Source organism: Diadema setosum, chromosome 5 (assembly GCF_964275005.1).
Source record: "Diadema setosum chromosome 5, eeDiaSeto1, whole genome shotgun sequence".
Taxonomy (NCBI): Eukaryota; Metazoa; Echinodermata; class Echinoidea; order Diadematoida; family Diadematidae; genus Diadema; species Diadema setosum.
The window spans coordinates 798,620-940,323 of record NC_092689.1 but is presented as its reverse complement, the minus strand read 5'-3'; the positions used below and the strand labels follow the sequence as shown (position 1 = coordinate 940,323).

Here is a 141,704-nt window from a genome sequence, read left to right as displayed (position 1 = left end):
GGGAATAAGCAGTTATCTGAGGAAATTCTTGCAGTCTCCGTGGTACTCTTGAACACCTCGATGGTGATGGTCTGTGGTTGCTGTGCTCCTGTTATTTCTAGTACGATACCTAGTGCTAGTTTCTTGTGTGATTACTACCATCTTTAAAAACTAGTAAGATCATTGTTATCATTGTAATCATGTCGTCACCTCCACTAAGAGGCAAAACACGCTGTCCCTCGGATAGACATAGAATGGAGATCCCAAGTGTGAGTTAGTCACGCCGCACGCAAGTAAACAAGTAAAAGGTTCCACTTCATTCATTCATCACAAAGAGCAGATCAGCATATCCCTCCCCCCCCCCACCAACAAAAAGAGGAAGTATTAAAGAGAGAAAGAGAGAGAGAGAGAGAAGGAATATATAGAAAAGAATAAAAAAGTCTCGATACATGATAGGGACAAACTTTCAATAACTATAGGTCACTAACAGAACACTATCGTCTGTTCTGACAGCCGATTACAATCATTTCACTCGTTATTTCAGCAGAAGCCAAAGCAGAAGTTGACTAAATTTTGCTAATACATTTTCAGTGGACGAGAAAGTATATGCAACTATTCGCTGCCATTACAAGCCACACCGATTGTCTATTTTCTTTTCCTGTGCCAAGTATCCTGCTATTGGATCAACTAGTACCTGTACATGAGGTCCCTGCTCCGAGGGGCGCTTGCTATTGACCCCCTATATAGTTCTCTCGGCTGGTCTTTCACAGAATACTACAACGGTGATTTGTTCTACTTTCCAGATGCTTTTTAGTCATTAAACTACCCTGTGATCCGATTCCCATAGACATTGCCAGATCGTTTCGATGACCTACCCCCTCCACTCATTAGACATAAAAAAAAAAAAACGGGCAAAGACATTGAACGCAATGTGATAGGAAAATGTTGTTTGTGAATGCTCTGCCTCTGCAATACCATTGCCCAGTAAATTACGCAAATCACTTTAACTGTGTTTTAGATTAATATGCCTGTATGTGATGATCTTGAAAAAAAAAATAAAATAGAGAATCTTGATCGACCGATACGTTACGACTGAAGTTTTGCACGTTGAAGAGAGTTTTTCGACACCGAGATAACCATCGTATAAGCAGCGTCTTCTTGTTGCTCGAATGAAATATCGCACTAAACAAACACAGAAACAAACAATCAAAAACAAAAACAAAAAAATAAAACACACAAACAAATAAACAAACAATCGAAAACAATAACACTAAAAGTATGATGCCATCCATTTGATGTTTATGAATTTATCTTATGCCAGAGGCTGTGGGATAACACTATGTATCCATTTGGGATTCTGAGATGTGAGATATGAAGTCTTTTTATGAGCTTTCACATGATCGTTGTTAATCGAAATAAAATCACTTTAACCTCACCTGCGAGGGGCACCTTTAAGCCTTAAAGTGAATAGACCATAATGAACCTTGGGGGTATCAAGACCATCGCTTCATAAAGACATTGACATATGAGTTATGTTGGAAACGAAAAGGTTAATGCAATATGCGTTGTCATCGCATCATAGGGTACGCCCATCTCCTTGTCAAGACACAAACTATGGACTATGGGAGGTTTTAGATTTACATTTACAAATAATTGTGTCGCTGTCATCATCTCTGCTTGTCCCCTCTTCCTGTTGTTTCTCTTACTTCTTCTACTTCGTCTTCAAATTCTTCTTCTTACCCTCTTCTTTTCTTTTTGTCGATGAGTTCATGGTACTAATAACGAGAGGTTGATCAAAACTCTATAATAGAGCAGTAAACATAATATAGGTCATTTCATGTTCTGCTGTCTGTTCAAGGCAGTCAATGTCTCATGTTACCTTTGTGCCATCGTCTAGGCGCGAAAAAGAAGAACCCAAGAAAATATAATGACCAGGATGTCAGCCTCACTGGGCTTCAAAACACATCAATAAATTATCCTCGGAGATTTATTCAAACGCATACTCGTGGGGTGTACGGCATTTGAAGTGATCCGAAGTCTGCAATGGAATACATGTACAAGCCTCTTTGACCCGTCATTTGTAAATTTGTGTCGACATGACGTAAAGTAAGAACATGAGCAAATGATGTATACTGGTGCAATCAACACAGACAATCTAAACTTAAAGTGCTACCACAAATCAGAGAATTTGCAGCAGATGAAGACAAGGACCCGCCTTTAGACCTACGGAGATGGCAAGTATAGATCATCCCACATATCTATAGATGCTATAAATCGGATTGGTAAACTCTCAAATGCTGGAAGCTCTGAGTACTGTGGTTGATGGTTTATGGCTTGAAATAATGGGTCCTGCTGCGTATACCTTGTCAGAATAATGAAAAAAAAACTTCCTTTTCTACCCCAGCTACCACTTTCACAGGGCACGCAATAGTAGGACAGGTTAAGGTTTATCGGTTTATTACCTAACTACGTGATAGAATTAGACATTTGTAAATAAAGGCGAATGCAATCAGCGAGACAGAACGACTCATCTTTATCCACACTCAATCATGTACAAATCTTTGTAGTCAATCCCTCAAGATCTCGTAAAATGTGGGACGAGTCGTTCGTCGCATCAAAGATCCCAACAACCACACAAACTAAAGTACGAACTCATACCTATTGACTTTGAAAAGCAGCATCTTGTCGGTAAAGGCACAATGGATGGAGGAATATATATGATATGCCCTAAAGAATATGTAAAAAACAGTAAACGTCCATCAAATTCTCAATTGTACTTCCTTGTCTAGTCAAGATGAAAAACGTTAGACTGACAGTGAAAGCGTAAGTTTGGATGAGTTTTAAGGACTCTTACTTTGAGCTTTGGGAATTACATTTGATTCCGAGTCGAGTTATAAGAAGTCATTACTCATCGCGAGTTAGGTTCACGTGGAATCCAGCGAGGCCGACAAGGGGGTAACATTGCCAAGGAGCAACGCCTTTGAGAAAAGAGCTTAACGAAGTTTACTGCATAATGTATTAAAAGAATTAGGAATTCATCACCCCCTCCCCCGAAAAAAAGAAAGGAGTGATTGGTATCAGATCTATGAACCTGTATTATGTGAATCATATCCTGCTGTTTTATTTTATCAATTAAAGGATTACATCTTCGTACGAAAATTAAGCTTTTTCCTTGGTGGTCATAAATAAGAGACTCAGAAATCATCGATTCTACAGCTTACAATTAACTAAGTTTGGTGTTCAACAGGATAGTCCTTTAGGCCCTTCACTATTTATCATTATCAAAATATCAAGAATCTAAAGCACATTTTTTGTTGTCCTTCAGGGAAAATTAAGACGTAGTGAAATTTTGTGTATAGAACGAATGGAAAGCCACTCAACATTCTATACCTCACACAGAGCTGACAATTTGTCTTGCTCTCTTAACTTTCACAGTTCACATCTTTTTGTGTGTGTCTGACTTTCCCCCAAATTTTACTGATCTAGTTCTCTGTTTTTGTTCTGTTTTCATTCAAAGCAACTCAATATCAAGACAGAATTTCTCTTTAAAGATAAAAGATCTCCACTGTTTGGGACAATATTTGCATTATCATAATAACAATGCACACCGCGCAATTTGCATATATACTATACTCCCCTGAACCAGTCTGCTCATAAATTATCCTATACCAGACGGTCTAATGAGAATTATTTTACCCCTTCTGAGAACACCATTAGCTCGAATAATTCTCGTGCATCAGCAACTGATCAGTGCCAGATTTTGGAACTCCCCTGATGGTGACATCAAATATGTTCGAGCATTGAACGCCTCCAAAAATAGACACAAATTTTTCCTCCTAAATTTTTACCTCGTTCCCGTGTCAAATTAGTGACGTCACTCAACACTCCCCATACCATCGCCGCCATGAATTCGGGACTATGATATGGGTGTATGTCTACGAAGTGTTTACGATCATGAGGAATTATATACATTGAGATTACACTGATATTACACTTTTTCACCATAAAAACTATAGAACGATACATAACTCTATAGCACACATGTTCAATATTGCGATCACCATGCAGTCTTCTTCTAAGGATCCACATTCTATGATTCTATTATCATCCTTCGTAAGCAATTTATACATATCAAGATATTAAAATGAATCATCCCATACTAGCCGTATTTTCATTCTGTCCTTTTAAAACCTATTTCTCAGTTCGTGGTTCCAAACTTCATGTGACGATCATTTTATGCGAAGGACCTACAATTTACAAACATCTTGTTCCAGTGGACCGCACACGTTCCTTTGATAGTAAAAGATTAGAAAAAAAAAACTGAATGAAATTTGATCTGTAATTCCTTACATTACGTTGACCATGAAATTATGTTACTTTGTTGTCTTCTCAACTGACATGTTGAAAAAAAGAAAGAAGAAAAGACAATTACAAGAACCCATAAGACATTCACTGACAAGCTTGTCTCAATAGCAATGATCTTAACTGAAGAGAACTAACACTCCAATGATTTAAAGTCCAACTACCCTCCTCTCTTCACCCATTCCGATTTAGCAAACAACCAAGATAGATGAGATGTTATAAACTTCTTCTTCCGATGACTGCAATTTATCTTTTCCTTCAAAAACAAGCTCTTGAAAGTCAAAGTGAGGAAGGAAACATGATAATTTGTAGGCGAAACAACTAAAGTTTATTTATTGATTCAACTAAGAGGTACAGAAGGCATATGATGGCATATGACAAGGCATGGACTTAATATCCCTTTCGGTAATTTACCACTTTGTGGTTGGTGCTGGTTCCAGTTGACAACAATCAGTCCCAAGTTTTGTTTTGTTTTGTTTTTTTCGGGGTGGGCAGATTCCATCTCCAGATTTTCCGTAATCAATCTCAAAGATATAGCGACGTTCTCATAGTAACTCTTGGCTTATACAATGGAAGTTCATGTATCAGACAATTCGTTACACTAAATGTCATCCTTGGACTGTATGACTAATGGTCAAAGTGTATTCCACGGGCACAGTTCGGTCGGAATTTAGAGGATTTTAGAAATTGCTTCGTGCTCTCGCCACAACTGACCTTTTCTGGCAGTATGCAAATTTGTATTTCGAGTTCGAGCTCACCGATAGCGGGCCCCAGTGCACACACGCATTTTAATGCTACCGCTAACCATAGCTAATGGAATAAAAGGGCATTTTCGTGGACCTACGCTTTGATTGTAATTGATCGCAGGGACGATAAACTGAGTTATCATGGATGGGTAAAAGACCCAACATCGAGGCATATTTGGGTGCACTCTTCATCAGAGAGAAAAGGGGATAGAGGTGGGCGGGGGGGGGGGGGGGCTTAGATGTGGAAAGGACATCAGAGGGGAAAAGAAAAAATATAGGGCGAAATGGCGGAGCGCGTTTAAATCGTAGTTTCAGCTCTCAAATTGCTTTAAAACAGCGCGTGCTTAACCCTTAGGGAAGTGCCTAAAAGTTTGCCTAGTGATTGTTTTGAGCGCTTACGACATATTTGACTCGTATAACAATCGACTGACTAAAAATACTTGAATATGTCTCACAAACGTTACCCTAGAACCATGAATTACTGCTGTAAACTCTATCTCCTCCCTGAGTTCTCATTTCGATCGCGGGGTGGTGTCATCTAAGGCAGATCAAAAAGGCGTTTACTACTTGTGACATGTGCTTAGAACACCATACTCATCAAAGATGTTATTCGTGGGGAACGTCAATAACGCAGAGAAAAAAACGAATAAAAAAAAAGTACATGGCAGAACCAAACAAAAAGAGGTAGATCAATAGTGACGTCATAACAAACATCATATTTGTGTGTGTGTGTGTGTGTGTGTGTGTGAGCCAAAATATTTGTCGTGTTTTTGGTTGTTTCTTATTTTGATCTGTTCGTTCTACATAGTCGAATTCCATCATAGTCACAACATCTCCGCGCGCTTCCTGAGTGCTACTTCATCCTCCTGATCAGATTTATACCACTGCATCAATACGAGCCTCCCCGCCTCCACTTATAGCACTGCGCCGTGCAATATGTAGATATCATGCAGTAGTTTTTTCCCCCGTCATCGTCCGTCGGAAGAGATATATTTTTGTGTCTTTTGGTTCTCGGGGGGGGGGGGGGCGGGAGAAGGGATTTGCGATTTGGGATGGGACGAAGAGAGCATTGCCGTTTATTCCACGAGCCGAGAGGAAATAGGGGCGTAGCGACGCCGTCGAGTTTTTCGACGTCTTTCCTGTCATTGCCATTATTCCGTACATCAATGACATTTTACTGAAACATGTCTTTTTGGAGCATCAGCATCAGCTCCAATCTCCAAATACCACAGCCGACATTTTCCGCCTGTACGACCTGATAAATGCCCGCAGTAAATGAATCTACTTTTACTTTCACTTTTACGTGACCTTTTACCTTTGTGAAAAAAAAAGAAGAGAAGAGATAGAGAGAGAGAGAAAGAAAGAATTAAAAGAAAAGAACTGTGTGACTGGATACAATAAAATGTGTGATTTTGTATACATTAAAACTATACATTAGTGTTATCAAAATTTCAATTAACATCAGACAAATCTGAACTTGGACCTGAAAAAAAAATCGACGTTCTCGGAATAGTTTGGGGTTAGTTCTGAATGATATCGACTACAAATTCCGCAGGATCATCAAACTTAAAATAAATCACGTTCAGTCGCTGAGGGGAGTTTCCAAAATATGCCACAGAATTGCCCCGGGTTCATTACAAACTGTGCCAAATAAACCTTTGCTTCACTAAAAGTTCTTTAGCCAGGATTCCTTTGATATTCCGCAGCGCTCTGACTGATTGTAAATTTTATCGTCACCACTTTTCCCGTCAATCTAACTCGGTTGATTTTATCGGCACTGACACCCATGTTTACACCAAGGGGGTAATTAAAGAAATGAGATTCGTAATTTGTTGATATAAAGTCGACACACATCCGTCCATAATTAGTGCCAGGTACATAATTTAGACGAGGACTATGAAAATATACTTGCACTGAACGTCGGAGACTGTTTAAAGCTTCGGGTTGTAATCATGATATTCCGTAGCCTGCCTTGTGTATACCACAGGGAATGCTTGTGAGGTGCTTCGGCAGGTGAAAGAGGGTGAAATACGTTATGCGCTTTACCTGATGTCAAGAACTGTGTCATGACAATCTGCTCTTGAAGTAATATATCGGCCTGTTTGTGTGCCGCAGCATCTTCATTATCGTAACTCTTAGATCATCGTTTACACATGCGTAACGACATGGCGGTTGGACTTTTAAGAGTGTCCCATCCATCTTCAACCGCGAACACTCTTAACTTCCCGAGCCAGGAGTAAAAGGAGACAGCACCAATACATTTCCTAGTGTTCGAGTAGGCTTGAGTACGCTTGGGGCTCCGCCTGTTCGAACTGTTGTGAATGCTCGCCTGCTTAACTTGGTGTATGTGTGCTTTCCTCACTTTGGTCAGCTAAAAACAAAACACAACAAAAACAACCCAACCTTGCTATCTCCGTTTGCTATTTGTTTTGTTTTTCGCAGCTTTATAGCCTTTCTCTTGTGAGATCACGGATCATACACTGCCTTTTCTCTGCGTGAGTGAATCGCGAGTAAGATTGATTACGTGATAACCGAGAAGATGTTTGTCGATATGAATAGTCAAAGCTCATCCTACGCCTATTACAGTTCTATCCGCGAGGAACAAGACCTCGCTTCGTTAGACCGCAGCCTTGCCACCAGATGAAGATGGTTATCATCATTTGTAATACCTCCATCTGGTGACGTATAGTTACAACGTGCGTGGGGGGGTTCCAACCGCCAACCAAGCTCATACATACGTCAAGACCCGAAGGGTGCATTTATTCATTGACCCACACAATGAGGCACAGTGAGAGACCTTCAGCGCGCGCGCACACACACACACACACACACACACACACACACACACACACTCACACACACACACACACATACAATTACAAATCTACATCTATACACACAAACCAACTTCTCAACAAAGGAAACATGATTGCTCCTCTTTATTTCTACCTCATTTCAGAAGGTCCGCAGGTAAGAAAGTTAAAGGACAAGTTCACCTTCATAGACATGTGGGTTGAGTGAATGCAGCAATATTAGTAGAACACATCGGTGAAAGTTTGAGGAAAATCGGACAATCCGTTCAAAAGTTATGAATTTTTGAAGTTTCTGCTCACTCAAGGCTGGATGAGAAGACTACTATAGCTTGTAATGTCACATGTGTACAACGATATAAAGAAAGAATAAAGAAAATTCAACATATTTTCACTTTTCTCGCATAATAAAAGAACACTTGACTTCTCTCTTTCAGAAGGCAGGGGGAATAATATTACCCTTAACATATGTCAGTAACAAGTCGAAGAAATGTGCACTTTATTCAAAAAGTGGAATTTTGTGAAATTCTCTTTTTATTTTCTTTATATCGTTGTACACACATTACATCATACACTGTAGTAGTCTTCTCATCCAGCAGTGACTGCGCTTATACTTTAAAAAATCATAACTTTTGAATGGATTGTCCTATTTTCCCCAAACTTTCACTGATGTGTTCTTCTAATATTGTTGCATTCACTCAATCCACATGTATGTGAAGGTGGACTTGTCCTTTAAACAAGCATGTGGACATATTATACACCAAGGTGATTACTATCAGAATAGAACACACAAACAGAAGGGTGAAAGGGGTGTCTATGTACACCAGTGATGAAAGCAATAAGCGATGTTTACATTCACAATATCAGCATAGATTTGGGAAATGATTTGGTTTGACATTTTATCAACAATGAATTAATTTCGAAATAGATTTGGATTGCTATCTCTGAATGTTTAAGTCGATGTTCTTCTCCGCTATGTTACGAAGCTGTGATCCGTTGATATGGTCAAGTGGGAATGGGATGTTTTTTTCACTCCTAGCGGTGTGAAGTCCTTTCCTACACCTTGGTGAAATCCATCAGTGTTATGGAGAGGAGGAGGCTAAGGCTATGACGTCAGGGTTACAGACACCCACGTGACCACTAGATGGGTGTTCTCTAAACTATACCTTCTATTATTGTTCCTCCTTCAGCACTGCCGACCCAAACCGTGTCGTTATACCACAATACTAGTATGGGCATACAATGTCACTAATGCAGCACTAGACTTTTAATAAGAGGGAATAAGAGCCCACTATATAATGTTGTTTGATGTAACTCCTTTTGTGTCGTTTTTGTTGGCTTTTATAATTTTCGCATTTTGATTATAATGTACAAATTCAAAATATGATTATTGTCGTTTTGATGGAAATTATCTGATCAATAAAGTTTCAAAAGAAAAAAAAAGGGATTAAGAAGACAAAAGTAGATTTCATCCCAGGTTATGTAAGTACAACTGTACCAGGGAAAGGAGCATTAAAACACAAGCAAATCAATGGGTGCGACAAAGCAATCGACAAAAAACAACTCAGCACCTTGTGACGATACATCGTCATTCATTCTGTCATGTACACGTGTGTTGTGTATGTGCACCTGAGTTCGGTTGGAAAAGTGCTCTGGCATAATTGGTATCTGGATGGATCCGAGCTTTTAAACAATTTTATAACAAGCAGAAATGTGCATCGTTTAATCACTCCCTCCTGTCTTCAGCTTTCTTATTACTATTTTCTATTTCTATTTTCTTCTGTTATGAGATATTTCAAACTGTGACTACTGTTACATGCATTGTTTACTACAATATGTCAATTTTGTATAGTTCATGTTGTAATGTATGTTTAGTCAACTATTATCATGATTAATAAAAGTTTGCGTACTTTGCACTCGTTAAATGTGATGAAACAGATATCATCTATGTTTTTACATGATGATGAATTATAGTGCGTCTTGACATTTTTGCCCATGATAAAGATATCCTCCATCAAAGACATTTTTTCACTTCATTTCATTTAGTTTCATTTTCAACAAAGTGTAGAGAACGTAGCATGACGAAAGAAAAAAAATATATATATTTTACATACATACATATCAACACAATAGATTGAGGAAGAAACACATGCTATTTACTGCATAATGTTGAAAATGTTGAAAACGAAGGGGAAGCTAAAAAGCAGAGCTTGTGATATGCATACACCTTAAGACCATTGTTGATAAAGTACAAAAAATGTAGCCATTACAAATGTAACAAATAAAATTTGAAACCTTTGTAAGTAAAATAAGTATACCCCGAAACAGTAAATAAGTAACAGAAGTAAGTAAACAATTAATAGTTAATAATTAATTGTGGATTTCGTCGGACCTTTTTCAAAATCTTTCTTTCTTCAAATCCTAGACTTGACAATACAAAATTTGCAAAAGACAAGGACAGTTTGAAATGAACTCAAGATTATGTCTGCTTACTTTCTGAGGCAACTAATATTTGATGACTTGTTATGATGAATCTGCACAGTAATAATCACAATAAATAATGGCAGGATGTCAGAGAAGTCGATAATATCAAAAATTGTCAGCAAAGTTCCTCCTCCGTATCCCAAATGACTAGAAATTTACGAAATAATGTGAGTATAGTTTCTTTGATAAACCGTTGACGGACACAAGGTTCAACAATCAAACGTGTGACGGCTGATATTTAATGACATGCTTTATCACACGATGGTGTGATGACAGCTACAACCGACAAAACAAACATCTGTAATGAAAATAATGACTGCCCTTTAAACGTAAAGAGACAAGCAGACGTCATACGAGTATTGTGTGTGTGTCTTTGTTGTGTGTCTTTGATCGTATGCCTGCTTCATAGCTCATTCGTTTGCTTTAGAGGGAAGATTTTTTTTTTCATCGAAGGTACACCGGAATAATAATCATTTCTTTTGTAACATACATCCCTGTCAACAGCAGAAAGAAAATCTCGGATGAGAAAACGCCGTATAATCCCCTGGGTCCTTTTGCAAAATACTTGCAGTGAGGGATAAAATGAAATAATGCATTGTAATCCAAAGCGTTCATAAGCCTAAAACAGAGATCAGATATAATATCCTTCAAAAAGTCCTGTCAAATTCCCACTTTATTTTCTATAGCTCCGGATTTTAGATGAGATGGACGCGAGGAGGAAGAGGTATTAACATTTTCTAGCATTTCTCTGAATTGATTTTTGACGAAGTGTTTGCATGGTTTACCAAAGGTGAGAATTGTTGGTGAGAATTTCGGGCTAAAAAGAACAAGTACTCTTCGATATTACTGATTACTGCTGTTTTTGTTGTTGTCTCTTTTTTGTTATTCGTAGTGGAGGCTCACTGTAAACACATTATTGCCTATTTTCACTCTTGACTTACGATGACGTCATATACCATGTATAGGTATGAGGAAAGTGGCATGAAACACGAATGCAGAGCTGTATTAACGCTAGTTAAAATGATAAAGAATATTTATTTATTTATTTCATTTATTTCAATATTCTTTTAGCAGGGTAGCCCTTTCAGTTGGTTAACCGTTCTACCAAGGGAATCTGCTCACATTATGTACAGATAAAAATGGAATGAACATTAAAACAAAGTACAAACAATAAAATAGCCTACAACCACAAATACTCCAAAACAAAAATACAAACAAACTCAAACATATACAGCTTGGTAGGGCAATCCGGAAAGCATTGCCACTTCACCTACCCCCCTTGTTATCATTCAATACCTTCAGACTTCGGACTTCAATATCAGTCCTTCATACAAAAAGAACAAAATAATACATTCATATATGGACTTCATGATATATAACACAAAACAACACAAACAAACAAATCAGTTGATATTGATACATTTTCCATACCTCTAGGCATGCCTTCATAACCTATCAATCATGCTGAGTACCCTGCATAATTTTTCAAAAACAAACAATGACTGTTCATTGAATAAAAAGACATTTCTAGCTGCTGGAAAAAAAAAATTACTACTTAACACTCAACTCCAACCACTCATATTTTTATTACAATTATCATGTCTTTTCTTTGTTTTGTTACGTTGACTCTTTTTACTACTACCGTGCACTGCCATTTTATTGCTTCGATTCCGGTTTATTTGTTGTTGTTGTTTTTTCTGCAGCATCTTCTTCTTTCACTTTCTCTCCCCCTCTCTCTTACTCTCCCTCTCTCTCGCTCTCTCTGTCTTTGCGTGTGTGTGTGTGTGTGTGTGTGTATGTGTGTGTGTGTGTGTGTGTGTGTGTGCTTCCTCAGCTGTTGCCAGTGGTGATTGCTACAGCATTTGATGTCATTTCATTTTAATCATTTTTAATTTCTAATCAAAGATCCAACAACCATGAACACAACATGATTATAAAATACCAACTACTTCAAATGTACACAATGGATTGTAATTGGATTATCATATCCCCGTAGTGATGAACCAAGTCATGTGGAATCAATTATTATTGTATATGTAAATCAAACAATGGGTGAATAGGTAGGGGTTGGACATTCATACTCAAACACTTCCACTACTTCTGCAGCTGCTGTATAGAATGGGATTTTATTATAACTATCACCACTTGTGTACAGCCAATGAGGTACTAGGCTAGAACCTCATTGGTTCAGCAGAACTACACTGATTAATGCAGGCTGGTTTTAGCTGAAGATTTAGTTGATGACTACATCAAATGTTTAGAGATGTTTGAAATAATTCATTATAGAGTCCCTGCAGTAAGGTTGTACGTACATCGAGTACCCAGACGATAGACACACTGTGCAATACACACAGACAAACACAAATGCCCCCACACATAACCATTACTTACACAAACACACAGCTTCCTCACCACATTCGGAAATTAAACTACATGTACATGTTAAAATACTTTTGTCATTACAGAACCACACCTATTGCTGTACATACCAGTCCACAGGGGTAGCAGGTGATCTTACGGAACGAAGTGACATCGTGTCGGCAGCCACACTTACCGGCAGTTATGATATCGACTCGTAGATTGTATTTACATCAAGCTACCAACAAAACATGGTCTGATCGAAAAAAAAAAAATCTTCGTCATATGGGCCTACATGTACTATGAAGGCAGTGGAGCGAGATGATGAATATGACACGGTTGTCGCCCACAGTCTGTGAAGTGAAAAGTAATGGAACCTAAATGACCATCATACATACACATCTTCATAAGATCGTTCATCGTATCTTCGCAAATGGGCGTTCATCCTTTTCATGTCAAATCTTGCATCTGTTTGTCACCACGATGAAAAATTAAGAACCCAACAAACCCACACATAATGGGAAGGAAGGAGGGGGAGGGAGAGAGGAGGAGAGGGGGAGAGAGAGGAGGAGAGGGAGAGAGAGAGGAGGAGAGGGGGAGAGAGAGGAGGAGAGGGGGAGAGAGGAGGAGAGAGAGAGAGAGGAGGAGAGGGAGAGAGAGGAGGAGAGGGAGAGAGGGAGAAAGGAAGGAGGGAGGGATGGAGAGAGGATCACATGCTGAAAAGAACTCAGTGTCTCACAATGTGAAACACAGTGTGAACACATTGTGAACACAGTGTGAAATCTCTTCACACTGTAATGTGAACGCATTGCGAATCATAAATTCACATTGTGATTCATCAGTTCGCAGTGTGAATCTATTCACAGTGTGAAACAAGACATTACTATGTCAACTCTCTGTGGAAAACCACACCACAGTGTGAAATCATCTTCACACTGTTAAATTTGAGCGTTTTCACAGTCATAGTCGACTATGTGAACACATTGTGGAGACACTGTGAGACACTGTGTTCTTTCGGGGGAGGGAGAAGGAGGGAGGGGGGGGGGAAAGTGACTTTCATTTTCGAGATACATGATAATAGCAAAACATTACTTCTTAATTTCTTACTTCATCTCTCAGATCATGCAGATAGCAAGTAAAATCCTTTTCATATTTTTACGGCTATGATTTCACATTTTTCATGCTACCTGGTACGTGCTTTGTAGAAAGTGATTGATAAATAAGTGGTGACTCCTCACTTGAGCTTGAATTTTATGCTATACTGAATTTTGAGTGCTATACACAATCTCCGGGAATAAACGAGAAAGACTGCACCTTGCATTTACCCCTCCCCCATTAATTTCTCATTGATTCCTGATTCTCATGCACACACACCTCAACAACAAACACTTCCCATCTAAACCTGGTCTCCATCAAATCATTCTCCCTGAAAATGAACAGAGACAAACTAACATCACGTACTGCTCCGTAAATTGTCTGGTGTAATACGAAGTTAAGATGCTCAACCCAGCATGTGGGCGTGCACAAAATAAAGTCAACATAGCAATGATAGAGAGGAGTGGTATAGAGATAATTTTGCAGTGCTGAAATACAATCTACAGTCATTTAATTGAACATGACGTCACTACATTAGACATAATTTGGACCTTTGTTGATAAAAACACTTACTTTGCTAGTTCATTAGTAACGACTTGTCTTTCAGTCTTTATAACCATGGATAACTGATATTCCATTGGACAGACAATGTTGTCTTAAAAAATGCAACCCAATAAAGGGCTCATTTACACAAAATTAGATAATCGTTGACTAGCAGAATGAGTAATTTTTAACTAATGTTCTCTCAAAAATCAAACTTGACTCGCTCGTTTCCTTGATTCAGTTTGGCGGCCACATGCATCGCATTGAACAAATTCTCCACTACGATTACGTCACCACTGACATGTCATTACTCACGTGTCTGCTCTGAATGCTAATTGGTGTATCATTAGGGCCTAGGTCAGTCATGGCGTCATAGAATACATTATCATCTCAGAAGTTCTAGACAAGAATATGAGAAATACACGTAGTGCTCACCTTTATATGGAAGACTTACTTCATCAAGTTGTGCTATTAGCATAGGAAGAAGTGCCGTAAATCACCCCACCCCCCCCCAAAAAAAAAAAAATGAAACAAGAAAGAAACACAATTTCTTTGAATTGCAATCTTAAACGAACACAATAATACGCAGACAACACGAAATCACACAAACGCACACAAACATACAGTTGGTGTTATCACATTCATAATAACGTTTGAGTAACATGCCATGTTTTTCACCTAACTTAGACTAAACATCAAACGTGGGCACACCTGGCAGATAAGGAGAGCTGGAAGTAAAAACCGAAAGTAGAAAAAAAATCTCTTCTCTCTCATCCTGTGCTACCGGAAGGAGCAATCTTGCGCCACGTTTGATACTCAACAGCCTTGAAGATTGCATAAAGCAAGTCAGTTTGCCGCTCCTCCACCTCCTTTCTCAATACGCACACACATTCTGCACGACACCGCCCCGCAGGCAATGCCGGTCGAAGAGAGCCGTTGAAAGTTCACCGATTGATCACTGATCGACGGAAGTAGTACATGATCATATTATTCACCCTAATGTCATGTTAACTAGATGGAAAAACCAGTCAGCACAGGCCTTGGTTGATGGAATCTCTCTCCTGGTATAAGAGTGGAATAAATGTTATCTAATCTGTAGTCAATGAAATTATAGTAAAGGTTCGGCGAAAATTTAGGAGAGATGATATCACGGACGTTATAATCATTTGAATGTCAGGAGGTCAACAACCAGTGTGGGACTGCTGAATGCTGACCGGAAAATGAAAAGATGGCGTATTTGTCACATAATCGCGAAGGCGGATTTTATGTGTATTGTACTGTAGTTATATCTTTAGTCAACACTTTCTATACTTGCATTTCGCTGTGATACACACAGCACTGTCTGCTCTTCTACAGCCGAGATAGAAGTCATTAGCTTAGCTTCTTAAATATTTTTTAAAAATCATGTTCTGGTAGTTTTGGTCATTGAAATGAGAGAATAAAATAATACAGGGCTTGGTATTCTGGTCATACAAGCTATTGGAGTTCACAGTTAATCTGGACATACAGATAAAGGGTATTTGCATATCGTCTCTTGAAATTGATTTGTAACTGATTTGTTTGAAGAAAAAACGGATAGGTCTTCAGGAAAGCTATGTTGTAATATATTCATGTATTAACTAGGTGCATATAGGATTAACACACAAGTGAATGTATATTTTTTCAACCAAATTAACAAAAGACATTTATGCAGCACTTACATACAAATTACCACTTCCCCTGCATGGCTGCTTTCAACTGCACTTCTAGATTAAAGATAAATTCATGTTTTTCGAAATTATACGGTTCTGAGGTAATTACAGACTATTGCTAACTGTGAAGGGGCTTATTCTGGTGAGGATCACAACTGTCTTGAACAAAACGTTTGATTGCTATGCTTCTAAATGATATTTTTGATATATCATAATGACTCCCTGGTGGGGAGTTCTCTTTTAACACAGACACACATTACCACTAACACTTCCGCTTCCTTTCAATCACAACTCATCACTCAAGTATACATATAGGCAAATATCCTGGCAAGATTCGAAGGTACTGGCACCGGTCTGTGGAAATATCAGCTCAAACCATGACATGGACATGAACTATATTATTTCCCTTTACCCTCACTCATGCTGATTGAAGTGATTTCCTTTTTTCTTTTTTTTTTTCGAGACTATTTTTTTTTATTATTATACGTTGTCATTTAAGTATGGGAGAACTTCCAGTACAGTTTCGCTGCCGTTTGATTATGTTTGACTCCTTCAAAACAGTAAATTTCTTAAAGACGTGATCATCTTATCCGTAGAATTCCGATGCAAGCATTTTACATTACCATTAATCATTCACAGGAAAATACTGTCCATACGCTCTTATATCATCCACGTAAAAGTGACAGAGGAAAAACTGTCCGCAGACGCAATGCCTATAGTTATTGGTCTGCTTGACCTGGTCTTGAGTGGAAGCAGAGTTGATAAACACATCGTAAGCCTTTTCCTCGAAAAAGGACAGAGAATAAACACACAGACAGCACACACACATACACATACCCTTGTTATTTTGCAGAACCTTGAATGACATCGCAAATTACAGAAATATAACCATATATCTATACTCCATCTTAATAAGTACATGAAAGCAAAAGACAAGTTAGATGGTGATGTGTGAGCTTTCCTTCATAATATCTTCCTCTATACTCTGAGACTCTAAATCTGAATAAACGGAGTAAGGCAGTAAAAAGCAAGGAAGAGACATGTGTGCACACATCAGCCACAGACTTCTGCGACAGCTGACGAACCTATAGTTACTTCAGCTGATTGAACTAAAACGTGACGAGAAGAGACAATGTTAGATTCCGTTGCCCAACCAGTATGACAAAATATGGCACGGACAAACTCAGTGACATTGCTTTCAATGCAACGCAGAATGGCTGTGATGACTACATATAGATACCTAAAACGACTGGAAAAACAACTGCATACGTTGCATAGATATTCTAAGCCCCATACAATATCAGAGTCTATTTCTACTATAATGGTGAGCGTCTAAGATTGATGGCAAAGATAGAGCCTCAAACAGGGCGGGCTCATGTTTTGAATGAATGAATGACAGCAGGCGACAAGTGCTGAGACCAAAGGAATCTCCCGCAAGCCCAACAGGGAACGGAAATGAGACCCGACGAGACCCAACTCATCGATGAAAGAAGTACAGAATAATAAAGGGTAGATGGATGAAAAAATAAACAGATTTATATATTATACAGGTATATTGTAGAGGGATAGATATCTTTAAAAAAAAACTATATATTCATATATTTGTGTTTTTGCGGAATCATGATAATGATATACATAATAATGATGGAAGTGCGGCGTGACGAGACGCGAATCAATAACGCGCAACAGCTGGGAAAAACTTCCCTTGACTTGCCAGGTAATAAATGAGAATAATGACTCTAAATGGCAAGAAGCCGACAGTATTCAGAAGCATATACCGTCACAAATTGAGCAATGTCAGCCTATAAGTTTGCGGATTGTTAACTCGCACACGACCGCTACTAAAAAAAAAATTAAAAAAAAAACCGTTTAAAGGTAACCTTATACGTTGCGCTGATGGTGACGACACGATTAATCTAATGTAAAGAAGAAGAGATGAGTTTCATGAAATCAAGATTACACTTTTTTTTTTTCACTTCAAAAAGATGCGATGAAGGTTGAGCCACTGTGATATGCAGACATGCAAAATGATACTGCCCTAAACATGAACTTGTACTTCACGTATTTTCAACGTGTAATATCTCATGTGTGTAACAGATTGACTGATTTATTTTTAAAATTCGGTAGTTGCCGGGCATAATATTAAATAAAAATGAATGTACGACTGCGGCGAAAGTAGCAAATAACCAGGCAAGCAGACAAATCAGACAAAGAAAGTAGAAACAAAAACAAACGAACAGGTTGTAATAAAGCTAGAGCTGGTATGGAGGGTAAAAATCGAAATTAATCAAATTTCGCCCTCAACCTTGGCATTCTGTCCTTGACAATGCATAAGCGACCTGTGCTGTGGTGTGTCAGCGCAGTTTGAACGCGACTCCACCTGGGCCTGTTTTCCATCTTCTTTTTTTTACGCCAATTTCAAAAGAGAATGGTTCCAGAATTTCAGCTTGATTCTATCATTCTGCTGGACTTGTTCTTGTACATTCAAAAAATGTGCATTGTGAAGCTACTTCTTGGTAATTTAAGAGTAAATTTTATGCATTTTTAAAGAAATAAGAAGCTAAATCTCTGATGTAATAAAAAGAAATCATTAACGAGCAGTTTGGAGTTTAACGTGAGCGAAACCCCCCCCCCCCATAATGTTAAACCAAATAGTCGTAGAATACACGACGACGTAGTTATTTGTAACTTGCATCAATCCGTCTTAGGGAATTAAGTAAGTGTTCATAACACGTAAAAATGATTAGACACATTTTACAATCGCTCAAACACCTTATCACCACTTTGTCACACAATGGTCACCAGAGAAAACGAGCACACAAGAGTACATACAGTTTGACACACACACGCCAAATGGCACGGCTTTCAAATGATCCCTCTGAACTCGGCTGTAAGCCCAGATTTATGACGGCTGAATATGTGCAAATAGTAACGTCGGTGTAGCCATGTACTTGCAAACTCACGGGTTAATGCACTGTCGTACACGTCTTGCCTCGAATTATCCACCGGAAGTCTGGCTATCTTTGAACGATGTGCGTGACTTGGTATCAAATTCCCCCCGTTACAGTATCAAGGGCTCCTCATATGACAGTGACCAATAGCTATAAGGTGCAGTATCTAGACCTACGACGCATATATTATTTCAATGAAGAATTTTCATTTGTATGTGTGTGTGTGTGTGTGTGTGTGTGTGTGTGTGAGTGTGTCTACGTGTGTCATGAAAAATGTGTCAAGGTGTTTGTGTGTGTGTGTGTGTGTGTGTGTGTGTGTGTGTGTGTGTGTGTGTGTGTTTGTGATGGCGTGCAGACAAGAGTGTTTAGTGATTTAATTGTCACTGTAACTGTCCCATCCCCGTCCCTCTCATTTTCTGTCTGTCTGTCTGTCACAGGGCTCCCCCTCCCCATCCCTTTCCCTCTCTCTCTCTCCTTCCGTCCCCAGCCCATTTACCCTTACCCTTTTCCTATGCTGATTATTTTGCCTACTTTCTTGGGTCTCACGCCTATAATGTCAACCGCTTATCCCGACATGTTTGTACAGTTGTACCTGCTTTCTATCATACTTTAGAAAGCCTTCGAGATTTTGCTGGCTTGCGGTCCCTTCCTCAGCTGACAAGCGCACGATGTTTCATCATTTATGTATCTGAAACATGACCATAGGTCACGTGTATTCACCTGCTGAAAGGCAGCTATTTTCAGTTGCATACAGGCTTTTAGTTTAAAGCAAAACTAAGGCTCCTTGCGCTCTTATTGTGCACACATAGAAGATAATTCTCTTTGTCAAATATGCTGTCACAGAAATAATGATGATGATGATAATGGTAGTAATAATAATGGTAATAATAATAATAATAATAATAATGATAACAATAATGATAATAATAATAATAATAATAATAATACAATGATAACAATGACATCAACACGAGAGCGAACTATTGGGTTTATTTCCGAATTTAGGGCGTATTTTTTTTTTTTTTTTTTTGGGGGGGGGGGGTTGTGCCTTCACTCCTCACAGAATTTCATACAAGAGAGTAAGTTCGCACTTCATTAAAAGATCCCGCGGAATACATGCGTTGAAGATTAGATAACAGCTCAGGTAACCTCCTCACATCCCCTTAAAAAAAAAAAAAAAAAAAAAAAAAAAAACCTCAAAACATATTTGAAGGCAAACAATACCATTCATCGATCATCGTGAGACGAGTGACTTATCCTTCGAAAAATGCAGTATCTAAGGAGTTGGTCTCAAAAAATGAAACCAACTCGGACCCCACATAACATGTCTGTTTCCAGATATTATCAAGGCTTGTAATACAATACGCATGGATCTGTCACACTTTGAAGAGTTTACTCCCCCTGTTTCAAGTTAGCCGAGTTTGAATCCTGGACTCCCTTAGCAGCAATGCACCTCAAACCAAGTGTCAATCGTTTTAAGTAACCGTGATGGAAAATGAAATCTCAGATTTTGACAGATTAGAAACTGGACGGCCGAAATTTGAACTTTTCTGATGACCTTTCTGTAAAGGAATCTGTGTTCACAGGATGACGTCTTGATAATGAGACAAGGAGAGAGGGAGAAAGAGAGGGAGGGAAAGGGGAGAGATGAATGGAGTGAAAGGGGGTGGGGTGGGGTGGGGAGAAAAACACACACAAAACTGGCGTTTGCAATAGTTGCCTTGTCACACTTGCGGGGTGTAGACGAATTCGAGCCCGTCTTATGAGAGTAAGCTTGAAAATGTCAGAATCCACACACCTTGCACAGATCTCTAAATTGCGGAGAAAGAGGTATATCGGATGGTTTTTAAAGGGTAACTTCACTCCAGGATCGACTTGAATCAAATACAAAAGCGTAAAAATCAGACGAACAAGACTACAGCTTTCTATAAAGAAAACTAATGTAAAGCTTTAAAAGTCTATTGTCTAACTAGAATTGCATTAGGAATAGGCTCGTGTAGTTGGTAGGTAAAGAATAAACGTGTGAAACTTGCGAATCTACTGTAGTTGCTGATGATGTATTTTGTGCATAGCTGGTATACAGCTCTTTCAACAAGTCCGCAAAATTTAATTCTAGATAGATTTATGGGAGCGTCGATAAACATGATTTAGACATCCTAATTGCATTTTATTTTTTTCCTAGTTTGTTCGTTTCTGTTTCGTTGTTGTGCTTCCATTTTATTCTCCACAAGTGCCAGCATCATTATGAGTTAATATCTATGGCATGCGGAAAGGTGACATAGACAGAACCAAGAATGTGTGCAGAATTTCTCCAACCTAGCATGTCTTCAAAAGTAAAAGAATCAGGTTCGTTGGAAGTATCAGGTAACGAAATATGCAGTTGCATGGGTTGGGTGGTTTTCTTTAGAAGAATGCTATGATTCCACTTAATAACGACAATCTATGAATAACTTGACAGAAATAGCAGATTAAAAAAGACTATGACATCCGATACGTGGATGTAGATGTAAACTGATGAATACAATAGCATGAAGATACACCATGAAATAGATACAGATAGGGGCAAAGCGGAGGATAGACGTTGCGACCAAAGGAAACAAACAAAGAAAGCAATAATCGAATTCTCGTAAATCTGCGAAAGAAAGCTAGATCTTATTACGACCAAAATGAAATAGGAGGGGAACGCTGAGAAAGCCTGCGGGCAGAAACAACAAGTCAGCCCGCCAAACAAGTTATCACCTTTCCGATATGAAAATAAATGCACACTTTAGCGTCATCACCTGTACATGTTGGCAATCATAGCCCACCGTAACATCAAAAGTGTCAGATGTGTGCCAACAACCCGCAGCAGGCTTCTCAACGGGCAGGCTTCATTTCCGTCTCGAGCTTGCTGGCGGAGCCCAAACGACGCTGCGCTTCTTCCGTCCATTCAAACTTTTATTCGTTTGCAATGAAAGAGGGAGAGACGGGGGGGGGGGGGGGCAGAGAAGGAGAGAAAGAGAGAGATGGAATGAGGAAAGAGCTGGAGGGAAACATTATGCTTTCGAGGATAGAAACGACTGAATAGCTTGTTACACGCCCACAGTCGTTTGAAAATAATTGCAACCATTGAAATTCTAGGCACATGAAAGTGTGAAACCCCATTGACGCTTGAGACATCTTTAATGCTCCAAAGAAACTGAGAATACGTAGATGCAAGTGTGAGACGCGCAGAATGATCCGCACAACGAGCATGTTATTGATGAAGTTTTTTTTTTTTTTTTTTGGCTTCGGAATAAAAATGAGTTGCTCGGCTATCTTTGGGAGGAATAAATGGTTTTGCAAACAGCATCGTTTTGTAGAAAACCCTAGATAAAGTTCATCCGAATGAATATTATGAAAGCTTTGATACCAAGTTGTCATTGATGAAAGAGGGAAAAGTGGTCACACCTCTTGCGCGGTGTGGTAGCAGACTTGCCATCGGTAGACTGCATTCATCACTTTTACCTCTTTGCTTATGTCAAGTTTCTGACCATTATTTTTATTATTACGAAATCCTTGGTGCTCCATCAGTGATATTACTTCATACGTTTTGAGAAAATGACATGCAATAATTACGTATCTCTCAACTTAGTGTATAGCTGTTATTCATCATATCAACATAACGGACGCATGTACGAATCACATGCATATTGACAAAGGAGACCATCGTCGCTTTCAAATTTGGTTGCATTTGGGCATAAGGCAAACTTTCCGTGTGTACTCAAGTTCATCTCTTCATTTGACATTCTTGTTAATGATCGAATTTATCGTGTTTGCACACACTCATCGAAAAACACCAATGTGATTATTGCCAAGTGGTCACTGTAAGTAACTGGACTGACATTTTCACACCTCATAATGTTTTGTTTACTTGTCGTTGGCGTAATTAGCCAAAGCTCTTCTCTTTATGTGTGTTGGCAAAACCATGATGAATATTTCCGATGTGTTCGCTAATAATATTTGTTGTGTTGGAGAGCCGAGTTTCCTTTGCCCACTGCCCATCAGATAATTATCACCTGACACCAGGTGACAGTGGCTTACTGTGCCAATTAGCCAGGCCACTGACCCTGGGATGTCTTGGTCAGTTCGCTTGACCATAATTTATACGTTTCACTCGGTATCAAACCAAATACGATGTTTGTCCCCTTTAATTTCGTAGCAAGACTCTACACATAAAAACACACTCTCCTACAAAACTTGATAAAACATTTCGTGTTTGTTCGAGCCATTTATTCTAGTCAGTCTTGTTCTTCTCTTACCTTTTTTTAATCTTTTTTTAAGGTACTGAGTTTTGTGCACGTAACGTCCTCCTATATAGATGCGTGTTGAAAAATTCTGTCAAGTGATGTGGATTTCTCGTGTATGGCAACCAGGTGCACTGAGGGGATTTCCCATTATCTGTCTGCCCGCTTCTTAAATCCTTTATGCGATGACTCACCAATCTTGTGTTGATGAAAGAACGGCGCACGATGGCTTGATTTATTTCTTTTCATTAATCCTCACTTCATACATCTGAGATGCTAACCATTCACACTCTCTCTATGTTCACTTCGTCGAGCATGCGCGCTGTGAGACTGATGCGAAGGGGCGGTTATTACATGGTGATTGGGCGAGTCAGCATATCACGGTCAAGTACAAGTGTAGAGCGAAAGCAGCTCATGTTAAGAGGTACTCGTGTTGAAATTGGCTGTAACTGTCTGCTCGTTTGGATTAGATAGACGACGTTGAGTCCATACATACTCTCTATGTGAGTCTTTATTGGCATCCCCCCCCCCTTTCCTCGCGTCTCCACTGCCTTTGAAGCCATCATGTGCACTGCCTTGGGGATCCCACATCCGAAATGCACTGAAGGCTCAATGTAGAACGATGAAAAAGAAAATAGTGAGTCATGACAGATCTGTGTCGCACATGATTCAGAGTCGTATGTCGCATTTAAATGGAAATCTCAGGCTTTTGTTTTTACAAAGACATATTCAATGACTACAGATATGGCTCACCTACAGCCACTGATTGAAGGAAAATTATCAGTTCTGGGCCCTGTTTTATGCAGAGTTATAATCGATCATATAGTTGATTTATATCATAAGTCGTATGGCAGCCTGTGTGGTAAGGATATTTATACTCCATTATATCTTTTGATAAAACGGGGCCCTGACGTGGTGAAACTGGTCTGGTATCCCACTCTCCTTTTTCGGACATATGTATCCGTCTTTTACTACAAACCCTCTTTTTAAAAAACAAAGTGTCAGAATTCGATTCACAGGAGTTGCAATATATGTATGACTCGGTAAAAACGGTGCAAAAATACTCTTGATTTTCCTGGGTTACAGCTCGTTATTCCGAAGGTTCGTTATTCCGAAGGCTCTTTAGTCCGAAGATTCGTTGTTCCAAAGGTTCGTTATTACGAATTTCATTTTCGGATTAATGAATCTCCGGAATAACGAACATTCGGAATAACGCCACAAAATGTTCGGATTAACGAACCCTTTTTCATTTTCGGATTAACGAACCTCTAGGTATACGGAATTTGTGTGTTTCGGATTAACGAACCTTCGGAATAACGAACCTTCGGAATAGCGAACCTTCGAAATAACGAACAGCTCCCGTTTCCTGATGCTTTGTAAATACTAATGCACGGACGTTTCCACGTTTTGCACCAAATGTGTATGATACCATTGGTATGAGCTTCAAGTTTGATAAAATCGACGTCATCGAAAACGACATCTGCGGATGGGTTTTAGTAAAGAATTGGAAAGTTTGGTAGCTGTGGATTCATCCGTCTTTGTTCCCTATAACCTACAATAAAAGATTTAAAAAAAGCAAAATAAAACCATCCATTATATTCAATCACTACACCCGTTGGGACTATGAATTTGATTTCTGTGAATAGACCACTTAATCGCGACATCATAAAGACTAAAGTCGCCATTTGAATTAGCCATTTGAGACTGAAGAGGTCTCAATCGTACAGTGAAGCTGTCTTGATGGAAAGTGATTAGCATGACGGGCATGGTGGTAGAGTCGTGATCGTGTGTCAAGGCTCACAGCCCCATCCACGCCCAAACACTCTACATACATGATAACAAAGTGCAATCATGTCATCAGGAGTGCGCTAATTATACACGCTAATCGCAAGGGGGTGTTGCGGCAAATAATTTCCTTCCTCTAGTCCATGACTTGGCTTGTCTTAAGTCCTCCCAGGTCTCCGTCCCATCCAGTATCCCGAGTCCAAAAAGTCTTGGCAATGGCAATTAGGAATGTGAAACCCCCGTCATCCGCTCGCTTCGAGTCAGGGATGACTCAACACATACAGTTTGAATGATGGCAATAGAACGTGATCTCACGTCTAGGTGTTTGGGTGTGGATAGCATAGAGAAACCACTATCCGTCATGATTTTAAATTAGAAAACAAGCATCACCATTCCCGGGAAATTAACTTATCATAATTGTCCAAAGGAAGACAAAAAATATTGTGATAAATGTCGGCATCACTTGTCAAAAGAAAATCAGTCTGCTGGATCGGTTCCATTGAGCTAGTATTATTCAAAAATAGTTATGTCACTGTGTTTATGAGCGGAAAATATGAAAATGGTCATTAACGAGACAATAATCTCCTTGATGAATTATCGTCTGTCAAAGAGTGAATATTGGAACGACTTCTTAATATCAAATGATGGATTGGCTCTCTTCCATATCAGTCATGTATCCCCATAAAAGAAATGACAATTGTGATATGAATATTCTCTACAGAAGAATTAGACCACGTATAAAACAACAGAAACAAAAAAAAAATTAATGAGACATTTTATCTGGTAATTTGACTGTCGGAAATAATCACGGTAATTTGCATGTTGCTAGGTCACCTGACAAAGCGTGTTCCAGGCTTTTCAAAGACTTATCTTGAGCGTAATTATGATTTGTGACGTCCCTGGGATCAAATGACTACTTCGGTTAGGGTAAAACATTTTAAACTTTAAATTCTTCCAAATACATTCTTCATGACTTCTGTTTGACATGCATTCAGGATGGCGTGTTATAACACTTTCTGCAACACAAAGGAAGATGATCCCTCTATCAAAATCCAGGAATCATGCTCATGGACTATTTTCGTTCCCCTCCCCCACAATTAAACACTGGATGCGAAGTTATCATCAAGTCCAGTCACAAGGTCCTAGTGCGGCATAATGTTGTGTAATTTAAACTCGTTTATGCAGTTCCTATTTTACTGAATCTTTCGCAGATATGGTAAGGAGACCTACTTTAACGAGCTAAATATCATTTACAAAGAATTCAGTCCTTAATTCAGATAAATTCTGCTTTGATAATTTTTCAAACAACAATCATCCAGGTTTTTGAAAAAAAATGCTATTAGACAATATATTTTTATCATAGGGACTGTCATAAACTCCGGAGCACGTGCAAACCTAGTGTTTACGTAACATTAGCAATATCATTATTCTGTGTACTCAAACAAAGAGAAACTGGCCAGAATGCACATGATTTGCTCAGTATTTCACTAATAAATTATGTGTACTATTACAAGCCATTGTTAAACCAAAATATATATCTAAAAAGGGGAACACTGGAGGATACGTACATAATATGGAAAATAGACATGATTAAAAACTAAAGAACATGTTCCTCAGGTGCGATGACTTCTCGTTAGACTGACCTTTAATACTACGAATGAACCATTGCGTGTTTGATTTACATAAATAGATGCGAGATAGAGGTTGAACACTGAAACGAGTCGAGTGACAACCGCAATACACAGCAGCCATGCGAGGATTCTTCTCCTCGGAGGGTTTGGCAGGAATAGCGACTGAAATCACTTCTCAATGGGCGAAAATGTTCAACCACAACGAAAGGCTTGCTTTCTTTGGTTTCACACCTTTCTGGTGCCGAGGACAATGAACAGTGAATGGGTCTTCTCTCTAAGCATTTCGGTGGTTTGAGGCTGATACACCGAGTCGCGGATGACGGTTCGAGACAAAGGTGTTTATCGCAAGGATTTGGAACTTCATTCTGCGTCGCGCGACCATGACGACACAATGCCGTCACACCTACTTGCGACTTGGATAACAGAGTTTAGACACCCGACATAACAAAAGCACAACCCATAGTTCATCTCACACTATGCTGGCATCGCTCGAGAATTCGCAAACCGAGAGTGGAGTGGGAAACAAAATTCCACCAGGGCCTCAGGAATTGAATTCTGAAAATACTTGCTCTATATTTCGGCACCATATTTGACTTTCAAGTGTACTCCGCACATTGATGATCTCTGATCTCATTACATGAATATTAGTGAGGTGCCACTTGTCACGGAGGGGGGCGGGGGCGGAGGAAGCTTGCATGCATGTGAATTTCTGCCATAGAGTTAATCAGGGTACGTCGTTAACCCGCTAATTTTGCTGATACCGCTAGTGACAGTACGCGCTGAGTCAACGGTAATCCTTTAAACAAAGACATTCACAGAGCAATGGATTTAATGATGCCATGATGGGGTTAAACGAGGCCAGACAAAGATGGTCTACGGATTCGCATGATTGCTATATCACTAACACCTGACTCAAGAATTTTGGGGAACACATGGTGCAATGGCATGCAATAAGTGACTTTCTTACCTGACTTGCCTACCCCTCTTTGTCCTAGGATGGTAAAACGAATGTCACGCTGCATTTTAACTGGTGACTGTTTGTTCGAACCCGTCATGATGATACTTTTGTGTCTCCAAGGTCCTAAAAACTTGAATGAACGTGGCGGATGTCACTTCAACTTCTTTTTTCTCTTGATCGGGGTGAGGTTTTCAGGTGGATATGAAACAAAGCTTCCTGATTATTACTTGCTCCAATTTTCCGTGTCCAAGGAACAGAACAAAATGTACGTCTTTATTCCATACAAATGAGGGTATGAGCGCCGGATGAAAGGAAGATTTTATATCATACCATTTTCTATCTAAGGGAAATGAGAATGTACAGCGAGCACGAATTACCCCCTACAGATTACAACTTTAGAAGGATTTCTTTCTCCTACTGTTCCTCTCGTGTCGGGCACGTAGGAGAGTTCCACATCAAGAAGACTTCAATAACATCTCGGTGTTTGAGAGATAAAGCAAGTTGCTCCTCAGTGATGGAACAGTGAACAGATCCCTGGTCCCTGGAGATTGCTGCAAGCCTGACAGCTCTTTCCTCCCCGGGCAAACTCTTTCGTCTCTCAGCTCTCAATCGACAAATTCGAAGTGACACGAGTATTTCGCAGAGTATCCAATATCTCTTGCAATGTCACACGCCAAATAGGCACCCTACTTGCTGTTCCGAAATGTTTTGTGTCCGACAATGACATTGGCTGTTGAAAATGAAATTTTCAATAGAAGCTCAAGCTTGTTCCAATCTTGAATGGTGAATTAGGTCCCACGCTATTATAGTGTTTCCACCGGGATGTGTTTCAGAAGGATAAGTTTTGCAGGATGTACACTTCTTGAAATAAGAATTTTGGTGCATGAGTGTTTCAGGATGGGCCAACCACATCCACCTTCCTTACACTGTCATGAATGTTTCCTGCATGGTAGCTACAAACTGGAAATGACGAAATGAAACAATGGCGCTATACTGGCGGAAGTACTCCTAAACCTCCCCCCTCTAGGTGAAAGTCATTGAACACTAACCAGACACAGATGCACAACTAAGAAGAACTTTAGTGGTCGTAACGGTTGACAGGATGCCAGAAGAAGGACCTGCCTTGCTAAGCCGCCGTGCAAAAGTGATGTGAATGGACCGTAGTCAAAGGAATCTCGGGCAGCAACACACGCGATTGGACAAAGCGTTAGTCACTTTTTGATCAAGAGGTGGCGCTCTGATAAATTAATCCCAAAACATAGTTTATCTCCTCGGAGGTAACATCATGCGAGCACACGCAAAGACATTTAGTCTTCTCGTCGTCAAGGTGTCTATCTATTCGCATATCAATTCATCCTAAGTAGACTCATCATTGTGTATCCTCATTCACTCGTTCGAACATCCTTGTGATTTGATATAAAACAACCTTGTTCAAACCCTCCAGTGAGAAATCACTCCTTTTGGATATAGATTGTATTAATATCACTGATTGCCTTTTGTCAGGTATACAAAAGCTATAAAAAAGTCTCGTTACACTTTGTAACGTTTTCATTATTATTATTCGTCTTTTGTCATCCTTCACAAGTCGATTTACAGATATGTGAATCGATTTTAAGTCTCGTATTTTACCCCGAGGCCTCGATCCGTGTCAAGCTGCTGCTTATGATCGCGGTCTCCTGCTGTTCTGTTATTATAATAACCAAAAATGTTTAATTTTAAAAATCAATTTATTCAAATCCCCCTCTGTTATATTTTTTATCTGAAATTCGTTTATTGGAACGACATGATATACTCTGAATGAATAATCAATTATTATTTACATAATCTACAGCTGTTGATTCAACGAACATTTTTTTTTTTTGGTGAATGATATGCTACACGTCTTATACATCGAATACTGTCATGTTCATAGTGAGTGTGTATATATATATATATATATATATATATATATATATATATGTACTTTGAATTAACTTGTAAGACAGTATGCTTGCTTGTGTGACGTGTAATGTTAGTTTATAAATATGTGTATTCTTTTGTTATGTGTGATTTGGAAAAAGGCAGAAATAAAATAAAATCAATCAATCAATCAATCAATTTGTTGAAATGACATGCAATAGTAAATATAATATGTATTTGCTATTCAGATGCAGATGTAATCCTCTTCTAAAATATAAAATTTACGTCATCTCCCTGTTGATGATATCAAGTACTGACTGCCAACTCCTTGGGATTTCGCATTAGCAGAATCAAGTGGAGTCGGGGATTACGCACTGATTGATCAAGAGAGGGCGTTATCTGATCGGATATCTATCATCATTTTATTATACATGGTATGTATTACAGAATATGCGAGTAAATCCTTGAGAATAGTTTTCCAGTCGCTCTGTCAGGAAAAGGTTGTCATCTCGTCAAGCACCATTACGTATGTTTATTATGACGGCCCTTGCAACGTTGAACACGTCGTGAAAATTAAAATGCAATAATTTATTGTATCTTACCTCTAAAAGATTTATAGATTTTGTTTGAACGCTATTGTTGATCTTTCGTAGAAAATATAATGTAACCAAAATTGGTTTACTGTATTTTCGTTTCTACATTGTATACTTAAAAAAGAAAGTTGCAGAAATAAATTGAAATTGAAATTACATGTATACATACATACATATAGATAGACAGATAGATAGACAGATAGATAGATAGATAGATAGATAGAGGATAGATAGATGAATGGATTGGTAGATAGATAGATAGATAGATAGGTAGATAGATAGATAGATAGATAGATAGATAGATAGATAGATAGATAGATAGCTCTATGCGGCGTCTATACGAGAAACAATACTATGACATGGATACTTTGATCCGCGGCGCTTATGCCAAAGATCACAGCGTGATGCTGAGATCCCAGCAAGACTACACAGATTATTTAGCTACTGTACAAATTCACGCAATAAAAACATCATAAAAAATTTCGTGTTCCAAATACGGCCATTGCTGACACTGCCGAATTCGAAATTCTTACATGCAGTGAAATGCGTCGTAGAGGGCATTCCTGCATCGATCGCGCTGCAGTGTCACCCCTCTTGGCATTTCCTCTTTTGTGTAGTTAGCTACCTAGGGCAATGGCAAGTGATTTTGAGGGCATAATGATTGCATCGATATGCCATGTCTAAAAGACAACGGTGGATGGTGACAAGATAAGAGTTTATATGATGTACTCATGATCGTTCCGGTTACAGGTTCGTAATTTCGAAGGTTTATTAGTATACACACTTCTTTCTCATTTTCGGATTAACGAACCTTCGAAATAACGAACCTTATTCTATTCATTCATTCATTCATTTTTTTTTTTTTTGGATTAACTAACCCTCGGAATAAACCTTCGAATAACGCGACAAATGTTCGGATTAACGAACTCTATTTCATTTCTAGATTAATGAACATCTTGGTATAGAGAATTTGTGCGTTTCGTGATAATAGACCTTCGGAATAACGAACCTTATCTTATTTTCGGATTGACGAACCTTCGGAATAACGAACATCATCCATTATTCCAATAGAACCACCTTTTCAGTCCCTGTGTCATGAACTCGCTCTTACGAGTGGTAAAAGTAGTTTGCATTCATTTTAAACACAGATCCCTGTATGTTCATGAAGTGCCACAAAATGAAGATGATTTTAGACAAAGGGAGTCAACGCTGTTCAGAACATTTCAGTACACTTAAAGGGATCGTATAGTTTTGGTTGAGACCTAACTGCAGGATTCTAACTTTTTTTTCGTGAGATAATGAGAAACTTCTTATGAATTATGAAAGAACATGTAATTCCAAAGAGGGATTCAACTTTTATTTGACACTGATGGAAATTGGTTTTGGAAATGGCTGAGATATCTAAAACGGAGCAATGCTAATAAAAGATGAGGCCCACGTTTTATTGGGATTTTTCGTTTTGGATGTGTCAGCCATTCCAAAACAGCTTTTTCAGCTAATAAACTTTGAAATCCTCTTAGAATGGTATGTTCTGTATTATTTCATAAGTGTTTTCTCTCGCAATAAGTTATAAGCTCAACCCTCATCTCCACCAATAGTTTACCATCCCTTTAACGGTTAACCTGTCTTCGAACCAACTAGAAATTTGCTCAGCTGAGCAAATTTTAGCGTGCTGGACTGTTGACTTGGCACAAAGGTGCTACTACAAGGTATATGTATAGAGGATTGTGCAATGGAACCAACAAAAGTACTGGTGAAATGATTACTTCAGTTCATGAGAGTTTCTGCCATAATTGTTGCAGAATGTTAGTTTTGACGTTGAAAATGTAATAAAGTTAAATACATGTATTTACATGGGAAATATAAGTGTTTCACTTCTGATGAGCGACGTTTTAGTCATGCATCTCCTACCATACAGATATCATAGTCATCACTCTGTACATGTAGAAATCAGTGTACATACTGGCAATAAACAATGATCTATTTACGAAACATGATCGCGCCTAATCGAAATACATGTGGGTAATCATGATAATCGAAGGAAACTTGAAATAATATCCGAAGGAAGAAATTTCACTAGATCACCGCCAATCATCAAAACATTTGATCACTCGAACTGAAGCCAAGAAAGTCAAGATCGTGTAGAATTTAAGAGCATCATTATAGAAAAGACATTTTGACAAACATGCAAAATATCAGTCTGAGAGATTTGCTTATATTCTTTCGTGGTTTGAATGCTAAGTAAAGAATTTTTTTTTCCTGAAATAGCAATAAATACATTCATTTTATCTTGGAGAATGACTGCTTTCTTTTATATATATTTTTTTGCTGCACTTTAAATCAAAGCAACATTAAAAAACGAAACGAAAACTGTAACACTTCTTACAAAAACAAATAACCTATCAACAGTGTATACAAGCTGTCCACTTTCGATTTATGTGTCTGCAAGGACTAAAATGACATTCCCCTGACGAGCAGGCCAACTTCAAAAGGTCTACGATGATCTGAACAATCAAATAGAAGTCACTCAAAGTTCCAGTTCCACCTCCATGGTTCCAGCTTGCAATGCTAACGAGGTTAAACATGTCAAACAAAGTTCGATTCATGATCACTTGTATGTCACGTAAATCTAAAGACACCTTTTGTGTCTATTCAAAGAATTCAAGGTAAGTTTCAGTTTGCACAGTTCATACACCCGTTTGTACTTCGAGCCAAATTTTTACACAGTCTGCTCTGGGAAAGACTGAAATATATGTGCTACATGATAGCCCTTGTTTGCCAAACTTGACGGGGAACTCAGAATGGCTTATTGTGACTTAAATTGACAATTCACCCAATACTCAGTTAAAGCATTATTAGCGATATCACGGTCCAGTTCTCATAATGGAAACTCACCATTTTAGTATAATAGTGTTGAGTGCATTGAGATATTACTCGCTTCCATCGAGAAAGGAAAGAGAGGAAGGCTTAAACAGTGCACATGTAAAGCTCATACCCCTCGCTACTTGGCAGGTGGCGTAATTTTGAAAGAGCAGTACTTGCCAATAAAGGAAAGATAATAATTACCTATGTTAAACCAAGCTTAAGGCTTTTTTAGTGGGTCCCCCATCTCCATCCTTTAATGTATATATCACAAAAATGCCTTTTTTTCTGCAATCCCCTACAAAACTTTAATGTATCCTCTGTTTTCATTGATTACTTATGTTAATATTTCTTTACTTTCATGTACATTGTGCCTATATGATATGTTGAGATGGAAAAAAAAAATAAAATAAGCTCGAACTTGAACTTGTACCACGCACTTTGCTCATGAAAAGTAAAGATTGAGGTTCTTTATCTGCAGCTTCTCACTCAGTTATTTTGTTTGTTTTGTTTTGTTTCATTTCCATCTAAGAAGATGGCTGGATAGCCCATATTCAGCTATATGCACTGGTCTTCCATGGGGTCTAGATGGAGGTGAGGCGGGACCACTTCACCGTGTTAGACACCCTGCTCTTTGCGGTGAATAAACGAAGTGGAATCTTTTACGTACATGAGTTGTGACTCTCTCACACACGGGACCTGTCCGAGGGACAGAGTGTTTTGTCTCTTGCTAGAGGGGACGATATGATTACAAGCAACATTGCTCAGTCCAGACTTTGGAATCGAACCAGGGTCCTTTGGATCTGGAGGCAGACGTACCACCGACTGAGCAAACTCATCTGATGATCATTTGCTCTGACTTTGCTGTGTTTTACTTTATTGCAATGTTGTATCAATTTCGCATAACTTGTGTTTATGTAAATGTTTTACTGTAACTCCATTTTTGTTGCAAATGAAAATAGATGAAATGAATGGATGAATGAATGAATGAAGGCCAAAGAACTGAAACTGATAGTGAAAGCTTCGAATATTTCTGTCATCTTTCAGCTGCACCGCCTGTAGTGGGACCAGTCTGCTTTATCATTCCAAACATTGTCAATCCACCAGCAAAAAAGGAAAAAAAAAATGCCCCATGGTCATCTAAAAAAAAAATAATGACTGCATCGGTCATGTGACATTGACGTCCTTATTCACAGAAGATAATGTGCTCAAAACATTGTTACAATTTTTTGAGCTTCATAAACAAAAATGTTATGTCATGCATTGGTTGAACACTTCTCACTGCATCATAATGAAATTTCAGGACTGTCGCCACTAGTGAAAATTCAATTTCCACAATAATCTCTGGCAGATAAGTGTATAAAGAATATTTGTCCATGAAAGATATTACTTTCTCTAAAGAATGAATGCAAGTTATTGTACAGTAATACATGGAACTACTACAAAGTATAGCTCAATGATCAAACCGATAGCAGGCTCGTAGGACTATACGTGTGTATGTATGTAGGTATGTGTGTGTGTGGGGGGGGGGGGGGGAGGGTTCAAGGGGCGCAGGTGAGGCCCCCACCCACCCCTTATATTCCATCGACTTGTTACTGACACATGTAATGTGGATATTGTTCTCCCTGCTGATAAAAAGAGTTAAGTCAGGCGCTCTTTCATTTTACTAGAAATATGAAAATATGTTGAATTCTCCTTATGCTTTCTTTATATGGTTGTACATAATTTAGTAGATTTAAATTTGTTTGTTTTATTGTTTACTGACCAAAACTGACTTTTTATGTCATTTTTCTAGTCAAACATGTGAGTGATGGAGGGGGGGGGGGGGGGAGTGCTACCCCAGTATCAGCTTCCGCGACAGTAATTGGTATAGAATGCACTACATTGGATTTAGCTATCAAACGATCTAAAGAGTCAAGAAATATCGAGCAATCGAAAAAAAAAAAAACCCCACAACAACACAAAATAGGATGAAAATGAACAGTGCTGGAAAAAAAAGAGGACAAAGCAGGCTGACTTGCAGATTCAGGAGCGGTGAGAAATACCTTGGCCACACATTGCAAGTCTCTTTTCCCGTCATTCAATAGCTTTATTCACACACCCAAAAAGTCGATACAGTTGTGTAAAAACAAGCATCTTACATTCCATCTTTTCTACTAATAGTAGTATACCGCGTCGCAAATTGTGTCACTACCGATACATCACGTGTAACGAGGTCCGGTATCAGCCTCTGTCTTCCTCAATATATGTTTATTTTAGATCGATAATCCTTCAATTTCCGCGGTGGCCGTGTGACATGCAGGTACATGAACCGTAATATAACACACCGGGCTCCCCAATGAGTGCTATACACGCGCCAGAGGGACAGTCACGATTGACATGGCAACGTGAGAGAGTGGGCCATTGGTTGCTTTGTGAGCGTACGGGCGCGCCTTGTCGTCTGCTGTCATAGGATTGCCTCATCGAGACTCCAGGCGTGCTTGTTGCGACAGGCAGCGCAAGTCAGCGAGTGTTCGTTCATAAGAAACTCTAGCGCACTTGAATTCCCGTGGGCAAAAATAGCCACGGTTCTACACCGTTCGACCACAAGCTTCACTTGCGGACGGGCTCGTGTGATAGGAGGAGTGCTTCTCTACGAGAACATGGGAGGAATATAGCTACCCTGATGCATTCACGAGATATGCATATGATCGTTGAAAAGCACCAACGCGTCAACCGAGCTTTGAGGAAGTATTTCCTGACAATAATGAACAAGACCTGAGAACTCTTGGATATTAAGAAGGAAATATATACGTTCTCTTCCAGTGAAAGGTATGTACACGATTTTCTAATGCACTTTATTGCATTTGAGTGAAACACAAACGGGTGTAATCACAGTCTAAACAAGGAAGAACGGATACATTGATAATATGCATTTCTGTAGACAGGAGATAGTGAAAGGAAGAACTTAGTTATTATCACAAGGCAAAAGCGGAAACCCAAAATGGAGAGGAAGGGGAGGGGAAGGAGAAAATGGGACAGCAGCCATTAAAGGCCTAGATTTAAAGTCAGGATTCTCAATTTACTTACCCGCTGTGACAGTGACACAAAAAGTGCGATGGGCCATCTCCCGGAACGCAATTCTCGAATTAATTTTTGTATATAATTTGTACATATTAATCATCGTAAACCTTGAAAAAAAAAAAAAAAAACACCGCCGAATGATGTGTTCATGTCAAAGACCAAATTAAATGTCCTGTGGATTGCAGATGCAGAGTTCATGAATAAATTTATGGACTTCAATGTTTTGGACCGCCGCCGTTTTATTATTGATAGATCGTACAGTATGATTACAACTAAATAGTAAGGGTGATACGATCAGAATCCCAGAAGCACGCCCGCATGCAGAGGAGGATGAAAATGAGGAGATTCGTATCAGTTGTGTGACAGTGAGGTGGGAGGAGCAGCTGCTAATGCAATGGATGTCACTGCGTCATTATCAACTTATCGTTTATACCCTCAATTTTGTCCAAATTGTGTGCAGTCTCAACCAGTGATCCTGCGAGGTGACACAGTACTCTGTTGTACTCTGGTTTTCAAGGCTTTATAGTTTGGCCATGGAGCTCCTGCAAGTTGTATGTAGATCCATGGTTGAGACATCCGACTATGTCGTTTGCACCAAAAAACCGGTAAACATACATGCAGTTTGGAGATTATGTGTGCTATAAATGGTATAAAGGCAATGTCGTAAGTTTGTTTTGGTTGTTCACCTTGCATTTACCAATCATTATGGGTAGGAATACATTCAAATCAGAACTCTTGAGCTCAATTCAGGTTTCCTCATTGTCTACTTTTCAATGCTACAAACCTGTGAATGCTTCTGGCAGTTTCCATTGTGAGCAATTTGCGAGTCAGACACTTCGGCTAATCGTGATATACTTTCGTGGATGCATTCACTTCTATTTTTATCCATTTACAAGTGATACAATAAGTATTGTTGAGCTGTCGGCCACAAGGTCTTGCCACAGACACTCAAAAGCTCCTACAAATTTTGCTTTTGTGGGTTATCATACTTACAAACTCGTATAAGTTTTGTCAGTCAAGACACGCGACTCGGCGTCTTGACTGACAAAACTTATACGAGTTTGTAAGTATGATAACCCACAAAAGCGAAATTTGTAGGAGCTTTTGAGTGTCTGTGGCAAGACCTTGTGGCCGACATCTCAACAATACTTATTGTATCACCTGTTAAGTGTTTGTTTGACAAGAAATCGAAGAAAACTCTAAACAAAATCAGTCCCACGTTCTCTTAGTTTTCTTTGATTTGGTTTAATTCTGCACATTTTTCCCTCCAGATATAGTAAAATAAATAGAAACCGTGGAAAATAGAAGACACAACTCAACAGAGGAACTGTCATATCCATTCTCTCTAAACAATAAACGGCAAAGTTGTGATTTTGCATATTACATAATTCAGTCATTGAGAGAATACAATATGAAAACAATACAAGAAAAAACCATCATAGCAAAGTCTCACATATAATAATCTATTTTGCTTGAAACATGCAATACCGTGTAGTACTAAAATCAGACAGATTGAATCGTGAGGGCTTGCACCAAATCTAGCAAACGATAAAAAAGTAACGGATGGTACAGTTTCAGTTTATAAGATGGGCCTTCTGAGATATCCAGAGCAAGTAATTCTAATAAAAGGTGAGACCCACCTTTTATTTTGATCACATTGTTTTACTTTGTTTTGGATATCTCAGCCATTTCAAACCCTATTTTCATCATATAAACTTTGAATTTCTCTTAGAATTATACGCTATGTAGCATTTTATTAAGTGGTTTCTATAGTAGCCTATCTCGCAAAAAGTAAAAAGCTGAATCCTTATACCTCCACCATACCATCCCTTTAAATTTCCATTATTTTGTTTTCATGCACTAGTGATTCTGGAAAGTGAATTGTTTATAAACGACGCTATAGTCACAGTCACGTATAACCTTTTGAACTCTTTTCACATCTAGGTCTGTAGGACATTACGTTTTAGAGTATTTAGACATTCAAACATTGTCATAAGCTTGTTACGTCATTGCCTATTGATTCTAGTCAGTATCGTGCAAGGTCTATCCGGATTTCAGAATCCCGTAGAGAATGTATGAATTAAGTACGTTCCTGATTGTGGTCTATTGTTCACTCGGCTGTTCATCACATTTTACCACTTTTAAGATTGTGTCCTTAGCTTTCGATTCTCGTTTAAATCGAGAAGAATTTCTAACACTGCGAACTTCATCCCTCTTCAAAGCCTTCTCCGATATGCCGGATCATGCTCCGGGTTTTCTTTGACCCACGACTTCAGCTAGAGTATAGTTGTCACGTTTGGGGTGATGTTGGATTCGAAATTTAAGTAAGATCGATCTTTGGTGGTTTTACATAATGCAGAGTTTAGCACTAACGTGGTTGTAGGTCCTTCACAGTCGGCCAATTCGGAAGAAAGAATTAATGGGCGTCTTAGCCTGTGCCCATGAGGGGATGGGGTGGTTGGTTCAAAGTTCAAAGTTCAAAGTTCAAAGTTTATTTCATTTTTCAACAAAAACATATGTTTCACTTCATTTAGTAACAGAAAATAAGGTAAATAGAACATAGTGAAATAAAAAGACTACAACAATTGAGAACCTATAGTAATCATACATTGTATTGCAAGAAAGAAACAGAAGTGATCAAAGTAAAATACATGTATACCGTTGTTTTTTTAAATGCGAAAAATGGAGGGACCCACATAAAAAGGTGGGTTAGGTACATCATGGACCCTAGTCCATGGGTACATCGTGTGCTGCATCCAAACACTTTCAAAGGTTATTGAACGAACGTTACCCCTTGAACACTGTTCTTGATATTCATAGTCCTAAGCAAGGCACCTCCTCCGAAGTTTTACCCCTTCTAAACTCAAGGTGTGGTTACTTTACGAAAAGTCGATCATTGTCATGGTGGTAAGGATGTGTGTGTCAGAAGGTGTTAAAATGGCAAACGATAAGACTCCTTCCGAATGATCTTGATGAAGTTGAGCGACGACATTGCAGGGCGGGTGGATTCCAACAAGGAACTTCCAAAGACCATTGTCAACATACAGTTTTTGAACATGGCTTGCGATCGATATTTAAATCCAAGTGGCTTTATCATTGTCAGTTTCATCACAATTAGACTTAATCATTGTATTGAAAATGACAATAGAATAAGACTTATGTCAATGATGATTATTATCATTTTGATTATTCTGATCATTGTTATTAATATCATTATATTATTATCACTATTATGTATATGACATCTGTCTCACTGCTAATGTACGCACTGCAATAAGACGAATGTAGCCTGTTGTACCACTGCTAATCACCCACGGTTCACCCTCCCATCTCCACACACACACACACGCAAACTCAAGAGTCTGAAAAGAGAGAAAATCCTGTGGTGTACATTTTGGATAAAAACCATCCAGACATTGCATATAACTGGAATGGTGTCAATAGGGATTTACGCCTTGTAATCTCGAGAGAGTTTTTTTTAATCAAAAGACGTAAGTAAATACTAAGATATAGGAAATTCACTCAGTACCGTTGCCTTGGGGACTGGGAGATTTAGCGCAGCCAGCCTGCCTTGTGATTGGTGAGCCACAATGTCATAAAGAAATACTAGACGTGACGTATATCGGATGTACAGCTTTATAGTACAGTGTTGACATGTCGCGGCGTGTCTCACCTTTTTCAGGCAAGTTAAAGGTATAGGAGCGCACAGTATAGGTGTAAGATGCGAGCTCACTTTGCGAGACGTCGTATTACTTTTATAAACCATGCTCGATGCTTTAACCAACACTGAAAAAAAAAACAAAAAAAAAAACTCTTGTCTTGAGCGTAAAACGTTTGTGTTTTCTATCCTCGAAAATTAGGTATTTTCTCATTACTATGTAACCACGGAGAAACACTTAAAAACTGACTAAACTTGCTAAAGAATGTTTCATGATGATAACAGAGTGCTTTCAGTTTGCTGTGAACGAGGAGAACCTGGTATGGCTTCCAGAGTTCGCAACTTGTTCGCCTCTAGCAATGAAAATCCGAGTAGCTGGAGTACAGTTTCCCAATACACATACCTTTCGGTGAAGTGGCTATTCATAAGCACGTCGGCTGCCCTTGTACTCCCATTCCTGTGGGATGTCGTCTATACTGTATGCTGAGATTACGACGTGTCTGTACGTTTCACTCAAAAGCCGGTTGATTGAAAGGGACAATTACTGTAATGAGAGGACACTTGTGCCATATTCTCATTGGTGACATAATGCTCTAGTTGTGAATGTGATATGGAATCCAGTGTGGTGCATGCACACATGTTCGGACAGTAAGCAGCGCCCGCCTCGTTCCTCCTTCGTTCCTCTTGGCCCAGATGTTTTCGGCCTGTCTGGCAGTGATGGGGTAATTATGATGATCCATTAGTCGCCATCCCAAAACAGTGCTTATTTCCCTGGCTCGATAAGACTATGTGACTATGCTGGTCTTGAGATGTGTTCAATGCCTGAACCACGGATCTCTCCTTACTCAAATGAAAAAAAAAAATGTGATAAGAATCCACGAAAAAGAAAGTGAGTCATTGCATAGTCCATCTTCTTGATTTTAGTTCAATGTAATAAAATTCAATCATTTTCCACACAATAAAAAGGATAAAACCTCATACAAAGCAAAGATATACATTTCACATATCATTGCAATTGGTGTAATTGGCACATACATAGGTCCCCTACATACGCAAACTAACGAGAGTGTTTTTATCACAGTGATGTTGAGCCACGCTCATTACCTCGTTCATACTCCGAACCCTTTTCTCTCCCTCAATGAATGGAACTGATCCAGTCTTCCGCATATGCTTGACCTTTCATTGCAATTAATTAGTGACTGTGTAGAGCGTATGACCAGGGAGGCTCGTATTCTTTTGAGATAACGCAGAGTGAACATATTGGATCTTTGTCTCTATCATCGATTTGATGCCGCGAGAGTCGAGTCGACGAATGACCGGCTTCTTGGATGGGGATATGTGGCACTTCAGCTGTCTTCCCTACTTGATACAAGTTCTTTTTACATATCCTAACAAAGAAAAGAGCAAACAACAACATTCAATAAGAAGAGAAGACAAAAAAAAGAGTAACACAAAAACACTATTTGCTTCAGATTTGGAAGTGTCAAAACTCGTCATCCATTGCCAGTGAGAAGGCAAAGTTTTGACTAAGTTTCCTCTGCTTACTTTTCATTAATATGACATCTTCCTCTTTTTATGATAACATAAAATGATATAGCAATTAAGGATCGAGAAAAAGGTAAAAAGTCAAAGGAAGAAAATTGGACTCGAATTGTTAGGAATAAGATATTGATGGTCTGTATAAAGAGTATAGCTTGATGCTTTGGAACGCATATATAGCGAACTCAAGAATAAATCAAATGACACAAGACCTAACAGCCTATCTGTTGTTATTTTAGTTACTAATTTCGTTTGAACTTGATATGATTTCATGAACATGGCTAAGGCTGCGGTGATATCACCAGATGCATGAGTGAACCGATTTTCTTACAAACATTTGAAAATAATCTAACTTATCTGAAACAAGCATGACATGATACACTTCGATCACGGCGGTGACCCCCTCCCCCCTCCCCCTCCCTCCTCCCTCCTCCCCCCACTCCGACCGTCTCTATTCTCAGACGTGACAAAATAATTTCACACGAAAGCTTTCCAAGAATAAGCTTTAGCAGCACAATGACTGCACTGTCAGTGATGGAGAAGATGATTCTGCCTTCGGGAAGGTCGTGAGTTTCAACGAGGCAGATCAAATGCGAAGTGAGTTGACGAGATTTGTGTAGAACCGAACAGCTTCACAACACTGAGGAGCCACACAAAATGCATTGCAGTCGTTCCATGATATTACGGCTGTCCTGGTTAAAATGGGTTTCTCGGCCCCCGTGTAAGTGTACCAATAATGTAAGTCTCTTCAATATGCTAACGAGCAGGATAAACATGCACCAGTTTCACACAGAAGACACGTGTGATACGTTTGGCGAAAGGATATAAAACGACATGTACAAATTTAACTCGAAGCGACGTCAATATTCTTAGTTTCAAGATGTATCCTCTGCTTGTTTACACAGATAAAATCTCCATCCATGTTAGTTACGCTATATGCCCTACTAGTATTATCCGTTTATATCTCATAATTATAATTGTCTTTTTCATAGGATCATACATATCTCACATGGGGTAGAATTGGGTCAGTTTGATATCCCTATAATTGTCTAAAGGGTATCATCCTTTTTCAAATAGTATGAATTTGTGTATTACTGTCATTAAAGACTTATTTTGCTTTTTACACACAGATTGACATTGTTTTGATATTGCGATGTATAACTGGATGTCCTTGATTCCTTACTTTGTGTATTTCAAATTAATTGTACTTTGTTGTTCTGTTGCAAGGCACCCAAGAATAAGAGTGTATAGGGCCTAAACCACTGTTGGGGCTACCCTGGGTAAAGAATAGGGCTACTGAATAAATAAATAAAGAGATAAACATACTTATTTATTATTTTTAGGGAAAGAATTGATGTTGATATGAAAAGCGAGACGCCAGACCAACCTCAACGGTCGTGAATTTTGCGTAGGGTCAACAGAGTCCAGTTTTATGGGAATTCGGTTTGACATTGCAGCTGACTTTCCCATGCCATGTCCCTTTCGAAATCGGACTATAGCGAAAATAGGAAAATAGGAAATCCAAAGGGATTCGGACGTCTGCTGTGTAATTGGGGTCATGCCACGGCCTCCATGTCAAACTTACTTCAGAGAGGAAAAGGAGAAGAAAGCCCAGATTCAAAACTCTGATGCTTTTTTGCTCCTTTCCTCCCTTGACATTTGAGGGACACGCTAGGGACGCCCCCTGTCCGAGCCGTGTTCCTGTGGTCATAAGGAGTCCACACCGAGCGGATGTTGCCATCAGAGGAGGATGCGTCAAATTCTGAGTTCTAACACTGTCTCATAGTTTGGCGGTCACAGATGTTTTCTGAATTTTCCTGGCATTTAATATAATTCTTTCAACTACCATCAACTGGTAATACAAGTGTTTACCATGGTTTTCATACAGGTTTGATGATAAACCTAGACCCTTAATCTTGTTTCATAATATGATGTTTACTACATGAATTCTTCTATTCCAGTATCCTTCGCCTTTTTTTTTGGGGGGGGGGGGTGTTTTGTTCATTAATCTGTTTGCAGGAAGACGTGAAAGAGATGAAATATATCTTTTCATTTTTTAAGTTAAAGGGGAAGGCTAGTAACCGATCAGTGGGAATCAGTGAAAATGCTGGGAGATTATTGTTCCAATCCTTATGGGATTCATTCAAGAGTTCATTGTATATCTATTGTGGTGTGAAAATGATTTGCTTCAGAATGGTCTCATATTCAAGTAACGTGCAGATTAATGCTCCGTCACTGACCAGGGACGCTAACCTGGAAGCATTAAACTGCACATTACTTGAATATGAGACCATTCTGAAGCAAATCATTTTCACACAACAATAGATATACAAAGAACTCTTGAATGAATCCCATAAGGATTGGAACAATCATCTCCCAGCATTTCCACTGATTCCCACTGATCAGTTACTAGCCTTCCCCTTTAAAGGACAAGTTCACCTTCGTTAACATAAGGATTGAGAGAATGCAGCAATATTAGTAGAACACATCAGTGAAAGTTTGAGGAAAATTGGACAATTGATGCAAAAGTTATGAATATTTAAAACTTTTGTGTTGGAACCGCTGGATGAGGAGACTACTAAGGCTTGTGATGTCATATGAGTACAACAGTATAAAGAAAATGTAAAGAAAATTCAACATATTTTCACTTTTTTCGCATAATAAAAGAGCACTTGACTTGCCTCTTTCTAAAGGCAGTGGGAATGATATTACCCATAACATATGTCAGTAATGAGTCAAGGGAATGTGTACTTTTTTCAAAAGATGAAATTTTGTGAAATTCTCTTTATATTTTCCTTATATTGTTGTACGCATGTGACATCATACACTGCAGTAGTCTTCTCATCCAGCAGTGACTGCACAAAAACTTAAGAAATTCATAACTTTTGAATGGATTGTCTGATTTTCCTCAAACTTTCAATAATGTGTTCTACTAATATTGCTACATTCTCTCAATCTTTATGTTAATGAAGGTGAACTTGTCCTTTAAGAGGGAACCATATATTACAAACAGTGAAAGGAAGAAAGACCTCCATAATTACGACTAACTATCAGGAATTCCCAGGGACCTTCTAAAAATGACCATGACGTCTACAGAAACACATAAGGCTGAAATCATGTTTCGACCAGAAAGAGAAACATCTTTGCTAGACGCATACCTTGACAAAACTTGTTGAAGATATATTCCTTTTATAAAGAGATAATGATGTATAAAGTGTTTGTTAACAAGCGTAGAAACAACAAAGTCTCTGTCCGCAGTCTGAGTGGTCTTACATTAATGTTTAATGGCCGTCGTATGATATTTAAGCTTTAAAACTGTCTGCTCTTTTTTTTTTTATTTTACTGACAAAGATTTCAGCACTATTCGTGTAAGTGTATTGACAGTAAGGCTTACCACTCTGAGTTTGATGTCTAGTATTTTGTCCAGACTGTTCCTGATTGTAGCCCTGTTGTACAGATAGGGACCTATAGATACTTCAGATCGATCACGTCCACCCAGCTGTTTTTTTTTTATTCGTCTTGAGACTGCGAGCACCCATGGCATCCTCATTAGTGTGGGCATCATTCCACCTGTGCTGAGGGCGTGAGAGTTATTAGACCTCTTTGGAGATCCCTATGCTTTATTAATACCTCAGCAATGGCAGGTTCACATCTGTACACATGCAATAAGAGTGATATCGAAACACACACACACATTTACTTTTTGGAAAGTACCTACGCTGCCGAATCCCAACATGATAAGGATATGCGTGAGGAATATAGCAAAGAAAAACAGAGGGAAGAAATGCAAATGGGGATCATTTACTTCATCGTGGTTGAACGTGAATTTGACAATAAGATACCCCTCTAGAATACTCTTTGATACATCAATAATTCAACAACATCCTCACCATCCAACGTGACAAAGTGGCCGTATTTTTTGACCACATTACTTTCAGTGAACATGGGAAAACGTCCACCGAAAACGATCTCCATAGCTGCCGCCCTGAATGTCCCCCATCGCTTGTCGAGAGTCATTCTCTGGTTGTCATGGGCTACCTAGCGACGGATGGGAATGAATACTTAGTACTTCAGTCGAGCTGCGATGTTTACACGATGTCTTTTCGAGTTCGATCAACCGTAGTCGCTGGCTCGCCATCTGAATACCGGCGCCAACACACAGAGACACAATGTGTAATGAGACTAGACATAATTCAAGGCCGATCTCTGATGACCACTGCATGTTTTACTTTTCATATGGAAATGACTGAGTTCGAGACTGGCAGAATCTAAAATGCCAATATTGATGTTGAATATAAGGGAAAACACAAAATAAAAACAAATTCGAATTTGCGGTTGATATAATGTATCATGGTCGAATTCAAAAAATTCAAAAAGAGAAGTGGAGAATCACAGATGACGCTACATCTCCTAGCTGACAGCAATTCAGCAGTATTCCTTAATTTACGCTGAAATCAGGGAGACGCCTTTCTCCCTGATTTAACTTTCGAAGGGGGACCTAACCACAGCTGCCCATGTATACAGACGAACTCGGGATCTCTATATGAGACAGGTTGAATACCCGTCAGACAGAGCGACTGGCGAGAGGCATGCCATTTCATGACGTCACTGGTCGTTTACTGAAGTCAATTGGAAACGTTGGGAGACGACATCAAACTCTCTCGTTTATCACCATGTTTTACAATTCTATCGCCCACCATACCCCATCAACCCTCTCCTTATCAACCCTCTCCCCATCACCCATCTCCCCATCACCTCCTCTCTCCATCATCCCCTCCCCCATCAGCCCTCCCCATTACCCTTTCCCTCCATCCCATCTCCCTATTACAATGTACCTCTTTTTACCCGCCATCCCCCTCTCCTCTTTAAACTCCTCCCCTTTACTCCTCAACCCCACCCCAGTAACCCTCTCTCCATTACTAGTACCCCTTTCCCCCTATCACCTCTCCCTTTTAACCGTCCCCATCGCCTTCTCTCCCTGTCATCCTATCTCCACTAGCAGCCCCTAGCCCCTCCTCCATTAACCTTCTCCCAATTACGCCTCTCCCCCATCACATCCTCTCCCCATCATCCCCTCTCCTCACCATCTCCTCTCTTCATTACTCCTCCCCATCACTTCCTCTCTCCACCACCTCTTCCCCTCATCTCCCATATCAGCCCCTCCCCATTAACCCTCCCCTTATGGAACAAACACAGGTTCACACAGCTACCTATTACCCCTTCCTCCCCTTTCACCTCCTCTCCTCATTATCAATCCCCTATTTACTCTCTATCCCCACTGCCCCCTCTCCCCATCAGCTCCTCTCCCTGTCACCCCTCACTCTATCAACCCCTCCCCCTTATACTCCTCTTCCATTAACCCTCTCCCCTTCACCCCATCTCCCCTGTCACCTAGCTCCTCTCCCCTTCACCTCCTCTCCCACCACCTCCTCTCCCCACCACCTCTCCCTGTCACCCCTCACTTTATCAGCCCCTCCCCATTAACCCTCTCCCCATTGCCCATACCCCCAACACATCTCCTCATTACCCAGCTCTCCCCCATTACCCCCTCTCTCCCATCACCCCCTCCTCTCTACCATCGTGACCATCATGCATGCTGTGGAATCGCGTCTACCATTTGATATTGACCATTGCATCGAATTTCAAAGCATGTCAATTTCTTTTAGTGTTAAGGTCTTTAGCGACTGACTTGGGTCAGACATTCTGTAAAGTTTTTCACGGGTTCGCTGCATTTCTGCAGGTTAAAAATCATCAACTTGAAACTGGAAATGAAACTGAAAACTTCATAAATTTCACAAATGTCTCCCCGTCATTCATCTCCTTCATAACCTCCTCTCCCCATCACCCCTCTCCCCTAACAAATCTCACTAAAGTCTCAAAGATGCCACGATGAGCCATCATTTCACAATACAAATTACATAAGCATATCCGATTCATAATGACTTATATTATGATTTACAAAGAAGAAGAAGAAGAAAGTACGAGAATTGTACCTTTCGTATTGTCGCTTTAGAGCTACCTAAAAGTCTACCGCGAGAATACCTAGAAGGCTACGACGATCAAATGAATATTTCTTTTCAAGCTAACGTTGAAAGAAAAAGAGAAGAAAACTTCTCAATGTGATATCGAGAAAGGATTTTAGTCTGAAGCGATTCCCAACGGTGAGCAGAGGACACGTTCACTTTGAGGATCGCGGAGCATCAGTGCCAGGCGTCGAGTCGCCATGTGCACCGCAAATAATGCATTTGTACTAACTATCTATTCACCCCGAGATTTACTGAAGGCTATTCAGTATGACCGTCACTGCAATGCACTTTAGTGGCCTTAGTAGTAGAAAAGCTTTTCTTTCGTGTGAAATGACTATTGATAAAAAGCGTGTTATTTGCCTGAGCAGCTTAGGGCTGTTGACAGGTCGAAGTAAACTGGGGCACATTTTCCTCTCGTAACTTTACATCCAATAAATGTTTTAAAAAAGAGAGAGGAAGACTTTTTTTTTCGCAAAAAAAAAAAATGATTAAAGCGGAAGACTTTGGAAGAGTTGCTCTACAACTTATTGCCTCTTGATGATGATATAGTTTGCCATCTGAAACAGGCCTAAGAAGAACTGGTGTACAGTGTGAAATCTGTAAGAATCGGACTATTCACGCCGTTGACAATACCACCATGTTTGCATTTTCACTTCAAGGTGTCAAACAGCTGATAGTGTCAGTATTCACCAATATTTTCTGTCGAGGAACACGGATATTTTCTTTTTATCTGCCTCATGAACTTAATGCTTCCGGTTACAAAGTAAAAGCAGCTGCGTCACAAGCACCGTTCTCTAACCTCTCTTTCATGGCAATAACAAGAAAGAAGGTAAATCAAAAGATTGAAAGGAAGAAACAAACGGAAAGGAAATTTGTCGATTGCAAAATGGATTGCATACGGCACAGATAACAATCGTCATTGCAGATAACAGGGTGACATATAGAGGTGTAATACATTCAATGGAGAGACGTTCGCTTGAAACGAAACCGTTAGGTGCGCGTGATATGAGAGCATTCGTCCCAATTGGTTTTTGAGATTGTGTTAGCCACAAGGTTGTCAAATTCTATTTTCCTCTCACCTTACTTCGTTTCGCACAGGGCTAAAAATCATTAAAAGGAATGGTCAGTAGATTCAATTTATCGCAACTGATGGACAGATTAACTGGAAAGATTCAATCTAATCTTTCAGTTTCGTGAAACGGTTTTTCACTTGCCAAGAACTATGATGAGTTCTAGAGAGATGCGAGAATATAGGAGATGGAATTATGAAGCTTTGTTATGGGTGTTTTTAATATTCATTATGTTTTCTTTCGTCTCATGTTTGTTTATTTCCACTGGTCGTATATTGTAGTAGGGTGCTACTAACTATGGCAGATGTGCGGATCCTTCACTCCTGTTTGGTTGGTATAGGAAATCCATACAGTCTGTATAAAGTTTGTCAGTGGAGAGCATGTTACCCCACCCCCTTGCAGACCCACAGATAAAAAGAATGTTAATGGTTCTACTGGTAGTTTATAAAGACATATGTTACATAATTATGATCTCTGTGTTAAACATGATGATTGATAATGCTATTTCTATGTTTAGAACGGTCATCTTAGATATATTCGCAAATGCCAAAATGGCCAATAAATATTGTTGAATAATGTGTACCTTGTAAGCCGTCGTAAGTGCAGTTACAGCAAAATTTCACTTCCAGATAAGCACAGAAAGGATAACTAATTGTGTATGTCATTATTACTTGAACGAATATTATTCCACGAAAGAGATCACACTTTGACAATTTACGTTTGTCCATAAGGCAGCTCCGGCACCATTTTAGCCCGATTTGGCCTTGGCCAATTTCACGTCACCACTTACTGTAGGAATCGTTGCGTAGCATTCATTGTTCATGGCATACTGTCGTGGTGCCGCCGGGATAAAATTCCTTCCTAGCTTTATGTTGACAAAGCTGGCTTAGGAGCCATTGGAGCGAATCATTTCGGAAAGGTACATCACACCGAGTGGACCATTTCCCATCGTCCTAAAGGGAATTCATACCGATATTGTTCATTTGACTGCTCCCAACAGCAAACAGTGGCAAAGTCAGAGCGAGAGATCATCCTTCCCGGAAGTTGTCCTTTGCCGTCGTCGCAGTCATCGTCGTCAACGCAGCATCAGTCGATATCGGTTTGGTTCTCATCATGGTGTCCTTCATCATCCGAAAAGCCACGCCGAATGACTGCGGACATGTATTGACTCTGATGAAGAAACTCTCTGCACTGGAAGGATTCGCAGACGAAACGAAAATTACCGAAGAAGGTTGGTAATACCATTATTTTGAAAGGAATTAATTAACTTTTACAGCTTGAGACTAAAAGTGTGTGTGTGTGTGTTTTTTTTTAAAGAAGACAAGTTATTTCCGTCAATGTATACAGTATACGAAAGACGGAGAACGGACAAAACTGATCTAAAATTTTGCAAGATATCTTGAGACTGTTCTTCTTGTACAGACACAGAATAAACGAATATGAGGATTATAATGATCATCAAGTCAGTCTTTGATCAAGATATCAGTCCATATTTTCTTTTTGATTGCCACTTCATTTCACTTGCAACAGGCCATGAAAAAGAAATCACAAGGCTCTTACAAGTACTTTACATAAATATATATTTAAAAATAACACAATGCAGGAAGTGATAAGAAGTCATTGATAATCAAAAATGTAGACTCACAATCTCATAAAGGTACTGTCGATTTGAAGTACATGTACGAATAGATATTCTCGCAGATTCTGTAACGCCATCTTTATATGCATGCGATTGCAGTGTTGTCACATTTTGTTGGAATGAATTCAAGTGAAATATGACGTCACAGCAGGTTTGATAGTCCACTTCGCATTCGAGATAGGCCTATTTTTCTTGCGCGAATATAGTTAAGAAAACGTTCAGCCAAACAAATTTTTTCCTTTATAGACGGGTACTCTATTCACTACCATGCACAATGGGATAATAATCGCTGTCAGCATGCAGTTGGAAGGTTACTTATTCAGATTTATCGTTGCTGCGATCGTTGCATAGTGACGTTTGATGAAAATGAGTGCATGAGTTGTCCATTGTGGGATGACATGGTACTTAACCATTCAGATACCCTGAGGTCAAGGTCAGCATTTTTTAGGTCATAAGGTGAATGTCAGCTTCCAATATTCGTTAACTGAAGTTATGGATGACAACATAAACATAAAGTGCAGATTTGTGCAAATTCAGCTGAAAGCTAGATGCTTTTGTCGAAGACTACGGTCAATTCGTAAGCAGGGATGTTCGTACAATGAAGTCGAAGAAAAAGATCCCTATTTTTTTTTTTTAATCAATGCATATCATCTTTTTTTTTTAATGGCAGTAGTGTGGCAGACCACTGAATTAATCCGCTTACTCGTTACAAATTTCTTTATGGGCGCCATGTTTATAAGCATTGCTTTGAGTGGATTTTTTTTTTTTTGGCAAAACATAACACTCTTAATGAATTCTATTGCAATTTACATTCTTTGAATAGTGGTGTCCAGAAAATTTTATGATACCGATGATGAAAGATAACTTAAAAGTAAAAAGTGAAAACGAAAGTAAGAAATAATGGTCAAATTCTAAAATTCATCCTTTCTTTAAATGAACTGACCAAGAAAGAAACCAAATTCCAACAGTTTGGTAATATAGTGAAGCTGTATAAACCATTAATGTCAAAAGGTCAGCAAGTTTGCAGAATGAGAGTCTGGGGAGTTTAATGCAATATTTAATGGTTTGCCGAGAGATTTACAGTATGTGCCTAACAACTCTGTCACATCATTGACAAGAGACGTTAAAAGATATATTAAATGTCTCGCACCTGTAGATATGTAGGACACCGCTCCCAGTTATAGTGTATATGCAAAGGGACGTTGGCTAGGTATAGTGACGACAATGTTAAAGTCGTTTTCAATTTTTATTGAATGATACTCCAGTAATAATCGCCATTTTGTGATGTATTTACAACTGCCTAGATTTTTATAGCTACTTCTAAATGTCGTGATTGGTATTTCTTCTTCTCCTCCGTATGGCACAACGTGCCTGGTTGATACCGTTTGCTGACTTTTGCTAGTCACCTTGGACGAACCATGAGCATGAGGGGGCAATATTATTCACCAGTTTTCTGATGTAGGCATGTTGGAGACCAACATCACCGGGTTAGCACCCTGTGGTTTGTGTTAAAAGCTTACCGATCTTCTATCGTACTTTTTGACATAACAAAAGTCTGAGTTAATAATTCTTCATTGAAAGAAATGAAGTGCTGAGAAAATGAAACAAAAAACCCACCACAGTCAATTACAATGTCATCCCCTTGTCCTTGTAAGCACTTCCCATATACCTCCAGCTTCCCACCCCCCCCCCCCCATTTCTACAGCCATCCCATGTAATACTGCTAAGGCATTATAGCAATGAGAGCTACTCTCCAATATTATTAAGCTCTTAATTTACTTGAAGGGCATATCATATAGGTAGAGTCGTTTTTTCATGTGAACTGGACCCTCATCTTGTGCGAAAATATATATTTTTTTTTGTTCAGAGAGAAAAAAACAAACAAATAAAAATTGAAAACCTGGTGTTAGAAGAGAAAATCCGTTGATGAAAAGAACAGAAAAGCAAATCCCTACCTAGAAGTAACATTGCATTGTGAACAAAATTATGGCAACATACAGTGCCAATTATGTTAAAGGGATGGTACAGTATTGGTGGAGATGAGAATTGGGCTTTTAACTTTTTGCGAGATACCAAGAAAACACTTATGAAATAGTGCAGAGCATATCATTTTAAGAGGATTTCAAAGTTTATTTGATGAAAATCGGATTTGGAATGACTGAAACATCCAGAAATAAAGTAAAACAAAGCGATCGTAATAAAACGTGGTTCCCACACTTTATTAGAATCGCTCTGTTTTGGATATCTCAGCCATTTCAAAACCAATTTTCATCAAATAAACTTTGAATTCCTCATAGAATTACATGCTCTTTCATATTTCATAAGAGGTTTCTCATTATCTCACCAAAAAATGTTAGAAACCTGAAATTAGGTCTCAACCAAAACTATACGGTCCCTTTGATATAATCAGGCTATTTTCTTTTTATGTCTTGTTTGATGAAAAGTCAAAGAAAACAGCTTGCGGCTGCTCAATCCGTCTTTCTCTCCCCCTCCCCTCTCTCTTTGTCTGTTTTCTTTCTTTTTTTTAGGGGATGTTGTTTCAAAAATATCTCGGGTTATTGCTTCTCCTGACAAGAAATGAGGAAATTACATTTAACTTGTTAGTATAATAATTAGAAATAAATTTGTTGTGTGTATGTGTGTGTTTGTTTGTGTGTGTAATCTTATCGCCTGATCTTGATCTTCACAACTTAGTTCCCACTGAGACCTAGTTTGCGTTTAATTACAGTAGGTTCCATCTTACTTTTTTGCATCTCTTCTTAGTTTCTTCATGGATTGACCACCACGTTCTACATTTTGTTTGTAATGTTATATTGTACATCCTGGCTGGATACCACGCATCATAGTATTTTGTTATATTTCATGCATTTTTCCTTGAAAAACTTAAATGAAACGGAATGAATCGAATCAAAATCATAATAATATGATGTTTTCTTAACACTTTCCCTGCTAAGCTTTCACCCGATGCTGCAAATACTAGATCTCACAGTGATTACGAGGCATAAACCATCAGCAAACGATAATGGTATTTTATTTATGAAGCATGCGGTAAAAACAGGAATGGTGCTTTTTACCGGGATTTAAAAAAAAAAGGCACGTCCGACATTGAAGCGTGAAATAACTCGATAGGGCAGCTTTTTCTACCCGCACTGTAAAAGAAATAGTGATAGAATTGTTCCCTTCACAAATAATCTTCTTAAACCTTCCTCTAATGATAATGGGGATTTGTTGCTGAGGCAGAACGTGTGCTATTATGTAGTAACAGTCTCTAAGGCGTAAGTTGTATTGATATTACCCAAATCCTCTTATTCGGTATGTATAAAGAAGAAAAGAAAGGCCATATGAGATTGTAAGCTGAAACACGAATGTTGACTGGATGAAATATAAATTGGCCCCGAGACATATGAATGTAATTGCATTTCTTGTTTTAAAGTGACACTCACTCGGTCAGACATCGTTTGCATACTGGATTGCCGCCAATTTCACTAGCCGGCAAAACATAACAGAAACGTTCTACTAGACTATAACATAAGCCCTATTTTCATTGAATTCCTCCCGATCTGTTTGTGTTTGCTCTTTGAACGTTGTTCTATAACGACACACCTATACAATATCTCCCTGTTCCCCCCCCCCCCCCCCATTGTTCTGTTGTTACCTGTACTTAATATAGGGACTATGATATGATATATATAAGGATTTCAGTGTGTTTAGAGTCTGGTCGTACGGGGTAAAAATACCCAAATAATGCGTAATTACAACAGTAACTGACTGATATAATTTCCTATCCTATGAACTATACATCTTTGTTACTTTGTACTTTTTCATTTGTTTAGCTTCACTAAAATCTACCCAATGCTGACACTATAGAATAAAAGGGAAGAAACTGGGATGCATGGCCGAGTACCCCTCACGTGTAGCCATGTTTCATGAGGATATGAGAACATTAATAAAACCACAAGAAACCCCGAGACAGTATTATGATGTTTTTAAGCGCTGGGCCACTGTACACAATGGGCCATTGTGTTTGACGTCTCCGAAAACTCTTTACTTATGGTGCCCTTTTTGTGCTTAATATTCCCAGGGCAGAATCACGTGGCAGAGGGAGAGAGAGTAGGGGTGGGGGAGGGGAGGAGAAACTCTTGATGTGGTAATAATTACGTTCGATTTTTTTCTTGTTCGAACTCTGTGCTTAAAAAAACAAAACAAAACATATTTAATATTGTCTCTCCACGATCGCTATTCTCTCACCCCCCCCCCTTTCCCCACCCTAGCTCTCTTTCTCGATCGATGCTTCCCAGCGTGAAAAGTCTTTGCACTTTCTGGTAGTATGTAAATGTGAATACCCAATACAATTTGGAACATTGATTCCTCTAGATGAATAAGTGAATGTCTAACACCGTGTCCTTGCTTTGCTCAGCGTGATGATTATTAATTGCAGGTGTTGTAGTGATGCGCATGCCCAAAATCCTGGCATTAGCCTTCAACCGCCTTTTGCTTTCACTATCTGTGAGTCTCACGGAAGGTCGCTACTTCATTAACCATCGTTGATCAAATTTCACTTCTCCTTCAACTCTTTTTGTGCTATGAAGTCAAAATGAGCACAAATTTCATATTCATACCTATAGGCCTGTGGACAGGAAATAAACGTGGTTTAAGGGAAGTCTCGTCCCTAGCTCATTGCATTTCAGTTAGTTTGTATTATCAAACACAAGTAAACAAACAAACCACCGCACACAAAACAAACAAACAAACAAAACCCATGGACAGAAGAAAGTGACAGAGATCGTACAGTGGGAGTGTATTCTGCTAATAATCATCTTGTCCATTCCCGCTAACGATAAAGGCATGCTTTATCTGTCTTTATCTTCATCTGTCCCTCTCTTGTGGTCTCCCGCGTAAGAATGAAACGCAATGATGACGATAATGACCTGAATTGATTAACAGTGGGAGGGAGAAACTGATGACTTATTTCGCCGCTATCATGATCAGATGGAGATTGATAGGAGGTAAGGAAAAAAAAAAGGTTTGATTATGTTTTAAGAGCAAACTTACATCCAACACATTACATTCGGTTCGCGTTTCTGAAGATAGTATAGCCGAGTTTGCCTGGCATACAGTGAGGGATAGCTTTGTAGCAGTAGGGCAGCCAGGATTTCAAGATTGAGACCCCTGTCAGTGCAGTAAAGCAGGCAGGGAGATCATGGAGGTGGGGGGGGGGGGGGTGAGGGTGATTACTTTTCTGGATCACATCAAGTCACCTGGAAGGTCAAGAGTAGGTCACAGATAATGTGTGAAGACAGGAAGCCAACTACTTCCCCTCCTGCCGCTAAGTTCTATCTAGAAAAATTTTATGTTGAACACCCACAATGCTTTTCAAATCACCCGTTTACTTTAATGGGGGCTGCTGCATTTAAAGATTGCAGACCTGATTCGTCATGCGTCTTTTAAAGATTGCAGACCTGATTTGTCATGCGCCTGTTAAGGTTAATGAACCATAAAGAAATGTGATCAATGAGAAACACAATGTGAGTGGAATGTGGTAATTGAAATAAGGAGGTGGTTAGAAAATTACATGTATATCCTTCACCCCGTAACTTGTAGATGTAATGTTAAACCCATTTAGCAATGATGACTCTGTGAAAAAGAGGAAAATATTGTTGCTTATCAAATAGTTACTAACAAATAAGAGAGATTTTCATCATCGCCATGTGAGTGTGAACGATATCTGTTTTGTTTGTTTGTTTGGTTTTTTTTGTTTGTTTTGGGTTTTGTTTTTTTTTTTTTTGGGGGGGGGGAGGGCTTAAAAATCCAAAGCTTTCTTAGCTTGCGCAAATGCAGGACATTCCATTTTCTTTATTTCAACCTTTAATTGTTTAAGTCAGTTTGGAAGGTCTACATGCATAATAATGTTTTCCTTTCAGTCACACGTAGCTGTAAATCATTTCACCGCCTGAATTTTAAAGGGACTGTACAGTACTGGTTTAGGTGGGGATTCATGTTTTGAACATTCCTAAGTGAGATAATGAAAAGCCTCTTATGAAATATGAAAGAGCATGTAATCTTAAGAAGGATTCAACTTTTATTTGATGAAAATTGGTTTTCGAATGGTTGAGATATCCAAAAAAGTGCTAATAATAAAAGGCGACATGCCACAACTTTATTAGGATCTCTTTGTTTCACATTATTTTTGGATATCTCAGCCATTTCAAAACCGATTTTCATCGAATAAACTTTTGATACCCCTTAGAACTGCATGCTCTTTGACATCTCATAGAGTGGTTTCTGAATATCTCGCAAAACATTAAAAGCTAAATCCTCACCTTGACCAGAACTGTGCACACCCTTTAAGAGATGCTGGTGTTCGTAATTCATCTATATGATCGATTCTCACAGTGACGTGACATTCTCTGTTAATTATGCGCCAGTCATAATCAAATCGAAGGTGTCCAAGGTGACGTCTACTTGTGACCACCACCCTTCCCCTCTCCCTACTCCCTCCCCCCCCCTCCCCCCTCTCTCTCTCTCCCTAACGTGTTTGCTTAACATTCTGTCTGGTAACTCAACGCGATGAAGAATAATTTGCATAGATGAATGCTTGTCATGAATGAGGAGCAGATCAAACAAAGAACAGTGACGTCTCATCAATTCTGTATTTTTGTAACGAATATGAAAGATATGACAAGAATTTAGTTTCTTTCGGCCTGTTCACGGTTACAGTTACTCCTATGTTGATTTTTACTGTTAGCAAGTTGCGCCTCTGACTTAATTGCCTCTGACAAAAATTTTTGGTTGCTAATATTTACTCGAGCCATGAATCGTGATGAAAAAATATTTATTCGTGACTTTTACAGACTAGCCTTCTTTTACGACAGCACAAAACCTTCGTCATCGATGGTAAGGTCAACTTAGAACAGATGCTTTCATACTGGTTGAACGAAAATTTCACGCCTGAAAGTTTCGAGCACGAACCGCATTACAGCCTAACACAAGCTATTTCCCACCTGATATCAATCTTAATTATGATTCGTCATAATTAAGTAATTTAATCTGAAGATGAAGTGATAAAATAAATCGTTTTGATACGAACGCGGCAGTATGGAAAAGGAGGGAAACTATCAATGATCTCTCTTTTGATATTCAGTTGCCATTGGTCAGTTCGGGATGACCTGTCCAAACAATAACTCGGAGGGATTGCACTGAAGGCTATTTCTTTGTTAACGCCATTAACGTCATAATACGCTTCTGCGTGTTCGTTAGCTCGCACAGTATGAGTAATCGATCATTCCCAATGGCGATACATTTACCAGAACAGAATAATCTCGAACGTATTTAGGAGGACAGATACGTAGAAAGACAGAATTCTTTGCGCATAGCAGGAGGTCGGTCAACAGGCGGACGTGTGAATTATGGAACAGACCAACAAATCAACCTACTCGTGAGATGATATTATTTACTGGCAAAGAAGCAAACTCCCATCGCAGTGTACTGACAGTGATAAATTTGTTCACTCATCGTGCCTTTCAGGCCGCGGAGATACAATTTATTCTTGCTTATAGGTATATTGATTACATTTCGTTATTCCCAAGGTTCGCTACTCCGAAAATGAAATAAGCTTCCTTATCTGGAAGGTTTGTTAATCCGAAAATAAAATAAGGTTACTTGTTATTTCGAAGGATCATTAATCCGAAAACGAAAAAAAAAAAAAAAAAAAGGGTTCATAAGTCTGAACGGTTGTTAGTACGCACTATCTAGTTCCTATCTTCACATTGTCGGATTAGGCTACGGTCACAACACAGAGCGGCGACCGACCGATTTGTAGCCTGCTCGGTCGCTGCTGAAATTTTGGCACCGCTCAGCAGTTTTTGGAGATGCTGAGCAGGCTGTAAAACCCTATCGATGGCCGAGCAGTGCCCTGTCGATTTCCCGTCGGTCACCGATCGATTTTCAGTAAAATTTTGGCGAAATATGGGGATCTGCAACCCGCAGAATCCAAGCAGTCACCGAGCGATGCCCCATCGGCAACTGGACGATCTCCTACCGGCCACCGGCCGATTTTTACGAAATCGCCCAGCGACCGACGGGTGATCGATAGGTCATCTACCGGTGACCCGTAGGCGTACCGACGGCCACCCGCCGGTCTCTGCCGGAAATTTCTCAGGAGCTACCTGTGCTTACTAATGTACCTATGTGATTTGTGATGTGTTAATTAATCAATTTATTAAGATAAAACTCGAGGCAAAAGATACGAGTTAAATTATCAACTAACAAACCTCAGCTATGTGATACCACAGATAACTAGAAATTTGGAAATAAAACAAAAGGGAGGAACATCCAAGATGGAACAAAGATTAGAATAGATTAGATTTTTCCAAAATATCTTGTTTGCTTCTATATTTTACAGTATTTTTCTTTTCCTATTTAATTTCATATTTTAATTTTTCTCATCTCTTGTCATTCATTTCTTCTTCAATCAATAGGCCTTTAATGAATGATAAAGTAACCAAACCATATTTTACTACGTCAACATATCAACACTAACTTTTAGCTTTCATCTCTTTTGCCCCAAAGTGGTTGCTTCTGACTTCCATGTCCCTCATGTTGGTTGCCGAGATGTTGAGATGCTGAGATGTTGGTGGGGTTTCCTTGCCTCTTATCCCTCCCCCTGCTTCTTCCAAATTGCGCTAGATTCTCTTCCCCATCTAGTCCCTGGTTTCCTTCAGTGCTTCTGTCATTTTTACCTTAACATTTTTAGTCCCTAAATCGCTCGACGGCGACCGCTCGATCTATTCTGTTGGTTTTCTTCTGTGCTGTTGTCATTTTTGTCTCTATTATTTTTGTTCCCTAAATCGCTCGGCAGCGACCGCTCGATTAGGTCAAATTTTAACTCCGCGTTAAAACTTCAGCGGCGACCGACCGATGCCCTAAAAATCAGTGGCGCCTGGTCGGCCACTGGTCGGTCACCGGTCGTTGTCCGACCGGTTTTGGCTAAAAACTCGCCGACCGGTCGCCGAGCAGGCTGATTTTGGGGGTTGTGACCGTAGCCTAACGAACCTTCGGAATAACGCACCTTATTTCATTTTTGGATTAAATAACCTTCGGAATAACAAACATGACCTACAAGTCTGAGGGATGTTACTGCTTGACGTGAAACAAATTAAGTCACCTCAATGCCTATTTTAACAGCATGGTTACCTCAGTTTTTGTCATGTCTCGAATTTGCGCAGTCAACCTTACCAGTGAATAATCCAGTTTGATAAGCCCACATAGTACCTTCAATAACATTCAGTCTATTCGATGACTGCCAACCTAATCATAAAATGTATATATCACAAAGGTAAAGATCAGTTGGGCATAAAACTAGTGTGAGATTAAAATTGTCAGAGATCTTCAATGTTTGTTTGTTTTTTTCTCTCCCTCTCTCAAGATCTCAGACGAGATGGTTTTGGTCCCGACCCGGTCTTCCAATGCGCCGTGCTCGAGAAGATCGATAATGGAGTGAGTAGCCTCGTCGGGTACGCCCTCTATTTCTACGGCTTCTGTTCTTGGAATGGCAAGATGCTATACTTTGAGGATCTCTTCGTAGAACGGGAGTATCGCGGTAAGTGAATTAAAGGGATGGAATCATTTCAATTGAGATGGGGCTTCAGGTTTCCAATATTTTTTGACAATGACTTTTTTTTTTAGCAAGGAGAAACTTCTAAAGGAAATATGAAAGAGCAAACAATAACTGTTGTAAGAGGAATTATGAGTTTATTTGATGAAAATTGGTTATTGAAATGACTGAGGTATCCATCTCAGCCATTTCAAAACAGATTTTCATCAGTTTCCTTTTAGAATTTACTTTTAAATTGAATAGAATATGATTTTCTCTTAGAATTGTTTTCTCTGCAACACTTCATAAAGTGGTTTTTAGATATCTCGCAGAAAGTTAAAAGCTGAATCTTTACCTCAACCAAAATTATATTATCCCCTTAATGGAGTAGTTCTTCGAGGTACTCAGAAAAGCACTACGTATATAACATCTTCACTTTCCCCTCTTCATTATACATTCTGTGTTGATTGTTTACCAAGGAACTCATTACGTTTGTACAGTACATTCCAGAAGAAACACACCAGGGGCAGTATAGCCTGGGTAAATATTAATTGTATAGTCCTCACTCCGAGATTAGCTATTAAAGGCAGGTGTGTGAATGGTACTCCACAAGCAAAGTGAAAACGAACTGTATAGCATCAGAACGATGTTACATGCCAGGGTTACATGCTTGCAACTATTGTCACGCTTAGACTGGCTGCAGTGTGTGTGTGTGTACATGGGAACCGAGAATTCATTCAGACAAAAAGAAAAGGAAAACAAAAATCACAATTAGTCTCTCCTGTTAGTATGATGGTTACATGTGATTGTGTAATACACTGTCCAAGAAACACACTCACATCACCCCCATTTTGAGATCACTTCATTGGTTACAAGTCAAAGATCGCATTATTTTTAAGATTTTACTTCTGACTTTCTATTGTATTCAGGGCACTGCTCCTCAGTATAACATTGACTTACTCCATAATTACATTGTTAGATCTCTACGCTCATCCAACTCCGGTTCTGTTATAATTCCAAGATTTTCTACAATATGGGGCACTCGTGCCTTTGCCTATGCTGCTCCCATCTTGTGGAATAACTTACCTCCAGCCATTAAAAAAAAAAAAAAATGTTCTTCATCAGACTCCTTTAAAAGCAGTCTAAAAACTCACCTGTTTAATGCCTCCTTTTGAATACTTATTACTTTGAATTTTGTATGTTCTTTACCTCCTTCACTTTCTCTTCCTTTCGCGCCTAGAGCATTCTACAGAGTGGATTTGGCGCTATATAAATCATATCAATTATTATTATTAATAGTGTGTGTGTGTGTTTTTGTTTGTTTGTTTGTTTGTGTGTGTGTGTCACTGTTTGTGTTTGTTTGATGGACAACATCACATGCAAATGATATGTAACCTCTTCCTTAGATGGAACCATTGTCTCGTGTAACTGTGATAACTGTGATAACTGACCAAAATGTGAAAAAGCTGACAAGTTTTATGATGAGGAGAGGAAAAAATTATGCAACGCTAGCTTATTTGAACTGAATTCACGTGCAAAAAGAAAAAGAAGAAGAAGAAGAAGAAGAAGAAGAAGAAGAAGAAGAAGAAGAAGAAGAAGGAGAAGAAGGAGGAGGAGGAGAAGAAGAAGAAGAAGAAACAAATGCCCAAGGGTTTCCATGTTTTACCAAAGGTTCTACCAACCATATTGTTCATTTGAAGATACTGCTTTGACATTGACTGAGGAATACATGAATCGTGCAGTGTCAGTTTCTGCCTCCTTGACTGCTGTATTCACTTGTTCGCTAGTTTTCGCACATCATACCAAAAGTCTAGCCAACATCGACACATATTATTCAACTTCTTGCACGGTGGTATATAGGCTCATTACACAGTTTTGCAGAACCGTAAGATTAATACACAAACAAAATCACGTACCGTAAATCCTTTTCCCTCGCCAGAAAAAAAAAATCTTTATGTTATTCCTTAGCGATTAGAAACCACGAGTCCTTTTCATGCATCATTTTCCCAGGGGTTTTTCTGTCTCAGCTTGCCTGGGAAAATACCAGTTATTTTTATCCACCTGTTCCGCCACGGTGATGATAAAAAGATTAGTATCTCTTCATGGATGACACTCCCTCAAGGGTTACAAGGGTAATTCCCATTCAACAAAGTAAGCAATCGCCTTTTAGAAAATGACGCATACACAAAAACAAAATTATTGTTATATACGCAAGGACTACAAAGGCACCTCATGTCAGCATTATGCAACTTTTGAACTGTTATATTTGAAAGAGTAAACCATTTTGGATGAATAGAACGAATGTCAAACGAAGTCAAAGGAAGATTTGAATACTGCCAACAACATGAGTGAAGCAAAGAACGATGTCTCGTTGGTGAGTAGACGAGAGTTAAAGGGGCATCAGGTACACCGCACAATCACATGATAACATTCCAGGATATGAAGACATAGTCAGTTTGAAATGGTCATTTTAAACATTATTTCAGACCATTCACTTTTTACTTACATTTATTGGGGTGAGCTCTCCTTTTGAAGTCTCTTTCCGGTGCCTCATGTGTGATGGACAGTACATTTCACGTTATCAACACAGCTAGCAAAAATTTCCGATAGAAAAGATTTATCCACTGAAAAACAAAGCTAGTAAAACGTGGATCACTCAATTAATAACGTTCAAACAACATTATCATCCGAAGACTATCTGTACATACAGCTGTAAGGTAGACATATATGCCGTTAATTGCAATACAAGTACTTTGAAATTTATTGTACAGAGGATATGGATATTATGAAATAGAATAAGATATCACGCCATTCATTGAACCTTGTTTCCAGGAAAATATAGTGACAAAAACAACACACGCAGACGCAATATTGCCAACAAAAGTATAAAAACGTGCACATACAGAAAAGACGTACCAAGTGGAGAACACAATGACATTAAAAAAAGAAGAGAAGAAAAGAGAATTGAGGAGTCAAGAAGAAAGAAGAATTCATACTGTCATCGATCACACATCATCATAAGAATCCTTAAGACGTCCTAAACACAAGGAGGTAAAGTCCCACTTTTTAAGAAAATTTCATACGATTGTTGCTGCTATTTGATTCATGTCTGTGTGAGTTAGTGTGCAAAACAAAAAACAAAATAAAAAATTAAGCATGCATGAGGATTTAGAGACAAGCGAGTTTTAGGCGAGTCTATGAGGGGTGTAAGTGAAGACGCGTCATATGATTTATTGCTATTTGCACAAGCTTACCTTAACATTATTATGTCACAGTAAACATTCATCACATATGCTATATGTAACATTTATACAATAGTGTAGATTCATGCATGTCGCCACTGAGTCCCACAAGGCACCACTTTGGCACCACTTCTTTTTCTAACTATGTGACATCATAAATCCATGGGTCATTCGTCCTTTTGATGACGACAGGAGCATTTTTCGTTCACACAATAAAACCGAAACGTTAGTATGCACCTTGCATTTTGGACTATTACATACTTAGAATATCATCATGATTAAGTGCAATTAGTATCTCTTTGTATTAATAAAACACATTTTCATGCAATTCAAAAACCTCAACGCACATCTCAACCGTGGCTAATATTCCAATGAATATAAATAATACTTGCTCACAGAACAAAGCACAGCTCAAAGTTTCTTGATGTTATTGATGATGGTTTAACATGACATGGTCATCTAACCACACTACAATATCGATCTCTTGGGTCTTAGGTATATCTCAAAACAAAGGAGAGGGATTAAAAGCGATTAAGTTTTTTTTTTTTTTTTCTAGGTATGCGTTCTTCTTTTCTATTCGACAAACCCTGAGACGACGTCTCTGATAACGGTTCTATTATTAAGTATCTAACAGTGGATTACCTCGAAGAACACCTGATCTATATGTCTTGTTATTCCTCTGAGAATACATAATAACAGAACTTTTGTAATAATTATGTGTGTGATATATAACGTAATATGTTACGTTATTAATAACCTTCATATTCTCAGTGACGTGGAACAGAGGTTTTCAAGAGTAGATTCATTACAAGAAAGCTCGAATTTCGATGATTAGTTTTGCAGACACATAAATCTTCCCGTGATAACCAGACCATGACGTGAGATTAACCAGGAAAACAATGTGAATGAAAAAAAAAATACAATTATGATTCAGACGACTCGTGTTTATAATGTTAGGTGTACTGATTTGGTGGATGCACACTAGTGTGAGGTATGGGAGATTGTTTTCTTTTATGCTATGATGGTTTGTTTCATGTTCATTCCTAACATGGTTATTTCCGTATCTATACTGTATCTATTTCTGTGTGGGGGTGGGGTGCAACAATATTTATGTATGAATATACCAACAATCGGCTCCCTGAATTCTTTCAAATTTTAGTATCCATTCATATCCTACCCGTCATGCAACAGATTATCATTTGAAAATCCCAAATTTATTTTAGCTCGAAATTCCACATGACATCGTGGTCCAGATGTATGGAACTCAGTTATGACCAGGGAGGTGTCTCACCTCCCTGGTTATGACGCAGTTCCTCTTTACATAAAAACAGTTCCTCTCGCAATGTACCATTCGAATGAGAAATCACGCCTTCAGGTTTAGCTCCCAACTCCTAAACACAGTACATTATCGCTTTTCTTCCCTTCTCTTCTCTCTACTATTCCTAGTCGGGTACCCCCTTATTCTTGTCCCTTATTATCGGTTGTTGTTGTTGTTTTTTGCCTGTTATTTTCCACCTTGTGTTGTCCTTTTGGTCAAATGACATTTGAAATACTTAAAAAAAATAACTTTATTTGTTCTGTGTGTGTGTTTTCTGTTCCTTCAGTTAAAAAAAAAAATACAAAACTTAATTTTACAAGGCGTAATGTTTAGAGGCCGTTGTCCAAGTCAAGCGATTTGCTTATTGATAACGGTCTCCCCACCTGTAAAATATTTGCCACCGAATATAATTTGTATTATTTTACATGATTACATATTTGTATAATATGTGAACTATTGTTTATATTTTCATGACTTATGAATAATATGTTTTATGATATTGTCATAGTTATTTTTCTTTTATGTACAAGACAAGTGGAGAAATAACACTTACTGAAACTGAAAACTGAAAGAGATGTGACATATAATATAGTATACAGGGACATTACGTGATATTATAAAGTGCCTTGGACGAGGTGGAGCAATATGAGCGTTGATATGGAACCAAGAATTTTACGATGCATTTAATCATTCGTGCTTGAAACAGAATGAACTTTCCAATGCAGTATCTAGGTTTAACCTGCTAGAATATCGTTGTAATTATCATGTACACTGCCTTTCTGGAAAGCGTCCATCACACGGTCATGGTCACAAAACAGCGAATATAATTTTGACGCTCCGGAATTAGGCTTGATTAGATCTTATATCCCAATACATCCGGTATCGCATCGATTGAGAGCCGATGGCAAGGGCTTCCGTTTCCAATTGGTTCCCAGGGATAAATGGGATGGCTGCCAGCCAGCCCGCGCTCACTAACGACCGCATCAAGGCTTATGCAGATTAGCAGACACACATACAAACACTTGCAATTCATTAAACTCGGGGAAAATTTGTTACATCTCACTAGTTCAAGCTCGTTGGAGCTGACGTCATAAAGCAAAACAAGACAGAGTGAAGACTATTAGCTCGCCCTGATGGGAGACCTGCATACGGCTTATGAGATAGAGAACCAAAGAACAACTATTTTCAGACAACTGTCCATCTAATCCGTTTGTTATACATTGAACTAATAATCGTGTTTTTTCCCTCTTCTTTATTTCCCTTTCAGGAATGGGTCTTGGAGTAACATTGATGCATAAAGTCATCAAGGTAAGTACCTCACAGGGGTCTCTGTAACATAATTATTCCTCTGAGTAAAAACACAAAGCAAACTACGCAGAAACAAAATAATGCATTCACTGGTACTGATAAAATGAGGACGCCCCCCCCCCCCCCCAAAAAAAACCCCAACAACAACAACCAACAAAACAAACGAATTATGTCTCTGTTAGCATGAGAAACTATTTTGTGACGTCAATATGATATGAAAATATTTATGTTTTGTGCATTTTGCTAGAGTGCTGTTGATATTATGCAAAGTGTTCACACAAAAGTAATATTATGTACAACAGTTTTACGTAACTTTGTACATCATTAGGTTACATGTTGATGCATTTGATTATTGTAAAAGCACAACTCTTCTTCGATTATTTTTTTTCCAATTAGCACCAAAAATCCTCTTTTAGGAAAATTTTAAGGAAAATTCACCGTTTAATAAACCATTCCAACAGTGAAACTTCTCAGTGTTTTTGTCATTAAAGAAAATGAGTAGTACTTGTAATGTGTCAGTACTGTGTTGTGTTTCGATATAAAAAAACTACTACATTGTACATGCAAAATGAGGGACTGACAAAGAAATAGGGTGCACATCGGAATCAAGAAATCTGTCGAAGTACATGTATGGTGTCTATGACGAAGATCGCTATTTTAGAATTCATGAGGACGAGACAAAAAGTGTAAATGACTAGAAAGACTAGAAAGACTGACACCAGTCAGACGCAGGCACGTAACATAATTATACACAATTATGTACAATCTCTTTGTATATTTTAATAGGACACTTTGGTGTCTGGGTTGGTCCAATGGACCAGTGAACAAAGATTTTTTTTTTTTTTTTTTTTTTTTTTTTTACTACCGAGTATATTTTCCCCTCTACAATCTTTTTGTCGTAGATGGCGGTAGACCGTGGCTGTAAGTGCATCCAAGCCTGCGTGGTCGAGTGGAACACCGAGGTACGCCAACTCTACCGGCATCTTGGCATTGAAGACCTGACGGAGACAAAGAAGTATCACCTGTTAGCCTTCACGGGTGAGAAGCTCAATAAGTTCGTCAAACGAGAATCCTTCATCAGCAAAGACATGATCCTCAAGGCAGAGCTGTGAGGTATGGGGACTGAGTGGTCATCGCAGGTGTGCTACCAGGACTGGTCGCGAAGTGGACGCAAGAACCTGCTGATGGACAGTAAGAAGCGGGTGTCTGTCGTCACACGCGGCCGGTTTGTCGTAGAGGGGCCAACTGAGGGCGCTCTCTACCGAGTCCTCTTGACAATAAGGAGCGATGATATAAACATATTTTCCTATATGAGTTTTTCTGGCTGTGACACCTTTTGCCCACTGATGTGCATTTCGAGTCAACGGAGCACACCACTCTCTCCTTCCTATGTAATGGGGCAGCTCTTGGTCTACTGACATAAGGAAACGTATGATGATGTCACTGTGATAATTATTGGGGAGAGGGTCCCATAGGGCTATTAGGTGCGCCTCGATAAAGCAATCGGAATCTCTGATATAAGACACCAAGTTGATATGGTGCTGGAGAGCCGAGTGGGAAGTTACATCAGATCATGACACTTTTTTTTCTAGAGTTCAACCCAACACGTGGATGCTTGATTTTTCAGTTAAATCAAATATGTTTTTGCAAGGTGTTTTCTCTCCCTATCTCTCTCTTCACTTCTTCTTTATAGAATAAAATATGTGGTACGAATATTATTTTGGTGTCGTGAATACAGTATATATTTCTCTAATTATGTCTGTTGCTCGAAAGCATCAATGGAAGGGTGATCAAAATGATGTCCAAAGAAACAGTGTATCCTACTCATAGCATTTTCCAGAAATGTATATATTGTGAGCACTATAACAATTATATCGGTTATTCATACAGCTTTTTCATCTATGTGAGACGTTATCTAAAAAAAAAACAACAACAACAACGAGAATGTTTGATCTGCTGACATTATTTATGAATGAAGAAATGTCAGTCTAAAATATCAGGATATCTATTGTACCGTGTAAATACAGTATTATGTAAGTTAAAAAAAAAAGTTTTGAAAACGTAATCATTGCAGCATCAACACGATGTGATGTAGTATGTGTTTTTGTTTACAGTTACCTGTGGGATTGAAGTCTAGCCCAAGCTTGCCGAAGATGAAGTTTTATAGTGAGATATTAAGCAACCACGCGGTGTGACTCGTAGACCAAAAGTACACGTATACTAAAGACTTGTACAATGTAGTGAGAGAACGCATGTGGAGCAGCAGCATCAATCGAGGATTATCTCCCGGGAGCCTGGCTTGGGGCGCGGAAGTGCTCACAGTCATGATATGAGTGGTATTTTGATCAGTACTTGAAATGAAAATCTTCTGTCTGAAAGTTAGTTTCTTAAAGTTTATATATACAGTGTAGTTCGATTCCAACAGACACACGTTGAAAACAATACATCCTTACACACTTGATGTCATTGTTTGTGTCCCTTTACTGGTAATGCGTAGCATTTGGCTGACCCATAACAGAGCTCCTCACAGCTGTCGCCGACAAAATAGTCTGCAAAGAGGCTTTCGGAAAGATCGGGACGCTAATCTTTGAAATTATTTGTAGAGATTTGACGCTCTTCCTTGAAAATCACGACTAATGATAACAAGACTTTTTTGTATCAAATGAAACTTTATCTCAGAGGTGATGCACTATCATCAAGCTGAACACTTATCCGAACAATATGACACAATAAGTGACTCTCATTCCATGTAATAATCGTGGTCATGGCACAAGGGATGGAAAGTTGAAATGCATCCAAATCTGGAGAGTGCGTTTATAGGATTATCGTTCTCACATTCATGATATAAGTCAAGAATCAATAAACTGAAGAAAACATAAACATGTATCGTGATGTCGACTAGATATTAATGCCTTAATATGCGCACAAATCATCATGTAGCGTTATGAACTATTTCAGAAAGAAACGCTTTAATAGAAAGAACGCATCCTTTTAAAAAGAACGTCGTCATAACGAGTATCTCGTAATAACGGAGTTCGCCTGATGCATGGATGATGGGTTGATGATTGGTACTGTTTTTTATGTGTTTTGTAAATGAATTTTGCTTTGCACTTTATTATTACACTACTGTATCATCTTGCCAAACTCATAGCTTATATGACTACGTTTAACTCAAGGAAGACTTTTTTGTTCATTATTTTATATTGGTATATGCACAAACATTGGCACTGCCAATCAAACATGCAGTAGTTTTTGTAACAACGATGCCGCGTCATCGCCTGTTTCAACCAATCAACTGATTGTTAACGAATCGTAGTTCCAAAATGTATCGCCCACAGTCTGTCGAAGTTGCGTAATGTGGGATTGGAAAAATCAAATGAGTAAAACAAATCTATATACTGTATGCACAAAGCTTTTGCTAAGAGAATATACGCTTAGCTTTCCTAGCACACGCAATTTTGAAAACTGTTCACATTGTGACAGTACGTATATTGTCGTGTTGATGTTGCTTTGTGTTAGTGATAACCTTGTTGCAGATGTCAGAGTGTTGTTGTATTATAGCGATGTGATCTATTCTTATTCCTCGAGTGATTTTGTTACTGCTATTGAATAATTGTTAAGTTATGATGTATGTAAACCTATGTTTGTCATCTTCTGTGTCATAACATGTGTAAACACAAGCTCAACCTGTGAATATTATGCAGTGAGATTTCCTGGTACACTGTAGTGATTTGAGTCGTTTTGCTGCTTTCAATAAGCCAGTTCGTAATCAACTCATTTGCAGAGCTTTGTACGAAATGCCCTTTCTTTTTTTTCTCATTTAGTGAGGCACTTCACTCGTTTTCAAAGCGACATAATGCATAAGTTTGCCCAACGTAGCAATTAATGAAATTCATATCCAAACAAACAAGAAATTTACTTAGACCATGTGACCAGAATGGTCTCGTCAATTAACAATTTGAGAAGCAGGCGTTTCATTTTTTTTTTTTTTTTGCATTGAACGTCTTAACAAACATTTTGTAATTATTATTGCCGAATACTAGGTGTTTTTTCCATGTGGATTTGCTGGCAAGCAACGTTTCTAAGGATTGCACGAATAATCAGTAAATATTGTTAGTACATGTACAATACATTGTATTATCTTCTGCTCATGCGCAAAGTGAAACTACGAACTGGCTTATTGAGAGAGACATCGGGCGAGCACCTCAACTTAAGTATGTGAATGTGAGAGAGTGAGGACAGAGAGCAGGGAGGTGGGACAGACAGACAGACAGGCACACACGCAACACGCACAACGCACACACATACACACACACACATACACACAGACGTTTGGCGTATTAGGGCTCACACCTGTAAATAAAATGGACTGTCCCAGACCCCTTCACAAATTCGTACCAAAGATACCAAAATAAATGAAGAAAAAAAATAATTAAAAATCAATGATGTCGTTTGGCAAAAAAACTGAATAGCTGTAGACATTGAGTATGAATTCCTCTACAAACTGCATTTTGGTTGGAAGATGAAAGCTTCTCTGATGGAATTTGAGGGGACTATATTTCATTGGGTACGTGTACGGAAAATAGGTGATTTTCTGAGTGACAAGAACTTATAGTCTGGCTTTGCGGACCCTTGGACAGAATTAGAGCAGAAGAACCCACCCTGGAAATTTGATGGATGAAAGGGTATATCTCACTTATTCAGGCTAGTGAAGATGAAACACCTCATTTCTCCCAGCTATTTTACAGAATTTTTTGAAATTTCAATTTTAACACACGTCTCTATGGGGAATTATTTACCCGTGTGAGCCCATTAGTGCCGGTGGTAGCGGCTGGTACTAGTAGTATACCGCCCTCTGACGTTGAATGACGTTGAACATGAGTTGGACAGTTGACAATAAGGTATGAGTAGTGAATGCAAGAAGTATATATATTTCCCTGATAATGTCAGGTCTCTGAAAGAAACACGACAACATCCTCGCTTTACAGTGGGACACCAGAAAACAAGTGAATTTGCCACTTTTCTAGGTACATGTATATATTTGTCGCTCTAGGTGAGAATAAAGAAGAGGCTGTAGACGTAGCTTTTGAATCCTCACAATTTGATTTTACTTCTTGAGCTTTCGGGCCCTGCCCTTTATCAAGACTGAGGACAAATCGGACAAATACATAACATGGATATTATATTTAAAAAAATAATGATGATGATCAAGACAATAGTGAAAATAATAACGACAATGATAGAGGCAGATATAGCAGAAAATAACAATACTAATAGGAGTGTAATGCGTCAATCTTATAACATACAATCACAAACAAGCAAACATATAAACACGTACAAACATGTATAACTAAACATCTGCGCGCACACATGTACATATAGATACAAATATGTACGAACATACACACTTGCAAGTCTCCACACACATGTGAAGACAGGCAACCATATAAACAATAACGGCAATTAATAAAAATCATAATAGTGATTAAATTGAGGAGTGTATGTATAAATAAACTGAACATAGGCACAAAAAAAAAGAGAGCATATGAGTAGCATTCTTAACCAAAAACATATGTATAATAGTGTGTTTGACAGCATTAACGGGTACAGGAAGGGAAAAACAAAATCTATAGGTACGTACGCACCTACACAATCCTAAGATGCCACGACCCAGGGGTTTAGCAACTGAAAACACACCTTTCACACTATACAATGTATATGCAAGAAATGTTGTGCCAACGTTTAAACTTTCAGGTCGTGGAGACACTAGATATAGGCGTAAGACAGTATAATTAGTATTTCACGGGAGACGTAGCTTCTTCTTCCTGTTTCCCTTATTTTATGTTCGAGCTCTCGCCCGTGTCGGCCTTCGTCAGGATCTATACAGACAAACAGTATGACAAATGTGCCACTGCCAGCGATATTTATAACATGACTTACATGTACATGTATGTGAAATAACATCGCTACAAAGCTCGAACACAAAATAAAGGAAATAGAAAGAAGAAGCTACGTCTCCCGTGGAATACTAATTATACTGTATATATATATATATATATATATATATATATATATATATATATATATATGATTATTTCTCTTTTTGTTTTCTTTGTTTAGGGACCCACACGTCGTAAGATTTGCTTCTTCCCCCGGCCCCCCCCCCCCCCCATCAAATCATATTTCATTTTTGTCATTTTCCTGCACAAAGGCGCACGCTCACACCCACACACATATTACATGTATACACACTTACACACATACACGCAGATCGTGGATGTTCAGTTCAATTTACGAACGTTAACTCTGGATTGTATCATTTACCTGATCTTGATGCGTTTAATTATGATTAAAAAGTGACATTTTTAACTCTGCGCTCTAAGCACTAGATTATCTTAACTTTTGTACTTCATGACCAGTGATAATCCCCCATTCATTGTGCGCGAATATTCCCTGTTTCTTTTCTTCTTCTTTTTTTTTTTTTGCATCAATGCACCTATGTATGCCTACTTCAAACGAGTCAAATACACAAAAATCAAAATAGAACGGAATGAATAGAGCAAGTTTCTGTGCATGGCATGCTGAACCAGGGACTCGGGTAGGAAGCCGGATAACATCTCTTTCCACCTCCCTGGCTAAACTGCATAGTCCAGTCTGCTTTCATGTCGTTTAGATCGCTTATTGGTGATTGATGATTACATGTATACTCGCCTACAGGATGGAAGAGGAGTACTCCAATTGGTTCGAGATCAATCCCCGCATCGTCGACATCATGAAATGTCGTCAAGGAGCCCGAGGGAGGGGGGGGGGGGGAGGTGATGGGAGCATGCGTGGAGGAGGAGGAATGAGGAGCGGATGGCAACCATTCACGTATCGTGTTTCAGGATGTCGAGGAGGTTGAATATTGCTCAGGATTAGGGCGTGTCGGGAAAGGGGAATGCTTTGTTATTGCTGTTGAGAGTGTACCCTACGCATCATGCTACCATATCATTGGTAATTCAAAAGCATGGAGTTATAATACACATAATTCATTGAATATATCATATATATCATTCAGATATCAAGTTCAGATTGAGACAGACATTAATCTAGACTAATAAAATTACTGACGATGGTAATATCTGGCCATGGTCACCACAGGAAACTCGCTTACCAGGAGGACACGATGCCTTAAATACGATATTGTTATATTAATCACCTTAACTTCAGATTGTCGTTGGTAGTGTTGGATATTCTTTGCTGTGTCACTTGTATGACGCACACGCACTTACGCACACACAGTTTCAAACAAAAACAGCAAGCACAAGAAAGATAGTAACCTCTCTTCCGCCCCTTCCTCTTACCTGTCAATATTCCAATAACCTCACACTCTGTGCGCACTCCCATCTTTCTAGGCAATGGATAGAAATGCTCTGTTTTGCTCCAGGCGGATGCCTAGGCATTGTCTGCCAAATTGTGCGTGCTCTGTGCGTGCGCACGATTGCTCACCACACACGATTGACACGAGCTTTTGGCGACACCCGCATCCCAACACAAAAGTGATAATCAATCTGCAGTTTTCGTCACCGCGACACGAATGCTAATCGCATGTGAGGCGCGAAACATTTGGGATGAGGTCTGCGTTCGATTCACGAACGCACATGATTTTACATTCGTTTCAACACTACTAGCTATATACGCAGGAGTAACTCGGTAGTCGGAAGACTAGCCACATCATTGTTCTCGCTGCGTTGGTTCCTTCCACGAGTCTTTGAATTTTACGTCCGCCACTCCGACGTGTCCACGTTCTTTTTCACAAACCCCCCTCAGACGTTCAGCAGTAAATATGTCTGGGAACAACAATTACGCTGTCGTGCTCAATTTCTACGAGAAGATTGATCCTCCGCCAAATTTCCCGACCTTCGTTGACGGATGGCACAATCTCGGCAAGTACGTCAGGAAGCTAGACTACTTCATTGCTACCCAGCTCCATCGCAACGTCGACGAGAATGGTGAGTATTCGTAAACATTGTTTCGATACTGAAATCGAAGTTGACAATGACATCGAAGCCGACGTCGGTATCTTTGTAGTTGTCTCTGATGCGTTTTCATTCAGCAATCATGAACCAAAGTTACGAAATGGCATTGAAAGAAACCCTAGAGATGTCAAAATTATAAGAAAATAACGATGTATTCTGTCAAACGTAGGGAAAACAAGTTCTCGAATAACCAAAACATACTGAAAACCTTTTAATGCAAACTAAACTTTGATTAACTTCATTCTTGAGACTGGAGGGTAGATCCGGCCTACAAATGTCAGATCATGGCTAGTGCAACCGCTGAATCGAGACCAGTAGAACGACTGTGGCCCAGACTTAGGTTATACTGTAAAGCAGAGATACATCATGGTCACATACACAGGTAATTGTCAGTAAGAATCAGGCACGCTGATCGCTGGTGTCACCAGGCATAGGAATATAATAAAAATCGATGGTTCAGAACATTTAGACCCAGGTTACCTTATCATCTTAGGTTTCTTTTTATTCATTTTTTTATTTTATTTCATTCTTCCTTTTTTTTTTCAGCTAACATAACACAAAATGAATAAAAAAAAAATAACATAGGCATGTATTCGACTTTACATAATAGATAATGTTTAACAAATAAAAGGTTATACATGTATACCGGCAAAATACAAAGTTATGTTTGGAGAGTTATGTTTTAAATCATTAAAATTATCATTTTGTTTTGCAAGATTAATAACAGGTAACGAAGGCCTATTCGATTGATCGATAGCAAAGAAAATATACATTTTTATCCTTAGAAGATGCACCTAAAATTGACAGATGATAAATGGATGATGAACTAACGTCCAGCAGATTCATCTTTGCGTCGGTAGTTGTCACGTGACTTGCAATCATTGCTGGACGATGGCACATTTAACCAAATGGCATGGGTGCTATCTGTGTAAGCAAAGCTCATGTCTAATTACCCAATATTTAACCATCCAAAGCAAGGAGACAACATTGTATTCAAAACAAACACCTTGAGATGAGCGATTTTTTACCTTTAAAAGAAGCGCCAACTTGTAAGATCTGATTTCATGGTCTGATTTTGAAGGATAACAAGTGTGCATTAGACTTCGTGATCTATTCATCTCCGAGAGCTTTAAACATGCCATTTGAGGAGAGCAATTTAAATTGTGTGGATGTGAATAAGAATGAAATATGAGGATGTTATTATTGGGAGTCGCTGAAAACGTTTAAGGGAATGTGAAAAGATGTTAAGGAAGGTGAGGGTAAGACTTTGGTTGGTGTGTGTGTGTGTGGGGGGGGGGAGTTGAAGGGAAAGAATTGGTTGTAAGGACGACACAGCGGGAATGTCTCCTTCGTATCACGTTCTTACCTCGCACGATCACTGCCAACGAGTTGCAATAATACATTATGTCAACACATCGAAGGCTAGAAAATGTGCAGTGCTGGTCACCAGTACATCTTGTCAGAGTCAAAGTACTTCTAAACTTTCATCGTGGTTTCGAACTCAACAATGAAGAATAAATATCCTCAGGTGTTGCATTCAGATCGTGAAAAACCTCTTCCCCAGCTCCATTCCTATCCTGGACAGACGAAAAAGAGAGATGATCTAACCCTGAGTGTACTTTGCGGTAATATCAATCTCCGTTTGAGTGATTTTATATTTCCTATGTTTTTGATAGACCTTGGAGCAAGAGAGCAAAGAGGAAGGACGAATTTTAAAGAAAATTTAATCACCTGTGTTGGGATAATCGGTGCATGTATTATCGCTATATCATGGATATTAAATTGTACATAATGGAGGTTGTATGTACTTTATCAAGCATGACACATGCTGTATATATATATATATATATATATATATATTATATATATATATATATATATATATATATATATAGATAGATAGATAGATAGAACTTTTGATTGATAAAATAATGTATGATTGAGAATTGGGTAAAAACATGTATAAAAAGAGAAATGGAATTACAGTCAACGCAACATCTCATCAATAGGTCATATTTGTTAATTTTTATGTTCACACCTTGATTTCACGTATGATTTGCAGTTCGGATAAATGAAATACGTAAAATGTTGAAACGAACTCGAAAATATGATGTTCTATGCATTATCTCACAATTATAAGATAAAACTTATCCTTAAAAACCTCTGTTGAAGTCAGTTGTCATAATCTGACATCGAATTAAACCAGATATTTCGACTGTTACTTTGAAATGCTTCGACAATGATAAAACTCCAAAGTCAACATTTCTCTTTTTTTTTTTTAAAGAGCAACCTTGAAAATGTGTATATGTTTTAAATCAAATACCATTGATGTGCCAAATCTATTGTGCCCGGCAATCAAGTTCATTCAGTGTACAGTGCAGATAAAAAAAAAACAAACAAACAAACAAACAAACCTATATCAACTTCCGAAGACTGCAATGGAATGGTACCTCAAGTCAAATGAGGATTTACAATTAGAGTAAAAACAGACACGGAGAATGAAATAGGTCTGTAAGAAAATCGGACATCATTGTAACTACGTTGTGGAGTTTTAAAGTTATTATCATTTTATCTTTTAACGAAACGGTGCTGTCAGCTGCAACCACAATTTAGATGAGGTGACGATATCATCGTCTCATAATTTTGGAAAAAATTGATTTGGAAATAAAAATCATGTTTGTAGCAACTGAAAATCCCTGTAACTACGATGTCAACTTTACTGAGTTCTTTCTCACTTTTAGAGCTTCCATGATATTAAACCTAAAGGACAAGTCCACCTTCATAATAACATGTTGATTGACTCAGTGAATGCAACAATATTAGTAGAACATATCAGTGAACGTTTGGTGAAAATCGGACAATCCGTTCAAAAGTTATGAATTTTTAAAGTATTTGCGCAGTCACTGCTGGATGAGAAAAATACTACAGTGTATGTTGTCATATGCGTACAACGATATAAAGAAAAAAAAAAGAATTTCACAAAACTTCACTTTTTGAATAAAGTGCACATTTATTTCCTTCGACTTTTTACTGCCATACTTTATTAAGGGTAATATTATTCCCCCTGCCTTCTGAAAGAGAGAAGTCATGTGTTCTTTTGTTATGCGAGTAAAGTGAAAATATGTTGAATTTTCTTTATTCTTTCTTTATATCGTTGTACATATGTGACGTCACAAGCTATAGTAGTCTTCTCACCCAGCCCTGAGTGAGCAGAAACTTCAAAAATTCATAACTTTTGAACGGATTGTCCGATTTTCCTCAAACTCTCACTGATGTGTTCTACTAATAATGCTGCATTCACTCAACCCACATGTCTATGAAGGTGAAATTGTCCTTTCAAAAACAATGCGATAACGTGTCATTATATGTCCAACCTTAATATAAAAATTTTGATTTTTGTTGCTTTATTACTATCATATTACCAACGCACTTGAATATGTAGTGATGTTCCTTTTAAAAGTCCACGACTTCACTCTGACCGTCTTCGTCTTTTTATCAAATATCAACATCTATCTCCATTATATATGTATATAGATATGTACATAATATGTATTCAAATAAAATGACATATTTTTATGAAATGAAAAATATATATACATATGTATATATATATACATACATATGTGTGTGTGTGAGTGTGTGTGTGTGTGTGTGTGTGTATACTGCCATTTTCTGTTTCGCTTATCTCTACCCCTCCTTTCCCAACTTTAACTTTATACAGTACCAAGTGCATTATTATGTATTTCATGTGTTGTTTTATTTAGATTTTATTTCAGATTCTCCTTTTGATAATAGAGTGCTTATAGAGACAAAAAACTAACGTCAATATTTCTAGATATCTCTAAATATTCTTCAGTAGTATCAACATGAGTACCATACCTCTTGTCTTGATATACCTCGTGTCTTCTATCCAGATGTGATCTATAAAAATACTAAATCACAGTCAGTTTTAAATCAACGGCAGAGATATGTTACTAATTTCATGGACAAACATTTAAATTGAAATCTTGAAATTCAGAATTTAGTTAAAGACAGAGACTGATGTATAGGTCCTTTTAACCACTTCGAAATTTGATAATTTTCCACGAGGCAAAAAAAAAAAGTAACAAAAATCCTAAACATGTTTTCGTGGTATATTTTCTTTAAAAGTAGCAGAAAATGTGGAATACACCTGCATATTGTTGACATTAAAATACTCTTATGCCCTTTTCGAGACGCAAGATAATTTAGTTACATCGAAATCAAGTCTTTACAGAAAAAAGAAACTTTCTGTATATACACTGTACTGTACAAATAGCGTCCTATTATTGAATTTTACAACGATCCAAAAGTTTGACTGCGTGAGAGACAGCAAAAACAACATTGGTCATTGTGTTATTGTTATCTTAAAAATCACATTTCTCTCTTACCATTTCCTTGAGAGGGAAATTTGATTATGGGGCCATTAAATAGTCATAATACTGCTTGGGTGATGTTGTTGCCTCTAGCCATTCAAAAAACTTAAAAGTAAAAACATCTATAGCGTATGTATTTTTCACATACAACTGTTTTAATCACGGACAAAACAAAGGAAGAACAAAATCAAGAAACCAAGCAATTTCCTGGGACGTCCTGACATTTTGCCTGAACACACCTGCAGGCCGCCTGTTAGGTTTCGCATTTACAGAAATGTAATGCAAATATCTCCGGGGTAGCATGCTAAATACAGCAGCAACCTAACCACTGGGGTTCATAGGCAGCTTGAACAGGGCGCTTTTTGATCACACAATGACCTGATGTACGGGGGAGACATGAAAGGGAGAGAGAGGGCGAGGGCGGTAATAATGGCGACCAACAGCCCACGGGTACACAGTAATGTGACGGCTCTCCAGCCACGAATATTTTGACCGAGTTGAATAGGACATTATCACACTCGGTCGATGACATATACTACATTGTGTGAATTTTTTCTATGATTTTCTCTTTCTTTCTTTTTTGTACGAGCGTCGTTTGCCCTTTTTTAAAAGGTCTTTTGAGAAGAATGAAATTACTTCCACCGCATTGCGAACAAACACTGTAAAATCAACCTTTGAAATAAACGGTGAAATAATGGTGAACCATTCCACCGCAATTCCATCATTATTTAGTTATAAAATAAGAGGAAAAGAATCTACCAGTCTTTCGGAAACCCAATTCCGACTTTTGCTTTGTCTGTTTGGTAATTATTCATGACATGCAGTATACAGTAGTTGGTGTGTTCCAGTATGCCATCTTAGGGCCTTATTCTTATGCCATAACAAAACAAATATTCCTGTTGGAGTAAGTATTGTTTGTTTGTATTGTAAGTATTGTATTGCACGTGATCATATTCTTGGAACATTATGGGATTACAATCTGCCAAATTCTCATTGATTTATATACTTTTCAATAAAGAGCCATATGAAAAACTTAAAACAAACAATGTTACGCATTCACACAAGGATACGTATTTCCATACATATACAGAGGCCTAGAAAAATGTTTTATAATACATATATAATTGTGTATGTGTATATATATATATATATAGGTATATATATATGCCTGGTATGTGCATACTGTGTGTAGATAAAGATGTACAGAGTAATGTAGTCGTCATTTAGATATAAGAATCAACAATATGTGTCGAAATGCTGCTTCATTTTTACAACACACTCAACGTCTCATATTGATTATCATAATGTGTTATATTATAATAGTGTCGATATGAAAATACTTGATAAATGGGTATGACTTTCACCTTTCAAACCCTAGTCCGAGAATATACAACGATGAAATCACATAAATTATCTAGACGCTCAGTATGTAACTTTCTTCTCCAGTCAGACATGTCGGATGTTCTATTGTGGCGACTGTAAATAGGGCACGGTTTGTTGGCAAACAACTTGAAAATGCAAATCTTATATACATTGTAATCTACAAATTCCAACTGTGATTAAATCAGTGATGTTACAAAGTTTTAGATTTTCTACCCGTCTCGTTCACTATACAGTTATTGGAGTAACTATATCAATCAATGAAATCGAGAGATTATCAATGAAGTCGTTTGCATATATTCTACTTATGACATTTTAGGATACATACTCCATCCTGCCCCCCCCCCCCAAAAAAAATGTGTTTTTGGCTCCCAAATTCACCCTGCATCTACAGGCCCATTTCATTCACATGTAGTCGTCTTCCAACCATCCTAACTAGGACATCCACCTGTATTAAGTTTGTGTACTGTTTTTGTCTTTGACTCCATGTTTACAACCATTGCTGATTATATATTCCTCCGTCTCCCCAGAACATAATAAACTTATATTGGAAGAAATCCTGAACTGTTTGAAATTGGTTCATATTTCTTATAGACCACGTAATTATTGTTAATGTATTTTCAGATGCGCTGTTGAAAGAATTAAATAGCTGTTAAATGGAATCATATTAATTTGATTTGGTATCAAAATAGGACAATAATGAAAATTTATGTTCGGGTCTTTGGTAGACATGTGATGTCATCATCACATCCTTCTATTTGCATATCTGACTGATATGACTTTTCCAAGAATATGTAAAACTTCAAAATTCCACAACTTCCTCTTTTGAAGGATTTCAATGCCGTACACCTCTACGGTCCCAATTCTACTCTTATTCATGAACTCCAACCTGAACGTGGTATGGAATAGCTCTTTCAGCTATCTTTGTGATTGACGTTAAAAGGGAATAAACCCAAATAGTATATATATGTGGATTAAGTGCATACAGAAATATTCAATTCAATTCAATTCAATTCAATTCAATTCAATTCAAAATGATTTTATTTCCATATAAAGTAATACAAAGTAACATACATAACGCTTACATGAGTACATAATATTTAAAGGAACTTTGAATCACTTACGTTTCAATAAAAACATGAATACAATTTTTGTAATGGTATCAACTCTGGTTTGGATAAATTAACAAGTAAGCAATACAATCTTAATTAATAACTCTACATGGAAAAGAGGAATTCACAAGAAAAGCATAGCTTGTAAAATTTGTGAATTACTCTAGAAGGTGAATATTAATGGAACACATCCGTATTGTCTTAAGAAATTCGGACAATCTGTTAATAAGTTATGTTTTTAAACGTTGCCGTACCGCTGTCGCCAGAGAAGAAGACTAGAATTGGTGATGCTATAGTAGGACAACGATATTGAGGAAACATATAAAGAGAATTAAAAGCATTTTCTGATTTCTAGCATAATAAAGAGGCAATTGGTATTCAAATGTCAGTGACAAGTGGGAGGAAAGTGTGATTATCACAAAAATGGAATTTTGTTGAATTCTCTTTGCTTTTTTCTTCATATTGTTGTCCGACTGTGACATAAAAATATGGTAGTCATCCATGACCTTAAATTTTAAAACGGATTGTCTGAATTTCCTCAAACTTCACTGATGTATTTCACTAATACTTCTGCATTGACTCAAGCCATAATCATATTTGGGTTCCGAATCCCCTTTGATGTACATGTTGCACTGAAAACTGATGAAAGACCCTCGTTGTGAAATGGCTATATTTAAAAAAAAACAGAACAAAACAAAAATAGGATACCGGAAATAGCTGTAAAACTAAAAGAAAAATCCAAGTTTGGATGCAAAGAATGCATTATCTTTTCTCGTTATCACACACACACGCACGCACAAAAATATAAAATGACCTAAACTTCCCTCGATGATAACGCTTTGAATTCTTCGACCAATACCGTTGTAATGCCAGAGGAATGTCATGTACAATGTTGTTGGACATGCCCGTTATCATATTGTCACTTTGCCAACTAAAAAGAACATTGACTGTAGAGGGGAAACAATATATTCCAAAACGGAGGATGTAAATCGACTATTCTAGGCGATAGCGCAAGACAGTGTGCGTGGCTGTGCGTGTGTATTCGTATTGGGTATAGGTGGAAAGTTTGTGTATATGCGCATTTGATTGGGCGTTGGATGTCGCCACCCAGGGTCGTAGATTGGAACGATTAGATGATTATTCATTGTTGACTATAGTCTGGGTCCCAGAGCAACGCCTATTTAGGCAGTGGAAATGGACCAATTAGGGGCGTGAAACAACTCATCCTGTGATAAAGATGCTTTCCAGGGACTCGAAAGAGTATTTCGCAAGAATCATTCTAGTGATTTCACTGACTATATACGACATTTATTCACAAACTGAGTCTCAGATATGGTTCTCGGGATAGATGTTACGTAACAAAGCTGCAATAAAGTTCATCAATGGAAATGTCCTAGTACGAAATTAAAACAAACTCTTCGACATACAGGACCAGTTTTTTTGGAATGCAATAAACCAAGATAATTATAATAAGCAACATAATGATTTATTTAAGAAGCAGTATAAAAGACATCTTTTGTCTTTTTATCAAAAATTTCATTGATGTATTTAACTATCTTTTTATGTTTGTTTTTGTTTTTGTTTTTTGTTTTATGTTCTTTTGTGTATCTTCTGTATAAAACTGATTTATGACTTTTGAAAATAACTTAGATTCCAATTCTACATGATTTGTAACAACGGTGTACGCGCGCCTACAGGCCTTATTGGCTTTTTATGTGTACACCATTTTCCATTTTACTTGTTGCCTGTTGTAATTCGGAACAATTTATGACTGTAATTCCGATGTCGTTGTGGCTTTTTATATATCATTGTTTTTATGTTTCATCTGTAACACTGAATGCTAAATGTTTTTTTTTTTGTGATTGAAATGAAAATAAACGAATTGAATTGAATTTAATTGAATTGAATATAAATCGTTTACTAATGCCACTTATTTACAGTCACTATAATGCAAGAGCAAGGAAAAGTGGGTGGTTACTTAAAAGCACCGGATTTTTTTTTTTTCTGATGAAATTAAGATACCTTTGCAAATTATTAGTGACCAAAACTTCAAATCAAAATGTATAAAATGTGAGATCATAGATGTATCTTAAAAATTCAAGGTCTAGTATCAAATCAGTAGGTAGAGTCAATATGAATCGTAAGCTCACTGAAAACATACTCATTCTTTACAAAATATCAATGACACTTGTACAACTAATCTTTAACTCGAATACCGTGTGGAATTACACATTATAACGCCAAAGATTGTCTTGGTGAAGTGTTTGGCGTATCCTGCCCTCAAGAAACAGGTGGTTCGACTTTATTATTCAAGACTTTGCCAATGTTTACTGTCAGCAAAGAGTGTAAAACATGCACATCTAAATAAACAGGATATGGTGTGGTATAGCTTTTGCCCTTCTATCGGGGACAATATCAATCAGTAACAAGAACAACGTCAATCAAAAGAAAATGATTCGCTTTGGGGTTTTTTTCCTTGTAATTAAATTGTAATAAAAGCGGTAAATCACAACATGAATGTAGAACTCAATATCAGAACATTACTTCCGGTAGCATGGAGGGGGGGGGGGGGGAGCACAGCCGATTGAAGCTCTATGAATGATAACTTTTGCAAGAGGGCTGTCTATACTAGGGGATTATCACAGATACATACACTTAAGGCCTGGCAAAATGTGTCAATTATGTGAGAAACAAACTTAACTGAGAGCCTTATGTCGGCTAACTGGCGGGCTGGGACACCAGGCTGTCAGAAGGGAGAAAGGATAACGTTTGCCCGTCCAGCTGATCTCACGTAAAACGCTCGCTTCTATTCCATCTTTCAATCACTTAACACTCAAGCAGTCTCCGGGCACGACTATATGCGAATTCAATCAAAGTGTGCTGAGGCTGTGCCCTCGCACCTCTTTTCTTTGCGTGTCCAACTTAACGACTACCGATGTCAGAATTACCGTCACCATGACAACGGACTGCATCCCTATCCATCCTCATTATCCCAACCTAAAGTGGATTGAGGAACTGCCATTGGGCAGAGGATGTGAAGGCAGAAACGAACGTTGATTCATCGATCCTGACAGCTTGTATTATGATTTCATAATGGGGTTATATTGCCATCTTCCAGTTGCAAAATGTAACAACTTTGGGTTACTCGTTGTGATATTAAGTCTTGTTCCCCTCATCAATATCAGTCAATTAAAGCCACCTTAACACAGCGGATGTTTTTGTTCGTTTGTCACTTTGTCCGTCTGAGTTGATTTTTGTTGTTTTATTTTCAAGCGTCTTACATGAACATTTCAAAGCCATTCCGAGTCATCAATATCAACTGTCCACTATAGCAATATTCGATCACCATCGAAAGACCATTCGTTTGTCAGTACTAACATCGTTTTCTAGTATACAGCAATACATCAAAATGTTGGCATATTCCTATCATCCCTGCTGTGTCTGTCTCCTCTAGGTTAGGTCTTCTTCCTTTGCCAATAATTATAGTTGCTATTGATAATGTGACACTGAACATGTCCTCTTCCGGAGACTGCGGAGTAAATCTCTGCATAATACTTCACATGAGTCTGATCATCTCCTCTTTAAAGAGAAATAAGGATGAGAGATACAGAGGGAGAGAGAAAGGGACGGAGAGGAAGAATCATGACACGAATCTAGCTAAATTTCTTTGGTATCCATTCGTTTAGTTTTGGTTGTTGATGTTGATTGGAAGCTTCTGGAAAACGCTACCCCCCCCCCCCCCCACCTCCGACATTAGCTCTTCACAAGCACTCCTCAGTCGGTCACGTGCCGAGGATGAGAACTCGAGGAGGACTGTTGTGACTTTCAGATGATGAAAGTGGATCTGATGTCGTTGAAAGTCGGCTCTTATCGCCCAGACAGCCGTATTTGTTTGGCTGTCTGCTGCATTCTTCACTCCAGCCCCTCTCTCTCTTCAGAGGACCCACGAGGAAGATGAACCATCGGGGAATGAAATGGGGAAAGCCAGATTAGACTTTGGTGACATTCGTAAAGACCACGATTCTCCGTCATGATTGTCAGTAATCCCCTGGCATATGTCACGCGTGTATTCTCAAGAGTGCACAGCCTTGCCAACATTCTCCTCCGTGATACAACTCAGTGAATGTCAGAAAGTGTGTCGTGAGGTGAAAAAAAAATATGACTACAAAGTCTACAACATCAAAGGGAATGATATAAACATGTTGTAATTTCTATTGATTGGAGTGCAACGGTTACGGATTTTGAACAATAAGGGCAAAACGCGAACATTTGGGAAATAAATCTTTCGATGGAAAAAAGGAAAGGATTGAGAGTGACATTCGTCTTTATTTTCAGTTTACCATCCACCCCCAAAACAAAACAAACAAATCAACAAACTAAGAAGCAGAAGCTCAAAAATTGGTTTCTCCGTGTTTGTGTATTGGAATAAGCATTCCTCGTTTGGTTGCGAACACAGTCGCAGTTGTCTTGCGCCATAGATGCTCCACAGTAGAGCCTTGGTACAAGCCTGAATAAGTGATATCAAATAACGTTACATTCGTCAAAATGAATACACATAATATTTAATCAACTTCGCCCCAGTCGTTTTATGTTTATTGATCATAATTGAGGTTTCGAATTACATTCTCCACAGAAGAGGCACGCACAAATCCTCAGGAACACTTGTTATTACCAGCCCTCTTACTTCTTTGTCTGAGAATGTTCGTCATGTCAGAATCTTGTCTTGAAAATTTTTCAACAAGAGACAAGATTTTACTTGAGAAGGGACGAAGCCTCCAGTCCGTCTAAGAGGCTGTGTTTAGAAGGCATTGTCATCAACGTCTTAATTCTCAGCAAGAACGTGGGTTAGACGTTCTCGTTTTTCGAGAAAATTTAGACAGATACCATTAATATTTCTGGCAAAAGCTGAGCCCTGAAGGCTATCTAAATGTAGAAGCTTGCTGATTACAAAAGCCTGCAAATCATTAAACAGGTTGTGAAAGCTGTGTATAGTTAGGATTTGCTGTCTTCCTTTTCAGCATTTCTAGAGTGGAGTGACGTAATCGTGCACAGGAGACGATCGGGGCGGGCCAGGTGCCCGTCACCATGTCGCTCGTGTCTCGCAGCCTCTTGGGGCATAGCCGGGCAGAGCATTCATCAGACTTGCAAATAACGGGCGATGATCGATCGGGGAGGATTGGATTTCCTGCAATGAAATGTTTGCATCACCGTCTCCACATAGACTGCTTATTTCAAAGTGTCTTGTAAGAAGAAGGGGGAAGGAATTTGGCACAGGGCACTGTGACTATGTAAGGATTCTGACCAGGCGAAATGTGGCGATGAAAAACTAATGTCTCCTGCCCCATTGAATATAAGATGTACTTGAAAGGTTGCTTAGAGTAACGAGAGTTTCGCAAAAATCGAGATAGAAAAGGAAAACATATAGCTTTGGAATCTGAACTGCTTGGTGATATTATACGCTTTTATTTATTTTTTTTTCTGTAAAGAATATCATACAAGCGTATATATATAAAACAAAACCAACTCCCCAAAAAAGAGTTCCGTGCTCATGCTGTTCTTCCGATTTCCAAGGTAAAACGTCTGGAAAAGTTTACTGTCTACAACTGACTTGATTAAAATTGCCAGGGTAAAGTGCAAAGTGATTTTGAGGATACCTGTGAAAGGATGCTGGAGCGGAAGATAATCTATCAATTGGTCTTCCGTCTGCATCAGAAAACACAGGAAAGTCATCGATAGCGGAATATTCGTGTTGTCAGCAACTGTTAATCACCAGATACAGACAAATGTCACATTATGAAAGAGTAAGCGATATTGTGAAGACATGAATACTCTGTCGAAGCGTCGATCTCGTTGGTATTATAAGACCCTATCTTCTTGAGATTATCTAACTGTTAAAAACTTCAATGATGAAATGTGTTTAATCTGTCACGATTAAGCGCGTGAAACACAAGAGTTGTAAAATGCATAATCTCTGAACATGCCGACAAAATAGCGAGTGATATCTGAACAACTATCAGTTCCCTAAACGGAGGGGAAACAATGATCGATGAAATTAGCTCCACGAGGAGTCGAACTTTTCGTTCTTTGTTGACATAAACGATGACTCACAACATTCAGGTGTAGTATTGCAGCATGTTTATAAGTTTAATGAAAGAAAGGCGTGTTCTGGAAGCATACTGGTCTTCATATCAGACTAAGTTTGAACGCTGCGGAAATCATGATATCTGCCATGTAGGATTCAATGCAGTAAAGTGAAAGTATTCTAGCATAGATAGCATCATTTTCATTGATTTTAGTCCAAATTTACAGACATTAGGATTTTGAGAGATTGACATAAAGTAACGAGGTTTTAGCAAATTTTAATCGTACTCTTTGATATTCTTTGTTCGTCAAAAAACATTTGCATTGTAAAAATTGATATCACGCCATAAGATTTTGACGTTGCCGTATTTCTCTATGCATAGAGATCATGTTTGAGTATAATCTTTGTATTTGATGAGTTTTTACCGCACCTACGTGATACAGTCTGGAAGGAGGAGACTAATGTGCACATCTTTCATCTCCGACAGATTTTGCTTCGCTTCTCTTTTCCTGCTTTTATTTTTCCTTCCATATCTCACCCCCGTAGTACTTAAGCACGTAAGCGGGGAGGAAAATGGGATAGCACGAAGCAATATTCCGGAAAGCCCATCGAGGCCAGGAGGAGAAATGAGGAATGTTCGATGCCATGCTCTCCAAATCTTGCGAACAATAGGATGAGTCATGTAGCTAGGATCTAAAGAGATCTAGACATAGACTCGCTCTCAATCCCTCAGACGTGATTTCGCGTTAATTCATGTCAATAGGAAGTTTAAAGAGGAGAAAGAAAATAGTTCCCTTCTCCGGAATGTCTAGTTCATGTCTGGTTACTCTTTATCGTCTTCTTTTAAAGACAAGCAGCACACAAATTTGGAGTATGTAGGATGAGCACTGATAATAAAGTATCTTTAAAAAGCGGACATCGTTTAGAAAATGAAGATCAATCTCTTTCTTTAATAAACAAAAAAAAAAAAAAACCCTCTTGAGCAGGCCTTCAATATACTCATGTAGGCCTACTTCTTCTACCGACTTTTTTTAGTGATTCAAATATACCATGCTAGGAGCACTGTAGGTTGGACAGTGATAGGTATGTAAACGCAACAAAATGTGCGGCAAAACATGAATTATCAAAATCACAGAAGCGATGACTGTGATAAGATCCCATTTGCAATATTAGATGAAAGAAACAGATAACATGAACATAACATAAAATTATTCTCTATCTAATTTGGTTCGATGACATATTATAAATTACGTAGAACCTGAATACTAATGGTTGTGTCCAGGTTATGAAATTATAAAAAGGATGAAGAAAAGAATCTGCCCAAAAAGAGCGTTATATCAGGTTATTCTACTGTTGTTAAAACTGTGTCAACTTGACATAATTAGGCCAGTGGGTTTTATCATTCTCAAAGTGTACAACCAACATATTTTAAGTATATTGGAGCATGTACAAGATTCTGTAATTTCCCTTTTTATATTTTTTGTTTACTTTTCCCCTTATGTTAACAGCAAAAAGGTTATACATCGCAACACTTTATATTGTGTAGTTGGTTAACATTGCATGAATTATCATTACTGCTACCTTCCTACTCAAGTTCTTGTCAATACATCGATATTGTAAGAATAATAACCCTGACATTTTACGTGTATTTCGTTATCCGCTGTGATTTACATTGTCTATTGACATAATTTGACTTCAGCATTTTTTGATGATCTTTATCCTCTGTGATTTATAGATAGATAGATAGATAGATAGATAGATAGATAGATAGATAGATAGATTGATAGATAGACAGATATTGGTTTATTTCATCAAAGGGAAAGTACATAGCAGCCCAGAGGCTGATCTTTGACTATGTTATCGGCTTTTGTTATCCTCTTCGTCAAATCAATGTCAACGTCTCTCTGTGTGTACATAGATTCCAATTTCACAGTGAACAAGCCCGAAGAATGTTTCTATGAATCCAAGTGCATCTCAGCGGGTTGAAGGGTGTAGTGTAATTTGCTTGTTGGGGGAAGAGGGGCATATGTCACTTTTCTCCATCCAGAGAGATTCGGCATTAAAGGGAGAAAGTCGGTGCTTGTGTTTTTATCAAACTTGAAAATTTTCGAGGTAAAACCAAAACAACTGGTTTGTAGGTGATTTTCTCATCTTGAGGGATAAAATAATTAATGGGGCAATGATTCGATTCTTTTTTCTTTCTTCTTCACACTGCTTTTAATTTTGATTGTATCAAATATGTTATATTGCAGGCGGGAGCCATTCAGCGCTCTGAGTTCAGTTGACAGTGTTACATGACAAACGTTTCGTAGGAATTAGCGTTGGAACAACCATAAGATCCATTAATCTAAAGCAAACAATATGAAAAAAAAAGAGTTCTAAAATGAATATTGGATAGAACTTCCTCTCCTCTTCTTTCAAATCAAGAAATTTTATAACATCTTAACAGATATACGTTGGAAGAAAATGAAACCTTACATTTCAGGAACTTGTCTCTGCTGATGATGATAATGATGATGATGATGAAACAGCATTTATATAGCACCATTTATCTGTAGAAACATTCAAAGGCGCCCAGCTCCCACAAAGTGTCACACATCATCCACAAAGTTGATGGGAAAAAAACAACAACAGGTCTTTAGTTTAAATTTGAAGGTATTGAGGTTGGATGCACAATCGTATGACCTGGCCATCACGATAATGTCCACATGAGACTTCAAATGACATGTTAGTTCATTAAATTTGTATCAAAATTGTTTTGACATTGTTTTCTTTCGTTGTTAACGTTTCATGTAATTAATTTTAGAAGAAGTGTTATCTTCTTTGCAGCTAATTCCTCTTGATTGACTTTCTTTTGCACTATCTTTTGTGCTAAATGCAGGGAGGTACAAGTACATGAATTTTGCCACGTTTAACGACACGAATGAGATGGTGATGAAGGACATGTCGCAACCTTCCATCGAGCTCCTCCAGGCGCTGGGAGAAAGCCACGGTCCTCCGGGACTACAGACAAACTATCCTGGCAAGTACTTCTCTGCAGCTTCATTAGGAAAGAACTTTTATAAAGATATGATATATAAATATAGGGAAACATATAAACTACATATATTAGTAATATTGATTTCACAAGCAATAGCAAAGGAATGGTGATGTGAAAAATATACTCATATTGCTATAACAACGTCAATTCTTGTCATTGTCATTAGCATTATTATTAATAACATCAACAGCAATATTTTCATATCAAACTTATTTTGGCGAGTATGTAGATCTCTAATAAAAAGAAGTCATTCAGATGGAGATAGATAATAGATTAACTATGATAAAGTTAAAACCAATATCTCACGTTTCCTCGATACAAACATTAAAGAATCTGTGATGGCAAAATAATAGGACTTGGCCAAACATTTGATCTGTGATTTTCGTTCAAATCTTCTTTGCTCTTTTCCGAACTTCAAAGTCTAAGGATGTTTTCAAATTTAAAACTCTTTATGGAGTATTTCAGTCTGGTGTTTTGATTTTGATAACTCATTTGATTGCGTATATTTTAAGACCGATTTCTGTGAAAGGTTGAATTTTGGGGAGAAAATATACAGATGACCAAGACAACAGGTCAGAGTTAGAGAACTAGCAGAGAATCACTTGGAGCAGGAGGATGACGAAAGGAATGAGCAGAAGAAGAAAGGAAAGTAAGAAATTGCTAGAATCTGCCAGAAGAAAGCAGAAGACAAAAGAAAAACGAAAGAGGAAAAGCAGTTACTGTAGGAAACAACCACAAGCCAGAACATGCAGAAATCGTAAACTGAAAGTGATGTTGAAAATAATATATGGTAACTGTATTATAGTCAATCATGTTTCATTTTTTCCTTACTCACAGGAGGCTATCACGAAACAAAGACGAGTGATGGACCAGTAGCCCCAGATCTTCCCGCCAAAACCGAATCCTGCTTCTTAATATCTTCATTCAAGGTGAGCATCTGTGCTGCAAATAGCATTTTGCAGCCTTGTCTAGCTCCACGTGACGCTTACTTTATTTATTTATTTATTTATTTTACCCAAATTGGCTCTGTTCTCTTTCTTCTTCGTTTTTATGCATATCTTTTTGCAGCAACGTTGTACAGGGTTCGCCTGCTTACGCATCTGTTCATTACCAACAACTAGAAAGGCCATTTAATTAATTTGAGCAGAAATGTGAAGTTCAAAAATAATAAGAGCATGTATCTGTATCATTCAGGCTTTCTTGGGTTGGAGGACCGTCCCTTTGATTATATGAAATGCTGATTTTTCGCACACATTAATGTTGTGGTTTTTTAGCGATAAGATGGGATGAATTAAAAAAAAAAATGAAAGAAGAATATCTATAGTACCACCCCCCCCCCCCCTCAATATACACCACACTGGATCGAAGTCAAGCCGTTACAAGAACTTCGTTATTTCACATGAATTACAGGAATGGAGGAAGAAGATTACTCTCGGAGAGTAAGACATGAGGATGAAACAATTTATAATGGTGAAATTTCAACTTACTTCATTCAGTTTGAATATTTGAAGATTATTTTCTTCTATGAAGAAAATGTCACGCGATTATGTCATATGCATGTCCAGGTAACGACTGACTTGGATGAAGTTCCTGCTGAGGAAATGCTGGAGGAACTTGTTGGCCTCGAACTGTTGCAAGAAAGCGCTGCAGCATCCGAGCAGTACGAGATCGGTCCTTGGGCCCTGTACCGGCGCTTCACTCCAGCAGTCCCTTTCCAACCTTTTGATCTGGTCTTTCGTTGCGAGTTACAGGGGCTTGGCACTAATACGGAGCCGGCGTCGGATCTGATCGAGAAGCTCGAAAAGGCCCCAACGCTGGAAGGCGTCGAGCGAGCCCACACGGGGCTCTACGTCATTGATTCGGAGAACGTCGTGGAAAAGTCCACAGAATCATAGACAGCGCCACCTAGTGAAGGTTTAACGCTAGCGCATAAGATGTATCATGCATGAATTAAAAACGGTAACGGAACAACTTCTCACTGTTCGTGCTATCAAGAATAATTTTTCGTTTTATTCAGAGACATTGCAAATATTGTGAGTTTTTAAGTATGAAGCAAGTAATTGATATCAAAGCGCCTTGAATCTTCATCATTTTAAACTTGGTGAACCAACGTAACTTTCTGTACCTAACACACCATTGTGAATACATGTATACTGAAGTGGCAGTGCATGAAACGGCTACGCAACTCGACAATGTTGACATAACCACTAGCATGTAGAACAGTAGTTTGGTATACTTAAAGTCATTCATGTAAATCATTAGAGCCAAAGGCTTGCCGAGCAGCAAGGATAAACATTTTTAGTGTAGCAGGCTAATTCCATGACAATACTCAATCAGGATTATTTTCGTCTGGTATGATTATGGATGTATCCGAGTACAACGTAATATGACAGAGGTTTAATTTATGCATAATAATAATTTTCAGGCATCTTGCAGATGAAAATGACTTCAGACATACACACAAAATATACACACAAGATGATTCAATTTTGTGTCTTCTTTCTTCTGTCTTTCTTTCTTCGTCGCCCTCTCCTCCTTAATTCTTCTTTCTATCAGCAGTTGTTTTACTCGACACTGGCACAGCGTAAATCGGCAACCGTTGTTGTTCACTGATAATGTGGGCCAGGCCAAGCGATTGACTAGCAGTCGATCGACTGTTTTATTATTTCGAGCAGTTGATTCTTGTTTATGACGGAGTGAATTCCATTCAATGTTACGTGTCATGCATGAACACTACACAATTTAAACGTTGAGGATTTCGTATATATTATGCATACGGAACAGGGAATATTAAAGACTGTGTTTATACCTATCCATCATCATAACATGAGTCTGTTCAAAGCGTTAAATCAAGGTAAATAAAACTGCAACATTAAGCTTCATTCAAATGACATGATTAGTAGACATACACACAAAAAGAGTATGCACAATGTAAGGAGTTTCTTTAAAACTGGATATAAACGACGAGGTTACAGAATATCCTTGTTTCAAATGTTTCCAAGAAACGTTGATTGATATTGGTCTAAAATGTACAAACAAATTAAATGAGCTGATGTTGTCATCGCATCAAAGATCTCTTTCTGGTTTTACAATAAAAGTATAAAAATTCATCTTCATTTTCAATTTTGTGAGATAATCATGAAAGGTTAAGACTTTGGTCGATGATTTAGCAATTCTATATTCCTTTACAAGATTATAATTTGTGAAAAGAATAATATTTTATCTTCTCTTGGATGTGAAAAAGGACATAATGGTGATTTTTGTGAACAGGATAATAAGAAACTTTACGGACGACATCATCACAGTCTTGTCATTGTCATTTTGAAGTTTATTATGAAAATATGAATGAAGCTATGCGCTATACCCACTTGTCTAATGTTAGGTTTTCAATTTAGTGAACTTCTATCATTCTGTTTGTTTCAATATATTCTATTCACTACGGTCCACTCAAACGAGAAGTGGCGCTTTTTTTAACCTTGAGCAGCTTATTTCTGTCACGTAGTCTTAGCGAAAGTGATGTAATAGTGCCATGTTACAAGCAAAGATAGACATCTTCCGTCACCTACAACGACGTACGAAGTGATCAAGGATCACTAGCGTTAGAATTATAGGGAGAAAACAAAAATTCATGGAACAGTATAATACTTTATTTTTGAAAAAAACCCCATCAAACTGATCTTACCTGAAATATGTCATTCCAATGAAACTTATCATCTGCAAAATCAATGTGTAAACAATTCGATACCGTGGTGGCAAAAATCGTTTTACATCAAAAGAAAAAAGTGAAAGCAAATCTGACATGAGGCATATCTGACAGGAAATCTAGGTAGTGAATAAGAATAAAAATGAGATGTAAACCTGGACAAATCAAAAATAAAAAAGAAGTAATTTCAGTCGAGTTGTCAGCACCAGCTCCAACAGTGCGCTATCCGATGTACTTTGTAGCGCGTAGATGTACATAGAAGTAACATTAAGACTCTTGTAAATACACATTTGTCAATGAAATGCAAACTATAACAAACATGTTAACCCGCGCCTTAACTTGTACTTTCATCGCAATATTGCATGCTGCATGTGAAGATTAACATGTTTAGGTGTTAGTGTCATTGTTTTAGACTGAATGGTAGTAGAAGCATCGTCTAAAATCCGTGATTATGCCAAACGATGGACATGTGCGCACATTTTGCAGGCTGCTTGAGTGTGTTGATTATAAAAATGAAATGATTTTTGGTTGTGACACAAATTGGCAACGAACCTGATTGAAAATTCACCAATAATTCTCGACAGTGTTCTTATCAACTTACTGCTCTGCTAGTTTTACAAAGAAAATAGATACAATAGTCAGAATGTCTACTATGTGGCACAGAATTAAATCAGCGCTGTATTTCATCCATACTATATCGTCATGTACTCAATAGAGTAGTAGTAGAGTATGCAAAATATACTAACATTGCTTCCAATGATTGATGATATCGTTTGTGATTTTATCTTAGCGATCAAAATGATTTCATGGCATTACTTTTGTATCTTCCTAATAATAAATGATGTAATGCAAGTGCATTTTTGGTTGTTGCTCATCGTCATTGATTCCCGATGCTTTCCCAAAAGAGCTCAGAGAGAGAGAGAGAGGGGGGGGGGGATTTTAGTATGTTTTAAATCTCCACTAATTATGCGCGAAAGTTCTCCGGTTTTATCCATCTGAATAACTCCATGTGCAGTGATCTCAAACAGGCTGTCAAATTGACACGTTGAGCATCTACGCAACAGAGCCACAAGAGGGCGCGCGTCGTATTGTTATCGTGTCGGAGTGAAGACACCTCCTAGGAGCCGACAGCAAAACTCCGCGTACAGAGGCATAAAACTTAAAGGGATTGCATAGTTTGGTTGAGACCTAACTTCAGGTTTCTGATATTTCTTGTCGAAATAATGAGAACCTCTTATGAAATGTGAAAGAGCATGCAATTCCAAGAGGAATTCAACGTTTATTTGATGAAAATTGGTATTGAAATGGGTGAGATATATTAAAAAAAAAAAAAAAAAACAATCCTAAGAAAAGGTGGGACCCACATTTCATTACGATCACTTTGTTTTACTTTGTTTTTAGATGTCTCAGCCATTCCAAAACCGATTTTCATCAAATAAACTTCGAATTCCTCTTAGAATGGCATGCTCTGTACTATTTCATAAGTGGTTTCTTGGTATCTTGCAAAAAGTTAAAAGCCCAATCTTCATCTCCGCCAGTACTTTACATCCCCTTAACAAACATGGCTCAAGAACATAATATGAACATCAAGAATAATCAAGTAACCAAGCACCTTTTTAAACCGACCCGTATACTGTTCTGTTTTTCTTTTACAAGAGTCTACTTGTGCTGTTCGAATGTATATACCTTCCTTGATTATCCCTATATATATATGAAGAGCTTGCTTCCAAAAGGCGCTAAATCCATTATTTTCCAATGGATTTAGCGCCTTTTGGAAGCAAACTCTTCATATAATTACCAAGGGGCCTATGACCGTCGCCTATACTGTTTTGTTTTTCACATCTAGAAAAGTCTCTTTGTGCGGTTCAAATACCGTCCTTGATTATCCCTGTATTGAAATACATCTAGTAAAGTACGCGCTCACTTATTGCAAAGCCAGTGGTCAGTGGAATATTTAAGGGAAGGACTCTTGCACATTGTGTAAGTATATAATAATAATACAACATAACCCTAGTTGCATACAGCTCTTCATGGACTTAATGACATGATTATCCCCTAACAGCCACTAACATACCGAAATTGGAATTCGCCTTCTGGTCAGGAAGGCAGCGAGAATAGGTAGTGACCAAACAAGAAGAGATAAAGTTTTCCGGAAATTCATGATAAAGGTGTGTGTAAGTGCATGTGTGTGTCTTCGTGTATACATAATACAGTACGTCTGTGTGCGTGTGTGTGTGTGTGTTTTCGTGTGTACATAATACAGTACGTCTGTGTGCGTGAGTGCGTGTGTGTGTGTGTGTGTGTGTGTGTGTGTGTGCATCGGTGTGTGTATGTGTTTGTGGTTGTGTTTGTATTATTTTTCATGTTACCTGTGGGATGTGATTAAGCTGTTCATTTCTTTGTAAACCTGATCGCTTTATATTCCCGGTATCAAGGGATGCATCTACAGTTTTAAGGATTTAGGACCGCAGACAAATATTTGGTAAAGTTATTTCGAGAAGCAATTCTGAATTTAGCCGGTCTTTCAGAGTTATTTTGAGCGTTTCTATTTACACTCCTTAATTGTGATAAAGAAAACTCTTGCAGAATTCGGGGGGGGGGGGGGTACAAAGGTATACGATATACACGATTTTACCGCTCAACCTGTGCATCTGATGCTTTAGCACATTGACTACTTAATTAAAGGTACAGTTTACCTTTGGGAGCAGTGATTTAAAAAATGTTCGAGATATCATATTTGATGCATATGTGTTGGCCAGTTGTATCACAAAACATCCTATCATGTAAAAATTTTGCGATAAAGCCTAAAATGTAAGGAGATACCCCTATTTTTTTCAAATAAACCATAACTGTAGACGGTTAAGTCCAAAAACATTTTATTATAGCTATTGTTCACATTTTTTAATATTTAACAATACTTAACAATGATTATACTGATTTAGTTTTTACATTGGTTGTTTCTATCCCTAATTCACATTTTAGAACTCTTCGAAGCTCTAAAGCTGGGTTTTTAGTTTCATCTGCAAATGGTAAATTATGCCTCTAAAAGAAGCAAGCTCTTCAGTAGATGCTGCGAAAGTTGTGATTTAAAAAAAATGACCAGTCGAATAAATTCATTTACCTCGATGGAGTATGCAGTGCAGTCATTGTCTGTAGCTATTTGACATCTATTTCCAATGTCCATTCTATAAATGAACTAAAAACTATTTTAAAATTTGAATTCTTTGCATAAAATTGACTTTCTCATGTATTATACCGCACTCATGTCTTTTGTTTAATGTCGATGATATCGCAGATCTGAATGAAAAGCTTGAAAATGGTTTATCAACATTCTAAATTTACAATTTAATCGATTTTTATTCATCGCATTTATTCATGACGAAATTTTGTGACTGTGTTAATATGTTTCCATCATGTCAGAACAGCAAATGAGCAATAAGATAACGGAATTTTCTCCAAGTTATGGAATTACAAACTGTCCGACTGTGCGAAATCTAAGACGCAAGAGGCATGGTCTTCGCCTGCTATTTTAACGGCGTGGTGAACAATCACATACAGATAACAAAAACTCCATTCAGTTGTCGGCTAAAGTAGGCATCTCGTCAAAAGACGAGCGCTCAGTTGAGTCAGTAATTCGTGCTATCAGTTATTCACACTCGGTACACAAAACTTCGGGTAAGTATCCTGGAGCACAATGGAACAGGATATAAGTTGGTAACTGAGCATGCGCCATTTAACATACCTCATAACTTCGCCTCCCAGGAAGCGATGCACATTGCATGGTCTTCGTTTATTCACGTATAGCTGTGAAGTTGGGAACGTGCGTGTTGGAATCCAACATCTCCAAGCACTGGTGGTTGGCAGAAGTTTTCACGGTTTTTTTCTGAGACTGCAGCAAAATGGCGTCCAACACACCGGAGATTGATATCTTCTGCAAGACCCAGGAGTACAAAGGGATGAACTTGATGGCCATGCAGATGCCTGAGATTTTTGAGGCCCTCCAGCAGTGGGAGCCACGAGAAGACGATGTCTATGTCGTCACATACCCCAAGTCGGGTAAGACTCTTCTCTCCCTTCCTCCATCCCTCTCCATACCTCCCCCCCCCCGCCCCACCCTCCTCTCACTCATTATTACACATGGTCATCCGTGCATAGATCAATGTAGTCCACACAGTCTCATACTAAAACATTTATCGCCGAAGATTTTTCTTTAATGACGAAATGAACGCTTCAGTAAGGAAAGTAAAGAAAGAAGCCAAATGAACTGGAACAGAGAAGAAATAGTGGACAATGAAGGTCCCATGCCCACAAAACACTTTTACTAAAGCGGTCTAAAAAATCAGGCTAGTTAACCACAGTGAAGATAAAATTTGATCATTGTAGAGTTGCCATAATCCTTTTTTTTTTTCTCCTGGTAATGTGAGAGTTCAAATTCATGAAAATCTTCGGTCAAGTGTTTAATTTCGTCGATGTTGGGCAATTTGTCAATCAATGTGAGATTTGCCATAATCTCCCTTTTTTGTAATGTGTGTCAGGGTGGATCCAGGAATTCCGTAAAGGGGGGGGGGGCTAAAAAAAAAAAAAAGAGAGGGGCAGACCCCCCCCCCTCCCATTTTTTTTTCCTTTTTTAAGAAAAAAATGAAGGGGGCGCGCCCGGTGCGGCCCTGCCTGTATCCGCCACTTCGTGTGGAGAAACGGAATATGATTTAGCTGGAGAATCGATGGGACATTTACTGGAAAATATATGACAGATTATTCTTTCAAAGCGTCTTTTTGTGTTACAGACAGCGTAAACTCACACAGGGTTAACACGACGACCCCAAGTAAAGTTCAACGCAACTTGCAACTGATTGTCACTGGCCAATCAAAATCATTGTTGCATGCATGTCTTCTTAATAGGGCAGACCCTGAGCCAATCAGAATGGTTGTTTCAAAATTAGCAATTATTTGCAATTGATTGCAACTTTCTTGCAACGGGGCCCTGGTCTCACATTTCTGGTGAATTAGAGAAGTAAATTTTCAACTTGGGGAAAAGAATTACGCATACTTTGATCGCACCGTCGCGACGCGTCGGAGCGGCAATATACTTCTGTGAAAGCAGGGAGGTGAATCCACCTCCTTGGTGAAAGTGTATCGATGCAGGGAGGCGAGAGAAGAGTCCCACCTCCCTGATCGGTGGTGTTCAGCACACACGTCTTTATGCCTCTCTGGCCTTGCATAATAAGTACATTATTTGTATCAACCTATGGCTCTACACTCTCTTACAGCCCCCAAAAGTTACGGCGTAGAGCACTCGAAGAGACAGACCCTATACTTCGATGTACAGTTTATAAATTTGGGGTTGTTTAGCATGGTTACTGAAGTGACAGCTCACCATTTAATATGACAGAAGTACTGTCCTAAAACGGTATATAATTATTGTAATGTGATAGTTCCTTTAGAGTTGTAATATTAATGCCCAGGTGAAAAATGCCGTCAGTGAGAGCTTATTTCTTTAAACGGCTTCTTTGTAATACTTTCCGACTCTGTACTTTGCTGAAATAATCACAACCACATTTTGTTTTCACAGGAATGATACTCCGAAACACAGCCCATAGATAAAAACAAACAAACAAACAAACAAGGAAACAAACATGCGTTGGCCTCACACCATGATACACATAATCACACCATAAAGTTAATTCGTATATAAACGAGAAAAACAAGTGTACCGATTTCATTTTAAAAATTCTTTAGAAATCTCTTTTGGGAATCTCAGGTTTCTTGTATTTTCACGGAAAGTTTATGTAGCATCTATAGGAACCTACGTGTGTAAAATAGATGGGATGTTGATGTCAATTTTCACTAAATTGATTTTTTTTTTAATATGAAATCTAATAGAAAATATTATATATAAATGCATATAGATATAAACATACATTATGTTTTCGCAATACGCTCTGTGATTAATTCAAGGTGGGAATCTGTCTTAAAGGATCAACAATATGCACAATCATTTGTATGGTAATTTACGTTTTCATATTTGTCAACATTTAAGCCTTTGGGAAAATGCTATCAAGGAACCTTTATGTTTCCCATGCGGCGTCCCCGCCTGTGGAAACTGTATACCAAAGTAACAATGTATGAGAGACTAAGATTGCGTACCCCAAGCTTAGGTGTATCTTCGTCAACCTTTCTCATTGTCGAGGCTGGTGGTAGATTTTACTTAAATGCAAATTAATGTATACCTGAAATCTTCTTATCTCAAAGATGTGTTTTGAATTAAGTAACCTTATCATCATTGACACGGACATAATATAAGAATGTAAATTATGAAGGTGAAAAAAAGAATTGTAAAATTGAATTAATTGAATCTCTTGAATCAGATCATTGCTTAAGATACAATGTTTTCTGATCTATCTGCCAATGAGTACAATGTTCCCAAATTTCCCACACAATAGATGGACAGAAGGTTAATGTGGCGCACAGAGGGTTAATAGTACAAAGGCAGATATACCTACGTGGCCACGTTTATATGGGTGCTGTTCGTTATTCCGAAGGTTCGATATTCCGAAGGTTCGTTAATCCGAAGGTTCGTTAATCCGAAACACGCAAATTCCCTATACCTAGGGGTTCGTTAATCCGAAAATAAAAAAGGGTTCGTTAATCCGAACATTTGTGGCGTTATTCCGAGGGTTCGTTATTCCGAAGATTTGTTCATCCGAAAATGAAATTCGGAAAAACGAACCTTCGGAATAAGGAATCTTCGGACTTAAGAGCCTTCGGAATAACGAACCTTTGGAATAACGAGCTGTAACCGTTTATGTAGGTCATTTTTATCTGAATTGGCACACATATCTTATGTAATGTCTTAGGATCTGGTATAAGTGTGTGTGTTTGATCGGTTAAAGGGATAGTATAGTAGTGGTGGAGATGAGGATTGCGCCTTTAACCTTTAACAAGAAACCACTTATGAAATTGAACAGAGCATACCATTTTAAGAGGATTTCAAAGTTTATTTGTTGAATATCGATTTTGGAATGGCTGAGTCATCTAAAACAAAGTAAAACAAAGCAATCGTAATAAAAGATGGGTCCCACCTTTTACTAGGATCGCTCTGTTTTGGATATCTCAGCAATTTGAAAACCAGTTTTCATCAAATAAACGGTGAATTCCTCTTGGATTTACATGCTCTTTCATATTTCACAAGGGGTTTCTCGTTATCTCACCAAAAATGTTAAAAACGTGAAGTTAGGTCTTAACCAAAACTATACGATCCCTTTAAGTGTACATGTTCGAAAAGTTGACCCTCGTTTATTTCGTATCAGCTTATCTCATGATAAGAGTCACAAACATTCCAAATAAGGCATGGTTTCAGAGGCAAACACAAACATGGGTGCATGGAAGATACCATGTGACCCTGACAATAGCAAGGCGTACAAAACACCAACCATTCAGCCCAACTCCATAATGAGAATTTTTGGATTTCTTTGTGTGAAATATTATGATGTTGTATGCACACAAACATGGATATGGATAGGCGCATAAAATATCCGCATAGGTTCACATGTTCAAGCATGCATACACACATATATAATACTTTTACAGAAGAAAAAAAAAACAACGCTTGTATACCTGCACACACTTTTACACGCAGTTTACAGACATGTAAATACTATGTCCCATTCAATATGAATACTTACAAATTCATTGTCAGATGATAAACTCTACAATCGGATAACATTTTGAACACCATGAAACCAGGCATTGGAGTTGTCTTTACTTTCTGACTTTCTTTATCATGCCAATGTAGGGACACACTGGATCTTCGAGATCGCCTCCCTGATCATGAACGACGTGCAAGTTGACAAGATCGACCGCTCACACATGACGTACGCCTTAGACTTGGCCCTGGCGTCTACCAAGGATGGTACCACAAAAGTGATTCCGGGTTACAAGGCCATGGAGACCTGGTCGTCACCACGTATTATGGGAACACACGTCCCTGAGGAGTTCGCACCAGAGCAGCTCAAGAAAGCTAGGGTATGAATGTTGAAGTCAGGACCATAATTAAGTTGACATAAAGTTTCCATTTATACATTTTATTTTGTACATCAGATTAATCTAGGCATTTTGGTTTGCTCAATCCTCTATAGTCTGCCATAACTGCGCACTCAAATTCGTATATATTTTCCATACGTTTGGGGTTTGTTTGTTTGTTTGTCATCATTCAAAAATCAATCGAACAGGAGGATCTCAGTTTGACAGAATTAAAATAATAAACGTTTTAAAGAACATTAGTTCGTAAGATCAATCGGGGCCTCGAACATGATAGCACTCAACCTTTCTTACCATTAAGTCATCTCATAATGTGTTAATTAACTTTTAATCAGCCAGTATTATCTTATCTGCTTACATCCATTGAGAAGATCGTATGAATAGTTATGAATCATAATCAACATTATATATATATATATATATATATATATATATATATATATATATATATATATATATATATATATATATATATATATATATATATATATATATATATATATATATATATATATATATATATATATATATATGTATAATATATATATATATATGATCACCTTAATTTGATTTTGCAGTTAATTGATGATAAACAAAAATAATGATGATAAATAATGATCGATGGAGATATTCCATCATTTATATAAAAACTATTTCACGTCCACATTAAATTTATTGGAATATCAATATCAAAATGGTAACAACATTACACGGATCTTTGTCTTTGCCCCCAGATCATCTATTTCTCTCGCAACCCGAAGGACGTGGCGGTGTCTTACTTCAAATTCGCTGAGCCAGCGTTGCCCCCGGAGATGGAGGGTTGGAAAGGCTTCGTTCCTTTCTTCTTGTCCGACAAAAGTAAGCCCAAAAGTTGTGGCAATCTAACTTAGTTCAATTCAATAAGCTCGTCGTATTGATATACACGTCTGTTAACATTTTTAAACGTTTTTTGTTGTTGTTGTTGTTTTGTTTTTGTTTTTTGTTTTTTAACTCCTCATAACGTATAACATTATGTGGATGCAGTTTTCTGGAAACCATAACAAAACAGATAACTACATTAATAGCTTAGGGTCTTGTAGTTCATTAGCTCGAAAAAAAAAACACCTATGAGTAATACAACCAGTTTTAGCGATCAGACAACAAAAATGAGTATTCTTTAAATCATCTTCTTTAACCTTCAACGTGTGAGGGTTATTTACGTGCAGTCATTTTTGCAGTGTAATAGCAGAGAACAGCTATGCGTATACAACCATTCAGAACACTTTGTTTTCATGGTTATGCCCAAATCATTACCAAAGATGCTGCGTCTTACACTGAATTTATCAGCTTTGACCGACTAACCCGTCATGTTCTTCAATAAAGTATTACTGAGTCTGTCATGATATCAATCAATCAGAATATCAGTGATTTTGTTTCAAATTGTATTCGTGTTTGTAGTGTTTGGTGGGAACTGGTTCCGACACGTTAAAGGGTGGTGGCAGCACCGTGATGCTCCAAACATTCTCTTCTGTAAATACGAAGATTTCCACAAGGTAAGTCGTGATCAATACTAGATAATCAATATCAATAGTATTGACACATCAAAAACAAAGAGAGACTTAACCATTCCTTTCCTCAGAACCTTTCGCCAACTTTTTGATGCCATTTTTTGTTTTGTCTTCTCGGGTCAGTTATGAGAGCCAAAGAATCACCATTGCTGAAATGTAACGGTAGAACATTTGGGTCTGCATCTAGTTTAGTCCAATTGTGTATTAGGATTATTTCTTGATGGAATTTGTACAGAAATTAATTTGTTATCGTTGTTGTTTGCATTTTGCCCTGTGTTGTTTTCAGCAAGTTTTGTAGTTCCCGTTTTAACGTCTTATTACCACCACACAGGGAATCCGTCAGCGTGGTTGATCATCCATACCGGATCGAAGAATAATGTTTCAACGCGTTTTCATCACCAAAATCTGTTCAGAGAAGTTTGTAAAGGTGTTTTGATGAGATTCATTTGTTTCTATCACTTTCCATTTACATCTATCCTTCCGAAATGGCTTACCTATGTTTTCGTGTTTGACACTATCCCCATTCCTCCTACTTTGATTTTTTTTTTTCTAAGGACCTTCGGGGGAGCATCAAGCGAGTGGCGAACTTCCTGGGTCGCAACCTGACTGAAGAACAGCTGGACAAGATGGTGGAGCTGACTGAGATGAAAGGTATGCAGAAGACGTACCAGCAGATAGAAGAAACCATGGGTGAAGACGGCAAGGCGGTCACAAGACTATTCGGACAACTTCCCTATCTCAGGAAAGGTAACAGGAATCACTTTTATGTCGACTGCATACAAACATGTTTACGAAACGATACTTGTCAATACTGGTAGATTACTACATAAGCATTATCGGACATTAAAAGGCAGGCTGTATAAATCACGCTCCTTCCCGATCCTATAGACTTCAGGAGAACAGATCAACCCTTTTGTCCAAAATGTGATTTAGGATCCTATAGCTACCCACTAATTCGGAACGGTTCTGGCAACAAAATTGTTAAACATGTTAAAAGCCTAATTTTCTGGGAAAGGAGATGCTGTTTTTTGTTGTTGTTGTCGTTCTTGTCGTTTTGAATACCTTTAAAACGAGTGGTTATTAAGAATAGAACTGAGGTGTTATTCAATCTATGTTATTTTAAAAAGTATTGTAATGGGTATTTTGTTGTCAGTATTATCAACGATGATGGCGCCCTATCTGCACTAAACGTATCAGCAGTGACGCTGCCTGTTTCATGCTGTTAAATGTCGTATATCTATAGTTTTTCAACAGAAATTTCACCCCTTGTCTCTTGGCAAACATATCGAGTAAATAACAAATTTGAAGAAATTAGTACAGTCTAGCCAATTACGATATACTGTAATTGTAGCATTTCTGATCCGTCGAAGTAAAAAGAACATCAGGAGCACCATACCAAGAAAGTCGAAGTGTTCGGACTAAATTTTAGTGTCCGTAAGAATTTTAGTATAGAATATAGTAAAGTCCAATTAGTCGTAGATTTTGTCTGTAACGTATCCGACTTAGCTTTGAGCTTCTTTCCTTAGTCTCTTGTTTTTGTGCTCATTTTGTTTGTTTACCTGTTTGCCTATTTTATTCAAAACGATCCATGAGAGACCCAACGATGACATCATGTCCATGATAAGAATTGGAAAACCAATTTTCTCTTTTACTACCGTTCATTACGTACCATGAGTCTGTCTAATAAGATTATTAATATCCTTGTTCTTGCAGGCAAAGTTGGAGGATGGAAAGATCACTTCACTGTGTCACAAAACGAACAATTCGATCAAGTCTACGCCATGAATATGGAAGGCTCTGGGATCGACTTCGAGTTTGAAATATAAACCAAGTATAACATATTTCCTCAATGATACTTTTTACTGAGTATGTACCACTGATTGGCACACACACACACACACACACACACACACATACACACGCACACGCACACACACACACACACACACACACACACACAAGCATGCACTCACATACACATGAACGCGCGCAGACATCCACATTTCAACCACCTATACACAATATAAATTACAGGACGAACAACATAACCTTTGTACATACACAATGTCCCTACATGCACAAACCTGCAGTCTGACTAGACAGGAACATTGTTAAAACATCAGCGGAAGGCAGACCCTGTTTCAGTGGAAACAGGTATGAAATATAAATATAAAGTTTCTTATATATACTAGTACATATAAAGTGAATATATTTCCGCTATACGTTGTGGAGGGAATATAAACTTATGTGTAAGTTGCCGCATTGTCTATCATGAAACCAGAATTACTGCAAGAGACGGTGATCACCACATCTACCTCGCACTTTTTGCTGCTGCCAATGATGTCGTCACCTTTCTGTTTTCAACAATTATAATTCTTAATGTTATGCACTCTTCTCATGAACTCCAATAGCACGTTGCTATCATTGACTAAGTTAGTGTAAGCAACTTCAGTTTCACCAACCTGACAAATTTTGAAATGATATCAAAATACACATCAAAAGTTGAAGGAAACGTCGCCATTCTTTACCTACTTAACCAGTCGCCTCTAATACACAGTGACACTTCCAGTAATAGCACGTTGATACCCATGAGCGGTTGTTGATAAAATGTAGAAACCTTTAGCCATCGGGAATATAAGTCACAAAATTAAAGTTAACCCATATCTTAGACCTACAAAGAGTGATGTCATTAATATAGATTTGATGCTTATGGGGCAAGAAGGTCTCAGGTACAAGTATTGATTTGATTCTATGAGCTAAGTGTCATTTCTTTATAAATTATGCCTCGACGTTGTACATATCAAAATTATGTCTCACTATTGTAGTATTTGCTCACTATTGTAGTCATGTTACATAATTATTACAGGTGTTGTGTTGATATACAGAAAACTGATCCATGTTATGTTGAGCACTCAATCCGTGATGATAGGGAAATCGTTATTCTCATTGTGATGAAGACTAATTTATTGACTACAACTGAGTCTATTTTCTTACACACACTATGATAGAAAAAACAAACAAACAACGAAATCATATGCTCTCACCATATTGACAATTAGAGCAAGTCGCAATGCATATATACACAGTGTAATTACATTCATGTTATTCTTACTATTGATGTTATTCTTAATAAAGTTGTTTTTTATTCAGTACCCTCAGTGCCATTATACTCTTTGACATTTTTACTATTCATACAGCAGCAGTCGTGAATGTGGTGATGATGACCGAGTGTAAAATTTATTTTTGATGTGTGTTGTTTAGAAGGACTCACTGACACTTTCACGGTTGTAACAGTTCCGTGCCATCTTGTTCAAGTTTGTGAAAAAAACTGTTTTATTAAGGCTTGTCAGTGTCAGTCATCCGAAAGAAAGATAACCCCATCTGATTATGTTCTGTGTTGAGGGGGTTGTTCTGCAAAGAGAAATTAACACATTGAGAAGGTGCAATATATCTTCCCGTTGTTATCCAGCATGGACTACGCAAAGAGCAGAGGATAGGGTAAGATCCAAGAATCCCCAAAGGGAGAAAATGAACACTATGAAGCATCGAGTAGTTCTGACCTTTGTCAATATCACACCTTCGACAACTATTGGGCATCAGTGTTACTTTGAGAAGCCCAAAAAGCAGACTGGTTTATCCAAGGGATAAATCACCATAAGAAGAAAAGACATACAGAATAACCTGCACTGGCTGTGACAATATTACTATCTTGGCAAGACATGGATAACAATGAAGAATAGCTCCAAAGAACACAAAAAAGCCCCCAGATTCAACGATTCAGCTCACTTTGCAATGCATATGAACGATGACATCTGGAGTAGTTACACGTATAGAAAGAGAGAGAGAGAAAAGGAGAGAGGGAGAGAGGAGGATAGATGGAGAGGGGGGGGGGGGGGGGGGGGAAACAGAACGAATCCGATGCTATGGACTTTCTAGCCTTTAAACAAGGCGACTCGCTCTGCGTGCCCCCGTATAGCGCGTTTACCCCACAAACCTGTTGGCCGGCGAGCGGAGCGAGCCGCCTTTATCCACTCGTTCAGGGATGTGTACTTTTGTCTTTGTTGCAACTGATTGACAAATTGCCCTACATCGACGTAAAAAAAACGTCGATGTAGGGCAATTTGTCAATCAGTTGCAATGAAAACATCTCGACGGAAGAATTTCATGAATTTGAATAACAAAGCAGTACCCGCTGCATGCTATAAGGATTAGAACCAACACTTGCTGTCGGGCGAAAGCTCGGTGGTCTAGTGGAGATGACGCCTGTCCGGTGATCAGAAGGTCGTAGGTTCGAATCCTGCTCGAGTATGTACGCCCATGATTTTTTATCATGGCTACTACTAAAACACTGATTAATTCAGTGCTTTTTTACGTCGATGTAGGGCAATTTGTCAATCAGTTGCAATGAAAACATCTCGACGGAAGAATTTCATGAATTTGTCGTTGTTGTTGCTTTATATTCTTTGACAAATTTGCGTACAAATTTGACGCAGAAAATACACACGGCACCAAGGCAAGCCTCGTTAATATATTATGATTGGTTAACTATTCTTATTTTACTTAATATTAACGAGGCTTGCCTTGGTGCCGTGTGTATTTTCTGCGTCAAATTTGTACGCAAATTTGTCAAAGAATATAAAGCAACAACAACGACAAAAGTACACATCCCTGAACGAGTGGATAAAGGCGGCTTGCTCCGCTCGCCGGCCAACAGGTTTGTGGGGTAAACGCGCTATACGGGGGCACGCAGAGCGAGTCGCCTTGTTTAAAGGCTATGGACTTTCAGGTCGAGACCATGTTTTGCATACGGCACTCAACTAGGCCGGCTGTGAGTCGGCCGCCCTCTTTCGTCGATGGACGTGAATTATTTCAAGCCTGTAATAAGAGTTTCTGAGAGAGGAAAAACGGATGATCACTACATTGAACTGCATAATTGGCATTAATTTAATGTTCCTTTAGATAAGAGGAAAATCAAAGAGACACTCTGACATGCATTCGAAATGCACCTAATTTCCAAAATGTATATCATCATAACCCAAATAGTCTTCAAGAAAAGTTTTTTTTTTCTCTTTCGTAATTAAAAAAAAAAATGTAACTTGTAACTTGCCATCGAAATAATTATCATCTCCAGCCCTAGATAGATGTTATTTTTTTCCAAGAGCAAGTAAAACCAACAAGATATTTCTCTATCTCTGAATTTACTCTTCTAGGTGCCATAAACATTGCAAATAAAAGGAGACGAGAATCAGGGAAATCTCTAACCTTTCACGCTTCTCTAATCTAGACGATGGCGCAATACGTGCAGTTTATGAAGAATGGGGTCCATCGAAACAGTTACTTCAAGAGTTTATATTTCATACATATTTATGTATAACGCCCATACTGCTATGTTTGCAAATTGCCATACAAAGAAGGAATCAATGAAAGTGTTCATGCCATGTGAATAAATATGAGACTGGGTGAAAATTTGATGGATCGTGTAAAAGAGACACATATCTTCTCACATTTTCATATAATAAAAGGTGTATATATATATATATATATTTGAAAAAACCATATTGTCTCTCAAATATGATTTAAGTCACGTTATTAGGAAAACGACTGATCCCTCCTAATCATTATCTTGCTGGAATCCCCTTTAGGGTCCAAGGGATGTCGATTTATTCAAAAGGATCCCAATGAGAGCCTTGGGGCACGTTTAATGAGAGCCAGAACTATTTAAATTTCTATTATGCCCTATCATCTCTCTATCATGTACAACCAAGCTGAAATTGTATTTTGTGTAGATAACCAAAACATACCCATTGCATAGAACGGTGAGCTGGCTCAGTCGGTAGCGCGTCTGCCTCCAGATCCAAAGGACCCGGGTTCAATTCCAAAGTCTCACTGAGGTTAGCTACCGTCCCCTCTATGTAAGAGGTAAAACACGTTCCTCGGGTAGGACATAAAATGGAGGTCCCGTGTGCGAGAGAGCAGGGAAGTGGAAAGAGAGAGAGAGAGAGAGAGAGAGAGAGAGAGTCGCGACTCATGCAGTTAAAGGACCCCGTTTCATTTCATTATGACAAGGAGCAAGGTGATGTTTAAAGGGTGTGTACAGTTCTGGTCGAGGTGAGGATTTAGCTTATAACATTTTGCGAGATATTCAAAAACTACTCTATGAGATGTCAAAGAGCATGCAGTTCTAAGCGGTATGAAAAGTTTATTCGATGAAAATCGGTTTTGAAATGGCTGAGATATCCAAAAACAAGGTGAAACAAAGAGATCCTAATAAAGTTGTGTGTAAAGGCATGTCGCCTTTTATTATCAGCACTTTTTGGATATCTCAGCCATTTGAAAACCAATTTTCATCAAATAAACGTTGAATCCTTCTTAAAATTACATGCTCTTTCGTACTTCATAAAAGGCTTTTCATTATCTAACTTAGGAATGTTCAAAACATGAATCCCCACCTCAACCAGTACTGTACAGTCCCTTTAACCTGGTGAAGTGGTCCCGCCTCACATCCAACTGGACCCCATGGAAGATCAGTTGGTGCAGCAGAATGTAAACTATGCAGTCATCTTCTCAGATGGAAAATGAAACAAACAAACAAACAAACAAACAAGCAAACAAACAAACAACAAACGGACCATTTGGGGGTTTCACCATAGTTTAAACTTTCTGAATCATTTAAAACACAATTTTTATTATTCATAAGGATTGCCTCAAGGACCCTCAACGATGCAAAAGTTAAATCATCCAATTTCGGATGCAGAAACCTTGAAAAAGGGTAAAAACAGTCTCTGTTTGATTGTTTTTTTTTTTCAACATATATATATATATATATATATATATATATATATATATATATATATATATATATATATTTATAAGTAATATATACATATTTCATTTTGATACACGGAAATACAACAAAAAAAATCCGATTTGGGTTAACATTTTGAGAGCCTTCTTGAATATTTCAAATTCGTCAAGAATGCAAGAGTTGCAAATTCAAGATAGAGTAAAGCCACTACAAAAAAGAAATTATGGAAATTCAAGTTTTTAGCGTTCATTTTGGCGGCCATCTTGAATCAAAATCTGACTTTGGAACCCAATTTGTAATCTTATGTTCTGCTGATTATGTCGATTTTGTAGTAGACCTATTGGTATTCACCACATAAAGGAAATTATGAAAATTTTATTTGTTGAATTTTTTTCACTATTTATAGGAAATTAGGAAATTTAAGTTTTTGGCGACCATCTTGAATCGAAATTCGATCTTGGACATCAGACTGAAATTATGACTATTTGTTCTTCTGATTATGTTGATTTTGTTGTATTGATAGCAGAATGCTGATGGGTAGGGGTTTTTACCATCACAGTTGGCTCTGCAGAATGGACTCCAAGACTAGTGAACACAAAACATGCTGCTTTGGGACCCTTTATTGTGTTCTGCTCAAACCTGTCTTTGCAGAGTAAAACAAGAATGTACAGTGATATGAACAAGGGGTACATATTTCGTGTGTTTTTGTAAAGACTTATCATAAAGAGGTACTGTAGTGGTCGTGGTAGTGATAGCTAGGCAATAGGCCTATACAATGAGTCAGTATATTGAGTAACATAAACATAAAGGACTTAACTTAGTGATGACCGTTTTCTGTATAGCACCTAATTATTGGAGGCAATTTTAAAATCTTTTGCCATCTTTTGTTCTTTTTTGTGTGGGAAAATAGTTATCGGTCAAAGTAACTTTGTGTTTCTATAATCAGGTGTCAGACTTTCATCTCTTCTTGAAAGGGTGTTAATATAAACATCTTCAATACGCGCGCTGAAAACATCCCGCGAGACATGACATAATAAGCCTATCAGGAGCTTAGTATCTGGATATTACGTGACTAATATCTATTGTGATGGTGGCCATTTTGGATTCCATTTTTGCTCATTTGAAAAAGTCGCTCACTACCATGTATGCTTTCCATTCTTGGTTTAATCTCCCGAATCTTAGAGCACAATTTTCACCTTACACCAATAATATTCCATGTTTATTTTGACTATTTCTAGGTCAGATGTAAGAGTTGAATCGTCAAGATTCGGATTCAGCACCCTGGAACCAGATGGAAACCATCATTTTCTTGGTGATTCATCGTTATATGAAAAATATTTTGGTGGCCATCTTCAATTCAATTCAAACTTTATTTTATTTTTTGAAAAGAACATAAACATTTCACTTTCTTAGGTAACAGAGAATAAGGTTGCATAATCAAAACAAAGTAAATTGAGAAAAAATATAATTGTGGAACCTTTGAGTAACAAATACGTTGTCATGAAAATTGACTGACTGAAGTGATAAAGACGATACAACAATACGCAAAACCTCGAAAATGGAGGGACCCACTAAAAAGACAAAGCTTGTAGAATGTGGGCGCCTCAGGTATATAAAATGTCAAATAGAAAAATTAGATAATGCAAAAAGGGGGGAAAAGGTTGGGAAAAAAGGTCAGAAAAAAAAAAGTCTGGAAACCCACTAAAAAGACAGAGTAACAAACAGACACACATACACACGCGAATAAACATTAAACGAGACTGGGAAGACGAAACTAATAAAGGGAGACTAAGACCATGAAGACAGAATGAGACAAGACTAACATAACAGGAAGACAATACAACGGACAGAAAGGCAAAACAGATCCAGCGATGCTCGACAGATTGATATCGAAAAAAAAAAATTACAGGATGCGTTAAAAGGATACGGAAATATAGAGAAATAGAGAGAAATAGATGCAAAAGCAATATAAATCAAATCAAATCTACTCCGTAAGTGTCCTAGGACAACAGAGACAAGAAAATACGAGACAGTGTAATATATCATTCGTAATCCAAGATCTTCGAAAAGGAATAAAAATGAGCCAACAGGTTAATTCAATTGTGTGGGATCATAGAATTGCAATAGAAAGGACTTTAATCGCCTTTTGAATGAATATATAGAGGGGGCATTTTTATATCATTATTCAGAAAATTCAAATAAATTGGGCCAGTAAAAATAAGTGTGTTCTCAGCAAAAAATCGTTCGTAATAGATGTAAATGAAATTCATTGGAACGTCGAGTGGGATACTCATAGAATGATTGATTTCTTAGAAACATAGAATTGAAAATGGACAGTAGTGAGTTGTTGCTGTACATGTACATAAATTGTCCCAAATTAAATTAAAAAACAAGTCTTTGATTTTAAGCAGCTTATTAGAGGCAAATAACAAATTTGAGTGGGAGGGTATGGAAGGATAACATATGACACGGAGAGCTTTCTTTTGTAGAAGGGACACGAGTGACCCTATCCAGTAGGTTTTGCTGAGTGTTGCCTCAGACTAAAACACCATGATTAAGATAAGGCAATATCAATGACGAATATAACATAAGTAATGATTTTTGAGGGATATACAATTCCATTCTATTTATAACGCCTACGCGAGATTGTGTTGCAAATATAATCAATGTGTAACTTCCAGGAAAGTTTGTCATCAACTATAGTTCAAAGGAATGTAAAATGTGAAACTCTTTCTAAATGAAAATAATTCAAAACTGTTAGTAGCTGTGCTCAAAGTGTCAACAGTATTTCTTAAAATCACATATTTCGTTTTTTTTTTTTTTGGCATTCAACGATAATTTATTGGATCTTACCCAATTATACACTTTTGACTTTTTGAACAAGAAAATTAACATCATTGTGGGTAAAAAATACATTAGTATCGTCAGCAAAATGGATAAAGGAAAGTACTTGAGATGCCTGACAAAAATCATTAATACAAAAAAGTAAATAATAGTGGCCCTAATAAAATCCCCTGTGGAACGCCGCATTTTATTTCTCTTATTACTGAATAATAATGTCTTTGATTGTAACAAAATGGCTTCTATTTCCTGAGTAACTGTTGAACCACTCCAAGGCCTTCCCACGTATTCCGTAATGTGTGACTTGTGGAGTAAAATATCGCGATCAATTTGTGTCGAAGGCCTAGTCTTGAAAAGCTGAAAACCCTCAAGGGTACAATAAGGTGGCCTAGCTCTTCCAGATTCAGATTCATGCCACCCTCGAAATAGGGTAAAGCCATCATAGGCCCCTATTTTTTTTTTTCAATTATCACCAATTATATATTTTATGGATAGCATTTTGGCGGCGCTCTTGAATAAAATGCTAAAACCTTCAAGGATGCAAGAGTTGCAGCATCCGTGCAGATTCGGACTCGGCACCTTCAAAATAACAACAGCATCAAGAACATAACAAACAACGCAACCCATAAGGCGGAATATACAAAATCTGACTTCGGCACCCAGTAAAGAGGTTTTGCCTGTTTTGGTAGTACACTCAAGATGGCCATTCATAATGTACATTTCTGACCAAGGAGCGCCTTGTATAGGCCCTACCATGGAGCTACCTCCATGCTGTGACCAACCTTCTGACATTATTACTCTGACAAGGGATGTAAGCTAGAACATACTGTTCTATTTTAGTGCTTTTCTCCCACCTCCCTGTTCTGACACCAGTGGTATGGTGTTCTTTACGAAGCTTGGGTTGGCTGCATGTAAAAAGCACGAGCGAAGGTCGCGATCGCTGGCGCGCGCGTAATTACGATTCGGAGCTGAATCGTTTTGTTTTGACAGACGAACCTTCGCTTGCTCGCTCAGCGCAACGTCCGCAAACCGGAAGAAGAGATGCCTTCATCATCTACCGAATTCACGTCAATTCGTGGCGTGAATGCGTGACTTACATTCCTCTTGCTGGTCAACTGTCTCAACTGCTTCTATATGACCCCAAAAATATACTCTACCGTCATCTTAGGATTGTATTTCGTGCACATTTTACATTATCAGGTATCACTGCTGCGGATTTCTTCTCTCAGCATCAGCTCCTCGGTAGTCCCTACGTACGTTCGCGTTCTGTGCTGCTGACGAGTGGAGAGGAGGAGAAGGCGGGGAGAGCTGTGTTGTGAGAGATCAGTGGAGTGACCCTAGACAAGTTGACTGTCATTTCACATATTAAATAAACAACAGTTGCCCCCTGGGGTGAGTACTATTTCGTTCAGGTTATGAACTTCCTTCGGGAAAGTGTTAGTAAGTTCTCATTTATCATATATGTGTCGTACAGCATTCTTGTAAAAAGTAAAATCATATACGGTAACGACCAAATGAAAATGGTGAAAGAGTCGCATTGTGACTGCGCCACCTCCCCCTGATGCAATGTGTATCGGATTTGATCATGGAAAATAACTCCATGGTTTCATCGCAACTATGCATTGCATGGCAGTGGGAATTCAGGCGGTGTCGGTAGTCTGTGACTATTTGGCCGTGTCCGTATCGTGTGGTCTATGCTGTCTGTCTGCTGTACCGTCAAAATCCCATAGGCGTGCCTAAAATAGATCGATTTCAACAAATGTTAAAATTTCATTCACTGATTGAAGTCGGAGTCACTTAATAGTATAGAAGGTGTATGCTATTCATGATGTTATAGATCATCATGTAGGCCTTTGTGAGATAGCTTGCATTGAACCGTTGGTAATATGGAGATTTTTGTGCCTGATTTTTTTTTATAAGCTGGATGATCATGGAGCTTCATACTCACAGCTCCATGGTTGGATGAAGGTGGGGCTTCCTTTGTTTACCAATTGTCTGTGCTGATCATGTTATGTCAAATACTGCTCGAGTGGAATACCTACCCCTCACAATCATTGCCCAAACTATAGCATGCATTTAGCATACCATGAATGGAAACAGTAGTACAATATATATTTATGCCCATTTTCTTCTTCAACCAGTTTGAAATTATGGTTTCTACCTAGAGGTTATTATTAATTCAAATTGAATATTTTCTCCTCTTACCCATCTCTTTCAACTTTGCTGTCTTTCTCTTGATTTCAGAAGTAATTATATTCCGACAATTTGTTTCTCTCTTTCTGTCACATTGACCATGAAATGCTTAAGTAAAGTCAGTTGTCAAATTGCCAAGAATATTTTAGCAAGTTTTATAATGTTGATAGATTATATGTTTCATTTCAAATTTTACTGCTCAGCTCAGTTATACATCCTAGGGTCCAGTGACTAACAGAACTTGATTATGAAGGGATTTTTTTTTTATTTCTCTGTATTTATTGTATATATGTACTTGATTGATAAGATGTAGGTGTAGCTCTCTGTTTCAGTAGGCCTTCCTTTAGATTGGGAAACAAATCTGCCCTATATCCTACTCTTCATTTGTCAAAGAGCCTTGTCTTATTAGCATATAATCTCGCAATATACTCCACCTTGTAGGGATATGTTTGGATATGATTACAGGCCATTAATTTCGATAGTGTTCAATATCTCACCATGATCTAATGCATCCAAATATTTTGAAAAGTGTGTACACTTGTGGATTTATGTAGTTCTCTATCTGCATGGTTTGTTGAATAAGAAAGAAATGATGTACAACTAGTGTTAGATATTCCTTCTGGACACATACAGTGTATCATACAGTGTAGCCTACATTTTTTAGATAGAAACATACAGAGCCTTTAGGTTAGTCATTAGTAAAGCTTCCATATTGTCAGTATATCAGAAATGTACAGTGAATTTCATTCATACTGCTCTTCGTGCCTTCACTTTATGCCCATAGGGTTCCTGTAACCATTGATCTGTTACCAAAGCTCTTTGATCTTGCATAGGAGCCCTCTGTTGTACTTTGGAGGAAATCAATACTTGTCGCTTCAGCTGGGGACTTTCTTTGTTGTCATGCTTTACCATGGTTGATTATTAGCCCCAACATGTCAATAATCTATAATTCACTTTGCAATGGCGCTCATTGAGTCTTGGTCGTTCAAACAGCATTAGAGGGCAGTGTAGCATCTATGCATTTTTTTTTCAAAATTTTTTTTCAAAATATAGAATTTACAGAGGGAGGTTACATCAATATTTGCTAATATCTTTGTGTGTGATATAGTGAGTTTATGGTATATGGACTATTTTTAGGTCATCGGGTGTGATTTAAGTCAAAGTGTGGTGGTCATTATAGAGTATGTAAGTGTGGTATCTTCTGTCTTGAGTATGTATGGATTCCTATGATGATCCTGTAGTTTGAATGAGGTATATCAACCTTGAAAGACAAAATAGAGACAACATGAAGTCACATGCCTCAAGATGCATCGGAAGTATCAATATTTCCTTGATTTCTACTCACTATAGTATACAGATTTTGACAAGATTGAGACAAGTGAATACTGTTCTTCAAGATTTGCATTTCAGTTGAGTCATTCTGTTTAATATGTCAGATGTTTGCCATGGGGAAGTTTACACTTTCAGCATTGTGAAGTGTTAGAGCAAATTAAGGTTATATCTTTATCTATGAGGAAAAAATATCAAAACAACAGCAATAACACAAACAGGGTGCTCACACGCAAAACACAAATAGTGAACACCTCCCCCCCCCCCCCCCAAAAAAAAAGCAATTTGAAAAACCAGACAAACCTTGTAAAACTGAAAGGGCAGTGAAGTGGTACATTCTCTTCTCAGACCCTGTCAATCCTCTGGTTTTCAACTGACAAAATATTTTCAAAAATTTGCCTGGGGCTTTTAGGATGATCACATGAAAGAAGGGCCACCAATGCACAATGATGGAATGGATGAAAAGCAAAAGGACTCTTTTGACAAGACATTTTTGGTAGTCCCACTTCCCACATGGTGATGTTAGTGTCTTGACAGTCTAACTATTATGAAGGGGGAAAGGCTGTTTTGAATGGTTACCCTTTCTTGCTGATCCTGGTAGGCAATGAATGGCCGCCTGCTGAGCTAAATACTTGTCATTTAGAGCAGTTATCCATTGTCCCAGAACGTGCTTTCTAAGACCTATTCATTCCATTTTAGTCCTCCGGCAATCCACAGGGTACAATATAATGGAAAGGTGATGACTGTATGCAAACACTTGAAGCCAAATTCCTATAGTTGGGAGGGGGAAGGGGTTTGTAGTCAGTCATGGGGTGTCTAACTTGTTGGCAGCCTTTGTTGTTGCTCTGACTTACAGTGGGTTGGTACCTGGAGGCAGTGAACTTGAAACCATGGGGTTACACTGTACCATAAAGAACCGAGAACCCTGCTATACTAGTGTGATAGATTATACCAGGTGTTGTTTACCCGCTCTCTTGGAATAGATTAAATAGTGGTTCATTTTGGCTCAGTAATATTTCTTTTAGAGTGACATACTTCCATTCTATTACTGTTTTACACTGTAGGATTTGATATATTTTGACAAGCTGTATATGTCTAACATGTGTTGTCATTTTCAGAACCTAAAGGTAGTGTCATGTATGAGGAGGAGACTTTCCACAACAAGTAAAAAAAAATGCAGGGTTTTTCATCAGGTTAATCATAACTATCAAATTTCTTGTAGTGTTTCCTCGTTTGACAGAGAGAAAAAAGATCTAGTACAAAGTAGATATAGACTTTTTATTTGCAGTAGGGCTCTGCTGACTACATGTAAATATAATGTAACTACTACAACTTCATGTAAGTATGTATTATCAGATTGTTGATTGCCTGCAAACAGTACTTTACTAACCATAAAATGTTCGTAATTTACCAATATACCTCTGATTTTGATAGCCTAAGATTTGGTACAAAATGAAAATATGGCCAAAACTTGCTGATGAGTGATGACTTTTTTGAAGCTATATACTCCCTATTTGTCTTCAAGATGCCATTAAGAAAGAGTAGACTACTTAGTTAACCAAACAGAACAGGGAACATTTCAGGACAATGAGACCGAGTGTTAGAAATTCATGGAATATTATAGATTCTTCTGTTTCCACCGACCAATGATGTCCATTACACTCACAGACTTTTGTCACATCTTCATACATACACACATAGTACTGTAGAGTACAGTGATGTTATAAGCTTTTGTCAGTAGTGTGGTAACTTCAAAATATAGCCCTGTGTTTTTCTTGCTAAATCCAATGAGACTAGCTTTCAATAAAGAGCTATTAAAGTACTGCATGCTGTGGTTTGGAAGCTATTCACTGAAGTCACTGAGATGATTACACAGGATAGAACAAACAAAAGAAAGGGGGTGAAGAGGAAGTGGGAAAGAGAAAAAAATCTGGTAAACAAGAGGAAGTAAATTGCTTGAAAGCACAAAGGAATTTGGCAAAATGTAACTGTTCAAAAGTACATCAGGACTATTTCTGGATATTTCAGTTTTGTCTTCAGGTTGCTTAATTTTGGGGAATTCCTTTCTTTATCTTTTTAGGCCCTGTGAATCATAGCAACAAGGTATGGTATATCCAGTATACTGGGAAATGTGTATTTTGGCTGCCGACATAAATTTGTATAACAAATACAGAGTGAATGGTGCTCCCTTCTGTACTGGCTATTTTCAAGGCTTTGCACGCATGATGTCTGTAGATGGGTAGTTGCTATTGCTGCAATATTCGTGGATGTCAAAGAGGAAATGAAATGACAACTGATATCGGGGTGTAGGGGATGTACCGTATGTTGTTCAAATTCTATTTTTTCCCTTGCTCTATTGTACATTGTACACTGACAATGACATACCATTGTACACTGTATGAAGCTTCTTATACTGCAAGGTGTTGTTTGCCTTGTGTCTGTGATACAGTTTCATTCAGTTTACAACCTCTGATAAGGATCTGGATTGCTCAGTTTTGTTTGCCATGAGTTACAGGTTTGTAGCATTTCATTACCATGGTGTACTTGTGTACATTATAGTGATTATCTCTTCTTGCATTCCATATGTGTGTTTGTGTGTGTGTGTGTGTGTGTACTTGTTTTTGTGTTTGTGTGTTTTGCCATTTTAGTGTCATTTATTCAGAGGTTACCAACATTTTGACTTCCTGACAGATTCATCTTTTACCAAGTTATTGCCTGCCTTATGGGGAGTATTCTCTTTGAGATGCTTTACACAAGAAAAAGAAAAAAGAAAAGAAAATTAGTTCATGAATCATAATGAGAGTAGCTGTATATAGACAGGCAGAAATAAGGTGTAAAACAGGACAGGAGAGATCATTCAGACACACAACCATAGATTGATTCATTCACTACCTGCCTTTCACTTGCGTTCCTCCTCTTCCTCTTCGTAGTGAAAGAAAGCATTCAACCAGGACACTACCATTATTCATGTTCTGTGTTTGCTTTTGATGAAAGCTCCCACGTGAAGGCCATTGCATAGTGATCTGAATGTATTCAGGGAGCAGCCATGATAACATTTTGGTCACTTCATGTTTGAATTACCTTTGCCTGGCAGACTCATTCCGTCTTATTGTGTATTGTAAATTTTGCAGGAGGAAGAGTAGGACGAGTCTGTTGTTCACTAACTAGTATTAAATTTGGTGTGTTTTTTTTTTTTGTACTTTTAGTAATATGTGAGCGTAATCTAAATATTGCCAAGTACCAGAGATTACATACGTACCAATTGATTTGTTTATACACATCTTGGGACCCTTCTGTCAGAGAAAATTGGTATGCAGTGAATACATGTACAGTGTATGTGTTTTTTATGTGTGAAAGAAAGAAGAAGAAATGTATCACATCTTGTCACTATCTTTGTTGTCATGTTGGAAAAAAAAATCAAAAAATACCGGTAATCATCAGAGTTGAGTGAACTTACAATGTACATCACAAAAATATGAGTGTCTTAGAGTTGTGAGTCTACTGAATAACTGATAGTAAAGCAACAGCAGCCAGCATGCACATACAGCACAGTAGGTAACGATATAGGGCCTATTTAAAATACATTTACTCGCTACATGTTTATTATGCATTTGGGCATATTGCTTGTGACTGGGTGCATGCAGAGGACAGGGCTTACTGCTCTTTGCATTGATTTCTTGAGTGATGAATCATTTCAGATCATCAGCCAGGCAAAAGACTGTGCTAATGTTGTCCTTTTGTGCAGTGAGTAGGAAGTTTGACATGAAAGTGGCTATGATAATTATATTCATGAGTGATATATCTGTCATATTTCGATATTGCAAAAAGAAAGCCCTCAAGTAGCAGTACTAGAATATAATCATTTTCTAAACTAGGACATCAGTGCAGTGATGTCCAGGCACACTCAGAGCTCTTTGTGTCGATAGGGCCAATACAGTACCTCAAGTGAATACACTCAGGCTGAAGTGATAATCCAAACAGCTATTAGCATAGTTTACATTCCTATTCTGTAAAGTAAATACACTTAACTGCCTAGTGCCATGATTATATATAATCCTATGGCATCCCCTCTCATCATACAAAAAATTTCATTGATATGTTGTGGATGGCAATATAAACATCAAGTTTGCTAAAATGTCCTCATACAGAAAGAAAGGTATGGGTATATTCAAAAGACATTTATAGTGGGGGATGTATTTCAAGCTTGCTGATCACAATGATCTTATTTTCTCACAACAAACTCGCTGGTAGGGAGAGCCACACCTTGTTTGGTCTCTACCACCTTCTGAATATGCGATGAAGTCATGGCTGCCTACTCTCATGCCGTCTGCACATATTTGAAATTTACCCAATTCTAAGACCCGAATTCATGAAGGTGGTACAATCTTATCCATGGTTTAAACCATGGACAAAGACCATGGGGTGAAAAGTGTAGCATGGAATATTTCGTTACGAAATCAGTCATTTCGTTGACGAAATGATTAGTTTGTAACGACATGACAACATTTCATAACGAAATGATAATTTTGTCAATGACTGATTTTGTAATGAAATACATGTAGTCCATGCGACACTTGGCGTCCCATGGTCTTTGTCCATGGTTTAAACCATGGACAAGATTGTACCACCTTTGTGAATTCGGGCCTAACTGTTTCGCTGTGATTAACGAATTCTCACGCTGAACTCATGAAATAGAAAATTGAAAAAAAAATATACCTATTGAAGTCATGACGACAGTTTGCACAAATTGACATTGTCATTTAAGCTCCCTACTGTGCAAAGGGGAACACCCTCCTCTCCTTCTATACCATTCCCTCCATGGTTAAACCCCAAGATATGCTGTTCTAGTGACAGGGTTTTACAATGTTTGTTAAAGACTTTGGTTAAGTTTGCTTATGAGTGTTTGATTCATGTGGTAATTGTGGTTTTACACACACATTACCATTAGCCAAATAGTAACATCATTATATTAAGCTCTTGAATTTCAGTGTGATCATTTTGTTATTTAAATTGTTTACATTGCAGTGAAGTTTGATGCTTTGTTTCCAAAAGTGTGCATAAATCAGAAAAAAAAAATCTATCAGGCAATTATCCAAGATGATAATGAATAAAAGCAGAAAACAAAATTGATAAAGAGATCCATTTATCTGAAATTTGTGTGAGTTTTTTTTACCATCAATATTAGCATTAATCCATTAGAGAGAAGGTCATGATGTGTCTTTAAGGTACATGTATTGTAAAAGTAACATTTGATGTGCCAAACGTGTGTATGTCAGTATGATACTCCAAATGTATGGCCTAACATCAATACCAACATCCTAGATAGATTCCTTTGTCCTTCTGTTTCCTATGAAATTATTAAAAAATGGATGAGGTTTACCTTAATTAGAGCTACACGTACTTCATACCAAACAATGAGTGTATAGATGCTAATTACAAGTGTGCATGATGCATGACTGCTGATAATATGCCTTGTTTCTACTCCTCTCTCTCTGTCATCCAGGTTCATCCTGATGAGACAAGAACACAAAGAGCATGTAGCTCCATGAACCATGACCATGCGCAGATGGCCTCCATCTGGCCGCAAATCGCACTCTCCATCATCCAGTCACCATAGCAACAACAACAATAACAACCTCCATTATGGATCCTCCTCCAGCCTGTCCAAGACCCACCCCTCCCTGCCCGTTGCCAGGGAACGCAGGGCAGTAAAGCAGGACCAACATTCTGCACATTCCTCCAACGCATCCCTACCTCTCCTGAGCAGATCACATATCCATCTTTATATCATTATAGCTGTGGTCAGTTTTGTCCTGTTCTCTAATACGCTGTATGCTGATTTTGTGCATGATGACATCTTTGCTATCAAGAACAACAAGGATGTCTTGCCCTCGACAGCTTTATGGAAAGTTTTCCAGGATGACTTCTGGGGCAAGTCAATGAGTGACAACACAAGTCACAAGTCATACAGACCACTGTGTATTCTCACATTCAGGTATAAATTACTTCCCCATGTACATTAGTAAAGAGTATGTGTATAGGGAAGTGGAATCAGAAAGTGAATTTTAGCTAGGATGAGCTGTACATGTTGGGAAGATTTCAACAGTTGCAAAACTCTTTTGTATTCAAAACCACACAGGTAGAGGTACTGTACAGTCATTCCTAGCACTTGCCTAGATTATATGACATTGTATAATTGAGCAGGTGGTGGTGGTGGGGGGGGGGCAGATGTGGTTGTTATGGGTCTGATCTGATTCTCTGCCCTTAAATTGAACAGATAGATTGGCCTGCTAACAGCCTATGTCCAAGTGTCAGTCCACCCCCTAGGTTATTGATTGGTGCCTTCATCATCCCACGAGCATATGGTGCTCTATCCCACTGTGTCCTCTGTTAAATTAGTTTTAATACCTCCGCCCTAAAGAGTGCAGGATTCATTATTATGTATTGGAATTGTCCATCCATCTCTACTCCCCAGAACTCATTAACATAATCTATCTCTTGGGGAGAGTTTGTTAAATACTACATTTGGTGTGGTTGTGCTGATTACATTCTGGCAGAGATTTCTAAAGGCCAAACACCAAAGGTTTACTCACTGAACCTACACTTGTGATGGAGATGATTTTTTTTTTCAACTCAGAATGTGGTATAACAAAACAATTTGATTGAAATGGTAGAAATGGATTCAGTGGGCATACTTGACTCGTATTGCATGTGCTGTAGGTGATAAAGTCATAATATCCAATCCCAGGATCAATAAACTATTGTTGTGCAAATGAAGGACCAAACTGTAGGCACTATGTGAATGTCACATTGGAAGGTAGAGGGAGCTGTGCCCCCACTACAGTCAATTTTGCTCTTTTTTTTTTTTGTTAAATGATGAACTCGCACATAATATCTTGACATGGGGACCTTGCATAAAGCTACCAGTACATGTCCAATTTCCCAGTCCATATAACTTTAAATGGTATATCATTGACATTATTTATGGAAAGATATAGTCACAAATTTCATATGAAGGAATATTATGTTTACACAGAAGCAGGCTGTAATTCAAGGCTATTATTGTTTACCATGAGCAACTTGCCAGTTTTCAGATATTAGTATTCAGAAGGTGGCAGACTGTTGTACATACAATTAGGCATGGTTTTCTGTAGATTTAATTAAAGCTATATTTATTTTTTCTTCTTAGAGGGTGTGTACAGTTCTGGTCGAGGTGAGGATTTAGCTTTTAACGTTTTGCGAGATATTCAGAAACCACTCTATGAGATGTCAAAGAGCATGCAGTTCTAAAGGGGTATCAAAAGTTTATTCGATGAAAATCGGTTTTGAAATGGCTGAGATATCCAAAAACAAGGTGAAACAAAGAGATCTTAATAAAGTTGTGGCATGTCACCTTTTATTATTAGCACTTTTTTGGATATCTCAGCCATTTGAAAACCAATTTTCATCAAATAAATGTTGAATCCTTCTTAAAATTACAACTGTGCGTACTCTTTCATATTTCATAAGAGGCTTTTCATTATCTCACTTAGGAAAGTTTAAAACATGAATCCCCACCTCAACCAGTACTGTACAGTCCCTTTAAATCTGTATGTATACGTTTTGCTACAAATAATGTATTTCCATGTATTGGAATATCAATATTTTGATTTCCTATATGGAAAAGAAAATCATATCATCCCTAATATAATACGTTTCACAGGCATGTTTGAATGTTCAATGAAGGAAAAGAAATTGTACTTATAATATAGGCCCTATGGAAGTGACAAAAACCATCACAAAATTTGTAACTATTGTACAAGTGACACAACCTTTGCAGGGAGAAAACTTCAGATATATCATTGCATTCACCACAATCAGTGGAATCAATTCCTCAGTTGGTAATCAGTGTGTGAAACTCACATGTATGCCAGAGTTCAGGCACTTTAGTGTACATCTAGTATCAAGGTTTAATAGGGGGATAGCTATAGACTTTGACTTGGATACAAGACATTTAAATGATTTTAGATTCAAGTTCTTGTGTTTTTAATTATTTTGTTTTTGTGAATTGATATTGCAGACTGAACTACCTAGTGAGTGGTTTGCAGCCATTCTCTTATCACCTTGTCAACATCCTCCTCCATTCCTCGGTCTCTGTGCTCTTTATGTACGTCTGTCAGCATGTCATCTTCCAAGATATTACACCAGCTTTTATCAGCGCCTTGCTGTTTGCTGTCCACCCTATACACTGTGAAGCGGTAAGCAAATTCCAAGTAAATTTGGTGCTTTTTTTTTAATTGTGATCAACATGCCATGCTTTAATCAAAGGCAAGTTAAAGACTGTTGTAATCATTTGTTTTCTTTCTCTGTTTTCTTTTTTAATGGTCCACATGTATCCCAAATTGTTGTAGTGATTGTATGCAGTTCCCTGGTATGTACCTACTACTACCACTACTACATATCAAATGCTTCTCTTGAAGACTACTTAAAGGGACTGTATTATACAGTACTGGTTGAGGTGAGGATTCATGTTTTGAACATTCCTAAGTGCGATAATGAGAAACCTCTTATGAAATATAAAAGAGCATGTAATTTTAAGGATTCAACGTTCATTTGATGAAAATTGGTTTTCATATGGCTGAGATACTCCAAAAAAGTGATAATAATAAAAGGCGACATGCTACGCCTTTTATTAGGATCTCTTTGTTTCACCTTGTTTTTGGATATCTCAGCCATTTCAAAACCGATTTTCATCAAATTAACTTTTGATACCCCTTAGAATTGCATGCTCTTTGACATCTCAAAGAATGGTTTCTGAATATCTCACAAAATGTTAAAAGTTAAATCCTCACTTCGACCAGAACTGTACACACCTTTTAACACTGAATCAAAATGTACTAAATGGAATTGAAAGCTTATAGTCTATCTGATAGTGATGGCACATTTTTCTACAGCCAGGATACAATCTATTTGACCATTCTCTACAATGTTCATTTGCTCCTGTATGCAAAGTTGTACTAGGCATATATCTGTTATTTTGTGTATAAACCATAAAATCAAAAGGTCAGGGATGCAGCTGCATTTTTCATTTATATTTCATGTTTTACAAATAAGAAAATGAACAAACAGGTCAGTGTTTAAATAAACAATGTAAGCATGTAAACTGTGTTTGTCTCTCTCTTTATTTTGTAAAATAGAAATAGAAAATCATTATTGTAAAGTCTTTTAAAAACTGTAAGCATCCATACAGAGAAGTAAGATTTTGATGCCACCAAAATGCTTTATAATGAAATATGTGAGAGAGATGAAGACTTGATTAAATTCTTCTCCCTTTCTCATCTCTTGTAGGTTGCTGGAGTGGTGGGACGTGCTGATGTCTTGTCCTGTCTCATGTTCTTACTTTCATTCTTAGCATTTATAAGGTAATGGTTAGACACAATTTAGATATCATGTATCCTTCCATTACACTTTGTAAGTGTCTCCATTTGTTTTCATATTATTCTTCAGCATGTGAGGGTAATGAATGAGACATTATAAGTCATCAGTTTCATTGCCAATTCTGAATGATGGATTCAGGGGCTGTGGACTTGGTATCTAATTATCATGAAAAGTAAGTTGCCAAATCTTAAGCAAAACTTACAAAAAATTCAATGACTACAGTATCATTACTAGTTTGTTTGCTCTGATGACGTGAGCAAATGGATATTGTAGCCATTGCAATTGTGCATTGTAATGTGGGACACACAATCATATTTTTGCACCAATATTTGTTCAGTCAGTCCTTTACTGAGAAAAGGTAATGAGTCATGCTTTAAAAGAACACAGTCTGTTTGTTTTCAGAGGGTGGACAAAGTGTAGCAGCAATTTGCTGTGAGTGAGATTCTTGTACTTGCCCAAGGTCCTTACTTTATCACAGCTGCTACATCATGCTTCTTTTTCAATCTTGAATGTACACTATGAACAAAACATGTAAAAGGTTGATGGTATTTCTTTCTTTTTCTCTTTCTCTGTCTGCATGTTTGACCTACAGGTATTCAAGAACAAAATGTTACCCACACCAAACTCCATCAAAATTCCATCTCTATTTCTGTGTGTTGTCAGCCTTTGCTGCCATGTTAGTCAAGGAGCATGCTGCTTCTGTGTTAGGAGTGTGTGTAGCATATGATATTGTGCTAGCATACCCTGGAATAAGTAGGTGAGTATTTAGACCTTCAAATCACATTAGTCACAGCTCTGCAGGTTAAATTGTGTCTACACACTTTGCAGAGAAACGTTCTGCTAGGACATTTATGCTGGTATATATTTTGTAGTATAGTGTTCTTTCTGGTGCTGATATCAGTTTGCATCAGTTACTTTTGTACTACTGTGTGATATAACTATACCCAAGTACTTCAAAATATTGTTAAACTATTCTTAGGTGTCAGTAGCCTGTAGAAAGATTTTGACTCAATCATGCATGCATGCATGCATGCATACATTGCAAGTTGGCGGTCTTCATTGTTTATGATTTGTTCATTTGAACATAAAGTTTATGCCAAAATTGTGTGGTTATAAAAATTGCAAATGGGTTTCTAAAATTTAATGCAAATTATTTGCAGGTTTGAATTAACCAAAATCTTCCAGATACAAAGTTATTGAGAAAACAAATTTAAGATATTCATTATGTGCATGTGATCATAATGTAAATTTGTTGATCAAGCATATTGATCAAGTTTTATGACTGTTCACTGAATATTACACATTTATATGTAATGCTTTATTAAGGTTGTATGTTTATGCCAACACAAGTTTGTTTATGGGGTATTTTGTAAATTATTTGTCATTTTTACATTATTTCATTTTGTAATTTAAAGGGGAACTGTTTTGATTACATTGAAGATATTATAGACACAATCTTCATAAAATTTTACAAACATTCTCATCACAGATTTATCTAAAGCACATGTTTCATTATTCTTCCATCCAGTCTACTGAGGCCCAGAGATCTATGGCAATCAGTCAAGTTCCGTGCTGTAGCTGTACGGTGTGCTGTTCTCTTCTGTGCTGTGAGTATACTGTGTACGATGATAGAAATGCATGCCTAGAGTCCTGGATAAGTGACCTCATCATATAATTGTTTCAGACAAGCTGTCTTTAGAATCTTTTTGTAGTCTCTTAACTCTTCGATCCTCAACTTCAGGTCTCTTACATATTCTGTTTTCTAGGAAATCTTGGGGGGAATGAGCTTTCGCTCACGCTGGACCAACACTGTGGAATTCACTTCCTTGTGAGCTGATAGACTCAAGCTCTATAACATCTCAGGAGTAATTTAAAATCCTATTTGTTTAGCAGTGCATTTTGAAGACCAGTGTCTTTTGAAGACAGACTTTCATGTCTTTTTTTTTTCTTCTGCTTCTTCATCTTCTTCTATTACGGTGATGTACTTGAAGGGTTTGTTTGCAAAAACCGATAAGTCCATTTTTGAAGATTTTGAAGTAGGTATCTGTCATAAAGTACAAAATAATACCTTTTAAATGATATATTGGTCACTACATATAAAGGTACATTTTTGAAGTTATGGTCAAAAGAAGCAACAATTTTCTTATTATTCTCTTTATTTTTCTTGACCTTTAATAGCAAATATCTCCATTTAGCAAATATGGACTTATCGGTTTTTGCGAACAAACTCTTCACCTGTATCTTCAGTCTGTTTGCTTTGATGTACAATTACGGCGCCTTGAGCATTTAATCAAAGTGGAGAACGGCGCTATAGAAATTGTATGTATGTATTATTATTATTATTATTATTATATCAACTGCTTTTGTGATGTGTAGCCCTCTAGTAAGATACCATATGCCTTGTGCTAAATAAATGTGTCATTAGAAGTAGGAGCTTTAGTGGATGCTTGTGCATGTAAATAAATATATTCAAATCATTTAATCCTTAATGGGCCAAGGCACCTATCTTTCTGTAATAACTTTCTCTCGCAAAAATTCTCTATCAACATTCAGTACCAGTAATTCTTCCAAATTGACATTGTTGTACTCTAGCAAGCCCACTCACTTGTGTGCCTCATCAGTCCAACCTGAGACCATGATGGCACAATAGGAATTAGGAGGATTAGGTAATCTCTGTGTATTGACAGTTAGTTGCCAGACATCTGTGCTGATCAGCGAAGAAAGCATTCCAGTATGTCTGCCAATCAGTGAGTAAAGCATAGTTAGGACAAAGAGAGATATGCATGTTTCAACCATGGACACAGCTGTTGTATGTAATAATTTGAAATTTGTTTGACTTCTTTTGTGATGATAGGTGTCTGTATTCCTTGGTTTCCGTATCTGGATGCTCAACGGCCATCTACCCCACTTCTCAGAGGAGGATAACCCAGCAGCCTTTGCTGATCACATGACCACAAGGTACCAATGTCTCATCAAATGGAGTGAGGAATCCTTTTACAGGGTTTACATGAAGAAGTGTATTGAAATCGTATTCTGAATCATCATTTTACTATCACATTGTTTTCATGCAAAATACGAGGATAGGTATACAGATTCTTATGATTAATTTCTTTAAAAAAAATTAAATCTGTATGACATCAACCTGTGACATCAAGACTGTGGTAATTTGCATTGATTGCACAAACATCCAGAAGCAGGAGTTAATTCTTAGTAGTTGAAGTAAAAGAAATAAAAAAGTTAGTGTCAGACTCAGCTTGAATGCCTGATAATGTTGCCGTAGCATCAAATTGATAGAGCTATTTTCAGTTCTCCAGACTGTACACTTCTAAAAGAGATATCATTTCTTCCATTTTATATATTAAGCCCCTACAGTACTTGGGTAGAAAAGTTGGACACAGGTAACATTTAGAATATTGGCTTTGTGGGGAGTCAAGTGTGAGAAAAATATAGCAAAATGCAGTAGGTAATTCTTGACAAAAAGTTGGGATATTGTGTGCAAAGTCAGTTGTGTTACAGTTATAGAAATATTGATAACTGATACTGATTGTATTTTAACTATTTAACCCATTGAGGACGGTTTGATTTTCCTACAACACACATTTCCCATAGATGCCTGCCGGAGTATACTTGGGACTTGTCATCAATGGGTTAAACTGCCTCTCTATTAGATATTAGCCAATGGACTGTCACATTTTTTAATGGTGTAAATACATCATTTATCAAATGTCCAGACCTACCCCCCCCCCCTTCCAGCCACTAGGGGGTGACTAATTTCTTTGTATGTTATTTCCACTCCTCAGGTTTCTAACCTACAGCTATCTTGTGGCATTCAACATAGGGCTGCTACTCTGTCCAGTGACTCTGTCATATGACTGGCAGGTAGGGAGTATCCCCCTCATTGAATCCTGGAGAGACAGCAGAAATCTAGCCACTCTAGCTGCTGTTGGAGGACTTCTCTCACTGGGACTACACTGTTTAGTGAGGTCAAAGGTCAGTGACTTCAGGAAAAGAAAATGTCTTGTTTCCAAAGAGCTTCTTTGTAATTGCAGATAATGAGAAACTTCATTGACTCATTGACAAAAACATTTGATATCCTAAATTGGCTGTATCTCTGTGATACAGCTTACGATTCTAAAGGCTGGCAAAGTCCATTAACTGTTACTTAGTCTGTGAACAAAGTTCGTCTGTTGACTTGTATGTTTTCATTGCAATCAAGAGATAGCAGTTTTCAAACACATACCTAATTTAATAGATCAGTATAAGTAATCAGTATTTCCCCATCTGCATGATCAAAAATTTCTCATGTTTTTGTCATTTCCTATACAATCTGTTTGAAAATGTTGTTAGATATCTCTGGAAACAGGGTGGTGATGTACAGAGCATGATGGTTCCAAGACGCCTGCATCTCATATTTCTGAACCTGTGCTTGCAAGTAGATGTACAGGACTTGTAGCAGGTGCTGTAGCGGTATCAGTGCATGGATATGCTGCCTTACCCATTGTCATGTATTGTTACAGCCATATAGCTAATTAAAGAAATGCTGTTTGTGTGTTGTGTTTGATTTTCAGAGTGATGAGAAGAGAATCTTGCTATGTGGTCTGCTGTTCTTGGCCATTCCATTCTTGCCAGCGTCTAATCTCTTCTTCAAAGTAGGCTTTGTGGTGGCGGAGAGAATCCTTTACATACCCAGGTATATACAGGGACTATCACATATACTATATGTGACTGTGCATCACAAAACCAACAAAAAGTCACACCCCTTGATTTTTATGTGAGGACTCAAAATAGGTGAAATGGGTCAACCAAGTCAGTTTGGGGTTTTCACATTTTATGAAAGAGCTATTCAACTTCTACATTACCCTGAGTTTAGGATCATAAAGTGAATGGGAAAGTGTGTTTTCAGCAATTTTTCTGCAACTCTTTTGTTGTAGAGTAGTGAGATCAGGTATGACTTTGAGGTCCCTTTTCATTTCTTAAAAATCCTTTGCACACTCTTCACTTTCAACTCTAATAATTTTTGAAGGGATAATGCTACTGCTTTGAAAGTTGGCACTAATAATGAACAGAATGTGTTAAAAGAGCATGGTTGTTGCAGCTTAATCTGATAATCCCTTCATTGTCTCTCCAGTGGTTTTTATCTTGTTTTTTGTCCCATTAATCGAACAGTTAGCACGTTGTATTTTTTTTTTTTTTTTTTTGGGGGGGGGGGGGGGTTTGTGATGCAGCTGAGGGTCAGATATGCTGTGCTTTAATATGAAGTACGATTTTTTTTTTTCTCTTCTGTGATTTGTAGTTGTACCTTGTAATCATGATGCATGAGTCAAATCCATTGACTTCAGAGCTGCTACATGTAGGATCTAAGCACCTTATAGCATTTGGAAATGGGATAGGACACCCGTTGCAAATGTACAATATTTCTTTTTTAGTGCCGTCAAATCAAATAATACTAATCATGTAATCTGGAAATGGAAAGCATACGGCTAAGACAAACTTACACGGTTACGTGTTGATGTTTGATCCTTCGCAAATGGAGCTATGCTATCAAAGCATGTTCATGTGTTTATGAGTGTCAAAGAGTAATTCTTGTGTTCTTCATTTCATGATTTCAAATCAACAGGCATAGTCAGATATTTTTTTTCCCAATTATGTTGCAATTGCCATTCATTATGTGATGTGCTTTCTGTTATTTTCCATCGGGTACAGTGAAATGTGTAGCAGTTAACAACACCCAATATGCACTCTTTAGATGACACAGAGCATGTTCAATCCCAAAGCATTCAAATTTTTAGATATTTCATCTTGCTTCAATAATATGCCACATTAATTTTTCAAGTCTTTTCTGGTCTTTTCTCCCCAACTAGTCTTGGATTCTGTATCCTTCTTGCCTGGGGAATCAGCAAACTCTACTCTAACACAACATGTCGAATGCTGCGTATTTTACTTGCATTCTGCACCTTGACAACCATTTTCTGCCTCTGTCAGCGAACATGGATTCGTAATGGTGTTTGGAAATCACGTGAGACTCTCTTTAGGTGGGTACAAGACTCTTGTAGTGGTGCAAACTGGATTCTGTGCTGTCAATATGCCATATTGAGCACAAAAAGTGTGTATCTTTCAATTAATTGTAGACTTCAGTAGCTTTAAAAAATAACCCTTGCCAAGAGTAATATGAGTAGAAGTAAATCACTAAACCAACCATGGCCCAATATTCCAGACCATCTTGGAGAATGAGGAAGCTATTGAATGAATCCTAATCCATTCATTGTATGCATGTGATAAATGAGCAAGTTGGTGATGTTCTCTGCCTACAGGTCAGGCTTGGAAACTCTGCCTCACAATGCCAAGATGCACTATAACTATGGCAACTACTTGATGGATTCGGGGTTTCCCCTGGCAGCCATAGAAAGATTTGAGGAAACTCTGAGGTGAGACATGATGAGGGTGGATTAAATCACAAAGTGTGGTGCTAAATATCATGTGGTGTCATTGGCCAAAGTACATTCTTCTCGACAACGTAGGGAGCTACTGCATTGATCACAGCACATTGAAAAATGATGTCCTTTAAAGGAAGATCACTCCTTAATCCGTTGAAGACGGACTGATTTTGCTACAACACGCATTTTGCATAGACGCCTGCCCCAGTGTACCTGGGACTCGTCCTCAACGGGTTAAGGAAACCTCAAATATCAGACATTGGTATTGTAAAACTAGCCCATGTGACTTCTTGTTGGCCTGCATGGTAATACAAGGTCACAAATATACACACACATATTGACAATCTATTGATATATGATCACAGTGTGAGTAAGTGGTACACATGTATTCGTAATTGGAGAAATTATAGTGCTACTTGCAGAGTTACCCAGATTGTCAAAATCAGTATCCATTTTATGCATGTAGAGTCACATTAAAACTGCATTGTCTTACTTTTTGCACCAAAGTTGTAGATGTCACTACTTATGCAGTACTGTTGGGAAAGTCAGAAAATGCAAAGCATTTTGTCTTTGCCACACTTGATTGGTGTAAAATGTTTGTGCTTCCTCTTTGGGTTTCATGAAATATATAGTGAAATATAATATATAATTTTCCCCCTTGCTTGTGCAGGTTACACCCACAACATGCTTCGGCCAACAACAATCTGGGCACACTGCTGAGCCAGGACCAGCCTGAACGAGCCAAGAAATACTTTCTCAGGGCTCTCCAGATTAATCCTAGACATGCCAAGGCTTACTTCAATTTAGCAAACCTTTACAGGTAGCTGTCGATATCTTGGATTTTTAATTCAGTGTACCAGTATTGACAGAGTTATATATGTACACATGTACGTTACCAGTGCTGATCCTTGTAGTACACTTCTTTGTTATTGGCTGTAAAATTTGTTTTATTTCTTTTTCACGTTGGAATACGCATTGGTATCAGTTTTCAATCTGACATCTGAACTCATATTCACAAGATGTCATGTTTGTTAGGTATTAGATGTGATGATTTGGTATATGTTTTGTCAGTGGATATTTTGAAGGATGTCACAAAAACATGGCCAAAGGAATAGATGGAAATTTTCAAATGTTGGGATCGAACATTTCATGTGTGTATTTATGTACTTGTAATTGTGAAACTTGAATTTTGCAGGAAGAAGAGATATTGCATCTTTGCTTACCTGTGTCAGACTGTTGTTTTATCCTCTTTGGGGAATTAGAAATGCTATCTTGGAGACTCATAAATAGAACAGTTAGGAGGATTCCATGGAGTACTTGAGAAAAAAAAATTATGATAGTACAAGTACATATCTTGTTTCTAAGTCTACATGCCAGTTTGGTATCTATAGCACAATTTTAAGTTTAATATGAAATTGTACACCTCTCTTTGGAAAATAATCACCTGTGAATTGAATATAATTATTATCTGTGACCAAAATTCACAAGGAAGGAATAGTGGAGACTGCTTACAACAGACCAGGGGGGGGGGGGGATTTCATGAAGCGTTTTGTCAGATATTTTGTCTGACAAACTCTTAAAAGCTACTGAAATCCTTGCATCTGATTGGCTGGGAGCAAATTTGTGCGACAAAGTTGTCGGACAAAATGCTTTATGAAATGCCCCCCCAGATTAATTCTGAGTTTACCCTATGAATTCTATGTCAAATTTTATCCCTCTCTTTACCTTCCTAAAACTGTTCTCTATTTTCTATCAGTGACAGTGGTGAACTCACTGAGGCAGAGAGGCTACTGGAGAAGGCTTTAGAGATTGACCCAGCCTCATGGGATACTCTCAACAGCCTGGCCTCCATCAAACAGAGACAGGGAAAGGAGCAGGCAGCAGAGGTCTACTACCTCACTGCCTTGGGCCTGGCAGAGGTCTCTGCTGATGTGCACAACAACTATGCAGCATTTCTCATGAGCAATGGTATGTCTTGACAATGTATTATCCTTAAACTCATTTCTCTCTCTGACAGAAAAGCCCTCCAGTGTATGTAATGTTAAAATATTTATTCCCTCTCTGCATCATGTGTGAATAAAAAACATCCAAGATGCAAAACATTCATTTCTTCTCTTCAGACTTCCATAGATCCTGCAACCCATGTTGGTTCCCTGGTCCTCCCAATGTATATTTACTTCATATTAATATCAAAATTAGAAAAGAAGAAAAGTTTCAGGCAAACATCAGACTTGTTTATATCACTTTGCACTCTCATACGTATTTGAGTAATTCTGCTGTTACAAGCACATCACCCCAGAGCAAAGTTTTAATGTTATTCCCGCAAGCACATTTGCCATCTGTTGTTGGAAGGACAATTCATCATGGTTAATATACCTTCCAGTCTCACGACTTCAACAAATTTGTTGAATTCATGAACTCTTGCTATGAATGGAATGCTAAAAAACATGGTATCTGTTTCAAACCTGATCTTGACCTGTGTCCCCCAGTGTGAAGATGTAGTTTATATCGATATCTGTTATGGTGTGTGTCCACTTGTTTCCTTGTGTGTATGTGTAATGTTAAGACACACTCAAGTACCACCTGTCTTATATGTCTCCCCACCCTGCTGCATCTACCAATCCTTGTAGATCGCTACCAAGAGTCTCTCCACCACTACCAAGAATGCCTGACCCTTGACCCCAGCCATTCCATAGCCATGACAAATATGGCCCGTCTCCTACGTCTCCTCAATAGGACAACTGAGGCTGAAGAAATGTACAAGAGGTAAAGGAAAATGCCTGGACTTATGCATCTTGTATGCAGTTATATTGTTGCAATGTCCTAGTTGTTGATAGGTTTGACTATGGCATCTTTTGAAGAGTTGTAGTGGGGATGGGTATTCAATGTACTCACCAGTGTTTATTAGTTTTTTATTAGTTTTTATTAGTGAGTGTGAGTATTTGGTAACAGTTAATCTCAGGTGTATTGCACTGCATTTAGACTTTAAACATTCCTCAACCAGTTGGCGTCTTATTTGCTGTTCTGATGCTATTCTTACTTCCAAGTAGGGTAGTGACATACATGTATTTTTTGATAGCTAACAGTGATGAAAATAGTTTACTGAGTGTCAAATAAGGAAAGGGTAATCATAGTAAGGAGAATAAGAAACTGATCCTTCTTAAAGACCTCTGAAAAGGGTTAGCTAGTATATTGCACAACAGCTGAGAAAAAAAAGCATAACAAGTGCATCAATGCAGAGCATTTTTGATGGTCTCTTTCTTTTCTTTATTCTCTAAAGCAGTGCCATAGCATGTAACGACTGTATATTAAAGTCTTGAAAATTTTTGTATTTGTGATGGTGGATACAGGAGGTATGAGTGTTGCCTACTTGTGATCACAATGTCAATTATAAGCAAAATATATTATATTTTGTTGTGTCATTGTAAAAATTAAAAGAAAAAAAAGGTATCAACACTTCAAACTATTACATACAGGAAGTTTCTACAAAGCAGTTAATAGAAAATTGCCATCACAATTGAAATCATTAGAGCAGAATCTTTATATCTTTTTCTCTCTGTTTTCCCGAAACCATACATAGAGCATTGTCTGTAGACAAAAGTGCCAAAACCTTGCAGAGTCTTGCTGCTGTATACTACAATACCAACCGACCTGGTGATGCCTTGATAATCTACCAACAGGCATTAGAGTTGGAGCCAGAAAACACTGACATTCAGCTCCAATATGTAAGTATTTATGGCACATTCATGGTGAGAATATTGATAAATCACCCTCCCTCCTACATCACATGGGGGAGGACAGACATGTTATATAAAATGCTGCTTTTTGTTCTATGTCTTCAAAGGAACATGATATGGGTAATATATTTCCTTTGGTACAGGGCTACCATATAAACACCAATGATGTACATGGCTGTTTTGCACATGATTCTTCTGCATAGTGTCTGTATGGATGAGAAAAGATGGGCTGTGAAATACAGCAGCTATGAGTGTAGCAATTATTGGTCCAGTGTAGGAGGAAGAATTGAAACAAGGCATGCTTAGAAAGACAGAAACAACAGCAAATGATGTCTAATGTAAAGTTTTGAACAACGGCTGGATAAACTGTTACTGATTACTGGTAAGAATTCATACATTGTAGATGGCATGAAAACATTCATGAAGTATAAACTTTGGCGTATGAAAATATGTGTCAATTCTCAGAAGTTGCCAAACAAGTAGTTCTATCACAGAAAGGCATTTTTAATGAGGCACAAATCTCTGCCACAAAATTTAAATGAAATTGACTTTCAACAGCCAGCAAAAAATAACATTATTTGTTCAAAACCGTCAAGCACACCAAACTTTTAATGTGTGAGTCAGTAACATTTTGTCCATTAACCCGTTGAAGACGGACAGATTTTGCTACAACACGCATTTTCCATAGACACCTGCCCGAGTATACTTGGGACTCATCCTCAGCAGGATAAAAGTGTGCAGTGGCATACAGTTTGCCTGTATGTATGTTTTGGATCTGCTTTGAAGATATTTTGTTCCCAATTTCTGTTGACAATTTATTTGGGGTTTTTTTTTTTGTGTTTGGTGTTTTTTTAGAGCATTTCTTTGTGTTAGGTTAATGCTGTTAAAGAGCACACACATAAAAAAGAAATGACAATTCTGTGGGTATTACTCTAATGTTGACGCAATGTTTGCACTGTTGAAATAAACATAACAATCATCCAATAGACAAGACCATAGAAACATTTGCCTCGTTTCTCTGTATGGCAGGCCCAAGTCCTGACACGCCTTGGTCGCTATGGCGATGCAGAGAGGTTCCTCCAGGCTGGCCTGCATCATGACCGTGATATGATCAGCTTCCGACGTCTTCTCTCCAGCATCTACAGCATCCAACACCAGTACACCAGAGTGAGTGAATCACCGTTTATATTCGACAAGTCCATGAAATCAGGAAAACACTTCTTTTGACAAATGATTATGCATTGGTTGTGAAGTATGAAGTTTGTTTTTAATTCATTCTCAGAATTTGAGCAAGTGAGTGCTTAAATATCAAATCATGCATTCAAAGTCAAAATTTTGCTTAATTTGAAGGATTGCCATGGAATAAAAATTATACTACTGCTAATGTTTGTCATCAAGTATAGATTAAATGCTTTTCAGCAGTGAGTCTGTTGTTTTGTAAAAGATTCAGAAGTCAGTGCAAAAGTCATTGTAAATGAGCAAATAATGATTTTGACATAAGTGCTTTGAACAGTTTACCTATAACAGATGTAAAATTAATATCATCACTTCATCGATATTCATGATAATAGATCCATTTAAAATACCTTACTGTAACTGACCCTTTGTGTTTTGCTTCTATACAGGCACTGCATGAAGTAGACTACATTTTAGACCACAGCGTCAACTTGAATGATGAAACCAAGGCTGAGCTAATCTTTGAGAGAGGGAATTACCTCAAGGGTCTTAACAGACTTGACCAGGCCAAAGAAGTATGTTTTCTCAACCTGTTTATTTTTTTTTTCTCTCTCTCTCTTTACATTCTTACAAACCTCTTTTTTTTTTTGCTCATACATGTAATTGTGTATATATGATTTTTTTCATAACATGGTTGTAATTTAGTCATGTTAATCTTTCAGAATTAGCACATTTGCAATTGTTTGATCAGATACCAAACATGTTGTTATTGAGTTTAAAGATACCAGCTCTGTGCTGCCATTGAGTGTGATGAGCATTCAATGTATTATTTCCTGAAAAATGGAAGCAGCTATTACACACCAAGTGGTGTTAATGGCAGTATTGTTCAACTTTTTCCTCAGCCATACAAATTAGTTCTTGTTTACACCATACAATGTGAAACATGTCTACAGCTGTGTACACCTCCCACATTTCCAACCTACAGACATACGAGGCTGCCTTAGCTCTCAACCCAGACATGGGATCATGTCTGTTGAATCTTGGAGCCTTACACCATATCAGGGTGAGTGCTATGGAGTAATGGTGATTGTGAGAACCCCTTCTATGCCATGCATACTTGTAAAGAGTGCTGTGATCGTAGGCAGCATGAAAAGATTTAGGGGTGTACTTGTTAGTATTAAATGGGTGTTCTTTGCTTTGGGATACATTTCCTCATTGGAAAAATTTATTGTTGTTTGTTTGATAGGTATTTCAATCTTGACACATGCTTTCATGGACATTGGAGGTAACAAGAGATACGAGTAGTTTTAATAATGATAGTTACTGCCTTGTTCTTAATTCAGAATTTCAGCATTAGGAACTGTGTATGTTCTTCGCCACTTCACAATCAACAAGCCATTTTGTCAGCTATACCATGAGGCTCCATCTTTAGTTTCATGGAAAATGATTCAGCCATGGAACAAATGTTTATGTACAGTTGAGGGTATCTAGATGCATGCTGTTATCATATTTCAGCCACCACAGCACCTTGCCTTAAATAGACTTTTTTTATGAAGCATATGGAAAGAGAGAAGGGCAGTAAATGTCTGTAACTGGCAACTGTGACTTACATTACTGAGTAACCCTCACGATTTCCGTGTATTAATTTTCATAAGACTGTATTTTTGAAGGAAGCAGATTATTTCATGATCCATGAACACAGAACATCTTTTATTCATCATAGTTGGGTTTCGTTTCTCTGTCTCTGTTATAGGGAGAGTACAAGCAAGCAAGGATATACTATGAACAAGCACTCATCTTGGATCCTGGTAACAGCATATTGATTGAAAATATTTCCAAGCTAAATCGAGCAGAGAGCAGAGCCAAGAAGAGCTAAGGAAACAGCACAACAAATTTTGCTTTCCTCATTTGTTCTGCTTATCATGTAGAGGTACAATCTGTTCTGTCAAGCACTGCAAGCAGAAACTTGGTGAAATTTTGTGCATTTGAATCGTGTGAAGTGCAGTGCCTTCATATTGTATTCAGAATCAGTTTGAAGCTGTTATTTGTGTGCACCATCTACATTGATAACTTGGGTTTAAGACTGTAGCCAATCAGAAATGCTGTTATGAATTACACTTGCTCTCTTTATGTTTTTTTTTTTCTTCTTGTGAATGCACAGGAGTGAATAGAGTGTGCAGCTAAAAACCCCCCAAAAAACATATCTGTTCTGCATATTATCTGATGGCAGATTATGAGTTGCTGATCTGTGCAGTTCAAATAGCTGTTTGCTTGCAAGAACCCAAACAGTCACTCTGATTCATACAGTCATCTGCACAGCGGATGGAAGACCAGTCCCAATGTACTAAAAAAGTACAAAGTATTACCAGCGGATATCATAGTTCATTGTTCATAGACCCATTTTATAAAACAAATAATGAACGGGACTACATTTTTTAAGTTAGTACAGATGCAGCACACTCTTGGGTATTCAAAGTGCTGCGCATGTTGCACCATTGTAAATACCCTCAAATAGGCTACATCTCCACTAAAGCACTCTCTCTTGTGCATAATTTATATGATAATATGTATTCATGTGAGCTGACAAGTGAGTATATTTGTTCTTTTATCCAGAATATAACTGTAAAGTCACTGGAGTTGATGTCATACATCAGAATGACAAGTTAGGGTTGCATGCTCATTTTTATACAGAACAAACATACCAGCATATTTGTTTAAATTTCAATTTGATTTGTTGTTTTTTGAATTGGCCAAGGCTGGTGCAGGCGCGGTGGAGCACCCCAATTTGCATCTCATTATCGCCCCGTTCTATTTGAATTTCCAACGGGCATCCACGGCTTCCCGAAACTGTGTGCATGAAAAAGTCAAATCTTTACCTTCTCCTTGTGCCGCTATGCGTGCCGCTAGTAAACTCAAACTTCCCACACTATCTAAGTTTTTAAAAACCTTCCTTTTGATGAAAAAAATATGAAATTTGCTGCACTAGAACTTGAGATATTAAAGCGTTTTGAAAATCACCTCTTGCAAAACATGCTCTCTGTTTTTTTCCGACTGGACTATGGCCGGGCTCCAATGTGTCCGAAATTGGCAACATAACTTCATCAGGCCTCAATCCATATATGGTGAAAGTTTTCGCTTGGTTCCACCTGTACTTTTTGAGAAATCAACTTGTTTCTACAGGGTTTGGAATAGAAAATTGTAGTCAGCGAAACAATTGAAAATGATGTCATTTCTTTTCAAGTAATATTGGGCATGCGTGGTACGTGAGATTCAGGATTTCGTGCTCATTGTTGGTTTGCATGTGACGCAGTCAATTTTGCTGAGCTGCTGCCGCGCACGCTGCATGCAGCAATGCGTTGTGTGTGCTGTGACATGCAATGCTACAGTGACGCGATTATATACATGGGACCGACCTACGTACGCTTTGCGTTCGTGTCATTTTTGACATCACCTTCTGTTTTTTTCCGACACAACCATGGCCGGGAATATTACGGTATGAAATTTAAAATGCAAGCAGATAAATAAATTTCGGTGTATTTTGTTTGAATGGCGCTTTGGTTACGCAATCACACTTTGTGAATTTTAGGATGATTTTCAAGGCATATTTTTGGCAATTTTGCTTGCCAGGTTTTCGCTAAAATTTCACATTTTATCATTGTCAAATCCTTTAATATGTTATATGTGCATATTCGGACATGTTTTCAAATTCAAACTAACTCAATTTTAATCCAAAAATAGGTTTCCTTAAATTGTTATTAGCTTGAGAAGTTGTTTACTTTTTCTCAACTACGCGAGTACATGTTGTTTACTTTATGCAAATGAGGTTCGGCTGCCGATGGATTTCTGCGAGATAATTGGGGTGCTCCACCGCGCCTGGGTGGAGAGAGAAACAGTTGGGTACAGCCTCTTGCATTTCAATCTAGCTCTGCTTCTTCTTATGTGTGTTTGTGGTCAGGAATACAGTTTTCATGTTCTTTTAACAAAAAATAAAGTCAAAGGTCATACAGTTTGTGCCTGCTGAAGCTGCTTTGATATACATGTAGCCGCATATCGTTAGCACATACACACAAAAATGTCAAAATTTCCCAGACCTCTAGAACAACAGAGAGATAGTGCTTGTATGTCCCATCGCACACAGCTTGTTGTTAATGGCTGACAGCAAAATAAAAACAAGAATAAATAAATGAAAAAAAATTAGAATAGATGATGAATGAATACAAATGTGAATAAACAGATAAATCTATGGTTTCAAATCTAAATTCATGTCAGGAATGTAAGGTAAACCAATATTGTTTTATGTGTGCATTAACTGGCATGTACTGATTACCAGGGACTGATAAAGTGGCAGTTCTCTTTAGTATTTTAGCTATGAAACAACCATCAAAGCATGTGCTTCAACTTGTGTAGAGTCAACTTGAGCATGTGTTGGACCTCTCTTGACAATTTATCAGCCCATCTAAAGTTTTCAAAGATTTTATGTTAATGTTTATTGTTTTCTGTTACTAGGACATTTAGTTTGCTATACTTCATGGGTTACATGTGTTCATTTTCCTGCCAAAGAAAATCTTGCCAAATTCATGTTTTGTATATGGATTGTGGTGTGCTGCATGATCATGCAAGGTGTTGGCAATATGTGAATTATTTCAAGCATTTTATATAAATGAATGTAATATACGTATGTCTACAAGCATGTAATGAATTTGATTATCTCATATCTGGTGACGTGTCTTTGAGGGACAGATTCTTCCTTTTTTTTATCTGCTTTGACATCTTTTATGTTTTATGTCTTTGTGATTGCTAGATCGACATTTTGCTTTTGTTAAGATCAAGAGATCTAAATGTAGACATATGCAGAGGATCAGCTTATCTATACTGTATAAATAAAAAAAAAAATCATGCTGCATTCTTACCTAGCTTGAAAAATGCACAACAGACACACACACATGTGCACACACGTGCACACACACCAGTGTACATATATCATATGAACAT

At 38.0% G+C, this 141,704-nt stretch overlaps 4 protein-coding genes across 4 annotated transcripts; all 4 read left to right on the top strand.

Annotated features, from left to right (window-relative positions):
• The first annotated feature begins 35,593 nt into the window (after positions 1–35,593).
• On the top strand, positions 35,594–69,267 carry LOC140228972 (thialysine N-epsilon-acetyltransferase-like). The gene is made up of 5 exons (XM_072309231.1): positions 35,594–35,823; positions 49,369–49,599; positions 59,432–59,605; positions 65,427–65,467; positions 66,370–69,267. The coding sequence occupies exons 2-5, from the start codon at positions 49,482–49,484 to the stop codon at positions 66,577–66,579; spliced, it is 543 nt and encodes a 180-aa protein (XP_072165332.1). The 5' UTR covers positions 35,594–35,823; positions 49,369–49,481; the 3' UTR covers positions 66,580–69,267.
• A 3,820-nt stretch (positions 69,268–73,087) lies between these two features.
• Positions 73,088–92,593, top strand: LOC140228971 (uncharacterized). The gene is made up of 4 exons (XM_072309230.1): positions 73,088–73,458; positions 89,335–89,475; positions 90,331–90,422; positions 91,059–92,593. Exons 1-4 carry the CDS (start codon positions 73,293–73,295, stop codon positions 91,386–91,388), a joined length of 729 nt encoding a protein of 242 aa, XP_072165331.1. The 5' UTR covers positions 73,088–73,292; the 3' UTR covers positions 91,389–92,593.
• Positions 92,594–97,095: 4,502 nt separating this feature from the next.
• LOC140228403 (sulfotransferase 1B1-like) lies at positions 97,096–104,606 on the top strand. The gene is made up of 6 exons (XM_072308622.1): positions 97,096–97,252; positions 100,989–101,218; positions 101,968–102,091; positions 102,671–102,765; positions 103,335–103,527; positions 104,494–104,606. The coding sequence occupies exons 1-6, from the start codon at positions 97,096–97,098 to the stop codon at positions 104,604–104,606; spliced, it is 912 nt and encodes a 303-aa protein (XP_072164723.1).
• Positions 104,607–113,574: 8,968 nt separating this feature from the next.
• Positions 113,575–139,367, top strand: LOC140228402 (protein O-mannosyl-transferase TMTC1-like). Its single transcript, XM_072308621.1, has 18 exons — positions 113,575–113,818; positions 121,452–121,943; positions 124,008–124,185; positions 125,276–125,349; positions 126,894–126,972; positions 128,220–128,323; positions 129,166–129,355; positions 129,934–130,055; positions 131,227–131,397; positions 131,677–131,790; positions 132,470–132,619; positions 133,556–133,767; positions 134,430–134,565; positions 135,380–135,524; positions 136,566–136,703; positions 137,162–137,287; positions 137,698–137,775; positions 138,466–139,367. The coding sequence occupies exons 2-18, from the start codon at positions 121,501–121,503 to the stop codon at positions 138,586–138,588; spliced, it is 2,583 nt and encodes an 860-aa protein (XP_072164722.1). The 5' UTR covers positions 113,575–113,818; positions 121,452–121,500; the 3' UTR covers positions 138,589–139,367.
• The last annotated feature ends 2,337 nt before the right edge of the window (positions 139,368–141,704 follow it).

Coding starts and splice junctions, on each gene's coding strand:
- LOC140228972 (XM_072309231.1), top strand. CDS start 49,482: ATGGTGTCCTTCATCATCCGAAAAGCCACGCCGAATGACTGCGGACAT. Junction 49,600..59,431: donor AACGAAAATTACCGAAGAAG/GTTGGTAATACC, acceptor CCCTCTCTCAAG/ATCTCAGACGAGATGGTTTT. Junction 59,606..65,426: donor CGTAGAACGGGAGTATCGCG/GTAAGTGAATTA, acceptor TTTCCCTTTCAG/GAATGGGTCTTGGAGTAACA.
- LOC140228971 (XM_072309230.1), top strand. CDS start 73,293: ATGTCTGGGAACAACAATTACGCTGTCGTGCTCAATTTCTACGAGAAG. Junction 73,459..89,334: donor TCGCAACGTCGACGAGAATG/GTGAGTATTCGT, acceptor TGCTAAATGCAG/GGAGGTACAAGTACATGAAT. Junction 89,476..90,330: donor ACTACAGACAAACTATCCTG/GCAAGTACTTCT, acceptor CCTTACTCACAG/GAGGCTATCACGAAACAAAG.
- LOC140228403 (XM_072308622.1), top strand. CDS start 97,096: ATGGCGTCCAACACACCGGAGATTGATATCTTCTGCAAGACCCAGGAG. Junction 101,219..101,967: donor AGCAGCTCAAGAAAGCTAGG/GTATGAATGTTG, acceptor CTTTGCCCCCAG/ATCATCTATTTCTCTCGCAA. Junction 102,092..102,670: donor TTTCTTCTTGTCCGACAAAA/GTAAGCCCAAAA, acceptor TCGTGTTTGTAG/TGTTTGGTGGGAACTGGTTC.
- LOC140228402 (XM_072308621.1), top strand. CDS start 121,501: ATGACCATGCGCAGATGGCCTCCATCTGGCCGCAAATCGCACTCTCCA. Junction 125,350..126,893: donor TCATTCTTAGCATTTATAAG/GTAATGGTTAGA, acceptor TCTTCCATCCAG/TCTACTGAGGCCCAGAGATC. Junction 131,791..132,469: donor AGATTTGAGGAAACTCTGAG/GTGAGACATGAT, acceptor TTGCTTGTGCAG/GTTACACCCACAACATGCTT.